The 144,179-nt window shown below is 42.2% G+C and overlaps 5 protein-coding genes across 8 annotated transcripts; 3 read left to right on the forward strand and 2 right to left on the reverse strand.

The window, feature by feature from the left end:
• Positions 1–48,762: 48,762 nt before the first annotated feature.
• kpna6 (karyopherin alpha 6 (importin alpha 7)) lies at positions 48,763–61,759 on the forward strand. 3 transcript variants are annotated; one of them, XM_075450461.1, is made up of 14 exons: positions 48,763–48,881; positions 51,306–51,442; positions 54,148–54,240; positions 54,401–54,500; positions 54,603–54,697; positions 55,007–55,138; positions 55,237–55,325; positions 55,435–55,534; positions 56,681–56,844; positions 56,939–57,017; positions 57,250–57,375; positions 58,053–58,180; positions 58,549–58,733; positions 60,640–61,759. In XM_075450461.1, exons 1-14 carry the CDS (start codon positions 48,878–48,880, stop codon positions 60,825–60,827), a joined length of 1,620 nt encoding a protein of 539 aa, XP_075306576.1. In that variant the 5' UTR covers positions 48,763–48,877; the 3' UTR covers positions 60,828–61,759. The 3 variants fall into 3 exon arrangements, with proteins under 3 accessions (XP_075306576.1, XP_075306577.1, XP_075306578.1); XM_075450462.1 differs by having other exon boundaries at positions 51,309–51,442; XM_075450463.1 differs by lacking the exons at positions 56,939–57,017; positions 57,250–57,375; positions 58,053–58,180; positions 58,549–58,733; positions 60,640–61,759 and having other exon boundaries at positions 56,681–56,848.
• Positions 61,760–68,773: 7,014 nt separating this feature from the next.
• On the forward strand, positions 68,774–77,706 carry txlna (taxilin alpha). Of its 2 annotated transcripts, XM_075449625.1 has the most exons (11): positions 68,774–68,886; positions 69,882–70,105; positions 72,046–72,297; positions 72,605–72,696; positions 72,852–73,022; positions 74,269–74,463; positions 74,602–74,721; positions 74,833–74,907; positions 75,004–75,096; positions 75,200–75,295; positions 77,271–77,706. In XM_075449625.1, exons 2-11 carry the CDS (start codon positions 69,892–69,894, stop codon positions 77,610–77,612), a joined length of 1,650 nt encoding a protein of 549 aa, XP_075305740.1. In that variant the 5' UTR covers positions 68,774–68,886; positions 69,882–69,891; the 3' UTR covers positions 77,613–77,706. The 2 variants fall into 2 exon arrangements, with proteins under 2 accessions (XP_075305740.1, XP_075305741.1); XM_075449626.1 differs by lacking the exon at positions 72,046–72,297.
• Positions 77,707–79,756: 2,050 nt separating this feature from the next.
• Positions 79,757–85,020, forward strand: eif3i (eukaryotic translation initiation factor 3, subunit I). Its single transcript, XM_075449759.1, has 11 exons — positions 79,757–79,877; positions 80,249–80,341; positions 80,427–80,514; positions 80,604–80,669; positions 81,639–81,788; positions 82,059–82,186; positions 82,388–82,498; positions 82,597–82,686; positions 82,764–82,837; positions 84,400–84,492; positions 84,585–85,020. Exons 1-11 carry the CDS (start codon positions 79,875–79,877, stop codon positions 84,664–84,666), a joined length of 978 nt encoding a protein of 325 aa, XP_075305874.1. The 5' UTR covers positions 79,757–79,874; the 3' UTR covers positions 84,667–85,020.
• A 1,307-nt stretch (positions 85,021–86,327) lies between these two features.
• Positions 86,328–93,417, reverse strand: hdac1 (histone deacetylase 1). Its single transcript, XM_075449828.1, has 12 exons — positions 93,300–93,417; positions 92,192–92,304; positions 90,790–90,907; positions 90,632–90,706; positions 90,185–90,323; positions 88,828–88,969; positions 88,636–88,728; positions 88,416–88,524; positions 87,957–88,337; positions 87,676–87,831; positions 87,554–87,599; positions 86,328–87,148 (listed from the first exon to the last, which is right to left on the reverse strand). Exons 1-12 carry the CDS (start codon positions 93,346–93,348, stop codon positions 87,121–87,123), a joined length of 1,449 nt encoding a protein of 482 aa, XP_075305943.1. The 5' UTR covers positions 93,349–93,417; the 3' UTR covers positions 86,328–87,120.
• Positions 93,418–105,863: 12,446 nt separating this feature from the next.
• marcksl1b (MARCKS-like 1b) lies at positions 105,864–108,566 on the reverse strand. The gene is made up of 2 exons (XM_075450035.1): positions 108,251–108,566; positions 105,864–107,266 (listed from the first exon to the last, which is right to left on the reverse strand). The coding sequence occupies exons 1-2, from the start codon at positions 108,335–108,337 to the stop codon at positions 106,706–106,708; spliced, it is 648 nt and encodes a 215-aa protein (XP_075306150.1). The 5' UTR covers positions 108,338–108,566; the 3' UTR covers positions 105,864–106,705.
• Positions 108,567–144,179: the final 35,613 nt, after the last annotated feature.

Genomic DNA, 144,179 nt, shown 5'->3' on the forward strand with positions numbered 1-144,179 from the left:
GATGGGACTGAATCAAGTAGTTTTCCTGCACAAAGAGGAACCCCTTCATCATTTTAATTCAGGTCACAATGTCAAATTCTAAATATGCATTTTGAAGTATTATGAGAACTTTTAAAAGACTTCTTTTTTTTAAAAGAAAATTACTATCCAGAACGTCACTCTCATTTGGACTGTCACTTTTTCTTTGAACGGGAAGAAACCAGCGTCGGTAACCCACTCAAATTCAAAACTTTTAGTCTATTAAAGTTCAACTCGCGAGCAGTGTTGGGAGTAACGGCATTTAAGTATAAGGGCGTTACTAACGGCATTATTTTTCCAGTAACGGAGTAATCTAATTAATTACTTTCCCCATCGTTACAACGCCGTTATCGTTACTGAGAATATAAAGTGGCGCGTTACTACACTTTGTTTGTAGGCTACACATCAGCTGCATGCTGCCTGGAGAGAGCAGGGGTGGGGATGATGACACCGTTGCAAATGCGATGATGATTGGCTGGGTGGGCGGATGCCCTGCTCACGCTGTCTCACTGCACGTGCTGACGACTACGACTAAACACACACGAGACAGCAACAATGGCGACAAGCCAGGGAAGTTCAAAGGTAGCGTTCTCTAACTGGAAGTACCGGCGCTACTTCTCACCTGTGGAGATAAAAGGCAAGAATGTGTATGTAACGTGCCCAGGGAAAAAAAACTTTATCCACGGCTGCCTCAAGTAACTCAAATCTAATGAAGCACCTTACATCAACCCATGCGAATATGACACTTGTTGCTTCTGTAGCTGCTAACCCAACCCCAAGCCCAAATGCAGCTAGCGTGAGACCCAGCAAAGGAGACGGAGCCACTCGAAAACATACAACACTCCATTTTTCGGCTCAGAAACAGGTGATCACCATTTTATATTCAATATTTATGTTTTTATTTCTATGCATCATATGGCTCTATCTATTGAGTTCAAATAAATACCGAATGTTCTACATTACTGTATATAGTATTTTTATTCTTCAACCAGTTAATATAAACATATTTGATGTTAAAGATGTTATAGAACGTAACAGCGTTATAGAACATAAAAAATAACGCCACAGTTACTTTGCTGAGTAACTAATTACTTTTACAATGTGGTAACTGAGTTACTAACTCAATTACTTTTTGGGAGCAGTAACTAGAAACTGTAACTAATTACTTTTTAAAAGTAACTTGACCAACACTGCTCGAGAGCTGTTTAGAGTGATTTATCAGTCTGTTTGCGGCATTCTAGTGTCGCCTTAACCCATGCATGCCCTGGTAACCGCTTAGCGAAACAAGCTAGCTGTTTTGTTTGAAAGTTGCTATAAAAATGAAGGAAAATACCAAGTAATGCCATCTTAAGAGGGCAGACATAACACCAAATCTGAGCTGTGGACTGTGCTTGGAAGTATTTTGTTTTTATACCATAAATGGTGTAATAACAAACTTAGCTTTTTGTGGGCTAAGCACAAAGAAACTATCTCGGTCAAGAGCAACAATAAATTTGCTAGCTTGAGGTAGCAGGTGTTCAACATTTGACTGCCTGCTATTCAGACCAGTCAGCTACAGCAGGTCGCTTGCCAGGGCATCTTAAAAATGCGATCAATAAGATATATATTTATATCTACGTAGATATATATATATATATACATACATATGTGTGACCCATCAATTTTATTTCTGAAAACGGTGTGTCAGGTACTATTTTCCCAGTTGCACCACAATCTCATCACACGTAGTACAGCTGTAAAAGATTTTTTATTTATTTATTTTTTTTTTAAAAGTGACAGGTCTATTGTCCATTATGTGTTGCTAAAGCCCTTGTAAGTTCCATGTGAGACAGCATGGCTTCTTTAGGGGAACAGCAAAATAGAACTGGAACTAATTTTTTCTTTTTCTTTTTTCTTCTGTGACTAAAGTATAGCTACTGTAACTTAATGGATACAGGGTTCCCAAGAAAGAAGTAGCAGCTGAAAAAAAGGTTTCTCATCTCACCACGACAGTGTTTTTTCCTTTTCATGTTCCCACCTCCAGTTGTTGCATCCCAGAAACACTTTAAGCATTACCCACAACTAATTTTATACCATCAGCACATTCTTTAATTAGACTAAACTTTAATCTTTAATGCAGCTTGAATCCCCTGGAAAGCAAAGTTTGATTTTCACTAATAATGCTTTGACTGCAGTAGTGGTAGCAATACTGTCTATGTCAAATTAAAAAAAAAAATCTGTCAATATCAAATACTGGAGTCAAACCATAGGGATTCATCCTAGCACACACCTCATTTTATTCTTTGGACTGCGTGAGCTCCTGAGACATGAACAGAAAATAAACACTGACAGCAAACAGCTTTTTGCTGATTATCTCAGTCTCACTGTCTCTCTTCCCTCTTTTATTGCTGCTTGTCTCCAAGATTCTCCTTTTTAGAAAGTTTCACATCTTTCCAGAAGATAGCAGATATTTATGAGAATAAATAGCTGTCCAAGGCCCTATCTCTACCTTTCATTCTTTGTCATTTCCTCAGATCGTCTTCCTTCATTTCTAACCTTCCCCCATGTTGCTTTCTCCCTCCCTGTACTCTCTTCTTCTTCCTTAATATTGCACCTGTCTCTCAAATGTTTTAGTTATCTCCGGAGTCCTCTTTATCCTCCACCCACACCCCCTCACGGTCTATCGCTATTCTTGCCACATTCCCTCTTTTTTTTTTTTTCTCCCCTCCCTGTCTTCCCTTGACAGAGGTGTATCGCAGCAGAGGTGGCTCTCAATCTCAGTGAAGTCCCTTTATCATGGAGCAGACTGCTGCAGGTGGTGAAGCTGGCTTGGCACAGACAGACTCCATCATGCACAAACATGATAAGACATACATGCAGAAGACACCCTGCAGTTTTCCTTTAATGCTCAGGCCATCCCAGGTGTAGAATCCCCACGTTTCCCCATCTCACGTCCTCCTTCCTCCTAAAGACAGAGTGAGATTGCTGTACACACAGAGCCTCGCACTACATCCCAAAGCTATTAGTTCCTGACAGCGTCCTCCATACAGCCCCCCTCGACCCTCCCCACCTACACACACACTCACACACACAACTCTCGGGGCTTGCCCCTCTGTACGCCACGCCGCACCCCTTTAATAGCTTTCCATGCTGCAATCTAGCCGCTCGCCCGTCGAGTCAATTGGGTGTATTATATTTGTAATTGGAGGCTATTGATTGACAGACTCCGAATGCGTCGCAGGACAAAAGCAATGGGAGCTTCCCAACTCTGTGCACAAAAAAGCGAAGCCTTCCTACGCAGGCTTTTGCACAGACACCTGCACACGCATGCTGACAGTTGCTAAAATGGAACTTAAAAAATAGCAAAGTCCTCGGTCCAAGGTCAGTCCACCAAGTTCGGATCAGAAATTGACTGTGAGACGGGAACGAGATGTGCTGCAGCAGACACAGCTGTGCAGAAGAGGCTTAGAGCCTATCACTGCTCGATTTGTAGGCTGCTACAGTATGAGCTCTGTGAAGGAATCTCCTGTTGAGCCAAACTTACCTGCCATTGTGTCTGCATGTGTGTGTGTGCGTGCGTGTGTGTGTGTGTGTGTGTAAGCGCATTTGTGTATTGGTTTCGCCAATTTCCAGAGCAGGCTTCATAAAAGTGTCATAACTTTAAGCTAAACGACTCTGACGTGTCATCTCCCTCTCCCCACGCGCCCCCCTTCCCTCCATCCGCACACTTAATCAAGATCCATTGCTGCCACGAGTCTTGCTGTGTCTACGGATGTGTGACGGTGCCTGTGTGTGTGCATGTTTGTGAGGTTTTCAGTTTGTATTAGTGCTTGTCACATCATTAATATGGCATCTTCAAATATAGCTCTCTCTTCATCATCACTCAGTGGTGCTTCTCTGTAATTTCCTTCACGGGGTCAGGCTTGGTTGGAGGTCGTGCAGATAGATGACAGGTTCTGAGAGAGGAGATGAGGAAGAGGAGGCTGATTGTGAAGCTGCTAGAAAAAGAATGGCCTTGGATACACGTATCTTGCACTGCTGGCCTAATGGGTAGACAGAGGAATGTTTCGAAGTGGTTTAATTGCATACAATGTTAGTTGGGAGAGACGAGTAGAGCACAAAACTAATTTACTCCAGTAGAAATACTGTTACTATGGTGACACTACTCAAATGAGAGAAAAACTACCAATATTTACTCAATACGAATTCTGAACTGTGCAGTTTGTGAGAATCTTCTTGCCCATTGCTGTATTGCATTTTTCAAACACAAATGCAACTAAAATAGAGCAAAAGCAAATACAGGGGGGAAAAACAATGTGAAAATATTAAAAGAGTGACACAAAAAAGCAATAATAAGTTATTAAGATAAAGAAAAAACAAAGATACAAGTAAAAAACAACAACAAAAAGGGTCCAAATTAAAAATAAATAAATAAAAGACAAATAGTTCAAAACAGATCAGGGAAGTGAATAAAAGCTTGTTCAAAGAGGTTAAGTTTTACACTTATTCTGAAAAGCAGAGAGGGTGTCTGCATTTTGTACTAGTTGGACCAGCAGTTGGTTCCACAAAAGAGGAGCCTGAAAACTGACAGCTTAACCTTCCAGTCCAAACTTCGAAATCCTTCGGACCACAAGTAGGCCTGCTGACTGAGATCGGAGAGCTTGACCGTAAGAAGCAATAAGCTCTTTCAGAAATGATGGGGCTATAAGAAGGATTTTAAAATCCATTCTGAATTTCACAGCGAGCCAAGCGTAAAGAGACGCTCTTAGCGTTACCAGTCAGCAATTCGGCTGCAGTGTTGTTTGGGCTCACTAAAATGACATTGCAACAGTCCGGCCTTGGATGAGAGGAATATGTGGACCAGTTTTTCCAGTGTCTGACTGAGACAGGATTCTCCTGATTTTAGCTCTGCATATGTAAGAAGGCTGTTATTTAATATGTACACTAAAAGATAGATTTGGTTTTTAAAAAAATGCCTCAGAGGTTCCTCACAGTAGCACTGGAAGGTAAAGGAATGCCATAGCAATTACAAAAGTAATTTCTGAGGTTTTTTTTCAGCCAAAGTACCTCAGTTTTGCCTGAATTCAGAAGTAGAAAATTACAGGTCATTCAGGCTTTTATGTTGATAAAACAAGCGAGTAGCAACTGATTGGTAGAGCTTTAAAGTTGGGTGTTATATGTTACGATCATGCTTAGCTGTGCTGTTTTGCTGTGGTTTCTGAGTCTTAGGTGGGGCTGAGCTAGCCTGGGTGCCAGCCGAACTTAGCCCCCGCCCATAAAAGTTTTGATCGGGAAGTTCGGTCTGGGTCTGCTCAGTTGGAAAATCATTATGCCCGACCAAGAATCGGTCGACCCAATCAGATTGCCAGGGCGGGCTTTATACGATGATGGACAGATGATCAACAGGGACATTATCGACTACGTCACTAAAGAGCGCTTGGTTTGAATTCGTTTGAAACAAACATGGCTGCCGCTAGAGAGCTAGGGTGTGTAGATTCTGCCATCGAGTCTGTTCTACAGGATCTCCACATTGCATTCATTTTGAAAGACGAACAGAGGAACGCGATAAAGGCTTTTATCGATAGAAAAGATGTTTTTGCCATCCTTCCTACAACAAGTGTGTGTCGCTTAAAGGGACACTATGTAATAAATGAAGTCATTTATTAGCTCAAATCAACATATTCATTCATAAATTAGTCCTCATTGGTGTAAAATGATCTCTGTCAAAAATCTCACGTATCCTCCTGAGTTAAGAATAACTTGTCTGTATCTACATAGAGCAGGTAAGCTCTATGGAGGCTGCCATGTCCTTCTGGTCTATGAAAAACGACGAAGTGCCGAGAGGGACATAAAGCACTTGGAATCGCGATTTCCCCACCAGGCCTACAAGCGGAAATGACGTCATTGTGACGTCATTTCCGCCAAATGGCTTATTACAGCCGCTAATGCTAAATAGATTTTATTCCTTGGCACATATGTCTTTGTGTTCATTAGCTTTCTTTTTGTAAGTGCATCATCTTCTTCTTTTTATTATTATTCCTATGCTCCCCCTGGCTATCTTCTTTTTGGCATTATGCTCATATTTGTAAACTGTTATTTGGTTGATTTACTAATAAAGTTTAAAAAAAAAAAAAAAAAAAAAAAAAAATGCTAAATAGATTTTATCTCGTAAATTATCCCACTAATAATGCATTGATTGTTACCAAACTTCTGCCATAGTATACATAGGCTCTTAACTCACAAAACAAGGCATTAGAAAGTTTGTAAGTTTACCGGGAGTTTATTTACCGCTGCTAATGCTCCTATTGCTAACGCTGCTAATGCTAACGCTGCGTCGACGTCACTTCCGGTAACTCCCGGAATATGACTAATTGCGTTGCTTACACACCAAAGGAGATGTTATGTTATCTGACATGTTATCTGTCATCTGTATTTATAGTGTTGTTGTATGTGTGTTATGTAATCCTTTGTACTGTGTGTCTTGAATTCTTTTTGTTTGTATGGACCTTGAGTCTGAAGCTATAGCTTCTTGAATCTTGACACATTCCGCTTGCCGTAGTTCAAGAAGTTGCAACGCACATTTGAAAACGTGAGGCGCTAGAGAGCAAATTCATTCAACTTTGCAAAATAAAATTGCACCACTAGATGGGGGAAGAAATTACATAATGTCCCTTTAATCTATGTCACATACTACGTTGCTCTGATTGGTTGTAAGTCTATCCAATTGAGCGAAGAGGCATTTTTTCTCCTGGTTCAGTTGAAACACGCCCCATACTCAAAACTCTATTGAGCGGTATCAGACTCACATTCTGACTAGAATCGTGAGTATGACGTAGTCAGGCAAGGGCTGAGCAGGTTTCCTGGAAGTCTGGGGCGGAGTCTGGATTTCTACTGCTTTCACACCTGTTCCTCATCTGCCCTCATCAGGACGCAGTCTTAAGGAGCTGCAGGAGCAACCAGCCTTTGTGGTAATTAGGCCGATCTCTGTGTTTAACCTAAGTGTGCTTTCTAGTGCTTACCTTAAATTCCTGTGCCCCACAGTACCTACCTGCTGGCTCGCCCTCACCGTCGACTCAGAGCCACTGCACCTCAGCCAGCATCCTCCAGCAGTATCCTTGATCCGAATGTTATGCACAGTTCTTTGTAATAAGAAGTTTTATTCAGTGGGGTCAAATATGATACTGAGATTTAACAGGACCAATCGAGGGACTAGAGGATTGTCAGAGGCCATAAAGAGGTCTTCTGTCATTTTAATAGTTTCAGTACTATGGTGGCGGGTCCAACACCCAGGACTTAATTTCCCATCTGGTCCAGTAATATGTAGTTTTACACCTCACAGTTTTCTTGATTTTAGTTTTGTTCCTCATCAAATGAAAATTCTAATTCTATATTCCATCAGTGAACTATACAGATGAGAACAGCAACATTTAAACCATAAGCCTAATGTTATTAAACTACTCTGGCACATCAGGGAATGAAGGGGAGTTTGGTGACAAACACATTGGAAGCAAACTCTTTGTGTCATATTGACTCAAGGTAGAGCCGTCATGTAATGTTATTTATATTACTTGAGTCTTTTTTCCTACCACCCTTGGGCCTGCTTTCTTGAAATGATGAATGGCCGCTTTTTTGTTCATAATCATAAAGGCAAAACTGTTGAAACATGGCCCTTGCAAACTTGCCTTAGATGAATGAAGTAATTTAAATCTCCCATGCGTTTTAATCGCCTCTATTTTCATCATTTAGTTTTTGTAACTTCCATTTAACTTTTGCTACTTCCAGGTCTGAGCACCGAGCGACATGTCATAAAATTCAGGGTCTTAAGCCCTATTCGGACGGGACTAGTTCAATGGGGGGACGTATGGTAATGTTGGTTAACCAGACGACGCCAGCGAGAAGAAATGACCAATTCGGACGGGACAAGAAATCCCTGTAATGTTCATCTAACATGGGAGGAGTTTTCTTGAATATAAAGCATTCTGCTCCAAAATTATTGTATACAAACGCAGAAGACTTTTTTGTTTGTTTACCTGAATGATAAGTATTACTAAAACGTATTGTACAGTATAACAGAACAGAAGATTTATTCATTTTTGACCTTAATGTAAAGTACTGTTCACCAAAAGTTTTGCTCAGGATACTTATTTTACCTGAATGTAAAGTATAGTTTAAAAAAAGGATTGCACAACGAAACTTAAGTGTCATTTTCTATTTTACACCTAATTGTTTCTCTCTTTAAAAGGATGTGACGATATATTCCGTACTTATTACCGAAGGTCGCATTCGCACGGGATTAGTATTACCTATGGTAGATACTCCGGACCGTTTCACAGGAGGTAGAATTCTCGGCAAAGTTTACCGACATACTCCGCTATCTTTACTGACTAGATTTCCCGGTTATTATTACTTTACCCCAAGTCCCCCCATTAAACTAGTCCCGTCCGAATAGGGCTATAGTGTGTCATAGAGGGTAGATCCGGGTAAGTTATGGGAGAGAAACAGCCGCTAACCATCAATATACTAACAAAGTCAGGGAGAGGTCAAAGATGGGAAGGTGGAGCTTTTGATGTCTTTAGCATTGAGGCCAAATTAGCCATAGACCCGACTGAAGTGGCGGATCTCCCCTGGCCCCAGTTGATCCCTCTCCCTCTTGGGCTGACACGTTGCCAGAAATTGCCTGTGTGAGCAACCCAACCTCTGGGAAATGTTTGCTAGTTAGCTGCTCCGGGTGAAAAAAAACGGCAAGAACACAACTAAAGCAGAATGGATAAGAGGATAACTTTATGAGAACAAGTGGAGGGAAAACAAAAATCCAATTTAATGTGGTAATTAGTTGTTCGGTGTTCCTTTGAAATATATGTTCAAAGAGAGAAATCCTATTGAATTCAACGGAAATGTGTAGAAAATGATTAACAATATTTCTTCTGCGATGCATGCCTTCCAGCACACTTATGAAACATTGTTTAATTTTTCCATAGTCGGCTACGTAAAGAGAATTTATCTTGAGAATTCTTTATTCAGATTTGTAGTTTTGCATGCAGGTACTTTAACAGCTCTTTTTGGAATCGGGCTTTGTTTTCTACCTCGCATACACAATCTCTCTCCGTTGACTGAGCAGCCATGTAAGATTGCAGTTTTAAGGTAAAGCAACAAGAGGCCAAACCCCCTTCAATTCATTCTCCATTTTTATCTGGCCTTAAAGGTTCAGTGTGTAAGAAACTGAACAATACAACATCAGAACTGTTTTCTCTGTTAAGATATAGAGGTGCAGTAGCATTTTTTTTAACAACTGAGTGTATGCTGTCATTTAAACTTTACTGTGTTGTGAAAGTCTGTCCAATCTTGGATGTTAATGCATGTGAGTCTTTGCAATATTGGCAACTATTTTCAATGGAAAGTAGCTCAAAGTCCAGCTAGAAAAGTTGCTAAATGTCACAAGATTATGTCCAGTTCTCTTTAGCATACAGGGTTTTATTTCTCACAAAAAACAAAGTTCAAACAAAAAGTGCGGCTGAGCCGGATTCAAAAACTAAACTATGACAAAACAAACAAATGAATTGCCATGGCATGGAATGGAATAAATACTTCGCTTGAGTTCGTGGCATGACGGTGCAAAATCAGGAACAATGTAGGTGTGTAAGGATGGTAAGGAAATCACAAAATGACAGGGGAGACTAGAAACTAAATAGGGACCTGGGAGTGATTAGTGAATGAGTGCAGCTGATGGGGAAAACACAGGTAAAGTGAGTTAAGCTAACGAACTGAGTGAGTGAAAAACAATGGCAAAACCTAACTAAACATGAACTCAAAAACCAAGACCTAAAACATGAAAACACAAAACTAAAAACATGAGGAAAGTCACGTGGGCATGACAGAGACGGTGAAACAAAATTCAACATTGTGACAAAGAAGTAGCCTTTTAAGACTAAATGCTAATACTAACATTTTCAAAGCATTTCCAGGCGGTTTCTCTGCTCTAGCCAAAGTTTGACTTTATAACCGCGGCATCTGCAAGATCACTTTTTACGTAAAGGCAGAATTCAATAGCAAAAGTTAGAAAAAAGGGAGGAAAAAAGCATGCCCGCACATTCTAACTGTTCACACATTAAAGCGTTTCACATTAGCCGGAGTGTGTTCGAACCTGTTGAGCTGTTTCCACATCACCTCGAGTGCGTGTTATTACAAAGTTCAAACACGCTCTCAAGACATCTTGATACATTTCAGCCTGAACTTACAGCTTATTTCAAATGTACAACCAACCTATGATTGTTTCATATTCTAGTCACACAAACATGCTCTGACGACAGCATGTCAGGATTCCTTCATGTTGAATATAGTGCATTTGTGATGTTTCTGGAGTATCGAAAACGAAGTTCACAGACTAAATTAATAAAATTGTCTTGTGCCCAGTGAGTGAATGATGGAAAGATGGGTTATAACATTCTGTTTCATCAACCTTACACATGAAAGCTGGGGATGTAATCAGATGACGGCCGCTCTTTGAAACCTCCCAGCAGCCATCCTGCTTTGATCTGCACTGGGCCGTCTGCAGCAGTGATGTATTTCAGTGGCGATCGCTCACCCCACATTTCAACCCTTCCTATTAGTCTTGCCTTTCCTCTTCTACCTATTCACCACTCGGGGGTATAAGGACCGCATTAGCGCTCTCAAGTGCTCTTGTGAAGAGCATTTGGACCAACTAATGCATACTGCACAAGTATTGCTATTACCCTAAACAGGCTTTTGAGCAGAAGTAATTTGCTAACATATCTTTTTGTGTGTGTGTGTGTGTGTGTGTGTGTGTGTAAGTGCATTTAGGTGGCACAAGAGGTGAGCAAACACTCAGCTTAATGATAAAATATGATATAAAATAATTCTCACGGTAAATTAACACTCCTGGGTGAACCAAATCCACTAACTCGAATTGCATGTTGGCCATTAAACAAGAAAGACAGCGAAGTGCTTCCTAAACTCTTTGTTGAGCAACTGGTATGTTAAATCACAAAGAAGTTAAGTGATAGAAAAGGTATTTGTAATACCAGTTTATCCCTCGTGATATTTGGCTGTGTCCTTTGGGTTAATCTGGAATAAGGTTAACTCCGAGTAACTCATTGTTATTCAGAATTCAGATTTGACATTTCTCTCATTCGTTCCAAATGTGACTGCATCTGATCTGTTGCTCTAATATTCTGGTCAAGTTGGTCACTTCTTAAAATATGCAGGTGAAAAAACTAATTTTGCTCATAAATACCGCCACGCTTTCATATCAAAATGCTGCACAAGTCACCTGATAACCCAGAGTCTCCATTAGAGCTGCATCCTGCTCAAATCAGAGTGCAGAGAGAGAGAGAGAGATGCAGTAAAAAGTTTGTTCTGTGCATTTAAAGTGCATTGTGCCTTTTCTCTGACCTGGGATTAGGATCAGAGGAAGCTTGATATCGGTGTGCATCGTGACCTTTCCATCTTGTCAAAATGACAGCTCACACAAGCTGCTCCAGATTGTTGTGCATCTGTTGGCATTTTAAGAATCAAAAAGATGTGACAAGATGTGAACATCAGTTTACCCACAGTCGTTTACTTCCCCCTCTAATTTACTATTAATATTCAGGGTGACTGTTGTTGGTGAGAGTTTGATATATTACAGCAATATTTCCATTGTTTATTTGATCACCTTTAATCTTTACAATAGTGTTGTTTCTTCAGTATATAAAGTATCTATATGTGAATATGCATGAACATGGACAGATACAAATCTGTCACATCAGCCCATAAGCACATACAGAAGATTGAAAACTTATTTACAGTAAATAACCAATTACAGGTGGTATTTGAAGTTAAATACTTATGTACTATATGTACTTAAGTACTTATATTGTGCTTTTCTAGTCTAGCTGACCAATCAAAGCGCTACATGCCACATTCCCCCACTCACACTCATACAGCACGCCTTAGTCCAGAGAGCTACACAGTGTTTTCTACTACATTCACCCACCGATGGATGTATCGGTAGGCAACGTGGGCTTCCGTGTCTTGCTCAAGGACACTTCGACATGTGGCCTGAGGAAGCCGGAGTCGAACCACCGACTGCTCTTCCTCCTGAGCTACAGATTTAAGATTTAAAAAAATATATATATATTTAAAACAGCTTTTCCAAACTGTGTTGCATGTTAAAGGTTCTTTTATTTTGTATGAAGTACTTTGTAGTAGTAGTAGTAGTTTGCGTCTTTCCTGCAGTAGACAGCAGTCAGAGTGCTCTCAGTTTGGAGAATCAGAGAGTCCCTAACTTAAAGCAGTAACTAACAGCGACTCAGAAGGGGGGCCACCAGAAAAGTACTTTTTTTTTTTTCTCATCTCAAACTACTACAGTTTCATAATGTTCGTGTTTTTTTGTGAATATCTATATAGAGGCACTTCGGCCTGAACTGTTGCAAGGACATTTTCCTTACGATATGGTTCATGTTGCCATCTGAGTTGCAACCTGGACTGTTTTGGAATGCGCTACGTTGCTGCATGGGCTTTTTGCAGCTAAGGAAATATAAACTGTCCACCATCTGTTCATAAGGAAAAATACAGTATTCCCTTACATTGAATGGGAGGTAGTCTGTATATTATAAGAATTACAATATAACTACCTGTGGCAGGACATGCCCATGGAGTTTCCGGCTTGTTGGGATTACTGGCCAATCAATACTGTGGCCTAAACTGCAGGAACGCTGCTGCTTTGCCTATACGCCTCATTTCTGTGACTTGGACTTTACGCAGACTATTGTTGCACAGCGCATATGGTGTCGATCGATTCGTATCATTCTCTGATAACAGATGACGCCGCTGATGCTTAATGGATTGATTGTTTATTTTATGTTTTGTGTTAAAACTGTGTAACCTGATGGACTGGATGGGAGCAGGGGTGCAATAATGGGGCCAGGACAATGGGGGGAGCTATGGGATTTGCTGCTGTGAAACACTGGGTTCATGGGGAGAGGAAGAGGAACCTTTAAAAGCTGGGCCTGTTGAGAGCCTGCCCTTTTTGGTCTCCTTTGTGTCAGCAGTGGGTAAGGTGGATGGTGTGCAGTTGAGTTTTCTGGTTTGCTTTGAGTAATTTATGTGCTTTTGTGTTTGATATTGCCTTCTGTGATTGTGCGGTGGTGATAGAGTGGTTTGCGTTGCATTTGCTTTAACAAGAGCTTAGTGTAGTGGTTAGTTGAGTGCCATCATTGAGCCAGAACAGCCTTAAGCTCCGGTCTCCTTCCATATGATTTTTGCTGTGTTTATTTGGTTTGCTTTGTGTTAGTTTGTTTGTTTGTCCATGCCAGGGCGGCCGACCTGTGCTGGAACTCTGCACACCTTCTGCCTTCCCCGAGTGGCTCAGCCCGAGGTCCAGTAGTTGTAGTTTCTGCTTCATGGTGATTTGTGGTGGCCTTTGCCTTTTTAACATAGTACTAGGTTAAACTTAATAAAGTAATAATGCATTCTTAACTGTTTTAATGTTAATGTTAATGAACTTTACCAGTTACTGGGGACTGCAGGCTGTAGCCACTGTGTGCACCTACTACTGGGCCTTTTTGTGTGACAATTGACTTGTGGGTAGCCATTAGTAGGTATTGAGCGCCATGTTTGAATTGAGTGTGTAATGCTTGCAGTGGTGTTATTTGTGAACCTGAAATATCTATGTACTTTGAACTTTGTGGTTTGCACTCTCCGTTTGGAGTTTATTTATTCGCTGTTACCGACTTGGTGTTTTATCTATTTAAGTTCCCAGTGGTGGGTGGCAACCTCTGACTCCTCCTTTCTCTCATGAGCTTGGTTCTAAATAAATTGTAAACCTTTTGGACACTTGACTCTTCATTGTCTCACGTTGGTCGACAGAACCTGGTTACAACTGCAAATATATTGTTTAAATTTCCTTTTTCTTTATAGATTTATTTTTAATTAACTCTTATTTCAGGCGCTGAAGAGCTTCCAGTGGTGGGGATCAGGGTCCTTCTGGTGGCAGAGTCTCCCTAGTGTTGTTGCATGTGTCGCACTTTTGGGTTTGGGCTGCACCACCACGTGATTGTGATTGAGAGTGTTACAGGTGTGCTGTGGGGGGATCTTGAGATGTCTTCCTCCTAACCTGCCTCCCCCACTGGTAAGCCTTAGCATTATTTTTAGTCATTTCCTCATTGTTTTTAAACTTGTTTTTAAACCATATCTGTTTTAATAAAATACATTTTTCGTATTGGGACACGTCTACTGCTTTGGGTAAAACGGACCTGAGTGTCTTTGATTTTGGGGTTGCAACTGCAGCATCATATCACATTTTTGTTTAATTTATTTTTAATTAGTTCCCTGGGTGAAATTCCCAGTGGCGTTGTCAGGTTTAAACTGTCATCTTATATACCCGTTGGGCTCGGTTCGCCACATACCCATGTACCACAGGTGACACACTGTGCCCTTTTTTAACAAGTTGACACAATTTCCAAAAACAGAAACAAACAGAAAGTGACTTTCTCTGACAGAACCAAGCAACTAGTTTGAACTGGACTCAGATCCTGAACAAGAAGTAGCTCCCGGAGAGGTTTGTTCATTGTCTAAGGAGTGTAGCTGTAAGTTAGAAACAGATGCTAAAAGACAATGCTTTCTTATTAACAGTAATGGACCGAGCCAGAGACGTGCAAAGCGTAACTCATAGTAATGCATGTGGGCCATTCATTACTGCGTTTAAAAATGTTTTGTATGTAAAAGTCATTAAATAAGTGTGCTTGGAGACCTTAATATTTCTCCGCAACATGCCAATAATGTAATGTTAACACACCAACAGTGGTGCATGGCACTCAGGGTAGCAACGAGAGTGAAGAGAGAAACGGTGTTGAAAACAGACCTTATCCACACAGCTGCTGGTTGTCCGAATTACAGAACGTTACCGTTCAACTAGAAAGCCTTTAATCAACAAACTAGTGTCATAACAGTCCAAAAAGAAACCGCAATAACTCTTTAGAAGTCGGCATATTTCAGCTTTATTACCTAAGCTGTAAGCGTTAGTTACTGTTAAATGAAAAACTGAATTAATAAATAATCCATGGCATATTATTTCTCACATACTTACATTTCCGTCATCTGAGGTTAAGGAAAACTGATCCCTCTTGTGGCACAGTTTATCCACAAGTCCAGTACTGGATTGGCCCGAGTTTTCAAAACAGTCTGATGAAAAGTGGTTGCTGCACATACACAGTCTTTAGCTGACTCTTGCTTGAACATTACCCTCAAATATATTTTATCCACTGGACTCTTATATCCTCTGAGGACGAGGATAGATGGAAGATGCATGCGCCTCAGTACAGCTGACCACAAGAACCTGGCTTCATCGGTTTTGCAGGTTGTATATGAGCAGGCGGAACTGAGAGGTCAAGGCTTATCACAGGAGGGGAACTTGAGTGATGTGCAAGTTTACAGTGTACACTTTTCTGTGTTTATGGATTGGTACTGACTTCAGACACCCAAATATATGCCCTCAAGCGCTGGAAAAAGTTTCTCAACTTCGAAGCATTTCGATATGAAGAGTCAGCAGGATTCTGATTTCCTTGAACAGACTGGTTTTCATTTGCATTTAAAATGGGTTACAATAAACCAGACTGATCAAAATCTGCTTTTGAAAACAGATCACATGAAGATCAGATCATGCATAAAAATAAACACTAGATTTAAGGGTGCTTTTATTCTTGTATGTATAGAAAAAAAAACACTGTGGGATACCTATGAACTACTGCTCTATAGGATTCAGTAAATCATTCAGTCGAGCCTAAAAAAGGTCATTGTCTCATATGTGAAGCTGAATGTTGTCTATCGTATGTCCTCTCAAAATGTAGAAAAAAGAAAATCGCAAAAAGCTGGAGGCCCTCTGTAATAACAATGTGAAACACAGATGGCATTCATCACTACTGAAACAATATCGATGGCACTAATTGCTGAAGATTTCAAATCTCATAAAACAATTTCCCCCTTGCCACATTGCCACCAACTCCAGCAGAGAGAATGTGGCAAAATCCACACCGAAGTCCCTGAATTTTCTTCGGTGGTTCGTGTAAAGTGGAAAGACGTTACATAAAGCCATTACATTGCTTTACACTTTCAGTGATAAAGAGCTATTTTAAAATCCTTACTATATTTTCTTCTCTTTAAAAAAAAAAAAATCCATTAAAACTCCAATTCCTGGGCTTGTTTTTTTTTTTTTTTTTTTTAATGAACTGAAGAATTGACACTTTCACTGGAAAGGTATTGGTTTTGAAAAAAAAAGGCATGGCCGGCCAGCGTGTGATATGCTTGTGATTGACCGTCACTTTGGACCATTACTGCCGGGGTAACCAGCCCAGGGTAAATTGATGTCTCCCTGCAGGGCAAAAGCAGAGGTGATTGTTTTGTTGAAGCCGCACAGGCATCAGGGATACGTGTTCATCTCAGACCAGCTAGGGTGACACTGACAGCCTGCTAGAGGGTTCTCTGAGTGAGGAAGGAAGTAATTAAAAAGAAAATACGATAGAGGCAAAAGAGAAAAGCGCTGAAAGGTGGCAAAGGCCAAGAAACGCGGGAAACTCTCTGATATGCAAAACCTGTATGGATGAAGATCTTGTTTCCGTGACAGTCGTCCTTCTCACATCCTGCCGACCTGTCATGAAAACAAGGTTATCCATTTCCCCGGCTTGGGCAAAATGTTTTGATAAAATATGTCTTGTCTGGAAAATGCCACATCTGTCTGTGAAAGGACAAACGAACAAAAGATGAGAAATACCACCGGAGACTGACAAGCCATGAGTGACGAGAAGTTCCCACTATCAAATTAATTTTAAACATGTTCCCACAGAAATGACCTGCGCTCACGGGAGAGATCAGAGATTTGTTATTTTTCTAACTGAGAACTGAGCACGCCCTGCTGAATTTCCCAGCGAGGTCTTGCCGGGTTTAGATCCAATCTGCCGGCCCCGATTCCAAAGAGAAAAAACAGCAAAATATGTCAGAGAGTTGTGATCTGATAGTGAGTATGGGGAGCGGGAGATGAAACGGCGTTAAAATCTTGTTTGTCAGATGTCTGTGTGCAGAGGCTTTGGATTTACTTGTACTTTTTGTGGCGGCAGCTGGCTCGTTGATGTGTAGCCAAGACTGCCTGCTTACACACAAATTCCACAAGAAGTTAAAGCTCCCGATAAATAAATTAGAATTCTGCAAGTGCTCTGAATTGACCCAGTTAAGTACCCAAGTATGGAGTCAACACCTGTCCCAATTTCCAAATGCACCAGATGTTTGGATGCTTTGCACCCAGGGACCCGCGGAACAAGATCAAACTGAGAAGCTGTCAATTATTTGCACATAAGTCCATTTTTTGAAGAAATGATCCATCTGCCGAGGCATAAAAGTTTGTTTCTGGAATGTATAATGAATTTATGTAAGAAAAAATATTTAACATTTCAAAGTACCTGTTTCCCTCCGGCTAAAATTCTGTAATAACTGCAATCTGAACCTCCTCCGGGGCCAAGAACTGGCGCATGCATATGAATGTGAAGGCCTTTTTGTTGTGCACACCCACCAGACCGTCCACCGACACACTGAAGAATATCTCTCCAGAGAGAAGCAGCAGAGTGCAGCTGAACGCCCACTGAGTCTGCTGTAGCTGAGGCGCTGTCTGTTTAGCTAGACGAAGCAGAGAGATGAGAGTCCCTCCAGCAGAGAGTCAACCTTGTTATCCACTGGCCGAAAAAGTAAGATCCACTGCACAGCAACAGCGGCAGGCGTGTAACGTCTAGTTATCCCCCAGAAGACTCACACAAATAAGGAGACAGACAACCCAAGCTTCATCTCAGTCACTAGGTCAATATATCGGGGATTAATATAACCCTGGGAGACAGACCGGGGAACGCTGGGGACCGAACAGAGAAGCATATCTCAGGATTGACAGTCCTGGTGAGGCCGAAGTGGCTGGACACACACACACTACTGCAAAGATTTCACAGGATGTGAAGCCGAATATGACGGACATGTGAGATTTTTATGAAAGCTTTGTAGAGTAATATCAGAAAACCGTGCTCTATTCATTCACTGGGATCGAGAGGCCAACTCTGTCATGTAATTAGATGCTTTTCATTCCCACTTCCCACTTCCCTCTGTCTCATCTGCTCCTGCATATTCAATGAAACACACTCTGTCCCTGTACGAGGCCGTATCCTCAAATAAAAGAGTGTACATTAATGAGAAACCTTCCCCATTAATGTGTTATACTCACACATTAATGGGATCCCACTTGCCTCGGTTGTGCATTGCAGGGTAATGCCCTCCCTGTGCGTAAACACGACGGGCGTGACTGTTGAAATGTCACCCGGATCAAAGAGGGGACGCACACAGACGAGAAGAGATTTTTGGAGATTTGCAAAAGGTAAAGAAGTGGGCTGTCAAGGGCCATAAAAAACAGATGGAATGATGGAAGGAGACGGGGGAGAGGCAGAGGGTCAGGCAGTGGGATTACACTGTGGAGGGAAGGGGTTATGAAGGGGCGAGGCAGTTTCCTGGCAGAGAAGACCAGAGAGGTGGAAAGGTTTGGGAAGTGAGGGATGTAATGATTTGAGAAAACAGGGCAAAGGGTGAAAGATGGGGAGGGACGCTAACACTCTCTAATCTGGATGCGCCGTAATTGGCCATGTAAGTCAATACATTCATACAAAGTAATCGAAGCGCATGTCTTTATCTTACAGTGAGAAACGCTGGGGGGGCATCAGTCATCTCCGGAAAAAGGGCAAGCTCCATTTGGGTGATAAAATCCAGAAAAGCTGATTATTTCCCTCTGGGAAACAGCTGGCATTCTTTTACTGTAAGAGGTGAGAGAGGAACTGTGTGTGCTGAGCTGCATTCATGCATGGAGGCACTCACCAGTCGTCTATTTCTGTGTGTGTGGCATGGCAAGTGAGTGTGGCCTCTGCAGTTGTCTGATTTACCGTTGAGGGCCTTTCAGGCTCCTCCATCCTCCCAGCATGGTCCCTCCCCGCAGAAATCCTCGTCTATTTCGGAGACGGCGCAGGGATAATAACAGTGGAGGTTCCAGGGAAATGGCTCAGGGTTATTTTTGTTGCTTTTGTCTCAGTGCTCTCCAGCAGGCAGGATTTCTGGAGGCATGGAGCCCCGTGCTTCCACTTCTTCAGGGGTGTAGCTTCCCCATGCTGTTCAGAGATATAGGTCTTCTTCCATATGTGTGTGTCACTCGATGTGAAGAGATAGACGGGAAATGCAGGGTACCGGCTAGTTACCTTGAGATATAATCAATTACCCAGCACATCTTACTAATTGAAATATTAATTAGTAATTATTCAAGAGAAAATTACAGATTACGTTTCTGATTACACTTCACCCTCTACACCTGCATGTCATATGTTCTACATTTAATGCATACAGGATGAGAGAAAATTAATTTTTCAAGAGGGTATTTTCTGACATACGTTATACTACATATTACAACAGAGATGAGAACACACCTTAACCAGATTGCTTTGCGTTATGGTCACTCGACAAGTCTGTGGGCTTTTGATGGCTTCTTATTTGACTCTTCAACGTGACAACAACGTCTATGGCTGTACCTGTGCGTGAATTAAACAGAGATTTGTTTGTTTGACAGTGGTGTTACATCCCACAACTCCAATGAAGGGGGACCAATGAAGCCAAAAGAATTACCCAAATACTCTAGTTTTACTTTAAAATGAACTAAAAATCAATCAACTCTCAGTAACTGCATAGCTTCTTAGTTGCAAAATGGAGTATTTCGTCTTATGAACAATTAAAAACAAATGAGCACATGAAAAACATGGGCTAAAATATATCAAGGCAACAAAAGAAAAAAAATACTTAACCATGTCCATAGGATTTTTTTCATGTGTAACCAGACATACCATGTGCAGAATCAACCGTCAATGGTTAAGTTGGGGCTTTCTGAGAGGTAGAGATAGTCTGTATGTTCCATGTAGAAGATTAGAGGAATCAATCTGGACTTTTTGATGGGTGGGGTCCCACTGCTATTTTTAATGCGACGCGTAGGCGAGCGCAAGCTGGGAGATGGCTGGGGGCTAGCAACAGAGACCGGGCCGTCCGTGTGAGCAGGTGCCAGCTGGAAACAGCCAGAATGAATACGGAGCCCTAGTTGCTAGCTGCTGCTGGCGGGAAGAGATGTGGGCGTGGTGAGATTTGTATATTCATAGACCCCAAGTCATTGAATGTGAAAAAGGAAGATGAACAACTGCTGGGATCGTGGGAAAAAAAACTTGGGAACTGTTTGACAAATCAATGCTACAGTTGCTGAGGTACAAAATGAGCCACAGCGGCCTTCCTTCTAAAATGATACCACAGGCGGCTGATAGTGCACCACTTGCACAGTTTACCTCTGAAAACCCCAAGCACATTGTGATTTTCTTATTTATTTATCCTATTTTAGAGGGTTTTATTGTATTCATTTACGATAACAATAAAGTTATTCTGATTCTGATTTGTTGGAGAAGGAATCAGGCAAGACATTTTTGGGGCAGCGAGTTCAATGAACATTGTGTAATACCAGCCTATGTAGACCATTAAAAAAAACTGCATTAGCAGATGATCTGCAGCCCTTAAATTGAATTTTTTTCTATGTTTTCCTGAAGGGCTGTTTATGGGAGCTCAAATCTTCAAATTCGCTTGACTGAACCCATCCCTGCCAGATCCCAATATTCGAGATGAGCTAATGTCTCTTTTGATATGTGTTTTTTTTTGTCTATTGTGAATAGAATATTAGTTCATTAGAGCTGCAAGTCATTGCATTTTGTTTTATTTACATTTTACACAGTGCCTCAATATAAAGTGTAATGAGGTATAAAGGGCCGGTGGTCTTCTTTTTTCTTTTTTTTGGCCGGTATTCAGTCATGGCATTGGGTTGATTACATGCTGCTACCGGTGTCCCTGGACCGCCTGCACTGGCAGCTCTCGATTCTTTTTTTTTCTTTTTTTTTTTGTGCAAACGCATCCTGACGGAACACGTCAGGGCACTCGGTCACTGGTGTTTGAAAGATGGAAGGTAGAAAGAGCAAGGTGGCACGGAGAAGGCTAGAATTAAAAAGAGGAAAGCTCTGGAAACAGATGCAGCTAAAGCACTTTGGATCGCCTTGTAGCTGAAAAGTGCTATACAAATAAATTTCACTTCACTTCTCGCGGTTTGTAACGTCAAATGAGGACAATGAAACGGGAAAGGCAATATGTTGAACTCTGCCTGCAAACCACCGTTCAAGTTAAATAATTATCAATTTGTGACGTTGTGGCATATAACGTGACGTTAAAGAATTTGAATAATAGTATGATGCGACGCCACATAACTGGGAAACTTTGTCTTGTAGCCCCTCAGAGTCAGAAGATGCAGCACCGAGCACACAGCCATGAGCCCACAGGTCCAGAGTGGGCAGGTAGGATTGAGTGAATATTATTAGAATGAATATAATGAAAAGTATGGTGTAGACCTGCTCTATGAAAAGTGCCCTGAGGTGCTAGATGATTCAGCGCTACATTAATGAAACTGACCTGAATGATCAGAAGGCTTTGTAAAAAAGGGGAGATTTGTGCTGAATTATGACCATTTTTAAAATGTGATTTAGAGTCAGAAGCAGAGCCAGTGGTGATGAGGGGACTGCGTGTGTGAACAAGCATTAGTTCCAATATAACCACTTTCTATGCCCAAATGATAGAAGTGACCCGTTATACTTTTTATCATTAAAAGTAAGATAGTAAATACACAAAGCCCACAGTTGAAAGGGAATAGGATAAAAGTTATATGAAATAAACCTGCATATTTTACCATTGAAAATATCTTAATTGGTTAAGTCAAAATGTGTTTTCCATATCAGATGTGAGGTTATAATTACATAATTTTAATAATAGGTTGTGCTCTAAAGGGGGCCGGTCTGAGGCATGAAACTCCAGGGCTGAAAATGAATCCCACTCCGGCCCTGTCCACATCTGTCTCCTGTTGAAACTGTATGGAGCAACATGAGGTGGAGAATCAGACAACAGTCACGGACTGTTGAACAGCAAAAATCTGGCATTCAGCATTAGTCATTATAAGGTAACACAATGGTAAACATGCCTCTTTCCCAACATTTTTCGAGTGCGTTGCTATGATCAAATTTTAGATTTGCTAATATTTGTGAATGGAGTGAAGTCGGTCAGTGAACACACTGAAAACTATTTCTTTGGACTTAATTCAGTTAAATAAAAGTTCAAATGAACAAATAACAAATTATACATAAACAATGAGAATATGTTCCAACTTTTTAGTAAACGGGGCTTGTCTAACCATTGCAGTACATTCACATCCTGTGTTTTAGCATGTGAATGTCCTTTAATCTCCTTTAAATCTTTCTATTTTCTTGAGCATTAAACTAAAGTATGCCGGTGTGTTCCTGAGACACAACCACGACCATGCTGAATGACGTGCATATTCTCTGTTGCCCACCTTCTAGACTCTAAGACTAACTAGAGGTGAGATCCCTTTGTTTGCTGGTTTATTCAGGCTACATCAATGTCCTCCGTACCCGACATTCCCACTGAAATTGCCACAAAAGTGTCAAAAAATGGAGGAGAGCCCAAAAACAGACACACCTATGGTACACTCACACATTAACGCACTTAGAAAAGCATTCATGGTGAACATTTGCTCTCAACAGAGTATTTCTGAGGCAGGCATCGCAGATAGTAAATTTACTTTAAGTCTCTGTGGGGTGGAGAGAAAGGGTATTTTTCAACATGCCTTGCTACCTTTCTCACTTCTCAAAAACATAAAGAGTCAGCAGTTTTCCAAATGCACCAGGCCTTGGCGACACACTCCTTGAATAAGAACACTCCGGTATTTAAGGGGGGGAACTCAGACTGCTTTCATACAGAAAAACAAAGAAATACAGGTCGTCTTGGAGAAATGTGCTCCTTTTGCCTGAGTTTACAGCATATTTTTAGACATTTCTACTCAATAGCTGATTTTAAAAAATCTGCCGTGAGCTACAGAAACCAGATTCCAAACCTCCGAATCCCACAGGGCATTTAATGAGCGGTGCATTACAAATTTACTCTGAATCGTTGAGCTTTGTTCAAACCCACGTAGATGCATTTTAAATTCTAATCATCTTCAGAATGTTTTCACTAATGCACTGGTTTAATTTACAAACATGTCTATAAAACTGGGAACAAGAGATTTCCTATTTAAATTGAATGTGTCAGGACAAGCTGTATCCATTTTCAAGCCTGCGCAACATCACTGAAACGGGCTGAAAAAAAGGCATAGGGGCGAAAGGATTGCTCTGTCTTTGAAGTGACTAAGGGGAACATTTAAGCTGAGAGCCTTTGAGTTCAACTTGGTCAAAGAGAACGCAGTAAATCCATTTGTAGATTCACCAGGGATTAATGTATATTTTAACCGCTTCTTTATACCTTTAAACAGATTCGACAACTCGCTCGCAAATCAAACTGTCAATCAGAGGGTACATGGTTCTAATTATGATTGGCTGCAACCCGCTGTTGGACCATTCATCTCCACCCACATCAAACTTAACCAGTTAGGGGGCAGGGACGCGGAGACTAGAGCAACGTCTAACAAACTTGGATGTGAGTGCAGTTAGATGGTCGACCTTTCTGCAGATCGCAGGATGAGGCTACTCAATGGTCCTGAAAGTAAGAAATTCTTAAAGGGCTAACCAGCTGCCATCAGGTGAGAGGCAGGGTACACCTAGAGACAAACTAAACAAATAACTTTTCCCACTCATGTTTACCCCTGTAGTCAATTTAGAATGACCAATTAACCTTTTTTATTTATTTTTTTGGGCTTTTATGCCTTTATTGGACAGGACAGTGGTGAGAGAGGGGGAACAACACGCAGCACAGGGCCCTCCGATGTGGGATTCGAACCGGGGCCAGCCTCCTGTAAATGGGGCGCCTGCTCAACACATTACGCCACTGACCCCCCCCAACAGGCATGTTGTTAGGAGGGAGGAAGCAAGGGTTTGTTTTTATTTTTTTTTAGCTTTTTCTCTCGACATTGTTACGAAAGGCTTTACAAGAAGGGATGAGAAGTTGAGTTAGATTTTGTTAGCTGGTCAAATGGATGTTTGCCAACACCACGAGAATAAAATGGGACATTGCCAAATGGTGTCTCAATGATGGAACTTTAAGTTGAACGTACCAGGTCAATAAGTCTGAGATGTTATTTTGGGGCAAGACCATTTAAGGGTTTTGAAGGTGATCTGTATGATTTTAAAATCAATGTGAGATCTAATCGGGAGCAAATGCAGGGAAGCAAGCATAGGCGTGATGGGTGCCTTTTTGTCGCAGTGATGAGCGGAGTTTCAGGATTTCGAATCAATCAGAGATGATGGAGGGATCCCTGACTGATACCCGAATATATTATATAAGGCTACATGTTTATTTAGCCTGATGCTTGTGTCTCATCACGTTTACATTACTTGTCAGACTTGGTCTTCTTTTCTGAGAAACAAGACGTTCCAGTAAATCTTTTATTTTATTCATTGTTCATTCTGTTTTGCGCACTCCGCAAGGCCGTCCGGCTCATCAAGGCCATCTGGTTTCTGAGATAAGAAGAAGTTAGCTTGCACAGTCTGATCAGTCAGACTTTTTTTTCCTTCTCCTGTGTTTGGGTATAATAAGACATGCACAGAGCTACACTCTGACACAGATGCTCTGCGTTGACGTGCTCGCTCTAATACAGGAACTATTCAATGAACCTGCCTGAGTGCTTTTCACCTTAACAGTGCTTGGATAATATAAATTTTTTCCACCACAATTGTAAATTACTGTAGTCAAGCTGAGAGTAGACAAAAGCGTGCATAACTGTTGTAAGTCAGCAGCTGAAAGTAATAACCTGATTTCTGAGGCTGTCTTAGGATGGAAAAAACAAGACTGAACTTGAATCAGAACTGAGGTTAGAATCAGATATTACTCCTGGATTCTCAGCAGTCTGGGTGATAATAGTTGATATACTGCTAAGAGAAGAACCAACGGGACTGAAAGAATTCTGGTGGACCACAAAGAATTCCCTTTGTCTTAAATTTTGTTGGTTATCCGGGATGTAATCTCGCAAACAAGTAGCACGTAAATAGAACAGCAGAACAGATCCCGGGGGGTGAGGACTGAGCCCTGTGGTACACCACAAGTCAGCTGAACCTTTGAGGAGGTAAATTTATTCAGAATGACCGAAGAGGTTCTTTTGGAAAGAAATGAGTGTCACAAGCTAAGAAACAACAGGACTTAAGATGATTCAGGAGGGTGTTGTGATTAACACTATAAAAATCGACACTTCAATCTATAGAACTCAAATCAGTTTTCTCTTTCTGCACTCAGCAGTAGGTCACTGTTCACCTAAACAAGCAACGTCTATCTACTGTAAATTGGAATTGTTTTTTTTTTCTATGCTTTCATCCGCACATTTAAGACTGATTGGCCATTTTCTGAAGGAACGCTTAGAGCTAAATAGCTTCATTATGTACTTTCTTGTCAAGAGGAAGACGAGAAGACTGATTGCAGTCTCTTATTTGTCTGCAAAATTAACTTTAGTTTAGCTTCTTTGCACAAGTCCTGAAATTATTTTTAAAAAAGTGTACACTTTAAAAAGTGTAAAATAGCTTTGTTTCTGGAGGGTTTTTCATCCTATTGTGAGAAAATAGACCTGGCGACATGGGAATATGCAAAGCTGGAATAGTAATGGCGAGATGCTACTAGCTGTATCCTGGGAAATGTTTTTTTTTATACTTGAGAGTTAAAGTCTGAAGTTCCTCAAGCTTATGGAAGTGCACTGAAAAAGACAGCAATATATCTTTAGCTGAAAGCAAAGCAGTTTAGGAAAAAAAGTTGCCTTTACATATAAATGCGCTTGATTAAAAAAAATAGCTGCAGCTTAAAATGACAATAAGCAGCATTTTTTACTTCCATCTTTGCTGGAATGAAAAACATGTAAACACACCGTGTCTTCTTTCGAGAAACGGTTCAAAGTGACATATTGTTTTAATTTCATCTCAATTGCACCTCATGCAACTCCCCTGTCAAAAACAAGCGAGTCCTCAGAGTGATATTTGAAGTTGGTTTCTGAAGAATGTATATGTTCAAATTATCTTCATTTTTCAGCTGTAAAAATGTCTTTATTTCTTTTGTCAAGATTTTCTTTCACATATCAATTATTTATGCTTTGACTTGGTCTGACAACTCGTTTATTTTTCCGCCTTTTTCAACAAGAGTTGAGTCTATCTTGTTTTACTTTGTTTGAGGTCTGACACTCTCAGAAGTGAATAAAACAAACCTGGCTTTATGGATCATGTTATCAGTGAACTGAGGTGCTTTTTCCTTTAACAGATACAAAGTTTTTTATTGTTTTTTTTCTCTTAAGTTAGGTTCAGAGAGGAAAAAACAATAGATCTTGCTTTTTTTCTTTGCCACTGATTACCCTGTAAACACACTGCAGCAAGGCGTGTTGTCAGGTGATGAACTACATGTAATACTCAGGTCCATGTAGGCTTATGGCTCACGAATGCACAGATTTGAATTAATGAACAAAAACAGTTATGTATGATCTGGTTTACTGTTGACTCATCTGTTTAATTTACAAACTGACATCTTGAATTTTTCTTTTTAATCTTTATTAGACATCTGGTGCTCATAGCTTGTGGCTGTGACAGCTTTAGCAAAAGGACAACTTTATGGTCTGTCTAAACAGGATTTGCCTGGAAACACCTGTTAGCATGATAGTATGTTGCACTGAATTGTGGAGTTACACCGTTCCACTGTTTTTCATCATATTTTTTGTGTTCAGGATTTTCTTTTTTTTTTTTGGAGACGGCTCAGAAATCATGACTGTAGCAGCCCTCGGAATGAAACGCGGTTGGAGTCTCGAAACGGGTGCATTCTATCTCTTTATTATAGCTCCTTCAGCACCGTGAAACTAAAATTTAACACACACAAACAATATGGTTCTCAAAAACACACAATAACTATCCTAAAATCTTAAGTCCGTATACAAAACATAATTCATCACACTCACATCAGGCATCCAACAAGTTACACGCAATAGTCCGATAAAAGTCACAAATTGACACACCTACACCTTCCTCATAACGCTATCCACATTCAGCATTTTACAACATCAATAAAAGTATGAAAACAAAGCATACCTCGCTCCACTTTCCAAGGGTGCAAAACTAACAGTCCATAGAAATCCATACGATAAGCTGTCATCAGTAATCCATTGTGGGATATCAACGCCACAAAGTGTGTGCGCGCGCTGATCCCTGTGTGCATTGAGCTCAGCTGCGTGAAGAAAACGCCAATATTTATTTCTAGGGGGCCGCCATGTTGGCGCCCTCCACTGCGCATGTGTGCGTCCTACGTCATTTCAAAATAAAAGGTCTAACACACTAAGTGGTCAGTTACACTCCCACCAAATCATGTTATGATGAATTACAACAAGAATGAATCAACAATGATTTTCCCTTTTTCTCATTTACGGACAAAGTACACAAAAAAATTAAAAAAAAAATATATATTTTATTATATAAAAACCCCAAATACGCTCATTAACATGTCAAGTGGAAATGGTATGTGTGGAAATGTTCATATAGTGCAAGGAAGGGGGGGGGGGGGGTATAGAGTTATTGAGCTTCAAGTAGCAAGACTAATTTTTGGATAGGTCGTTCTACGACTGATGTTTTGAACGTGTAACTTCCTTTCCGTTCCTGGAGATTCTGATCTCCTACTTGTACCTTGACACGACGAACCAGTCCGTCAGCTCCTTCTGTGACGCCAATCACACGTCCGAGACGCCACTCATTCCTAGGGAGCATGTCCTCCTTAATGATGACCACGTCGTTTATTTGTAGATTCCTCCGGGGTACGTGCCACTTCTGTCTTAAGCAAATGTTCTGGAGATATTCTCTTCTCCACCTGCTCCAGAACTGCTCAACAAGATATTGTACTCTACGCCACCTTTTTGCAGCATACAAGTCCTCCCTCACAAACTTTCCAGGTGGTGGTAAGGCAACTTTAGACTTCATTAAGACAAGGTGATTTGGAGTCAAAGGCTCTAATGAATGAGGGTCGTTGATTCCATCAATGCTTAAAGGCCGGCTGTTTACAATGGCCATTGCCTCGTAGAACAGCGTTCTGAGGGATGAGTCATCTAATCTCCCTGAACATTGAGCAACAGTGGCATCCAGCACATTACGGACTGTCCGGACTTGACGTTCCCAAACACCCCCTGCATGACTAGCAGAAGGAGCATTAAACACGAATTTGCATTGCTTGTCAGCCAAGAAAGCTTCTAGTGTCCTTGTGTCACATTGCTTAAGGGCTTCTTTAAGCTCATTTTTGGCTCCAACAAAATTTGTGCCTTGGTCACAGTATAACTGACTGACTGCTCCCCTCAGACTTATAAAGCATCTTAATGCATTGATAAGGCAATCAGTAGACATGTCTTCCAGCATTTCAAGGTGGACTGCACGTGAATACAAGCAGGTGAAAATGAGTCCATAGCGCTTATGCTCCTTCCGACCCTTTTTAACGACAAATGGGCCAAAACAGTCCATACCACAGAATGTGAAGGGGGCAGAGGCTTGGCAGCGCTCTTTGGGGAGATCAGCCATCCTTTGTTCCTCTACAGGTCGTCTAAGCCTTCTGCATTTTACACATCTGTGAATAAGGTTGGATACGGTCTTACTTCCACCTTGGACCCAAAAACCATTACTTCGTAGCTCCATCAATGTCTGATTACGCCCCTGATGGTGAATCTGGGTGTGATAATGAGCTATTATCAACTCAGTGATGTGGCTATCCTTTGGGAGAATAATGGGGTGCTTTAACTCTTGGCTCAGATCTGATTCTTTCAATCTCCCACCAACACGAAGTAGTCCTGCATCCAAAAAGGGATCCAGGCAAAACAGAGGACCTGAGCTTGGGACACACACTTTATTACAACTTCCTTGGAGGGTCTTTATCTCCTGTGCGAAAGCTTGTTGTTGAGTCATTTCAATCATGATCTCTGCAGCTCTCTTGCGCTCTTCAACAGACACACAGTTACCATGAGATGGAGTTTCCTTAGATCCCAGCCTCTTGATTCTTGCAATCACCTTGATGAGCTTTGTCCAGGAAGAAAACCGTTCCAAACGACTCAAGATATCACTCGTTTTACTGATTTCAGTAGCAAACACCTGGACTGCTTTGACTTCTGGGTCTCCGACGAGTAAGTCAGTTGAGAGTTTAGAGGGTAAGAGCACATCCTTTTCCCACAGATATTTGGGTCCACATAGCCAGTTAGATGTTGTCATTTCTTCTATGTCAGCGCCTCTTGAGGCAAGGTCAGCCGGATTTTGTGCCGTGTCAATGTAGTGCCATTGCTTGGTATCTGTACTACTTCTTATCAGTTGCACACGGTTGGCCACGAACACATGAAACCGACGTGCTTCGTTTGAGATGTATGCCAACACCACCTGGGAGTCAGTCCAAAAGAATTCTTCATCAATCTTCAATTGCAATTCAGACCTTAACATGACACTGATTCTGGCTGCGGTAACAGCGGCTGACAGTTCCAACCTCGGAATGCTCAAGATTTTCAGTGGGGCGACTCTTGCCTTTGCCACCACGAGGCTACAATGGATCTCTCCCTTGTCGTCTCTGTATCTTAAGTAGGAGCACGCGCCATACCCTGCACTGCTGGCATCCGCAAAGTGGTGTAACTCAATTTTGACAATTTTACTGAGGTTGCTTGAGGCATTACATCGAGGTATGACAATCTGCCTTAATTTCCTGAGTCCGTTCTTCCATTCCTCCCACCGTGGTTGTAGACTTGCAGGAATGGGATCATCCCACCCAGCACCTCGATTACACAGTTCCTGCAGGATACATTTTCCCTTCAAGCTAAATGGAGCCACGAACCCAAGTGGGTCGTAGAGAGAGGCAACAGCTGACAGGATACCACGGCGAGTTGAAGGGTAGTCTTTGGCATCGTTATTAAAGGTGAAAGTGTCTGTTTCCATGGACCACTGAATCCCTAGTATGTGTCCTTCTGGTAAAGTGCCTGGATTGAAAGTGAGGGAACCAGTAGTATCTGCCCTTTCTGATGCCGCTATACAGGTAAGTACATTTCTTCGATTTGAATTGAACTTATGCAGGCGGAGACCTATACTCTTGCAAAGTTGTTGTGCCTCCACAATTAGCTCTCTAGCCTCCTCCTCTGTTGGAACACTAATCAGCCCATCATCCACGTAGAAATTGTTCTCTATGAAGGCTGATGCTAGAGGATGCTCGGTCTTGTGTTGCTGTGCTAGGTGCCGGAGTCCATAATTGGCACACCCGGGAGAGGAGGCAGCGCCAAAGAGGTGAACAGTCATTCTGTATTCCTGAGGCTCTGCATCCAACTGGCCTCCCTCCCACCAGAGGAACTTCAAGTAATTACGGCATTCAGGCATGACAGAGAACTGATGAAACATTTTCTCAATGTCGCATATCACAGCAACAGCCTCCTTCCTAAAGCGCAGTAGTACTCCCACCAAGTTATTGATCAAATCAGGGCCTGTTAGTAATGTGTCATTCAATGAGATCCCATTAAACTTGGCAGAGCAATCAAACACAATCCTAAGTTTATCTGGTTTCTTAGGGTGGTACACTCCATGATGTGGGATGTACCACACTGTCTCCTTTCCAGCAGCTATAGGAGCCAGTTCTGCATCACCTCTTTCCATCATATCTCTCATAAAGGCTGTGTACTGGTCGTAATATTGCTTGTTTGCCTTCAACCTTTTCTTTAGGTGTTGCAGTCTAATGGTGGCCAACCTTTTATTGTTTGGTAGACCTGGAGCCTCAGCGCCCTTAAAGGGAAGTGGCATTTCATAATGTCCATTATCTTTTTGCTTAATATTGGCACTAAGAAACTGGATAAACTGCACATCATCCTGGGACACAAATTTGTCCTCATATGTTTTTTCATTAAAGTCAGATTCTAACACCCTTAACACGTCTGGAGCCGATGGCACTGGGATTTCCTTCACTGATATTCGATGAACATGACTTTGATTTCCCTGCCTGTCCAAATGAGGATTCACTGATCCAATGATGCTCCAACCTAATACAGTTCTTTGAGCAAAGGGCTCATGTTCATTGCCTGCAATGACATCCAGTGGGGCTAGTGCTGACGGGCAATCATACCCAATAAGCAATCCCACTTCGCAGTCTTGCAGGGGTGACATCTTGCTCTTCAGGTGTTTCAAATGTGGCCACTGGAGTGCGGTACTGATTGTAGGAATATGTGACTTATCGACTGGAATGAAGTCCCGAGTGTAAGCTTGTCCCACCTTAACATACACCTCAGAGTTTAATCCTCGAACCTGTAGACTGCTAACAGCCTTACTTGCTATTAGTGTATTAGCAGCAGTCATGGTGCTCAACTTAAGTTGTACTGGAAGTCCATTCGCACCGAGTTCAGTGGCCAAATCCTCTAAAATAAAGGAGGAGTCACTCTGTGTGTCAAGCAAGGCATAAGTGAGAATTTCCTTTCCTGATACTGCTGTTGTTGATACAAGAACTGGGACAATGCTGGAAGTAGCTGAAACGTGCCGCGTTAGGGCATGTGAATTGACAATATGAGTTTCCTCCGTTGTATGCTCCCCTATGGCCCCAGGGTCAGTTGGCATGGTTTCATTTGGGGTTACTTGCCTGTCTAAGTGCAGACATGTAGGGTGACGTCGGCCGCACGTGCTGCAAATATGGCGCCTTTTACAGTTTTTAGTAATGTGTCCCTTTCTTAAGCAGCCAAAACAGAGTTGGTGTTCGTAAATGAATGCTCTTTTATCATCCATGGATTTTGTAGTAAAGGTTGGACATCTAGCAATACCGTGAGCTGCATCCTGGCAACATAGACATGGTGGCCATGGGTTTGACGGTTCTATCTCCATGGAGGAGTCCTTTGCTTGAGTGACTGTGTTTAGGGATTTGGCTCGCTGCGGCATCCTCTCATCCGTTGTTTTAGTGTTCAACAAGAATGGTGACACAATGGGGTTACATGCTATTCGTGCTTCCTTTGCCATGAAATCCGCAAAGCGTGCAAAGCTTGGATAATTTCCATCCTTGTCCAGTTCTTCTACAACCGTGCGACTCCACCTGCGAACTAGCCAATCAGGAAGTTTTTTAAGAAGTCTGTGGTTCTCCTCACAGTCATCAAGAATGCTTAAACCCTTTACATGTGGCATAGCCTCAGCACATCCCTTGAGATAATCAGCAAATTCTCTAAGTGACATTGGGTCATTTGCGGCAATCTTTGGCCACCTTACGAGCTTGTCTCTGAAAGCCTTTTGAACAATAAATGGACTTCCATAACGATCTTGAAGCACTGCCCAAGCGCCCTGATAGGCGTCCTCTGCGTTTCGATAAAAGAATCCTTCCACAGCCTTACGTGCTTCTCCTGCAAGGTAACTCTTCAAATAGAGCATTTTCTCCGCGACAGGAAGTGGCCTCTGATCGATTAGGGCGTGGAAGGATAATTGCCAATCAATAAACTTCAGGGGGTCACCGGTGAATACTGCAGGTTCCGGTATAGGTAGACGACTTAGAGTAAATGAGCTGGCAATTTCTCGTGCTAAATTGACCTCTGCCTGATTTGCTAATGTTCTTTGTGGTGCATAATGTGGCTGGAATGATGTGGCTTGTACATTCAAAGGAGGTTTTGAAAGTTTTTGGTAGTCCTCTGAGATGTGAAGTTGTTCACTACCTCGAATTTGGCTCTCACAATCATTATAGGCTTTCACACGTGCTGCTGCTACCTTCACATCACCGTCAGCCCGTAGCTGTTGAAGCTTGATTTTTTCTTTATTTATTTTTAATTTCATTTCAGCCTCCTTAGCTTTCCACTCCTGCTCCAGTTCCTCAAGCTTTGTCTGTTGAGCATGGACCTCTTGCATGGCATTTGCCTGCTCGGATTTGACAGCAAGCTCTGCTTCAGCCTCGGCACGTTTGCTAGACAACACTGAACAGGCGATAGAGTTCATATCCAACTCCTTAGACAATTCAGAGACCACAGTTTCCGTGTTTGTTTCACCAAAAACTGATCCCCAATCCTGTTTACTTAATATCTGTCTCACTCTTTCCTTTTCAAGAACGTCATTAAAAACATGTATGCTCTCAAGTCGTTTCGTGCTAAGTTCTCGGATGTCTGATGTTATAGATCCACATGCGTCCATTCGTTTTACAATAACCGGAGGTGTATTCTGGTTTCTCTGCATAGCCTGATAACGTTCAGCAACTACCTTATATACGAATCCAATGTTGGCTGTGTGTGACTCCAGTTCTTCATACGAGCACCACGACTTTAACTGTGTTCTTATGTCCTTAGCAGTCTTTCGCCACACTTCATAAGCAGCATTGAATGCTTTCTCATTTTTCTTTGCGGTTTCTTCACGTAAGGCTTGTCCTTTCTGTGTTAACTTCAGCTCCCGAGAACTAGACCGAGGCAAACATGTTTTTTCTGCTTCCTTAGGGATTTCCAACGTCTCTGTTTCCTTAGTTGTAGCGATGGATGTTTTCTCCTTTTTCTTTGTGGCCTCTTCATGTGTCACTTGTCCTTTCTCTGTTGACTTCTGCTCCCGGGAGCTGGGTCGAGGCAAACATGTTTTATCTAATTCTCTAGGGACCTCCAACGTCTCTGCTTCTTTAATTGACATATTGGTCGACTGAGTGTGAATGTGAGTGCGAGTGTGAGTGTGAATTTAGCAGGTAAGTATTATAGGTATGTGCTCAACTCTGATTTCAGTCAGTTTTAACCTTCGTGGACATTAATTTAAAATAATTTGTATTCATAGGTGCCCCAAACAAGCACATAATCAATCACAATAGCAGACACAAAGCCTTCACTTAATAACTTGCTGATGCATTTTTTCTTTAAACCCACAAAAATACAATCATGCATTCACACATTTTCCTGATTCTTTAAAAATTAAACGTTTCTCATATTTCGAGAATTACCCAACAAAACTGGTAAGCACACAACTCCAACGAATATTTTCCTTTCAGAAGTTTTCAATGTCCAGCTTTCAAAACGTTACTGTATTTCACTTATATAGTCCTAAGCCTAGCACGGAATCTGACAAATGTCTCTGGTCGTGGACTTATCTGTAGACCGTGGATGGAGATTCACACGTCCCGGTCTCGGTGAATGGTCCTGGCGGAGCGCGGTGGTTGACTCGAGCCCACTGTAGTGTCGAGTTTCACTGTAGCAGCCCTCGGAATGAAACGCGGTTGGAGTCTCGAAACGGGTGCATTCTATCTCTTTATTATAGCTCCTTCAGCACCGTGAAACTAAAATTTAACACACACAAACAATATGGTTCTCAAAAACACACAATAACTATCCTAAAATCTTAAGTCCGTATACAAAACATAATTCATCACACTCACATCAGGCATCCAACAAGTTACACGCAATAGTCCGATAAAAGTCACAAATTGACACACCTACACCTTCCTCATAACGCTATCCACATTCAGCATTTTACAACATCAATAAAAGTATGAAAACAAAGCATACCTCGCTCCACTTTCCAAGGGTGCAAAACTAACAGTCCATAGAAATCCATACGATAAGCTGTCATCAGTAATCCATTGTGGGATATCAACGCCACAAAGTGTGTGCGCGCGCTGATCCCTGTGTGCATTGAGCTCAGCTGCGTGAAGAAAACGCCAATATTTATTTCTAGGGGGCCGCCATGTTGGCGCCCTCCACTGCGCATGTGTGCGTCCTACGTCATTTCAAAATAAAAGGTCTAACACACTAAGTGGTCAGTTACAATGACTCCCTGTGAAGCAGCTTGTTTTTAATACAGGTTATAGAACTTTTTTTTGTCCCCATTAGTGACTTTTCAAAAAAATAAATAAAAGTGACTCGGAGCTAATATAGCAACTTCTAGAACAAAGCTACCTCTGAGTGAAGTGAGTCACCGATATTGCCCTGCGAGGGCAGGTTCTAGTCATCTGCTGTGAGCCATGTTGGATTTCATCCCCGCAGTCTCGCAATGCTTTGAAACTGAGTAGTAAACATGCTGTGAAAGCCATGATGAGTATTTCTGCTTGTTTTTATTTATGGTTGATCTATTGGTTCTAGCTTTATGTTGAGCCATCAACATACAATACCTAAAATCATACAGTGGAAGTTTTTTTTATTTTTTTTTCCATTTGAGCTGTCACCACCACATTTCAACACCAAGTGATGCCCTTGCCTCTGCTACATATTTTTCTTCTTTTGGAAAGGAATTTTTCTGGGCTTTTTTAAATACTATCATGCCAAATACTTATAAGTAAGTAGTCAGCGTCTTTTTAACGCTACAACAAAGCTTCATAGTGGCTGAAGCGAACGCTTCATATAAATCATTTTACACTGCGCCAATTTAGCATCAAACAGTTGTTGACTCTGTTACTCTGTAACTGAAAAGCTAAAAAAAAAAGGCTAAGCACAGAACAACTAAACAGCCAAAATGAGTGATTATGAAAACAACGACAATGATAGCTTTTGTCAGAGGAGATAAGAAAATATCTAAATGTGCCTGAATTGGATAAAGCAGAGATAAATAAAATTTGGATGGATGATAGTTGCGAGTTAATTTAAGTCAAATACGAGACTAACCTGATGTATTTATAAATGGAAAAACAAAATCTACATAATTCATTGAACTAATCTTAAAAATAGTTGTCATACTGCACAGATAAGCTGTGATATTCAGAATGCTACTTATCAATCAAACTGAGACCAAAATAAAAAAAAATTGTGTAATAAAGTCGAAGGTTTTTATATCTTACAATGTAGTAGTACAGCAGTACTCCTCAAATAGTGCCAAACTTTTTTTTATTAACACTTGGTTTGATTTAATACTCCTCCAAAAATAGGAGCTCTGCAAATGCAGAGTTGTCTCAGTGCATCCAGTGGAGTGTTGACATTGAACTGATATAACAGATATAATAAAATTATATCTGCATTCTAACCAGGATCTTGCTCTATTGTAACAGCCTGGTGAATCACAATCACACATACCATTTTTTATAATGCGGCAAAAGTCATTTCCAGCAGTAAGCTATCTAAAAAGCCAGACTCAAATCCTGAGAGACACAGCTGATCGATGGCAGGGTACAACACATTGCAGCAGTGCATGCAGTGATGCAGAGTGGATGTTGAGAAAAAAGTGATAAACTAAAGCGGAGCAGGGTAACATGTTTTATATATCGCGTTCACTTGAAGTACTGGGATGTGTTTGAAGTTTCAGGTTATTTTAGATGGGGAATTTAGCTCTTTATTTGGCACCCTTGAGTTGGCTCCCTGCCAACAACTAGTCCCTGAGAACAGTTTGGACAATCAGGAGAATCAGTTTTCTGACTGCTTTCTATTGGAGGTTCAAGCGCTTCACACAACCACATTCCAGAAAAGACAAAAGGAAAAAAAAACTTTAATTGCATTCCATTTGTGTGGTCACACTTAACTTCACTGCTCACTCACTTCTTCACCTCCAAGGTTAATATGAGTTGACTTTAATGTAATGACTTTAGTGTAATAATGATTCTTATTTCGAACCACATTCTTTTTGCACATATTTCAGGAAACAACCTTGGAGGAAAAACCTCCTTTGTGCCTTTTTTTTTTCTTCCCTTTTTTTTTGGATGAAATTGTACCCAGGGATGTAACGCTATTTGAATTCATTTTGCATCATTTGACCTTGCAGATGCGTGTTCACACACACCTTATTGGTCCACACTTCACCGTGCCATATGGCTGTAAATGATCAAAGATCCTATATTTGACTTTGAGATTTCTCCAGAGGGAAGCAGCGCTGCATTTGCAGGGAATTCACATTAAAATGTCTCCAGCTGAATTTAATTGCTCCCCAGCTCCACTCATTTCTTTAAGATGGAACTCCTGCCATGCGGTTCGTGTGTGGGGGTATGTGAATGTGTGGAGAAAAAATAGGGGATCTGGAGACAGGGAAGAGGAACAGAGAAAGACAGAATCCCTTCGGAATACTGGTCCCATGGTATGGTGAATATTACATCCCTTAATAAAAGGCTGAAGCCACAGGCACGGAATGGCTGTGCAGAAAAAGATGGAAAGAGAGGGAACAGATGGAGTCTGGAAAATGTTTTCTACTTGTAAGATGACTTTGTCTGCCATCATCTGGGTGACTGAAAAGATCTGTCTAATTAATTAGATATTATCTGGTGAAAACATCAGAACACTGAACTGAACTCTCTGATGGTAAAATGATTAATTAATTGATTACAGAAGAAACTGGTGCAAAGATGACGCGGACAATTTCTAATGAAAAAGAATGCGTTTATTTATCACACCGAAGATTTTCTAAAAGACTGTTCTCATCTTCTGAGTCTGATTGAACTGAAATAATGAATTCATCCTTGCTATCTTTAATAATGCTGGCACCAACTTATTGCAAACTTTAGACCAAGTAGACTGACGTGACTTCTTTTTTTCCCCAAACAAGATGCAGGAACATGAAAGCAAACGTTTTGATCTTCCGATGAGTCATTTGAATTTAGACGAGCACAAAATCTTTTCATCTTGCAGGTAGTTGGTTTTACAAGAGCTTGATCAGTTTTTCAAAACCAAATGTGTTGCATCTGGGTTCTCTATTTTTGCAGGAAGCTTGTTTCGTTGGAAAATACCAGGAGCATTTAAAAGAGCTTGTAGTCTACATGTGAACCTTGGGATGCACCGGCAAAAAGCCAACATTCAATGACCAACATTTGATCATCTTGAATTGCATGGTTATATTTGTTTCAGTTAACTCATTTGAGTTCAAATCTTTCTTTAGCTTTACCTTGAGTAATGATTAAATATTAATTATATTTTCATTTTTCAATTCCGTTTCATTCATCAAGCACCAAAACCCAAGATAACTGATCTTGGGGCACTTTATGTTGTGCATTCAAGAAGCTTCAATAATTTAGATCGTACCTGGACCATTCCCAGCATTATTCTGTTCACAATAAACAAACTGTGTACAGTAAAAAACAGAGAAACCACTCTAGTTTGAATTGAGATTCTTTATTACTGGTTTGTGTCATTCAAACGTCTCCCCAACTACTATATTGTATCCCATGAAGTTTTCGTATATCCAGCCTCCACGAACAGAATGAGGAAATAATGAGATATATACTGTGACTTAATATTGGAGGTTCTTTTATGAAATTTTAACCAATTGGAATTGTATTAATTTCAGTGTATTGACCCTATAATTCGCCTTCTGCAGTGCTAAACTTGAATTTGTCAAAAACTTGCTGAACCGATGAAACCCTCATTTAAAGGGATAGTTCGCCTCTTTTGACATGAAGCTGTATGACATCCCATATTAGCAATATCATTTATGAACATCTTCTTACCCCCTGCTGCGTCCTGTGAGCTGAGTTCCAGCCTCGTTTTTGTGTTGATGAAGGTAGTCCGGCTAGTTGGCTGGGGTTTAAAAAATAAAGCGTTTTGCTTCTCAAAACAATATGCGTTCAAAAGAGTAATACATTTGCACCACAAAATCGTTAGCCAGAAAAAGTCAGACCTCACAATCGCTTGGCGCTATTTTTGCCTCCTTTCATATCATTGCATTCAGCCACCTAGCGATAGCCGCACCTGTTACAGTGTTTACTGCTCGGTCTGCACAGTTTACGCAGCAGGCAGTGATATATTTGCTTGATAGGGTTATCAAGCAAATATATGAAAAAATATGAACAAAATCAGATCTTCTAATCTTGTCCTTCAACTCTTCTACGTCTTTTTTAGATTAGATGTTGAGTTTTTTAAACCAGTTCACTCATTTCCCTGCATTCCATTATTTTTAGGTGATCAGATTTTTTGGAAATGTCTCCAAAAATCTTCAATATGTCAGAAGAATGCTCGCTTGCTGTAATCAAATCCCATTGTTATGAAAGCAATGCAGCAGAACAGCAGGTAGCAAATGCTTGCATGATACACACACACACACACACACACAGACATGCCGCAGATAAAAGAAAAAAAAAAACACACTGATGAGGATTCTGTGTGTTGAGCCTGCCAAGTGCTCACGCATAATTAGGTGGTGATGTAGTGGCTTTTGTTCCCTCTGATTAATTATCAGCAGCTCTCAGAGTATAAGAAAACAGCCAATTAACTTTATCCAGGTTCTCATTCAATTACTCAGAGGCTACACACGAAAGGTCAGCACAGGTTGAGTTTGTTGTGGTTGGAGTCGAAGCGTAAAGAACCAGGCAATTTTCTAATCCACTTATCATTACTCCTTGGTGTTTTTCCCATTTTCCACTCAATGTTACATCTATAATAGACAGCTTGAAAAACAAGCAGAGGCGGCATAGTATTATGAACAGTACAGGAAAAATATCCAGTTAAGTGACATGCTGTCAAAGAAAATTCTTTTCTTTTTGAAGTTAACTTAAAAGCCATTTGTCTGCCTTGAGCTAAAATCTATTCTGCGAACATCAATTCTACTTGTCCCCCACTTTTGATGGTGACAATTAATACTAAATAGAAAAACTAGCATGCCAAGTGAAAAGATTTTTAATTCTATCCACGAGATTTTGCGTCCTGTCAGAAGCTATTAAGCTGCAGCCACCAGTGACTGACTGGAGGAGACACTATTCGGCTTCAGCTGCAGAGTTAATTAGATAGATTTACTGAGGGAAGGTGATTGTGGCAGACCGAGATGATCAGACTGCTGTCAGGGTCAGTGGTGGTGTTATTTACGGAGAAAAGTGTGTGCGCTCTGATGTCTGTCATTGCGTGTGTGGCCATAGAGCGCACCAAGCCCCTCATTACCTCCTTTCTCCAATCACAGGCTGAATTTATTGCCGCCGCAAGGAGGCTGCGAAAGCCCTGTTGTGGGGTAGTTAGGTGCTCCAGCACATCTAGAGGCCTACACATCACCTTTATGGTCACTCCTTCCCTCCTCAGTTGTAGTGGGACTCTTGCTTGAAAGCAAACATCAAACAGATTAAATTACAAGAATCCCAGCCAGAGTCGAAGCTGGCTAATTTGCTCTGTTTTTATATCTTTCTTTTTCTGCAGAGGAAGCATGACGGCCATTTCAAGGATTATGAGTGGCAGCAAATTTTGGTGTTGATCTGAAAGAGCTCAAAGTGCTCTGTATTGTAAACAGAAGAGGAATAGACGTGGTGGAATCTTCATTGATTGAGTCCAGATCTTTAAAGTGCTTTACTGCTGTGTGCATTAGAAGGCTTAAAGATAAAGAGATGTCCTCTAAAACCAATGGCTAGCTGCACCACAGGTGAATACAAGCTCTTTGAGTTAATAGTGCTTATTGAGCCTGTTCGATTGGGCTAAAATTGTCTTGTCTTGTTTAGGGTCAAGAGGAAGTCCTCCCAGGCCACGTGTTCATCATTGCAGTGTGCGTACAATAATTGTGCCATACTGATCTCTTTGCTTCATCTCCTCTGCTGGCATCCCAAAGTGTTCTCTGATGCAAAACTCTGTGTCCATCTCTCTTTCATTCCTTGCCAGAAATGGGACCAAGTCACACATGTGCAAGTCTCAAGTAAGTCTCAAGTCTTAAGCCTGATTTATGGTCGGTGACGCAAGACGCAACGCAAGCCCTTGCGCGGTTGCAAGCCCCCCCTTACGTGCTTGCGTGTGTCACCTCAATTTTCTAAACTTCACGCAAGACACGAGCGCAAGCCACTATCTACATAACATCCAGCGGCGTGTTCATCTTCCGGTTTCATCCCCTAATAAAAGACCGCTGTTTTCAAACGCCAAGGTAGAAAGCGAAGAAGAAGAAGAAGAAGAAGAAGAAGAAGCATGAATCCACTCGAAGAGAGACTTGCCGAAGAGGTCCTGGCGGTGAATTTCCTTTCATCGTAGTAGGCTTGTCATTGGAAAAACCCGCTGCTCCACCTACTGTCCTGGCGGTGAATCGCCACGCAGCACACGCAACCGCCGACAAAGCAAAATGAAGCATAAACGTCTCGAGCCATTAACACAAGACGCAAGCGCAGTTAAAAGAGATATAAATCAGCCTTTAGCTTTCAAGTCTCAAGTAAGTCCCAAGTCATTTTTTCTTGGTCAAGTCAAGTCAAGTCACCTTATTATTGCAATTTTACCTGCAGAATCTGATCTTAATAAAGTGAAAAGACAAGATATAAGTAACTCCCCCATCTCCACCCGTATCATATCAAGCTAATGTTAGCTAACTACCAACTAGGCTAACAGGTTAATATTAGCTAATTTGACAAGCACTTACTGGTCAGAATGGATCTTCAAATGACAAACAAAGTTCGAAGTTGTCGTCTGGCTGTCCGAGATGTTGATGCCGCACTGTGCTGTTCGTCTTTTACCGTCACAATGGTAATTACGAAAGCCGAAGACAACGACTCTCGGTCCCGCTGACATGTTGATGCATATCTGATATGAGATAATAAACACTTAAGGTATGTAGAGAGGGCATGACTGATTGACAGGGTAGTGATCCAATCATGAAGCCATTCTCAAGCCGGCCTCAAGTCAAGTCAAGTGCAGAGTCTTTAACTTCCAAGTCCGAGTCAAGTCTCAAGTCTTTTATTTTTTGTCAAGACAAGTCACAAGTCATCAAAACAGCGTCTCAAGTCAACTCAAGGTCAAGTCACTGTGACTCGAGTCCCCATCTTTGTTTCTTGCCGTCAGATTGGAATAAAATACTGCCACTTTAACCCATGTTCAGATGTTGCTGAGCATTTTTATATGAAATATATATTTGCCTCAGCTGATGAGCCATCCAGCATCCAGAAAGTACACAGTGATAATGATATACATAATGAAGGGGATGATCAATTTCAGGCTCAGTAAGAATACGGAGTGTGTTTTAGGTGTTGGCATTGATGTGACTTACTCATTAAGTTCACAGTTGAGGCGTTTGTCAATGTCATTGTGAAATACATTGTCACTGCTGTAGCTGTCAGCTGCATTGATGCTGGTATGTGGATACAGAACGTGGTCACACTAAGCCTCACAGAATGGTTTAGGTCCAGAATACATGAATGACATGCTAGCAGAGTATAAACCCAGTAGAGCTCTGAGATCTGCTGACTCAGGTCAGATAGTGGAGCCCAGAGTTCAAACTAGACACGGTGAAGCAGCTTTTAGCTCTTATGCTGCACACAACTGGAACAAACTACCAGCAGAACTGAAATCAGCCTCAACTGTAAGCACTTTTAAATCCAGGTTAAAAACATTTCTCTTTCGGTGTGCTTATGGTTGAGTTCCTTTAAATAATTTTAAAGCATAATACTATAAATTCTCTTAATTGTTTTATTTTTATCTTTTTCCCCTTTTCTTTGATTGCTTTTAACTGTGTCTTTTAATTTTTATTCTATTTTTTTATTCTCTTTAAATTGCTTGTTTTTATGCTGTGAAAATATGTGAAAAGCTTATGCAACAGCTCTGCTGGTCAATCTTTATTATTTGGCATTTAGTTTCTCTACATCACAAAGCAGATCTTTGTCCCCTTTGACTTCTGCCCTTTTTCACCGCAGAGCAAAGCTAAAATACCAACAACAGTGCCAACACAAACAAGAGCAGCCCACAGCTAAGATTGTGCCCTATATTTTTTAGACTGCTGCCAAGAGGCAGTCAGAACCAAAACATTTAGACGTGTGTAGCAAAGCACCAAAGAAAAAAAGTTGCAGAACCATGTTCCAAAGCTTGAATCTGAAAAACTCCACCTGTTCCAACCACAGACTCTAATAAGAGTTCATTCATGTCTGAAGAAATGCTATGAAAATGCAGCCAAATGTTTTATTGTACTCTCATTGTTGTGACACCATCACCATGATGATGTAAGAAAATGAAGTGGAAGCTTGTTACAAAAGAGAGAAGTTGGATAAAATGGTTGTTGTTAAATGGTGCATATTTTATTCTGATGGACTTGAGGCCTGTCAAGGGCCTCCCCCGCCTCTTATTCACTGGCATTGAAGCAAAAAAAGCTGTTTTAAATTCATCAATATACAGGATTTGTTTCCAAAATAGACCTGATTAGCAGGATTAAGTTTCATGGTCAAATGTCCAATGATAGTAAATGAAGGAAGGGTTCAGTTAAGCAGTTTGAAGGCCTCAAATGATTGTTTTCATGGAAAAAGACACCTAAATGTGCAATATTATTAAGCAGAAATGAGCTTTTAGGGTTTTTTATCGGTTCCTAGAAAAAGACTTGGGCAGCAATTTAGAAGTTTCTAATTGTTGAGGCAGAATACGTTTGAATAAGCAGGAATATTATGAATATAGCTTTGAGTTTTGATTCACCTGGCCTTTCCTAACAATGACTGTGAACCATCTATGGATGCCACAAGTTTATTAAAGTCTGAAACCTTGTTATGACAGTTCAAATGTCTGTAACCTATTTAATTACAGGCTAACTTAATTGGTTTTGCTTTACAATGTGTAGTAAAGCTAAATTTCCCTTTACAGAGCATAAAGCAGTGTAAAGCAACGGTAATTAAATTTACAGGAAGTACAAAAAAACATTTACAACCCTCAATCCAAAGATAGAAATCTCAAATATAGACACAGAGACTAACTGCAGCATTGTAATCCAGTTAAATGAATTAAAAAGTTAACTTTTCACAGAGCAAAGGAATGAAGTGAGTTAGATGAGTAGAACCAGACCTTTGCGTCAGTTCACCCCTTGCCTCAGATGCAGATTTGTATTCTGTAAGCTACTTGATGTCGCCTGATCAAAGGGACAAAGGCAAACGTGTTTATACATTTTATAAGTCTCGCACGGAGATTTTATGCTCCTGATCCCATTTCACAATCCGACAACTCTGCTTCAAGCACCCAGAACCCTTTAAAAAAACCGCATATGATAAGCTAAAAGTGGATTGTAGTAAAACACAAATGGATGGTTACACCAGGACACTACAGTTAGACTTAGTGGGAAATGATAGCCCAGACAATCCACCTGTCTTATGTTTGGCCCAGATTTATGTCTCTGACTCTTTTGTCGTGCTGTGTAAAAGTAAAACATTAGCATTCCAGGGGTTCCCACAAATCTCTCTCTCACTCAAAAGGAGTGATCGAATGATCCACATGAATATTCCAAAAATCACCTCGTCAGCATCTTACTTATCGGCCCCACCACCCGGTAGATGTCAGAAAATGAGCAGCAGGCAGGAAGACGGAAAGACTGAGAAGGTCCCCAGTCACCTGATAAAAAAAAGGATGGAATAGACGACACTGAGAGGATTTTCAACACTATATTATGAAGACATATCTACTCTTTCATTCACGCCCCACATCCACCGACACACTGCTCTCTCCACACACTATCCTCCCCACGGCGTTATCTCTCGCACCCTTTATTACTCTCACACAAAGCGTTCAGCACAGAGCCTTGCAGATGTTCTCCCTCCCACAGGCGACCCATAACCACATTCTCACCTTTCAGCAGTCTAGCCTTATTATCATATTTGGGATAATTGAATTAAGCAGCAGTCAAATCAACTATATTCGTTCAATCAAATAAAGCACAATAAATGTAAACTGCTTGCGAAGTTTTACAAATTAGATTTGACTGGGCTAAAATGCTCCTTGATGTTATTAGCCCTATTTTGTGCCACATTTTTGTACCGATTAGGCAAAAACTTGCCATGGAAGCATTCGTCTCGTTGCCGTACCCACCTGCAGGGATCTAAATCGTGCTTCATGTTGTATCAAGGACAGACTGCCAGGAGCACGATGCAGAACAGGGCAGACATTTGCCTATGAAACCTCTCCAATACAGTCTTCATGCAAATGAAAAGGATCTCTGTTAACAGTCCAGGGAGCATTCAGCATACAATGAGGTGTAAATCTGTAGACAGAGGGGTTTTTTTTAACTGCCATCAAAACTGCCTCAGTGGAAGGAATGGATTTGTCACATGGTTTATCTTCCTTCCGAATACATTGGGAAAACAAAGCCATTTGCATTCTGTTTTACTTCATCAACACCTTATTGTACAGCGTGCTGTTGCAGTATTCTTAAAGGAGACATTATGCTTTTTTTACACATGCTGACACAATTTCCTGAAGTCTTAATGAAATGTCGCTTTGATGAAAATAACAGAGAAAAAAATGACAACAGCTCCCTTTTCCACCGTGAATTTGAACACCTCTATTCTCTACTCCGCTCCACCCTTCTCCCACACAGAAGGGTTTGAGATGGGATATTAGACAACATTAGACATACCAGTGGATTTTTTTCTGGAGTTTAGAGAACTGAATAGATGGTGATGAGAATTTACCACTAATAGCAAAGCGAAAAGCAAGAGCAGAAGAGTTTTGACTTCTCACTCACAAAGTACATCGAATGCAACATGTTTTGAATTTGAAGTGGGATGGAGATGAAAAAAAATGCGACTCTTTCAAATTCTGGTAGCCTCATACAAAGGGACAGGTTTGTATTCTTTAGAGTTCTTTTTTTTTTAGTTTTCAGTATCTTAAGACACCAAAATACATGCTGTGAAGCACAGAAAATGTGTTTTTTCTTTTTCTAAACCTGCCTCCTTAAGTATGTTTTTTTATATTGCTGACTCAGCATGGATGGGGAATGTCCAGCATAAGAGGTTTGCAGGAGAGGCCCTCCTGATGATGTTTTACTTTAATTTGCAGGTTTATTTGTTTGTTTGTTTCAAGTTTGAATGGAAAATGAGGATATTGTTCTTATTTTTATGAAGTCTCCATTCAGAATGTAATGATAAGAGGGAGACGGTAGCTGAAATGACCCTCAGCCTGAGCCTCAGTTTAAAACCCTTCAGTTATACACCTTGTTTTGCTTTTATGACTCCATTACAGAGGCATTCTTTCCTTCAAAGCATTGACTAATGGATAGCCTTTGCCTCACTGTAAAGTATCACCTGTCTTATGAAGTGCTTCAGCAGGTCTAGAAATGAGAAACATAAAGAGCTCATAAAAGAGACCCTGTAAAATCAGACGTGATAAGCCCCAGCTACAGGCTCTGCGGTCTGGATCTAAGGGCATATGAATGCTGACACCAAAGCACAGATTGCTCCTGTGTGTATTTGTTATTTGATACCATTGGAAAGCTGCTATCCAGCAAGCGGTGTCTTTTGATTCATCTCTGCGCCAGCACACCTGCTGAAGCCGGTGAATTCTCAGGCCTTATTGCTCCTTATTGAAACTGAAATCATGGGAAACTATCTCAGTTATGCTACAGCTGATTTGACCTCCCACACCCTTTCAAACTGGGGAGAGATCGAGCTTGACAGCATTGAATGTCTCATTATTTCTGTATCATTTGAGCAACATTGCCCCCTAAAGTTTCTTCCTGGTGTATGTCAGGCTCCCTGAGGGGCCCATGTCAGAGGACAATGCCACATCACAATATAGTGCAGTAATTTGCCACCGCTTGCTCCCAGCTAATCGACCATGGATACGCCTCACCTGTATTACTCTGTCACTTTCAGTTTGAGAAAAACACTGGGGGAACCACGACTGTACACACTGTGTTTTAAAGCGAGTGGGAGATATGCAGATGCAGGACAAATAGAGTTGTCTGAACCATGCCAGAGGGTGTAGAAACTAGAGAGTGGTGCAGAAAACTGCGACTTGGGAAGAACTCACTGTGACTTCACAGTGAGTAAATTGATGGGAACTAACTGGTTTATCTTTTCCAGTACAGACACCAACAATGACGCAACAATGGGTCTGACAGGGATGGGTTATTTTTCCTCAGCATCGGGTCTTAATCACTCCAATGAACTAATTATCCCCTCCACAGTCAAAGTGTTATGATCACAGCATCACCTCAGTCTTAAAACTGCAGAAGTTGAGAGAAAACTTTCAGTTTTGCCCGTTTGCTAATTAATCTTAAGCTGGCCTTTTGTGACGAAAAGAATAAAGATGCCAATACTTCTCAGACATAGTTATAGAGTTATAGAGAAGCAATGGCATCTTTGCTAAATATCACAGACATCATCACAGACAAATACAGTGCTTTGAATGTGAGGTAAGTTCATGTATTGTTTCAAATTAGCATAAATGAATGAATAATTTGCGTGGAAAGGTGTTACGTGTACGTCTAAAGAGGTATTTTGCCCAAACACAGCACACAAATGAGCACAGAGGAGTAAGTCACACTTAAGATGTTAACTCAAAAGTGGCACAGAGAACCACACAAGGGCCTACAAGGTACTCTAAAGGAACATTTTCATACTTCTTGTAACTATTGGAGGTACCGCCTCTCTTTTTTTGTACATTTCCTAAGTAATACAGCTGATTGTAGTTTACCGAATTATTTTAATAAGGTCGTTTTTAGCTCATAATTCAGAGCTTTCCTTTAAGTTAAAGAAAACTTTTGTTTTTCTTTTGTCTTTACTTCAAAGCTTTCCCAACACTGGAGGAAACATTTGTGGTATATAAGGTAAGCGTACGACAACTGGTTGAACATACAAATACGGCACCGAAAGCTGTCATTAAATGAGAAAACTTCTAAGAAAGCTTGCAAAAATAAGTGAAATTTCTCCCATAACCCCAGCCTCTGATAAGTTCAGCAAAACACACTGGGATGGACCCACTGAGAAGTCTGGGGGGGGGGGTTATCTACCTGATTTTGATTGGTTTACAACCCACCAGCTGATTGTTATGTATCTAGCCTTCCCATCTGCAAATATGAATGCAATCAGAGAAAAAATCTTTGAGGATATTGTTTGCTTTTGGAGTTCCCTGGTCCCCATAACCCGCTGAGAGTCCCTTGGTTTGAATGTGCCTATGTATGATTTCCACCGCACTAAATAACTGTCCCTTCCAGGGTGGAGAGGACCCTTTAAGATATGTGAATTATACAACTCTGATCCAGAACTGAACATACCATCTGCCCTGTGCTCATCAACATACCCTGAATGGCCTAGACTTGTAGGTGGAGAAATAGAAAATTAAACTTTATCCAATTAAATTTTTCCATCAACACAGTAATGAAGAATTTGGCCCCTATGTGACACAGGTCTTTAACCGCATACCATGCTAAAAGGCAAGACAACACATAGAAACGGGCTTCTAATATCGTGGTCACCAGGAGCAAGTCAGGGTACCGCAATAAATTGTGCACTCTTGCAAAGAAACCCAAATGCAAATGTGTCTCGACATTCCCATGAAGATACGAAAAGTCCAGCTTCAGTTATTCTGCCTCAGGGAGAGACGTTGAACTGAGAGATATAGAAGCTCACTGAAGGATTTTTGAACTTCAGTATATTGTATGCCAAATTAGTTGATTGCAAAGGTATTTTTTTTGGGGGGGGGGGGGTTCAAAAGTTATTTGATTTTAAATTTTTGATCTACTTTGTGCTCATGTTTCAATGTAACTACAAAATAACTGTTTTTTTTTAAGTGGTAATTGACCTTATGAACTTGAAATAATGTTAACGGGTCAGTAAACAAAAAGAAAAGAAGAGAGCTGTATTTCATTGCATTTCATCATTTTGAATTAGAACTTGATGCCTGTATTTGGTGTTTTTCATCACAAGAGGACAGTTTCACGTCAAAATGATGCAGAGGAGGCTGTGTTTCCTGACTCCTGCTTAACGTGGTTCTCAAAATATTAAAGAAACCTAGCCATATTCGTCACTTTTGAGGAAAACATTGCTATTTTTTCTGATGGCGGGTAAATGTAAGCGTAAGTGTTCTGTGAGGCTACGGCGCCCTCTGGTGGCAGGAAGTAGGTGCTATATTTTGACGTTTCCGTCTCCGGCAGACATATTGCTTACCAGAGCAAATTCTGGAGAGCTAGCAGTGGTCAAGGATTTGAAATAAATTGACATCGTCACAGCTTGACATACTCAAAATATATAGGACACAATGGGTAAGTTGTTTGGCAAAATGAGAGTGTATGTATACGTTTTGGAAGTTTGAACTTATTTTGTGTCCTCTGAAATAATGATTATGAAATTATCCCGTCACTGTTGTTTAGCTAGTTAGCTAACTCATTAGCTATGTAGCTTGGTAACGTTGCGTCTGTACGCAGTTGAATAGTTGAACAGTTGTTTTTGCTCCTGTTCATGTTCTATTTTTCAGACTGACACTTATTTGGTTTTGGCACAGTATTTTGACAGTCATTACATTTCAAGTGTGGCGTATTCAGTTAATTTTAACCCCAGGAAACAAGCAGTGCTATTTGTGAGCTAACTTGAAGGAAACTTGGCTTACTGCTAACTACGTTAGCTCCGCGTTGTCTCGTTCTTTACAAGGTTAAACACGCGTGCAGGGCTTTGGCCAAAGTTATCATTAGATTTGTGAATATATTGGGCTATAACTTCAACGTAACACTTTGTCAGTCACTTAGACCCCCGTGTTTATGTATATCAAAATATAGTGAGTGACAGCGCTAGCAAGCTGTTTAGGAGCATTCCAGTGCTAATTTTGTTAAATTTATATAGTTAGAACGGTTTGTTGCTGTTGTTCTTGTATTGTGTGTTTTGTGTGCAACTTAACGAAGGTCTTTCAGCGACTCGGTACAAGTTTCAAATTATTGACTCCGTTTAAGGGTGGAAGTTATAGGTCCAGATTTATGCTTGCGCAGCGGCTAGCACATACGTTAGCATAGCTGCCTTAGCCCTTTTACTTAGCCTCACTCTACAAACCCAGTTACACAACAACGATGATACCATTTTAAGGAATCCGTTGTAATTCCGCTTTTGGGCAGGTGGTCCGTGATGTGTAAAACCACCCAGCTGACAAAATCTGTACGAAAGATTTGACAATTGCTATAGTTGAAGCGTTATCGAGCGCCGAATTGTTAGACCTCGTAAGCCTTTGGGTTGGAGTGTACTGATACTGTGGCATTACTGGTCCCGTGTTTTCCAGGCCATTCCTGCACAGGACTATTCACATGTTTGCTCTTTACAGCAGTGTTGCCGGTAAGTTGTTGCTGTAAAAGATGAACGATAAGAGGGCGGGGCAGTCGGTATGCAGTCTGTCAAATACCATTTCAATTCAGTGAGCTTGTTGGCTAGTAATGGTCCAGAAATTACGCTGGACCTCAAACTTCTGATCGTTATACTATCAATTCTACAGGAAACCTGTTTCAACCATGTTTCTGTTTGTTTTCGATATATGAAATATTGACTTGTTATAAAACTCGTCTTGTCACTAAAATAGGGTGTTCTGCATCAACGAGTCATTCTTAATAAGAAAGCTGCTCTGTCGCTGATGTGTCTACATTTTTAGATTCATTCTTAGAAGTTTTGTTCATTCCACAATTCGGAGTCGTGCTGTACTTTTCATTATCTTTCCACATGGGCTTAAAGCATAGAGCGTTGACATCAGGAGTAAGTGCATGCGTGATTTATTTTTATTTCACCTAATCAAGTCGGCGGACTCTTCTTTACAGCTACCACCATTCGGCGTTGACTTCCTACTGCCAGAAGGGTTTCTTCTTAACTGACCCTTTGGACATGTACACTCAGCCACGCTATTTTTGTTCCACCAAGCCTAAACAGCTCACAGGCGTAGGACTCGACAGACAGCATAATCCAACTAACATCGCAGAGAAATGAGAACAATTAGCTGCAACCTGTGTTTGTCCACCCCTGTGGCTGCACCATCTGTATACATTACACACATGTGTAAGCTTCTCACATGGCTGGTTGTGCTTATGTCCTCAAACCATAACATGACCTCAATTTTAAGTGCTTCCTCTAACATTTAACCTCAGAACCTCCTGCTGATGCATGGGGAGGCTTTTGGCACAGACGGTTGGCACCAATCTGCGGTGGTGGCAGGTTTCTTTGTAGTTGCCCCCCACCTCTCTTTTGCTCCCCTGGATCCCCTCGGTGACTCAGGGATAAGGCCGGTGCCCTGTGCTGTTGGATGACTGCACAAAAGCTGGGCAGTCTGTCCCGTGTGGGCACCGATTTATGCTAACTCTGCGATTTAACTCTACTGAATAAATACGTTTGTTCAGGCCACCAGTTGACTGGTTGATGAATAGCTTAGCTGTGTGTTTGTGTGCATGTGTGTAATTTTAGGCTGTGTTGTCTGTTTTTTTTTTTTAAGCTAGTATTTATACCATTTTTATATATAGATGATCTACGTGCTGTTTCTTCATCATGACCTTTTATTAGAGATGGCAGGGGAAATGAATGCAAACTTAATCTCACACATGTTAATTTATATTTCCCTACTCATTATACCCTCATCCAGCTCATCTCAGATGAGACAAATGCGTACATTTGTTTCCTGTTTTGCTTGACTTTTATATGGACGTGTGTGTGTGTGTATGGCCCAGCAGAGCCGTCAGCCAGTCCGGCCAAGGATAACTACAGGATGAACCGCTACAAGAACAAAGCACTGAATCCAGAGGAGATGAGGCGCAGAAGAGAAGAGGAGGGCATCCAACTCAGGAAACAGAAACGAGAACAGCAGGTATGACACGACGTCAAAGCTTCTCCATCCTTCATTCCACATCCTGCATGTCCCTGTTTGGACATCAGGACGTGAATTAAAAATAAATATTTGGTCTTTACCGGTTCTTAAAATCAGTCAAATGCGACCTCAGATGAAATTCAAGATGAATTGCATCGTACCATCATTATTTGTAAAAAAAACAAAACATGCCAAAGCAGTGTGTGATAAACTGAACGCACGTTAAAGCAATACAATGTAACTTCTCAAAAAGCCCACTCTGGAGCTCCCCCTACAGGCTTGGAGGTAATGTACGGTTACACTGTCGTAAATACAACACCCTTTCGCTTTCACGTTTGTTGACGAACCGGCGAGGAGTCAGAAGGTTCAAGCTATGTCGACCGAGAAGGTAAGAGTAATCAAATGTACCTGGGAGCGTGAGAGGGGTCTATTTGTTTTTGCGGTAGGTGTGCCAGAAAGCAAGTCGAAGTACTTCCGCTCAGCTCCCGGGCCGCTCCAGCAAAGTTACATAGCGCAGTTTTTCCAACTCAGACCCCCGAAGGGCATAGGAGACAGGCCAATCGTAATATTAAAACTCATTCTAGCCGCACAATTTTTTTCAAGCTGTTATTTTAAGGTAGAAATGTTACATAGTATTGCTTTTAACTGCTTCTACTGAAATTAAGACGTTCAGTCGCAGCCAGATGCTGCTCATCAACTGCATTTGATTAACTGATCATCAGTAAATGTGAGCACCTCTATAGTTTCTAGCCTGTAGTTGCAGGAGTTTTGTCAGTTTGCTGGTCTGGAGCATTCGGGTGTGTGTTAACACAATGCCAAGGAGGAAAGACATCAGCAGTGATCTTAGAGAAGTAATTGTTGCTGCCCATCAGTCTGGGAAGGGTTATAAAGTTATTTCCATCCTTCTCCCAAGGTCAGAGGAATGCTCGGGGGAACTTTAACAAACCCAAGAGCTACATCTCAGAATCTACAGGCCTCAGTTAGCAAGTTAAATGTTAAAGTTCATGACAGCACAATTAGAAAAATAGAGAACCAGTATGGCTTGTTTGGATGGGTTGCAGGACAAAGCCTCTTCTCTCTAAAAAGAACATGACAGCACAGCTTAGGATCAGTGTCCACACAGTGCTGGCCAAACGCTGGGAGTTGCTGCCTACTGGAAAAAGGTATCAAGGGAGTAGTTCTCGGTTGTTGTTTTTTTTTTTTGTTTGCTTTTTCCATGACAACAATATCTCTACTGTATTTAGCCTCCATCTCTGCTGTAACTGCTGTTTGTTAACTAGCTTTATCCCTTTGTTTTGTATTATGTATTTGTCCGTCTACTATTTAACATATTTTGTTAATCCGTGACCATCACACATTGGAAGTTTGCCCTTGAATTAACAAGAGTCGAGCCTGTCGCAACTCACTCTGACAGCCATAGTGCAAGGAGAGGTCAGTGTATGACACAGGACATCATAAACAGCAGAACAATAAATATCCTAATCTTGTAAAAGTGCGAGGCCTACTATTGGCCGGAGCCCAGTTGCAGGACTGTTATAGTTTAAACGAGGGTTTAGGGAGACGTTCGGTCCCGTAGAGCTTCTGAGTAATCTGTTGTCACCTGTGGGACAGACCGTGACTTATTTTTATTTCAGCTTTGTCGCCATCACATCATTATTTATATTATTACTGTCAACACTTAGAGTTGCCTGTATTAAAGCTGCTGTGATAACACTGGTGCCTTTCTGAGAAGTTAAAAGGTTTTCAGCTTTGTGCACTTAAAGTGGCTCTTTGAAAAATCCCGCTGGGTGCAGAACTTTTTCCCCAAGGCGGGCACATTCTGCTTACGCTCGCTCAGAAAAATAAAAACATTATGTGGACACCAGCCCTCAGGTTTGAAAAGTTGTCAGAGCAGACCCCTAGACTTCTGGAACAAGGTCCTTTGGACAAATGAGATCAAAGTACAGATGTTTGGTGATAATGCACAGCAGCATGTTTGGAGAAAACCAAACACAGCATATCAGCACAAACACCTCACACCAGCTGTCAAGCACGGTGGTGGAGGGTTGATGATGTGGGCTGGTTCTGCAGCCACAGGACCTGGACACCTTGCAGCCCTTGAGTCCACCATGAACTCCTCTGTATACTAAAGTATTCTAAAGGTCAAATGTGAGGCCATCTGTCTGACAGCTAAAGCTCGGCTGAAACTGGATCATCAACAGGACAATGATCCTAAACACAGCAGCAGATCTACAGCAGAATGTCTGAGAAAGGGAAGAATCAAGGTGCTGCAATGCTCCAGTTAAAGTCCAGACCTCAGTCTGAAAGAAATAATGTGATTGGCTCTTTAATAGAGCTGTGAAGAATCAAATCATGCAAACCTCAGTGAACTGAGGCAACATTTTAAACAGGACTGGACCAAAATGTCTTCACATTGATGTGACACTGGTAGCATCATACAGAAAATTATTACTTTTTTTTTTTGTTAGACAATTGACAAAATTTAATATCTCATGTTTGTTGTGTTTAATCAATTTGAAGACCACGTATGTCCCAAATGATTTAAGTTTTTTTGTAATGTCCTGATATGAAAAAAGAAAAGATTGAAAGAAGATACACTTTCATTTCACACGATTTCGTGTCTTTGTCATCTGCGAATGATGAGGAGGATGATGATGATATTCTGGCTTGTTTGAACGTGTACTCTCACCATTTCCCAATCGCAGCTTTTCAAGAGGAGAAATGTGGACGTTCTCAACGAAGAGGAAGCCATGTTCGAGAGTCCGCTGGTGGACTCGTACCTCACCTCTACCGTAACAGTGAGTGTCTCTCTTTTCTTTTCGTGCTTTTTATGCTAACGGACAAACAGAGGGTTTATTTTGGTTGCTTTTGTTGTTGGTAGTTTCTGTCTCGTTTCCCAGCCTGTGGCTTTAGAATAGTGACGTTTGTGCTGACTGGTTTGTGCGCGTTTGCTTACAGGAAGGGGTCATTACCAGAGACATGGTTGAGATGCTTTTTTCAGAGGACCCAGAGCTTCAGCTTGCCACAACACAAAAGTTCAGAAAACTACTTTCCAAAGGTACTGATTGGCCTTGATGCTCCATAAGAGCTGTAATGGTCGTGGGAGTTTAGCAGACTAAACGAAATGCCAGTGTGTGATTTTCTTCGCTGCTCATTTCAGAGCCTAACCCACCAATCGACGAAGTCATAAATACACCCGGAGTCGTGGAGAGGTTTGTTGAGTTCCTGAAGAAGAGCGTCAACTGCACACTACAGGTCAGTCGCTGAAAACATTCTCTTGTGCTGATAAACGTCTGTGTGAGAAACTAATGTGCTACAGGCGCAGCAACGCTACACCAAAGGATTTGGATTTAAATGGATTCTTATTAGCTGTGGTCCCGTTAAAAAGATAAAACCAGTCCGTGCTGGAATGGCTCACAAGTATAAAGAATTCAAATTCAAAGGTTTAGCTGACCCGGCATACCGACAAGGATTCCAAGCTTTCTCCTCATGTGTTAAAAAGTTGCATGGTAAAATGTCTTTAAATCTCACTTTGCTTCTGCCCCCATTTCGTGCCACCTGCAGTTCGAAGCCGCTTGGGCTCTGACCAACATAGCGTCAGGAACGTCCCTGCAGACTAAGACGGTTATCGAGGCCGGAGCTGTTCCGATCTTCATAGAACTTCTTAACTCGGACTTTGAGGACGTCCAAGAGCAAGTAAAGGCTTCAGAGTTGAATTTGTGTAACAAGTTGTGTCTCAATGTTCCATATCATATCAAACTCTGAAATTCCCTTGCTTGTTACTTTTTCCTCAGGCTGTGTGGGCCTTGGGTAATATTGCAGGGGATAGTGCCGTATGCAGAGACTTTGTGCTGAACTGTAACATCCTTCCACCTCTATTAATGTAAGTCGATTCATTTATTCCTCTTGTTTGTTACCTTTTTTTAAAGGTTCCATTCCTCTGTTATGATCTCATCTCCTGGGTTTTTGGTTTTGTTTGCTTGCTTTTTCAGGCTTTTGACCAAATCCACTAGACTGACCATGACTAGAAATGCAGTGTGGGCTCTGTCTAATCTCTGTAGAGGAAAAAACCCGCCACCTGCTTTCGAAAAGGTAACATTGGCACGGAATTGAAAGCTGTTGAACAGAAAGAGGCTCGTAGCTTTTTTGGTTTATGATCGAGTCAATGAGCTACACATAGTGGCATTGGCAGGGGTAAGATGAACACTCCCAAAGATACAGATGGTTACATTTCTGGTTGACACGGCAAGAAGTCACCGCTGATACTTACATGAGACTGAAATAACTTTATTCTAGAAGGAAAGGAATTATTTAACTGCTGTAAAAGGACGGTTGGAGCGAGCTATGTGATGCTGTCTCAAACAGGATGAATAAGCAGGCTTTTAGCTGAAGCGTGTGGTCTGAACGCCAGTTTTCATTCTACAGAAATTGCTCTTGGATATTTTTAGTGAGTGATACTGATGCATTAGGAGCATTTGAACTTGGAGAAATCACATGGAGCTCAACTGCTTCTCTCCGTGGCTCTTATTTGCCCGAGCCGTTTTGTCTTCATGTGTCTGGGTGGTAGGGGTGGGACGATATGCTTTGGTCACGATTCGATTGTATCACGATTCTTGATAATTGCGATTCTCCAAGTATTGCGATTCGATATAATCAGTAATTGCAATTTTCTTCCTCCTTAAAAAAAAACAAACAAGTTGAATCATACACTTCTAGAATGAATTTCGTTCCCATAAACAATGCACATCAGTCTGTGTCAGTCATTCCAGCAGCTGACATTTATTTTAAAAAGAGGCATTTTTTTAAAGTTTACAGTTACAAAATGAATTGAAATGTCCACACAGCACAAATGTGGGCTAGTTTTAACATAACTTAATGTGATGAATTGATGAAGTTTATCTGGACACGGATATGATGTAATATAATCGAAAAAGCTTCCCTTGGCATAGCAAATGTGTTTAGCATAAACGGTATTCAGATTACAATTCTGCTGCCATAATGCTGGACAGGACAAGGGTAAAAAAAAAATATTTATTTATATATTTTTATATATATATATATATATATATATATATATATATATATATATATGATCGATTCAGGGGAGAAAAATTGATTTTTAAAATCATCCCATTAAAAAAATTGCGATTATGTACATGAATCGATTTTATCGCCCACCTCTACTGGGTGGCGCAAGTTTTTCTGGTAATAAATATGTATTCTGTTTGCGCTGTCTAGGTTTCACCTTGTCTGCCAGTACTGTCCAGACTCTTATTTAGCAGTGACCCAGACTTGCTGGCAGATGCCTGCTGGGCTCTCTCTTACCTCTCAGATGGCCCCAATGACAAGATCCAGGCTGTCATTGACTCTGGTGTCTGCAGGCGCCTGGTGGAACTGCTCATGTAAGTTAAGGCTTTAACTTCTTGTTTCTGTCACGCTGAATTTGACCCGTGACATTCTTGAAATTCCCACATTATTAAACCCTCCTCTCTGCAGGCACACTGACTATAAGGTGGCCTCCCCTGCCTTGAGAGCTGTGGGAAACATTGTCACTGGCGATGACATTCAAACACAGGTGAGTTCATGCCGTAGATCTGGCTGCGCCTGTTCAACAAGCTCACGACTTGAGGAAAAGATCAAACTTTTAGATACTTAATGGCGAGTGCAGATTGTTGTGAGGAGACTCCAAACTTCAACAATAACCACCCCCATCATAATCATGACAGAAGTAGAAGGATAAATGTACAGTTTGTGGCAGTGTGTGTGTTAATGGCTTGTCAGGCCTGACCTCGGTGCTTTGTGTTCAGGTGGTGTTGAACTGCTCAGCCCTGCCCTGCCTGCTGCACCTCCTCAGCAGTGCTAAAGAGTCCATTCGCAAAGAAGCATGCTGGACCATCTCAAACATCACAGCAGGCAACCGAGCACAAATACAGGTGAGGAACAAACCGAGTAGATAAGGGGACACCCTGCAGATAATCCTATGCAGCCCAGGCTGGCCTGTATGTCGGGCTGGTTTGGCACAGCTGTCACCGTTGTGTTTGATCCTGATTTATTTTTATTTATACGCTGCCAACTTAAAGCAGAAAATGCTTTATCCTTTTTGTAACGGTGGCTAACATCAGTTTGTATTTCTTGCAGCATGCCCACCGAGTGTGTTGTTTTTTTTTTTTTTTTAAATAAAACATTGTTTTTTTTTACTGTTTCTTTTATTTAGCAGTCTTTTTATTTTCTCACAGATTCTTTCGTCTGTGACCAAAAACAAACTTTTACTTCCGTCAGTAGTTGCATCAGACGCTGCTTTTAAATGTTTTATCGGCAGCATCTTTGATCCAGATGCGTTTTATTTCAGTGACACTGAAGTGCAAACAGAAAGAGCAGCTGCTCCTAAAGTTACTGGCAGCTCTGTTTAATGCAGCCGTATTGACGTTGGAAATGTTTTCTTTCACTTTTTAGATTAAATATTCTGGAAAACAGGTTAATTCCACATTAGTTATTTTTTATTTTTTTCCCCCACATTCCAAGGCTGTGTCTTAGATACAGCTTAGTCAACGATTCCATAACCATACTGAAACTGATCTTCCCTGATCTCCTCTATCATCCCCCTCCACAGACTGTTATTGATGCCAACATCTTTCCAGTGCTGATTGACATCCTACAGAAAGCTGAATTCCGGACCCGGAAAGAAGCCGCCTGGGCCATCACCAACGCTACCTCTGGAGGAACACCAGAGCAGATCCGGTTAGAGCAGCATCTTGTCATCCATTCATTAAATAATGAGATTTCCTTTAGTTTCCATCCCGATTCAGAAAGTTAATAACCAGATTTGTAGGGTCGTCTTACTGAACAGGTTGTTGGAAGCTCTTTAGTGATAAAACAGGCGACGATTGGAAGCGTTCATTTCAGTAATATGTTTTTGAATTGCTTGAAGCCCCCAGAAAAGTGAAGAGTTATACTCTTATCTATAGGAAACCCGTTTTGATACAAAGTGACTCCTGTGTGAAGCTGTGCAGCGTAAGCTGATCTGTTTCAAGCAAAACGGAATTTAAACCTCAGTCCAAAAATCATCATCTTCGTACCAGACATCCGTCTCTCGTGTTTGCTTTTAGGTATCTGGTGAACCTGGGCTGCATCAAACCTCTGTGCGATCTGCTGACCGTGATGGACTCGAAGATCGTTCAGGTCGCTCTCAACGGGTTAGAAAACATCCTGAGGCTGGGCGAGCAGGAGGCCAAGCAGGAGAACAACGGCACCGGCGTTAATCCTTACTGCAGCCTCATTGAAGAAGCCTACGGTACCGTGAGACCCACACAAACGCATGCATGCTGAAAGTCTGAGATAACAGATAAATCTATGAGTGAAAAACCTGGTCAACATTGCTGAACCAAACCTTTGTACTGTCGGCACTGACATGATGCAGCACTTCATCCACCGCTCCTCTAACTCTGATGCTCCGGTCATTCTGGAACAGAGTCCAGTCTCTGTGTTCTGTGAGTTGTATCTCTGAGTTGTTCGGTTTACTCGATGCAGACCAATAGTTTGGCCCTTCTGAAACAAGTTTTCCACGACCACAGGACGTGTCCTCTGACATATTTGTGCTCTGAATGAGAAACTCGAACCGCATCATTTCGGGCTGGAGAACGTAAATCCCTGCAGTGCTTTTCCGGTTTGCTTTGTTACGTCCTGGTGGGGACTTTATCTTGGACCAGGCGGTGTCCAAGAAGTTTTGGGGGTTAAAGGCGGGGTAGGGGATCTTTTTCTGGAGCATTTTTTTACATATTGCTTGAAATACTCTTCACACCCCCATTGCAACCAATTAATTAAAAGTTTTGACACAAATATGAAAAGTTTTAGTGGCCTCTAGAACGTACAATCTAGGAAAAACACTATCCAATCATACTGAACGGACCGTTAACGATGATTGGATTCTGATGCGTCTATGAAACTGCAACCTGCTCCTCCCTCCCCCTCCTTCCCCCTGTGCACGTACCCTGCTCCGTGAACGAATTACGCGTCCAGAAGCTTGGCAGGAAGCTAAACTAGAGCCAGCTTGGCTAGCACCTAGCATTATTAAACGTATAGTTAGCATATACTAAATACTAAATACGGCAACGATCGATTCTTGCTGTCAGAACAGCGCTCGTGCACCTTCGTGTACTCTAGAAGCGTGCCTTCGGGGGGGAAAATGAAGAAAAGGGTTGGGACTTTTTACCTGTGTATTTTCAAAATGCAGCTTCACTGGACTCAAAATCCAGGATCTCCTACCCTACCTTTTAATTTTAGAATTTCTTTATTTATTAATCAGTTGTAGGCAATGTTCCCTCTAAGCTGCACGCCTGCGCACTGCTCGCACATTCTCAGCGCACAAGAAAATCTATGCAGCGCATAAAGTAAAATTCCCCATAAACGTATTAAATAATATCTAATACTAGACCTAATCTAATTAATTAGACCAATAATGTGTTTTTTCTGTACCATTTTTCAATGTAACGCAGTGAGTGCCAGGTGTTCAGCCATGCGATACGGTTTACTTACGCTGTGCAGCCAATCAGAGCATTGATAGTGCTTACATTTGTGGGCTGCCCATACGCGCCGTGCAGGTTAGCTAGCTAACAACAGTGCGGCGGAGTTAAGAGTTAAGAGACGCAACTCCTTATCATGGCGAAACGAACGGGCAGCACCAGCGACACATCCACTCACCAAGCCAAAGTAAAAAAGAAATGCGGTTCTTTTAGGATGGAATGGCTGCCTGAGTGCAAATAGAACAACAAGCGGTGAAACTGGGGGAAATTTTTTCTTTTTCGAGTGAGAAAGATCTACTCTGCAAAACATGCAGGCTGCAAGCATGACACATCTCATGAACAACACATTTTTTGTCTTTTTCATTTTAAGTGGGCCAAATCACTTATATTAAAAGTAAACGAATGAAAATTGCTGCTGTGATTTGATTCTTTTAATAAGCCATGTAACTTGCTATGATCCAAGGTTTAGAACAGGTGTGATAGTGGTGTGTGGCCACAGCGTGGTCCTCAGTGTGCTCAGGGAGCTTTGTGTGTATGCCCAGACACATGAAAAATTAGAGGGAACAAAGTATTGCTTACTTTTAGCCGGAGTCAGCAGTGACAGCGCTATTTGTTCATCAACTCTCTGTTGATCAACCTTATAAACATTCTTTAATCCAACATCACTTGTTTATTCAGGTCTCGACAAGATTGAGTTCCTCCAGAGCCACGACAACCAAGAGATCTACCAGAAGGCCTTTGACCTAATTGAGCACTACTTCGGGGTGGAGGATGAGGACAGCAATCTAGCCCCTCAGGTGGACCAGGCCAACCAGCAGTTCCTGTTCCCCCAGCAGGAGGCACCCATGGAGGGCTTCCAGCTATAAGACGGCGCCCCTCTCCTCTAAAATACACCACTTACCACCCCCCCCACACTCCCTGATTACCGCGAGCACACACAAACCCACCCACCATTTGGAGGAAAGCTAAAACTGTCGCCATCTCCAGCCGAAGATCTCCCTCTTGTCTTCATTCTTTCCGACCAGCCAACTGACTTCTCACAGGGTAGACTTTTGATTAATTTTTTTCCTGGTCAGTTGGGGCATGTCACACCAACTCTGTTACACTTAGCAGGAGAACAGATCACCTCATAGCCCAAAGCGTCAGCCGGCCCCGGCTTCAGACGCGCACAGAAGACATCCTCCTGCCATTTGATAAATCTTTCATCCCCTCATTGACAGTAACAGTGTTTTTTCTTGGTTAAAGTCTTCATGTCCATCTCTATTCCAATGGGACATACCTATTTCCTGGATTACACATGCGCCCCCCCCCCCCTTGCAGAGTTTGCAGACCTGGGTGCATGAGGTGAAGTATGCCCAGCTCTTGATGTCAGTTTGACTTTGTGCAATTCAACAAAAATAACTGCAACTTTTCTCCCCCTTTTTTTTTTGTTTTATTTTATTTAATTTTTTTAGTTGAATAATTTAAGTTCTTCCCAACCTTTATTTAGCTGCTCTGTTTTTGTTCTTCCTTTTCCTTTCCTCTTAATGGAACGTGCTTGGGTTTCTACAAAGAAAACTCCCTGATTGTTTTGCTTCAGGCTGATCTAAATCTGCTGCACAAGCCAAGAGGTGACTCGTATGGGTTTTTTGTTTTTTTTGGGGGGGGGACAAATTGTTTGGGTGGGTGGGAAAAGGATGAAAATTAGCGTGTAACTTTAGGACAAAAAAAAAGCAGAATAATACGAACTTTGGAAGGGCTTTGAGTGGGATACTGGTGAAGGTGTTGGGATTTCGGAGGAATTCTTAATCCAAAAAGATTTAAAAAAAAAAAAAAAAAGAAGGGAAAAAACTTTAAAAAACTTAAAAAAAAATAAAAAAAATCCAGGCTTCAAGGGTGGAATAGTTAGAGATCCAATGTTCGTCGTGTGCTGTGTTATTAATAAGAATACATCTGAATTATGAAGTGATCTAACTATTGAGTTAAACAAGGTATAGTTTGGGGGGGGGGGCAGCAGCAGAAAACCAAACTTATTTTTATATTTAGCTACATTCGATGGATCTCAGATGCTAAAAGTAAGGTCGGATACCTCTCGCAGGAATGGAGATTTCGTAAGACGCAACGTTTAAAAAAAGTGTAATGTGTTTCTGCTGGGTAGCTCGGCCCTGTGCTTTCCCCCCCCCCCCTACTTGTATGTGGCAGGGTTTTTGCATGGTGTTATATTATCCTGCCTGCAGTCACTGAGTATCCCCGGCCGGACGCGAGCAGCTGGCGCGGCGAGATGGGAAACAGTCTGAAGAACCACTGCGAGGTGATCTTTGCACACCCGCTTCAGGGGTTCAAGGCAGAAGCTGGGCCGTTATGCAACGATTTGTGGTGGTGTGAGTAGTGATAGCGTAGTGACCATGTTGGTGTTTTGTATAGTGGTAGAGTTGATCAATAACCTATGGCATTCTATATCACTATATCTTTGAGGAATGGGAATAACAAGCGCTAATGATTTTGGCATGTGTCCGGGTGCAGATGTAAATAGCCTAATTCTCCGCCTCCGTGTCCCATCGTGGGTCGAAAAGCAGCCGGAAGTTTGGCTGGGGATATTTCTCAGATGAGTGACGAGCCTAACTGCAACACAAATTCAAGTATGGACATATATTTGAATTTTGATGTATTTGCATTATATATGAATATATATTTGCGCACACTTCATGCACACTTGCATACAACACCAGCAGACACTGTACACACACCTCACACAGATGAGTGGCTCGTAGCAAGAAATAAGTTTCCATGATCTTTGGATTGAATAAAAAGTGAGTTTGTTTTTTTTTATTTAATTTTTTATCTGGGAAAACGGCGGTTTTCTTTATTTTTCTCTAATTACAGGAATGTTTACCCTCGGTTCTGTAATCGTTGAGATTTGTTGTTTTTTTTTCTTTTGATCGAGACAGAAGTCGGAAGCAGTTTATGGAAACTTTTCTCTTTTGTTGTTTCTAGCCACAGGACTTGAAGATGGTTTGAATAAACCCTGATCACAGGCTGGTTCTGCCTCTGATGGGGATTTAAAGCCAGTCTCGGGTCAGTGTTGAGGCTCTGTGGGAGAAGCAGACCTGTGTGATGTTTGACTGACAGGCACCATGTGAGGGAGAGGTTGATCGACTCTATTAAGACTTATGTCCCAGTCAGAGTCTGGGAGCCCCTGTTCTGTGGATCACTGAAGCAGCCCTACCCTAACATCATGAAAATGTGAACAGAGTTGAGTTTCTTTTGATAAGATATGCCCCCCCCCCCGGAAATAAAAAAGAAAAACCCCTAATTGGAAGGGTCTCTTTCTGTTCATGTACCCGGGCGGCTGCTGGAAGTGGTTTAAGCGTTAATGGACACATGAACATACGGCAGTTTGATATTCTCCATAGAACACGTGCGTTCCCGACTGACACAAGAGGTCAAACCATGACAACTTATCTCTACGTGACTGATGTGTAGAGCAGCTTTTTAGAACTGAAGTTGATTTCAAGACCGATTTTAGTGCTCGGGCTGCAGATAATGCCAGAATTACAATATTTAAAAGAAAAGGGGGGGGGGGGGGGGGGAGAAATCACTGCATCATCCGGGAAAGAATCTTTATATTCGCTGAAAATGAAAATGCACTCCTGCTCACTAAAGTGCCAATCCGACCAACAAAGACTGGAGGTTCTTTTTGTTTCTGTCTTTGACTTGTAGATGATTTCTTTATATCTTTATTTACTTGAATGTGCACACGTTTTTTGTGCAAAACATTGCTGCTCTATTTTCCTTATCTTTAAAGTTACATTATTTGCCACTGTTTCTCTGGGGAAAGTGGCATTCTTTACTGGGGCACCTAAATGACGATGTCCAATTGTCTTGGCTGGGGGGAGGGGGAGGACGGGTTGGCATAAAACTGGTCTTAGTTCGCTGATCTGATGGTCCCTGCTGTGAGTCTTTTGATGGTTCTCGCTGCTCATAGCTGAGCTGTAGATGTTCGGGTTAAAAGTAGTCTCGCGCTGTCGGTAAATGATTGTTTCATTTGAGGTCAAGGCCTGCAGTCAGTCGCTCTGTGCTAATAGGAAAGCTGGAGCTGGAGTTGACGTCGCGGCACCGAAATGTGGCACACGATGCAAATGAAGCGACTTTCATAGCAGAGAAATGGTTTTTGAGCTCCAGTTTGTCGGTTCCTCTCCCTCTGTGAGAGGAAAACGCTCTTTTTTTTTTTTTTTCTCTCTCGAACTTTCAACTTTTCTTTTCAAAAAAAAAAAAAAACCTGCTAAACAATTGAATCCAGAAGACTGCATAAACATTGTTCATAGTCGGGATGGAGATCCGCCGACCGCTCTCACGGGCGACTCATTCCGCCGGGTGGAGCGAACAGAGACGACTGCTTGACATTTTTCTCTAAGTTTAAAATCTGGGTTTCAGAAAAGGCGCAGTGATTTACATTAAAAAGTATTATAATTTAAACTATGTATGTTCTGATACATTGACAGGGATTCAGATGCAATTCTAATCACTTCTGAGAAGTGGAGAAGAAGAAGAAAAGATAATAGATTTAAAAAACAAACAAAAAAAAAGCCTCAATCAAACTTGTGACGGGATGAATAGAAAAATGGTAAAGATACAAGCCTTTTCTGCTTTTCTTGATCCTTTTCCTGATCAGGATACTCTGGGCTATATTTTTGGATAATGGTGTTTAAAGTACAAGTTTGTCCTAATCAGACTGCGTGATCAGGAACCTTGTTGTCTACAGGGGAGTGAACAGACATCTCGAAATATCTCAAATCTGACTTGTCTTCCGTCCTAGACGCTGTCGGTGTCTCTATCAAAATCTCAAGCCACACTTGGCTTGGTCAAGTAATGTCTACGCTACAAATGTTTACAGTGCTACGTGTTTGTAAAGTACTTTTCATACGCCATCTGTGACCAGCCCTGATGTATTCGCAGCTCTGGTCCTCCCATTTCTTTTTGCTCTTATTTATTTTCTCTTCTCTTGTTTATGGTTTTTCGTTCGCTCCAAATTACCCATCTTATACTGTGACTCGACTTGACTTTACCGACGGTATGAATGAGTGACGAGAAACTTAATACGCTTCAACTGAACATGACACACAAACATGAACATCAATTTAGGAAAAAGAGGAAAAAAAAAAAAGAAAAAACTGCGTACAACAAACTGCAACAATATTAAAAATGTAAAGAAAATATATTAAATTTAAGAATTGTTCAGAGGAAATACTGTACAAAAGAAATAAAGTTGTGTTGCAACCCTTTCATGCATATATGGCTTCTTGTTCCTGTTTGTTTGTCCGATGTGTTGGAGGTGCGTTTCAGGTGGGGGTTTATCCCAGATGGAAGACTCATTTCACAAGCATCCCCTTCCCGGTAGAACATAGAGAAAATCAAATGTCGAAAGTGAGGCGTTTTACTATGTCCTGAAATTATTATCCTGAATTTGATGTTAGCAACATTTCTCAAAAAAGTTGGGACAGGAGCACGTTTACCACAGTGTAGCCTCCCCTCGTCTTTTGACAGCAGTCTGTAAACATCTGGACAGTGAGGAGAACAGCTGCTGGACCTTTGGGAGAGAAATGGTGTCCCCTTCTTGTCTGATTTAGGATTCTGCTGGCCTCAATTTCAAGATTGGTTCATATTTGAATGAGAAACCAAATTGCCTCACTTTCAACATTTGACATCTTTGCTATTTACAAGTGTGAATGACAGATTTGCAGATTATTACATGCTGTGTTTATGTACAGTTTTTATTTTTCACAGCATCCCAATTTATTATTATTTTTTTTTAGGAATTGGGGTTTCATAATAAATTTGGTATATTTTAAGGGAAATGCAGACTGCATCACAGGACTCTGGAAAGTAGTGATCGTGAAGCATTAAGTGGATTTGATTTCACATTTGGGAAAACCACAATTTTCATTTTGTTGACATTTGACAACTAAAATTGACTCGAGTTACCATTAACAGTGTTGAATGCTAATTGTTACAAAAAGCTTGATTGGTGAAGGCATAGAACAATGCAGTATCATCTACATAAAAAGTGACTGGCAAAACTGTTAATATACGGTGTATAATGAATAGGAGGGGTCCCAGGACAGATCCTTGGGGCACACCCTCAGCCTGACAGGTCATTTTCCAACCAAAGGACGACTTTTAGTCCTTATAGCAAACTTAAAGTCTGCCTCGTTTAATCCATCATTGTCAGAATCGGAATCAGAAAAGGTTTTATTGCCAAGTAATTTTTACATCACAAGGAATTTGGCCTGGTCTCTTTGGTGCCATAAAAACAAAAAATATAATAATAATAAAATAAAGTACTGCTTGGAGCCCTGAGCCACTAGGGGGCCCCCGAGAGCTGAGGTGCATTCAATCAAAGATTGTCTAGTTACTTTATAAACTGTCTCAAACAGTGGCGAACGTTCGTGGTGAACATGTTTTCTTTGAACAGTTAAATTTAAATGATTTAGTCAAAGATTGTCTAGTTAACATGCCATTCTATAATTCCATAATTGCACTGTAAGTTCCACTGTAGGATATGTTCGCGGAGAACTAGCCCCTCAGAGTGTTTGCGATTGTTGGCAACGTTCGCCGGGAATTCAAGGCTAGTGGAAAATAAAAACCATACTTATGAAATCGATATCATGAACAGCTTTACTTGTCACAAAGAATCTTTAAATGAACACAATTATTATTGGATGGCCAGCTACACCCGGTAGATAAATAGCAACAGGCGAATATCAAGTGCCAACGTAGACAACGTAGTCTTTTTTAGTTATTTATTTATTCTTTACATGTATATTTTAAAAATAACAATGTTTTTCATGTTTGGAATAAAAAGAGGTTTTATTTCATACATTTTTCGTTGGTGTCAGATGTTTTGGTGACGAACACTGGTCGGTAGGGCCCCCACAGACTCTAGAATCGCCACTGTGGATGAGGTGAGGATGGACTCGATGATGGAGGTGTAGAAGTGCACCATGGTATTTGGCAGGTTGAATTTTTTTCAGCTGCCGCAGAAAGTACATCCTCTGCTGAGCCTTCTTGGTGAGGGAGCTGATGTTCAGCTCCCACTTGAGGTCCTGGGAAATGATGCTGTCCAGGAAGCGGGAGTCTGTCAGGGTGATGGGGGTGAGTGGGGCTGCTGGGCTCTTCCTGTAATCCACAACCATCTCCACTGTCTTCACAGCAGTGAGCTCCAGGTTGTTCAGCCCACACCAGGTCACCAGATGGTCAATCTCCCACCAGAGATGAGTCCAATGAGGGTGGTGTCGTCCGCGAATTTCAGGAGCTTGACAGACTGGTGACTGGAGGAGCAGCTGTTGGTGTACAGGGAGAAGGGCAGAGGGGAAAGAACACAGCCTTGAGGGCAGGGCTGGCCCAAGCCTCTATGGGGCCTTAAGCAAAATTTCATTTGGGGCCCCCCTACCATCACCTCAGCTCCAGATGCTTCATTATTCCACAGGCTACACTGTTATGTGTGTAACGGACCCACAATCATTAGCATTATTTGTAATCATCTTACATTATACAGGTGTCATTCTTGTTTTTAACCTTAAAGGGATAGCAAACTCATAAATATGGTTTAATTTACTTCTACATAAAGAGTGATGTATAAGTATGGCTCATTAATTTAACTATTTGAAAGTAACATCAGCAGGCTGGAAACTGCATTTATGGTAAACATGTTAAATAGTTTAATTTCTTTAAGATGTGCAATGGTGTGCAAAATGTTCAAAATGCAAATACAAAATAGAATCAAATGACATTCACATTATCTTACAGAAAAATAAAGTTGTTAAAAGTTGTTAAAGTTAATTTTGCCCAACGGTGGCAGCAGCCAACAGGAGGCAAAAATTAACCTAGTATTAGTATTTTGTCAAAATAATTTTTTTTTTCTGGTGTAATACAATTTCTTTTAAATTATTCAATGTTATTTTAATTTCATCACAACGTTTCGATGCTCTCTGGGGCCCCCTGGTGGCGTGGGGGCCCTAAGCGACCGCGTAGTTGGCATATGCCTTGGGCCGGCTCTGCTTGAGGGGAACCGGTGCTGATGGTCTGGGAATCTGAGACCTGTTTTCCCAGCCTCACGTGCTGCCTCCTGTCAGACAGGAAGTCTGTGATCCACCTGCAGGTGGAGTCAGGCACGTTCAGCTGGGAGAGCTTGTCCTGTTGCAGAGTCGGGATGATTGTATTGAAGGCAGAGCTGAAATCCACAAACAGGATCCTGGCGTAGGTTCCTTAGGAGGATTCAAAATATGTTTTGTTACAGTTTAAAAGTCCCCCCCCCCCCCCCCCCTTTTTTTGTTTTTGTTTTGTAGTGTCTTATAGTTTTGTCTTGTCATTTGTCTCCTTTAAAAAAAACAATTATGAGCAGTACCATGAGCAGCGTTTTGGTACACTGTATACTTGCATATTGCTGTATTGACAAATAAATTATCTTGAGTTTTGAATAAAAACAAACAAGAAACAGTTTGAACAGGTAAGCAGCTGAAAAAAAGTCCTGTGAATTGTGGTAGCCTATAAAATCCACCAGAGCAAACTCCATTGAGACTTTATTTGGCACTCTGGGCAGTTTGCTTCCCGTTTCTCATTTTAAACAGATAGATAGATAGATAGATAGATAGATAGATAGATAGATAGATAGATAGATAGATACTTAATTAATCCTGATTCAAAATTCAAAATTGATTATGTAGCTTATTTATAAAACTATATTTTCACTTGGTTTACAACCCCACCGTTGATAATTTATTCATCCTGTAGATGGCGACACACTACTGAGCTGCGCTTAAAATCAACAAGGAAGAAGAAGAAGGCAAAGTTATGACCGGAAGTTATTTTTTTTCCCCTCCAGCCTCACGCTGTTACCGAAACCTGGAGTTCACAGACTTATTAGCTATTTCCTCCCGAAGCCATAAGGTAAACAAGGGTGTATCACTTATGAAAGCAGAGCATACGTTCAGAAACACGTAAATGTTTAGTCAGCCTCACTTTTTAGTTATTTCTGCCCTCTGTAGACAAGCTAACACTAGTTAGATAACAGCCGTTCAAGCCAATTTAGCTGCATGTAGCGGCTAACCAGCGTTAGCTTGTTCCGGCTACGGTAATGTGAAAGCTGTGCGGTAAGCTAAGTGGGGGACTGGAAATGCTTGAAGGGAACCCTAGCAGGAAATGTGTTAAGTGGATAAGCCTTTGTTATACGTCAAAGTTATTAACGGCAGTACAGGCAGCGCTGTACCAACTCCTAAACTCCTTGAAATATTTCGTTTTTTCAACGCGTCATGCGCATGAATCTAAGCGGAGTTTATGGTCGCAAACCAGGTCGTCTGCGTGTGTGTCGCAGTTGACGCAGATATGCACCTCCCCAAAATTGTAACTGACCGCAGACAGTGCCGCAAATATCGTCGCAGGGTGGAGAGACAGGAGGCCTCTGATTGGTCAACTCTACATCCGCTCTACACTATGCGTATTTCCGGTTTACTAACCGGCTTGTTTTGTTTGTATGTGTATGTCCGTGACGCTTCTTTCGCCTCTCTGCCAGCTCCAGTAGTAGCAATATTTCTTCTGTTTCTAGATCAATCAGCTGCATCTCAATGAAAGTGCGTATTCGTTCAGTCGCCATTGTTGTTGAATGACCTCCGTAACCGGAAGAGAAACACGCCACCCACCACACCCACAATCCTAGCTTGTTCGTGATTGTCCCTCTTGCGTTGTGGCGTGGAATTAACATAGCGCAGACCGCGCTTCAAAATTGGGCATAAATCAAAAATAACTGCTTCATACCTGCGACAAGCTCACTGCGACACACTGCTGCGACAGTATACACGGCGCTTTATCTCCAATTGGTGTGTTAAACCTGCAGCTCAGCCTTATTATCTGTAAGCCCGATGTCACCGCTTTATCTTCCTGCGTAGAGTAATAGACATGATAAAACAAGACACGGAAGAGTGCGCGACCCCGGGCGGCGAGGATGCTTCACCCACAGCTGGAGAGACGGAGGCACCCGCACCTGCAGCTGCACCTACACCTGCACCTCCGGCAGCGAAACACAGCACGGAGAGCAACAGCCCCAAAGAGTCTGAGTCACGGAGCCCACGGACAGACACACCTCCGCAAAGCACCGAGGGAGGACGTGCAGGTAAGCCGCCTTTTTGGATCAATTCTCTGACTACCTTGCTGTTTCTGTCACACACACACGATCAGTCTGGTGAACCTATGTCAATTTAAAGCAGTAATGAATGTGTCCTGCGTTTGTCACACAACACTCAAATGCATTATTAAAGGATAACTGCGGTATTTTCATTAAGCCTCTTTTCTGAGTCGTCTGCAATGTTTTAGAACCCCCCTCACCGCTTTTTTGATGTTTACTGCTGTCTCCGGTATTTGCCTAATTTTGATTCTTCTCAACCTGCTTCAGAACCGCAAGTCATGTGCATGTCCAAAAAGGTCCGTAAAAGCACCATAAACGTCCGTTTTCAAAATCATCAACTCACCGGAGTGGTTACTGGTGTGCACTGGTAATCCATATCAAATTTAGTTGCGAAAAGTTGCTTCTGTCGTGTTTTATTTGGCAGCTCGTTCATGCTTGAACTATTTTCTTAGCCACCTCACAGCTGTGGATAAACTTCCGCTCAGCAGTTGAATCTGACTTTTCGTTTCGGTGAAGGAGTAATATCAACGAACATCCAGTCTTCAATAGAACTCAAAGGGATTTACAAAATGTCAAATAAAACACGACAGAAGCAACTTTTCGCAACGAAATTTGATATGGATTACCAGTGCACACCAGTAACCACTCCGGTGAGTTGATTATTTTGAAAACGGACGTTTATTGTGCTTTTACGGACCTTTTAGGACATGCACATGACTTGCCATTCTGAAGCAGGTTGAGAAGAATCAAAATTAGGCAAATACCGTAGACAGCAGTAAACATCAAAAAAGCGGTGAGGGGGGTTCTAAAACATTGCAGACGACTCAGAAAAGAGGCTTAATGTTGAAAATACCGCAGTTCTCCTTTAACTAGCTAGCTAAAAAATAAGGAGTATATATTCACAATGTGAATGGATTTGGGACCGATCCACTGTTGGTAATCAAGTTTCTGTCCTGACTAATAATGTGTAATGTAAGTATGAATCCAAATACAGGTAATGTATTGCGTTGTATAAAACTGTGTCTATATCTGACAAAGTAGCCCTAAACTATCCCAAGAATAGCAGCAATAACGACGACAAAAGGCTCCAAGTGACAGAGGTCTGATGTTCGGGTATCAGAGTAGGACTGGAAACCCGACGATCTGAACCATGTAGAACCTCTAAATGTGAGGGTACCTAAGACTGTGTGGCTTGTTGGGACAGAAGCGTCAACTTCCTGTGCCTGTCGCTGTCGTCTGGTTACCCTCTGCTGTAGGGTTTGTAGGAATGGACACAAATCGCATAGAAAAAGGAGAGGAGAGAGAAAAAGCTACCATCCTGGATCAAGCTGCCGAGGACACAGCGTACAGGAGATACACCGGACCGGAGAACTGATCCTGGCGCAGCGCCTCCTCTCACAGTCACACACATCCTAAACTCACTGCTTCCAGACCCAGTGGATGCACTTCGTGTGAGTTTAAGAGCTGCAAATCCCCGGAGGCTTGCCAGCAGTTTTGCAGTGGCTGAATGCCAGATCTGGTAGCGAGCCGGGTGCCAAAAAATCTGATCCCCTGCAGACCGCAAGCCCGACCTTCGATTTTGAAACCTCCAGAAACATTCAGCCACGTGTTCATTTTTCAGATTTTGGATTTTATCCGACTGAAATGGGTTTACTAGAATCTCGAAACCTGTTCAACTTTGTGTGGACACGTAATGTGTGTTTAGCATTTGTTTCTGTTGAATATGGATAAACTGAGGGGCGATTTTTACAGGTCACCCCAGCTCACGGGCTTTATACTGATTTGTTTTTCTTTAGGAAAGAAAAGAAGGTAAAAAGCCACTTTGAGTGAGCTTTAATAGCTTGAGGTACACGTAATAGACGCTCCTCTCGCCGTGTTTCACTGTGAGAGGAAACGCCGCCAGACTCAGCCCTTTTCTCCGTGTGCAGTTGCAGAGGCCGCGCTGTCTCAGTGCGACATGGCCGAGGCGCTGAGCCGGCAGCTGGAAGACATCCTCAGCACCTACTGTCGGGAGTCCCTCTCAGACGACGCCAGCGCCCTGCTCAACGGCCAGTCACACAGCCCGGTGCTCAACAGGCTGACCAGTGAGAGGGCGCGCCACAAGCCAGGGGAAGGCAAGGACAACGGGGCAGAGAAGGAGCAGAAGAAGACCCAGGAGAAGAAGAAAGTGAAGGGTCTGGGTAAGGAGGAGACTAGTGTTGCCTGAGGATCTCTGAGGAAAACTGCCGCAAAGACCTCAGCAGAGCAGAGAGAAGAAACTTTGCATCTGAACAATGCTTACCTGTAGAGACTGTGCTCAGGGTTCCCATTGTGTTAAGCAGATGGACAGCAGCTTGTGTTGAATACGTAAAATATTCATCATAGACTTTTGCATTTGCAGGGTTAAAGGCTCTTGCGACTGCATTTGGACCAGTTATCTAAAGTCTCTGACTGTTTCCATCAACTAACCAACACTATTTTATGTTTGAATTCTGCTTTTTAATGCAGGTAAAGAGATCACCCTTCTGATGCAGACTCTGAACACACTGAGCACCCCAGACGAAAAGCTCAAGGGCCTCTGCAAGAAGTATGCCGAGCTGGTGAGTAGCTCCTGCAAAGTGGATCGTTTCCCACCGAACAACTGTCCCACGAACATCACAATCTCTTCCGTCTTTCTGTGCAAGCTCTAAGGACATGCTGTTTTTCAGAGAGATTCGGCAGAATTTAGAATTTGTGTTTGTGTGTTATTTTCAAGCTGGAGGAGCACCGTAACACCCAGAAGCAGATGAGGGTGCTGCAGAAGAAGCAGAGCCAGCTGGTGCAGGAGAAGGACAACCTGAGGAACGAGCACAGCAAGGCCATCCTGGCCCGCAGCAAGCTGGAGAGCCTCTGCAGGGAGCTGCAGAGACACAACCGCACACTGAAGGTACAGCACCCCGTGGCCGCTGGCGATTCTGCAGCAGTTACACCGGCCTGGCAAGAGTGGACCGCACACGGGAAAAATAATTGTTCCATGTCTATGAGAGAGCACAGAGCTAGTTACCGAAGTTTTCACTTTATTTAACAAGGACTGTGGAGCAGAGGTGGGTAGAGTAGCCAAAAATTGTACTCAAGTAAAAGTACTGTTAATTCAGAATAATATGAATCCAAATAAATACTTGAGTAAGAGTAAAAAAAGTGCTTGGTGAAAAAACTACTCAAGTGCTGAGTAAATGATGAATAATGTCTGATATATTTATTTTTTAACACAAGCATTCAATCAGACAGACAAAAATATAAAATAATCATCTTTAGGCAAATTAGAGTTCATCCAATTGAAAAAATAAATTAAAATTAATTGATTAATTACAAAATGGCTTAAATTAAAATAATCCAGGTAAATTCAAGTACTTCAATAAAAAATAAGAGACTTAGGAAATGTTTAAAACATATGTAACCCATATGTAACCTAAAAAACAAACATTCACCTATCCATGGGGGGGAAAAACGAGTTTAGGAAACTTAGCGCTACATGTTTCCTCAAGTTAGATGTTGAGTTTCTGCTGAAATGTGCGTTTGTTTTGGTTGACACAGAAGACACATAATGTAGCTGCTGTTTCTCACTCTTTGTAAGGTAAACATGCTTTCAGTATGAGGCCTCGTCTGCGTCTTCATTTCCCACCGTTGGTTCTGACATTTTTCATCTGTTTCTTTGTTTGTTTGCTACGACTGCTAATGCTAAAGCTAACCCGTCCCGCCGCTGAGATTGAGTACGGTCACGTGACTGCACACAGCTCCGTCTGATTGGTGGAACACAGTCAGGTGGTAGAGCCTTTGGCGGAAGTCTCTCTCTCTGTCAGAATAAAACATTAAAATGAGGCGTACGCGGGGGGATAAAAATAATGAGGCGTAGAATACCAAAGAGGTAAGAAGAAAAGTAACCAGCTCATTGTAGCCTAATGTAGCGGAGTAAGAGGACAGTTTCTGCTGCACACATCTACTCAAGTAGAAGTAAAAAGTATAGAGATTTAAAGCTATTCCGAGAAGTATAATTTTTTTCAAAAACATACTCAACTAAATGTAACTCGTTACTACCCACCTCTGCTGTGGAGCCATACATTTTTAGACTGGCATCAGTTAAACAGCTGGCATGTTTAATACATGTGTTCGATATTTTGTCTTTGTCTCCGCAGGAGGAAGGGATACAAAGGACCCGGCTGGAGGAGGAGAAAAGGAAGGAGGTGACTTCTCATTTCCAGGTGACGCTGAACGACATCCAGACTCAGATGGAGCAGCACAACGAGAGAAACGCCAGCCTCCGACAGGAGAACACGGACCTGGCCGAGAAGCTGAAGAAGCTCTACGAGCAGTACAAACTGCGGGAAGAGGTGAGCCGAGCCCCCCCCCCACACACACACACACATCTGCATTCTGTTTGTATCACATCTGTTCTTCTGTTTGTTTGTTTTTGTTCTTTTAACGAATGGATTTGTTGTTCTCTCTCTGGCTGTGCGTGACCCCACCAGCACATCGACAAAGTGGTGAAGCACAAAGACCTGCAGCAGCAGCTGGTGGATGCAAAGCTGCACCAGGCGCAGGAGCTGCTGAAGGAGTCAGAGGAACGGCACGAGAGAGAGAAAGACTTCGTAAGAATCTGTTTCATGCACACAGTAGAAGAAACACTAGTTGCACAGTTATACAAAGTTGGACAAATGTACCAACTGCTCTTCTTTTTGTTTTTCACTGTCGCTCTGCAGCTGCTGAAGGAAGCCGTAGAGTCTCAGAGGATGTGTGAGCTGATGACGCAGCAGGAGGTTCACCTCAAACAGCAGGTTCCTTCTGAATTTACTCCTCACATTATATCTCAGTGGGATTGTTGTTCTGCTGCAACAAAATCGTTTGTTTTTTTTGTTTTTTTCCCCCCTCAGCTGTCGCTGTACACGGAGAAGTTTGAAGAGTTTCAGACAACTTTGTCCAAGAGCAACGAAGTCTTCACCACTTTCAAACAGGAGATGGAGAAGGTCCGGTGCATCCGTTTCTGCGAGGGTTTAGAACGGCGTGGTTCAGTTCATTTTGGGGGGAATTTCATGCTCAAACAGCATCGTGTTTTCTTTGTGCTCGCAGATGACTAAAAAGATCAAGAAGCTGGAGAAGGAGACGGCGATGTATCGCTCGAGGTGGGAGAGCAGCAACAAGGCTCTGCTGGAGATGGCCGAGGAGGTGAAGCTGCGCCCGCTGCTTGTGTTCTCATTTCTCTCCGTGACAGCATTGTTGCGCTTCATTTTCGTCATCAAGTTTGGTCACATTGCACCAAAAAATGTTTAGATCGGGCTTAATACACAGGTCGGCCGGTATGACTTTGTAAAAGATAGAATATGTTGTGGAGAGGGCAGCATGTGGCCAGCGTTATAAAGTTCAGAGCACGGCTAAATAATACATGAGACAACGTCGCTCAGCTCGTCTCTGTCAGCTTAAAGTGATAGTTCGGAGTAGATTTACCCTAGGGTCATTTGAACTGTGACATCCAGCCAAGTAGCCCACCCGAAGTTTTTTCGATCTTGGCTGAACATCAGCTGCTCAATTTCTCCATTGATAAAATAAATTCACAACTCTACAACATAAAAATTCATAAAAAATCATGTAGAATATAGCATATACTTTGTTGTCTACAGTAGTAGATCAACCCTCATCTTACTTTGAAGCTCCCAGATCAAGGAAGTGACGTCGACGCAGCTTTAGCAGCAGAGAAGCTATCAGGCTTGTGTTAATAATAATAAACTCCTGGACTATGTACAAACTTCCAAATGCATCGTTTTGTGAGTACAGACCATATTTGTACTACTGTAGAAGTTTGGTGTCATGGCATGTGATTTTAGTGTGGTAATTTTGGAGATACGGACCAGGATCCATTAACCCTTGTACTAAGCTATTCGGGATAACTCAGTAACTCAGCTGATGTTCAGCCAAGATTGGAAAAACTTCGGGTGGGCTACTTGGCTGGATGTCACGGTTCAAATGACCCCAGGGTGAATCTACTCCGAACCATCACTTTAAATAGGTGAAAAGATACAGTAAAAAAAACAGCTTAATAAAGGCCTCAGTATGCTTCTCCGTCGCTATCCGTCAATCCGTCCCCGTAGTCTGTCCTTTCAAAGTTCTCTGTCGGGCTGTCGGATATACAAGGCAGTTCACCTCCCGATCAGAACGCGGCGCTACGTTAGACGACCCAATCTCGCGACGTCTATCATGAAAGTCGTTGATTGATTGTTCACCTTCCGGCTCCGTTCCACACAGTGAACGATGGCGACCAAGAGAGAAAGACTGTTGTTGGAGTTGGAGCTTGTTGAAATTCAAATGCAAATAATTTTGACCAAATGTTGACCAGCACACAGTAAACCCTTTCAAAAATGTTGGTGTTGTTGTTCTGAGAGGAAGAAGCTAAACCGGAAAAGTGATTACGGAAATGATGTTGTTAGCCGACCAATCACAACCCTTGCGGTCTCCGTGAGTCTCCGTCTTGTCGACGGATAGATAGGAATGTTGGCCGATGCACGCAAGCGACGGAGAGCGTCTCCGTAGGCGACCATAAATCAGCCTTTAGCTTAACTGCACCAGAACAAAAAGCCTCAGTTTCCAGGGTCATGTGAAAATAACTGAAGGTGTAAATAATCGTGAGCAGTACGATCATTTGTTTGTTAGTGGAGGTGCTGCACACACACACACACACACACACACACATATACCCAACAGTCGGATCTGCCCCGTTTCCTGTCGGCAGCGCCTGAGCCGGCCAGAAGTGATGACAAGTGGCGAGGCAGCAGCTTCTCACTATTGGAATGAAAAACGTTTCCCAGTAGGAGGAGACATCTGAAAACATCGACTTTCTGTCAAAACGGTCGTGCTCTTTGATCGTCTTTCAATTTGTGAGGCCCGAGTAAAAGAGAAAACACTAAATGCCTTTATGTTTCAGTATGATTTAACAACAGCACCTCGAACTACATCATACAGCTGTACCTCCTGCACATCTGTTTGATCCACTGAGCGTAATAAAGGTCCTGACAGGATTTACTGCTGAGCGTTGGCAGGTGTTGCTGATAAGCTGTGGATATGTGTTGCAGGGTTGTCTTTGTGCGCTGGTACTTCAATCACAAGCGTCTCTGCTCAGTTTTCAGAATCTGTGTGTGTGTGTTTACAGAAAGCTGTGCGGGATCGTGAGTTCGAGGCACTTCAGGGTAAAGTCCAGCGGCTCGAGAAGCTACGGCGGGCGCTAAAAGTTGAACGAAACGAGCTGAACAAGAAGGTCCAGAACCTGAGCGGGCAAGAAGGCGGCGGCGCTGCCGGAGCCTCCCCCCCAGACCCAGGGACTGACTCCCCGTCTCCTCCGCCCACAGACTCTCTGCCGGAGCCCAGCGCCTGTCCTGCGCCGGACACATCCGCCTCCTCTTCCTCCCCCCACCCCTGCCACTGTGACCCCCAGCCGGACACAGATGCCCCTTTAAAGGAGGCAAACACTCAGCCCGTCCCTGTGCAGGACTGAAGCAGCGCTGCTCGCGCTCCCCTCCTCCCCCAAAGCCACCAGCCTGCAAGCCGCTCCTCCTCCGCTGGATGAAGCCGATGTTAAGCACTGGTCTGGAAGCAGATCGGATAGTCACACCTTTACGTACTGAAGACAGAATATCTGATCAACTTTTAACTGAAGGGTTGACTTGTGTCCTCCCAGCATCCCCTGCAGACTTCATAAAGTACAGAACATGACTCTTGAGTCACCCGCTATAGTGTTTACATGCACGCCTTGAGGTTCCAGTAACACGAAAAGGTTTAAAAATATTAGGAAAAACCCCAATTTCCTGCAATAATTAAGATTTACACAATTGGTGAACATGGGAATGGGTGTAATCGTATGCTGCATTAGGTTTTAATGAGCTGCCTGGGATGATACAAGTCACACCGGTTTATGGCAAGAGGAGTTATTGAGGCTAAATGACATGTACGGATGGATTGGTGTGTGTGGGTGTCTTATTTCATTCGGTCACAAAGGGTTCCATAGTTTCAAAGCGACTTTTAATTCCAGTTTTCTCTCTCAGATGAAGTCTTAACAGTCATGTCGGTTTCTACCTGTAACGTTCTGCTTAATAATTGAGGTTTTTCTCAGTTCGACCTATTTTTCTCGCCTTTCACACATTAGATCTGCGTGGTGATGAGCAACACTTTTCCAGTTTCAGGCCACACCCCAAAACTTTCTTTTTTGTGTGTGTGTGTTCTTCGTTTTTTTTTTTTGGGTCTATTTATTGTGTCGAGTCATAGCCTCTGTCATAGCACACTGTAAGGAAGAAAAAAACAAAACTTTATTTCGAATATTTCCAGTGGTTTTACTTTCGTGACCAAGTCTTCGTTCCGTTCTTCTTTGAGTTTTGTTGCTCGTGGCTGATTTCCTTTCTTCAATCTGCTCACAACTCTGTAAAAGTGACCACTTTAAGCTCGTTTCATTGGATCGCGTGGGATGTATCTGTTCATGATTGTCTCCTCTTTATTCTGGTAACTGCAGTAGCTTGTAATCAGGTTTTAACACGAGAATGTTCACGTACCTCTATGCAACGCTTGCGTCTTGGTTTTATTCTGTGGCAGTCTGAACTGACGAGCACTTAGCTGAGAATGTATATTCATTAAATCTACTTTCCTGCATGGATGTCCTGAAAGAATAGGCAACATATCTCACAGCGGAACGTCTTTTTTTGGGGGGAGGGGGGGGTTACGTTTGGACCATGTGTGTTGAGCTGCTCATGTTGTTTAACTTTGAACATATTTTGCATCTCTCGGATGCTTTTAAAAATAAAAAAAAAACGCGGTGACTGAGCCAAGTGTGGAAACGGAAGGGAAAAACTGGGGCCAAACTTACTCCATTTCTGAATCCTTTCACTCTCAATCATGCCCGTTTCTCCTCATTCTTCTGTTCTACTTAATACATAGGATTGGTAAAAAATAAAAATAAATAGTGACAACTTAAATAGAAATGGACGACTTTATTTCTTCCATTGTCCGGTTGAGAGGACCCAGTGTGCCCCACTTCAATGACCATGAAAAGGAACCAAAGATGTTTCCTTTTTCTTTTTTTTCTTTTCTTTTCTGTCTTTTGCAGTACTTTTATCTGGCCCTGTATATTTTGTTTCCTGTTGAATAAAAGATGTAACGGTGTGTTTCTGAGTTGGCTGATTGACCTCGTAGACTTTCTTGAAAATGTCACATCTCAGAGCATATTGATATCTGCTCTGAGGCCAAAATTTGAAAACCGCCAAGGAGGGCAGTCGGATTTTCTTTTGCTGGAAAGGAACATAGATTTTAATGACCTCACACCCAAGGACATGTAACTTTATTTTCACTCAGTCAATGTGTTGTCACACACATTTATCACGCAATATCTCATTTATAAAAGTGTATGAATGGGAAAACAAGTACATATCAACCTGTTAGGATGCCATCTTGTATAACAGCGTTTAATGGGTGAATTAATATTCTATTGATACACTGCAGCTGCGTACTTTTATGTGTTTTTTAAACGTGAAACATTCGAGGTTTTCAGTTTCGAATGGTATCCGAAGTACAAGCAGTTTCACTCCCCCGTTATTTGGGAGAATAACAGCAGAGGGCGCACTGACGCCATTTTGGTTTTTGACACCGGAATTACGTCACCTTCCTCTTCCGCCGCGGCTCCGGCGCCTGAAACACGAGTGCTTAAGCTTTCTATCTTTACGTGAAGCATTGTTTATGTACTGGGCCGACCGGCAACACATAGCTGACAAAAATGGTTAGTATATTTCTTGGCAAAGGTTTCCTGCCATTCATAATTTGGCCGGACATCCTCCCGTTTTCTTACTGCGGTTGGAAGCTCGGGTTCGGCTAGCATATGGGCTCTAGCTAGCTTTAGCTTAGCTTTGAAAGTGGCGTTATCATAGTGTTATCATACATGTTAGCTAGTGTTGGGTGGGTATGTAGCTAAGAAAAAGACAGATTTCACCTGCCCTTGGCAGATGGCAGAGCTGTAGTTTGTATCTCGATGATGAACAGTAATGTTGTCACCGCAGACCACAGCCCCAGTATGTTCCCCTTAAAAAAAAAAAAAAAAAAACACTCCGTGGTGGTGAATACCGAACCGAGCTTTTATTCTTTTTTTTCCAGAAACCAATCCTGCTCCAGGGCCACGAGAGGTCCATCACTCAAATCAAATACAACAGAGAAGGAGACCTGATCTTCTCTGTAGCTAAAGACACGGTGGGTTAACTATCAGTGTCCATTAAGCACGCAGGTTTGATAGGAAATGGCTGACTTATCCTCTTTTTGTCGTGTCCAACTGTAGGTTTGCAACGCGTGGTATTCTGTGAACGGCGAGAGGCTCGGTACCTACAATGGACACACGGGAGCCGTGTGGTGCATCGACTGTGACTGTATCCTCCCTCAGGAAATACACCTGTGCATGTTTAGAATGCTGGCTGGTGATAAACGTGGTTGGTTTTCTTAACTTGGACTCTTTCAGGGGACACTAAGAACGTACTGACAGGGTCAGCAGACAACAGCTGTCGACTGTGGGACTGTGAGACCGGTATGTAGAAATAAGTTACACTGAAGGCTTGCTCCGCTTTTCGAATGAGCATAGCATCCTAATATCAAAAGCTGCATTTATTTATTTAGGAATCTCTTTATTTAGTTTGCCAGCCACTGAAATAGTAGGAAGCTTGATGCTTTGGCTCATCTCACACATGATGATACTGGGCTGTACATCCTCCAGCCCGGCAGCGGACCTGGCTAGATTTACATCCTGGGCGAAGAATCCCTTGCAGCGAGAAAAGATACCACATGTAGCTTACAAAATGCCATGTCAATGTATATCATAAGTTATTTAATTTAGCATATAGCTCATAACAATTAAAAAAAAATCTGTGTGAATTTGCACTCGTGTTGCAAACACAAACTACACCAGGTTGCCTTTGGGTGAAATTAGTTGCATGACATGATGCCTCAATTCTAATTCTAGTTAAGCAAAATTAAAAATCAAATACAGTCGTGGCTAATAGCAACATATTAGCAAGAGGCTAATAAACAGCCTATAGCCTACGTCGCTCACGCCACTCATAGAAATCTTTTTCCCGTTTCTCCTCCTTTTTCTTTTCTTCTCTTTCTAAACTGGGCACCTGATGGCTTCTTTGGTCTTTTACCATGATGATGATCCATGATGACACCACATTATTACCTTTGCTTTTCCCATTAACACCGTCCGTTCAGCCGTCAATCAACCGGAGTCACGTGACGTAAACAAATTCACGAAGATGACTGCACAGATTTTATTTATTTATTTTTACATTTTTCACATAACCCTGTTAATAACATGTAGGTATATGGGTTTATGTTAATTTTATGAATGAAATACAGTTTATTTGGATTAGAAACAGCTTGTGTTGTGTGGCCTGGGATCAGTTTTTGGCGGTCGCCCACATTGCCCATAGCAAAAACTGGCCCTGCTCCAGCCTGCTGATCTTTTTTTGTCCTGCTGAATCTACACATCTGCTCTCAGGTAAACAGCTGGCTCTGCTCAACACCAACTCTGCCGTCAGGACATGCGGCTTCGACTTCAGCGGCAACATCATCATGTTCTCCACGGACAAACAGATGGGTTACCAGTGCTTCCTGAACTTCTTTGACCTGAGGGATCCACAGCAGATAGGTACACACGCCTCTTGTTCTCCTAAGCGGTCGTGTTGGTCTAAAAGTCAGATGTTGATTCAAACTCGGCGGTCTGAAGTAGCAGCATACAGAAAAAAATTGAGGTTGTTCTCAGCCTTCGTACTGCTAATTGTAGGGTCTCCCAAAGTACCGAAAGGGGCTTTGAAGTCCTAACTAAACTACGTTAAATTACTGGCATTAAAGCTGTTCCCCGCCGCCGCAGTTTAATAGATACATCTGTGATTTAAAGAGGGAATCTGTTTGTGTGCAGATGACAACCAGCCCTACCAGTCCATACCCTGCAGTGATCACAAGATTACCAGTGCCGTGTGGGGGCCTCTGGGAGAGTTTGTCAACGCCGGCCACGAGAACGGAGAAATCAACCAGTTTAGCGCCAAGGTTTGACACGCGTGGGGAACATGGTGGAATGTAATACATCCAAAGGTGTAAACCAAGGATGTAAAGTAGAATATGGGGATGGGGGGGGTGTACCATGTTTTAAAAATTGTCAGTGACTGTTACAGCAACTGATTTATTGCAGATCTAAAGTGTTGTAAGTCATGATCCTAACTGTGTTGTTTATCTTTTTTTTTTGGCCAGTCTGGAGAAATCCTGAAGAAGGCCAAGGAGCACACCAAGCAGGTCAATGACATGCAGACATCAGTGGATCTCAGCATGTTCATCACTGCCTCCAAAGACAACACAGCCAAAGTAAGAGCCTAACTCCTCTCCTGGACCTTAAACACAACAAACCCACTGCCGGACAGATTGCTGAATGAGTGTTTGCCGTCTCCCTCGTGTCCTCTCAGTTGTTGGACTCCACTTCTCTGGATCATATCAAGACTTTCAAGACGGAGAGACCCGTCAACTCTGCTGCCATCTCCCCCATAATGGATCATGTAAGATGACTCGCACACTGCGTACTTCTACAGTCTGCACTCCTAGTACTGCTACTGACCCTAAAATGTTCGAGCAGGTGGTGATGGGGGGTGGACAGGAAGCCATGGAGGTCACCACTACCTCCACCAGGATTGGCAAGTTTGAGGCCAGGTGAGCTTTAAGGGTTCCTGATGCTCACTTTCTCTGTCCGGACAGTCGGAGAAAACAAAGCGCATCAGGCCACATTTACACATATTTAGAGAAACAAATATTTCCCCCCCTCCGTTTTCAATAATAACATCGTGCACACAACATCGTTTTCAAAAAACTTGTCATTTACATCAACCCGCATAAATACGCCGTCAAGCGCCATAATAACTGTGCCAAACCTATTGGCGGCAGTGTAGGGAAAGGAATAAAGCCATGCAAGCCAATCAGAATACTCAGAATCGAGGACTTTCCTCATGTGCAGGAGGCGATAACGCGAGCAAATATCACAACAAAACTGAAGGCCATAAGAGGGAAATATAGACAGTCAGTGCATACTGGACGCAGGAGCGGCCACGGAAGAGTGGTGCTCCTCTATTTTGAACTGTGCGAGCAGGTGTGGGGTGGCAAATGCAATAAGGCCAGAATCGTTTGCACAAACGTAAAAATTAGTAGAACTTTAACGTCATCCATGATAATCCTGATCAGTAGCCAAACAAACTGAAGCCCTTTTTCCATCAACGACATGATTCGCTTTAATTTGATGCGCATCAAGAAGTTAGTGCGATACATGTGATGGAAAAACGGTTAAATCGCTAGGACGCCTGTTTTGTCGCATTAAATCAATTCGCTCGAAATAGGTGGTTCAGGGCTAAGTTGTATCGCTACAGAAGTGATGGAAAAGGTTAATGCGATTCAGACTAGCCACGCAAGCGCAGAATGCGTATTGGTAAAGCGCGAGGATTCGAATGTTGTTGTTGAGCCGCTCAGCCGCCCCATTTCACCTATCCTGTCGGTATCAAAACAGCAGCAACAACTAGTAACAACAATGTCCGATGATAAAAGAAACAACTGGTCGAGAGCAGAGACTCTGCTTTTTTAAAACACAATTCGGGAGGTCGACGTTGTTTCGGCCCTGGATGGGAAGAGGCAGAGAAACGCAGATGTCTTCAAAAAACTGTTTTGCACAAGAGAGGCGTTGGGAGGCTGACAATAACAGCGCGAGCAATTAAACTCCCGCTACCGAGCATTCTAATTCGCCACTTTTGTAATGGAAAATCATCTGGTCGAGTCAGAATAATGCGCATCAGCACGCTCATGTGATGTCATTTTATTTCGCTAGAATCGTCCTGTTTGATGGAAAACCAACCGAACGCATCTCATATCGCAACAAAGTAATGCGATATAACTTTTAATTCGCTACAAAATCTGATGGAAAAAGGGCTTGTAAGGCGCTCGCATGACGTTAAGCATTTTCTGGCGCATAATGTGACGTTTAAGAACCTAAAACGCCGTTTCTCCCAGTTGACACGGCAACACATAACCGGCGTTATCAGAAATCTCCACTTTGGCCGGAGGTTTTAGAAATAATCGTTTTCTGTGATTTAAAAACGGGGTTTTGGTGTAAATGAGAGGCCAAACCGCAGGAAAATATCTGCGTCTTCCTGTCGTGTAAACGGGGCCTCAGAGTGCATCGCCTGTGGGAGGGGTCTGCGGCGGTAACCCGTCTTCTCTGCCATTCTCAGGTTCTTCCATGCTGCCTACGAGGAGGAGTTTGGCAGGGTCAAAGGTCATTTTGGTCCCATAAATTGTGTTGCTTTCCATCCCGATGGCAAGAGGTACTTTATGTTGCCCTTATTAACAATGCGCAGTCGTCCTGCTGAAAACTGCAAATCACTAACTGTGTTCTGGTGTGATTTACCATCTACAGTTACAGCAGCGGAGGAGAAGATGGATATGTAAGGATTCATTACTTTGACCCACAGTACTTTGACTTTGAACTGGAGGCTTAAACAGCCAGCTCACCCCCACAGCTTCAACTAACTTCAGTCTCAGTCCCATCAGGAAGAACAGAGTGCATTCAGTCAGCTGACCACCTCCCCATCTGAACCAACACCAACGGGTTTCACCTGTAATTAAGTTTAGACCAACTACTTCAGATCACATAATAAAGGAATAGGGGATTATTCATGAATGCATACTTGTGAAGTTTGTTTTAAAGGTAGTTTTTGTAACATTTTGGACCTCCTGATGGAATCTGGATTTTGTACCTGGGATGTGCAGTATGAACTTTGACCCATGTTCCATAACCCTGAAGTGTATTTAATGTCATTCCACCGCAAATCATAAAATTACTAAAACTAAAATTCTGTCTTTGACTTCTTCCACCTTCGCCATGGGACAAAGTATTCGTCATATTTCATTAAAGGGATAGTTCGCCTCTTTTGACATGAAGCTGTATGACATCCCATATTAGCGATATCATTTATGAACATCTTCTTACCCCCCGCTGCGTCCTGTGAGCAGAGTTCCAGCCTCGTTTTGGCGTTGATGAAGGTAGTCCGGCTAGTTGGCTGGGGCTTAAAAAATAAAACAATATGCGTTCAAAAGAGTAATACATTTGCATCACAAAATCGTTATCCAAGATACATCAGACAATACTTTTTGTATCAAAACCAAATGGGAGCTGGATTTAAATATTATAATTGAGGATGGGGAATGGGAAACAATGTGCACTGGATGTCATAAAGGTATCAATAGTAACATGTGGAAGGAGTTTGACTGGAAGATGAAGACTAGGTTCTTTAGGACGCCTGCCGTGGTCTCTAAATTTGTAGATAACCCAGCGGCAGTATACTGCTGGAGAGGGTGTGGAATGGTGGGCGACCACTCACATATTTTGGGATTGCCCAATGATGCTTCCCTTTTGGAAGGGGGTAAAGAGCGAGATAGATAAAGTTCTGGGAATCAATGTACTATTCACCCCAAGTCGGTTTCTTTTTTTTATCCAACTCCTGAAGGCATGTACGCTAGAGACCAAGTTACATAGTTACATATACTTTTGATGACTGCTAGAAAAATGGTGACAATAGAATGGATGAATCCACAGCCACCTACAGAAGCTGAGGGAGGTGTATGGAATGGAAGCTTTAACCGCTCAATTACAATTAAGGTCTGAGGGGAATCCCACAACATGCTGGAATGTCTTAACTGTCCCTTTATTTATTTACTTGTTATTTTTCACTCAGTATTATTCAGGTTTCTGGGCCCCAATGGGTTTTTTTTTTTCTTGTCTCTCGTACTGTCACACATAATCTGTGAATGTTGTCAATGAATGTTTGCAGTGATATGAAGGTAGAGAAATTGCACCAAGCGATTGTGAGGTCTGACTTTTTCCTGGAGAACGATTTTGTGATGCAAATGTATTACTCTTTTGAACGCATATTGTTTTGAGAAGCAAGACGCTTTATTTTTTAAACCCCAGACAACTAGCCGGACTACCTTCATCAACACCAAAACGAGGCTGGAACTCTGCTCACAGGACGCAGCAGGGGGTAAGAAGATGTTCAGAAATGATGTTGCTGATATGGGATGTCACACAGCTTCATGTCAAAAGAGGCGAACTGTCCCTTTAAGTCTGAGTGGTGATGCCAGATGTATTAGCCGACAAAAAGTAGATCAATTTTCTTTATTATTTTCTTCTTTTTATAACAAAGTTATGATAATGCACATTTCACAAGGATAGAATTCCAAACAACCACATGTGAAGAGCCATGCACTGGCCTGCTCCACCTTTATGTATAATGATACAACATCTAAAATAAGTCATTCACTCACCATCATCGGCCTCTTGGAGAGGTTCACACACAGTCGCACACAAACAATGCGGGAAGGAAAAATACCAGATATTTATAAAAATGACGGGCTGAGAGGACTGAGTGTATTCATGATTTTAAATAAGTTAGTGAGCAGAGATCAGGGACTGTCCGTGAGGGGGCAGAGAAGTTTGGATGTGCTGAAGGTGGCACCGTTTCAAACGCACGCATTCACTTATGAATTAACAGCAAGGCAAAAAACCAAAACATTTTTTTGACTGCATCATAAATTAGTGCTGCAGGTTGTTTAACCGCAGCCCCACAAACTGGTTTCAGTCCGAGCTGGAAACGGTAACACTGGGACGGGTTTCTCATTACAGCAGACTCGTCTTACATAACAGTGCGAGATGAGGGGGATTTACACTAAAAACACGGTGATGCACATTTCAAGAACGCCAAACTAATGGCTCGATATTGGGTTGTGCATCCCATTCACATGATGCTAAACTCAACTTGGAAGTACAGTGTAAACCAGGTTTGCCCTTAAGAACACTATAAAAAAAGAGGAATTAAAAAAAAAAAGGTCCTATTGTTGCAGTAGGAGAACACGGGTTGAAGATAACAGTAAATCCAGTCTCCCTGGATCCAACTTCAAGTCGCCTTCACCTCCTCTTTTGGTCTGAAACACAAACAGTTTTGTTGAAGACAAAAAGCAGCTCACACGGACGACATTATGATCACTTTAATGTGCACAATTCTCCGTTTCATGAATAAACTGCAGGGTTAACTGTGGGAGAGGAAAGAGGACAACAGGTCCTGATAATGTCCTCCACTTTCCAATCATCTAACTCTGGGAGCAGCTTTTCTGGACAATAAATATAATCAGTTACAAGCCACCAGTCACTAAAATTTCAGTGCTGGACTTGCGATTACTTGGTAACGGTTCCAAATCTACATTTTACTCACTGTGGTCATGTATATTTAAAGAAAAAAGAGAAGAAAAGAGGACCACTTATGTGGGAGAACTAAACTTTGAGATGTTAAGAGAATCTGATCTCTGGCTACCAGTTTGAATGTTTCTTACCCAGATGTATCCATCTTCTCTTCTTCTTTCTCCTCTTCCTTCACTTCTGGAAAAGCAAACAGGAGTGATTAATATGGCCTCCGACTCTTCAAAATACAGCTGGCTCATGCGAGCGGTCTCACCTTTTTTTTCCTCTCCTTCCTTCTCTTCCTCTTTCTTCACTCGTTTTGTCTTTTTGTGGTTGGCTGCGTTCCTGCGGCCTCCCCCCTGACCCTCCGCCTCGTCCTCAGAGTCTGAAAACTCCTCTTCGCAGGCTATCCTCTTGTCGTGGGCCCGGACTGAAACGACACAGACAAAGTGGGGTTCATTAAAATCCCGTTCACGTCAAATGTGGACGAGAGTTTGAGGTTCGAGTCCTCGCAGCTCCATCTTTAACAACCGAATGCCGGTAAAAACGACTTACTGGAGACGCGTTTGTCGGGGTCTTCCTCGTCCTCGTCCCCGCTGTCCGGGTGAGGAGCATCCTCTGGGATCGCCTGCATCTGGACACCGGGCGCGTGAGGCAGCATGCGGAGGTTTTCAAAGAGCCTCTGTTTGATCTTCTCCAGGTACTCGTTGGTATTCTGGTTGGTCATGTTGGAGGGGCTGATGTGCAGCTTGAAGTCGGGCCCAAAGTACTCGAAGTAATCATTGTAGGGCAACTCGTTGGGAATGGAGCTGTCCAAGGCGACGGCGGTTTCGTACGTCCAGCAGCGGGCCACGTTGCGGATGGTGTAACCTCCCCCGCCCAGCATCAGCAGAGGAAGGTTGAAACCTTTGATGTACTCAACGCACTTGGCGTGGCCTGAAAGGGGAAAACGCACACTCTGGTTAAGTTTTCAACATGCCAAAGCCAGGGGTTGTCTCATGAGATGTTCAATACCTTTGATGGTGAGGTTGAAGCAGCCCAGCCGGTCTCCAGAGAGAGAATCTGCCCCACACTGCAGAACCACAGCACTCGGCTGGTACATCTCCATGACTTTAGCCATGATCTGACACACACACACGCATTACTTTGGTCAGAGACCGCGCTGTGAATTTGTAATCTTTCATTTATTTGCTGGTTAAGAGAAAAAAATATATATAAAAAATTCAAAGCTTACAGGCTTGAAGATGGCTTCATACGACTCATCATCGATGCCGTCTCTAAGAGGGTAGTTCACTGCATAGTACTTGCCCTTTCCTGCCCCAATGTCCTGTACACATTGACATCACTGGATTAATACCAACATACGTGGCCACAAGACAATAAATAGTGATTTAGGGGGAAAATGCAAAGAAGAAAAATCACAAACCCTCAGATCTCCAGTGCCAGGGAAGTACTCCCCATACTTGTGGAAAGAGACGGTCATGACCCTGTCAGTGGTGTAGAAGGCCTCCTCTACTCCATCACCATGGTGGATGTCAATGTCTATGTATAACACCCTCTGGTGGTATCTGGACAAGGTAGCAAATTCAGTTAATGATATACTGAGATCCACGTTCAACAGCAGACAAAAAAAAAAAAAAAAAAAAGGACTTATAACAGCTCCAAGTGACGTAATACTTTTTTAACTGCATTGCATCCTGGGTTTTAAAATGTGAAAAGGAGTCCACTGATCATCTGACCTCAAAAACAGCCTCTCCAAAAGAGGTCTGAAGTGCTTTTGGCAACCTTCACAGTGAAGTGTCGTTGCTGTGTTAACATTAAAGGGATAATCCGGAGTAAAATGCACTTTAGATCCATTTACGGGATGTTGGGAGTACATACGTTGAGTTGACATCAAAATCATGTCATTCGGATGTGTTTTGAGAATTTCGATTTGACCGTTTTTAGCCAAAAGTCGTTAGCCTGGAAGTGAATGGGGCAAATCATGTCACCGCTACAAAACGCTATTTTTATACCTCTTCTACAGCTCCAAACAACATAACACTTACGTGGTAGTGAGTAGAGGGTCCCTAAAGCCAAACCGAAGTGTCCCGAGGTCTTCATGTGGTCGGATAGAGAGTCCAGAATGAATTTAATCAAGCCAGTACCTTTCAGTCTGCTGCAGCTGCCGCTACAGACCGTGGTGAAGTTGGTTTGAAAAAAAATACACCTTATTTCCTTATTGTGAATATCTGTCGAATATCCAATATCAAACCAACTTCACCACAGTCTGTAGCGGCAGCTGCAGCAGACTGAAAGGTACTGGCTTGATTAAATTCATTCTGGACTCTATATCCGACCACATGAAGACCTCGGGACACTTCGGTTTGGCTTTAGGGACCCTCTACTCACTACCACGTAAGTGTTATGTTGTTTGGAGCTGTAGAAGAGGCATAAAAATAGCGTTTTGTAGCGGTGACATGATTTGCCCCAAAAAACGGTCAAATCAAAATTCTCAAAACACATCCGAATGACATGATTTTGATGTCAACTCAACGTATGTACTCCCAACATCCCGTAAATTGATCTAAAGTGCATTTTACTCCGGATTATCCCTTTAAATCAGTTCCCCTGCTAGTCAACAGGGTGAAACCTTTCAAAAGAAACTGAAAGTTCTCAAAACATTTCCAGACAGATTCCGACGTAAACCATATCATGTTCTGACAAACAAAGAATCCTGACAGCTGGATGAGACCGCAGAGGGGTTAAACTGAAGGAAAAAGCAGAAGCAGAGCACAGCTTACTTGAGCAGCTCCAGGATGGCCAGGACGATGTCGTTGACGTAGCAGAAACCGGAGGCCTCGGACTTCTTGGCGTGATGGAGTCCGCCGGCCCAGTTGATGGCGATGTCCGTCTGCTGCTTGTTCAGCTTCACGGCTCCAGCTGAAGGAAGCAGAAACAAAGATTACAGATACTGAACCTCTTGTGTTCATAAAGCTGAAGTCACGTGTTAATAGCACTTCAACAGTGGTCTGTACTTGAAAAGAGTGCCTTTTTTATCCACTTCATACAACCTGAAAATGTGAATCTCATTCACAAAATGCTTCTTATTGTATAAATGCAGAACTTTTACACACTGATGAGCACATTGAGGCCAATGTGAGGTTCAGTGTTTTGACAAGCGGGCTGCCCCCCCCCCCTGTAAGAGGACAGTGAACGAGATTATGTCGAGTTTAGTTGGAACAACGTACCCACAGAGCCGCCTGTTGAGAGCTGACAAAACTCAAACAGACCATCAAACACTGGACAGTCCTCTCCGACGTTAACTGTAAGAAAAAGAACATGGCCGACAACATTAGTACCAATGAACGCGAGCGCACCGCTGCAAAGAAGAAAGCAGGACACTCACATCTCTGCATTTGTTTGCTGTACTCAGACATGTTGTCTGGCCGGATGGACCTCAGGAACTTAATGTAGTCGTCACTGTGGTACTTTGTCATCTCTTCACCGCTGGCTTTGTGCGGTCTCTGAAATCAGAGTAACGAGGAACACAGTGATCAGTAACTGCAGAGTGTAAAATGAAATGTTCTGGTTAGTCTTGGACTGCCTTGTATTCAGCATAACCTGCTGCACTTAAGAATGAACGATGTACAGAATATAAATGACAAACAGATGATTTTTAAATCATCTGTTCCTGCGCCTCCCCAGAACGAGGCAATGACCATCTCCTCTAAAGTGAAACCAAAGTCGTGGTCGATGCGTAGGCCTGTGCACAAAGACTGTAACCGCAGCGCAGGACCCGGATCAATGTCCCCGTGAAATGAAAACGCACAACATGGAAGCTTGTTTTGAGGACTGACTGCATGTGATCGCCGTCGTACACGGCAGTCCTCTCACTAAAATCCAGCCCATACATACAAAAATGACCCCAACTGTTCAACTACAGCCATTCAAGTCATCAATTTTAAATGTAAATTTTAATGTTGCCGCAAAATGGCAAACTCAAGAGAAAAGTTGGTTCCGTCACTCGATGTAAGAAAAGTGCAGCCACGTGTTGGTCACACTTATTTCTCCCTGACAGAGAAATGCAACAACTGCCTCACTGTTCATGCCGTTGACCTCGCAGTCATTTCTGTCAGGCCCACTTAGACTCCCCACCATGCAGGAAGAGGAAATGGCAGATTATTGAATCACTACTCTTTGATGATATTCATTCATTTGTTTTACGTCGTGAACAAATCAAATTCTTCAATTTAACAGCGGAACATCCTGGCTTTGTAAAACACATGCCTTGAAAATAGAAAATGCACAGAAAAAGAGATTAAAGCAAGGAAAGGAAAGGGGATTTACATCCAGAAAAGCCAAATGTAAACCATCACTAACACCCAAACAGAAGGAAACAAGGTTACAATGGGCGATGATGCCAGAACTAATGTTTGAAATATATGCAACCTGATTTGAAGTCCATGCATAAAAAAATAAAAATTTAAAAAAAAATGTCAGCCATCATAAAAGGGGCGACGGGCATTGCCAATTTATGCTGAAAGAACAAAAAGGAGACACAATTTTGGAGATGTCGATCTCTAGTAAAAGCTTTTGTTCTACGACTCTTCATCCTGATCACGTTGCTTTAACAGTCAGCTTACCCCCCCACCCCCATATCTAGGGAGAGCAATCTACAATGCAAAGCCAAGTAAATACAAGTACCAAATAACAAAAAAAAAAAAGATAGTGGAGCTGTACAGTTCAGAGGATGGACAGTACATGTGAAACTTCAGCTGCTGTGTGTAAAATTGGGTGGTTTGACTCACATAGATCTCCATTTTCCTGTACAGTCCATAATTGAGGAGGAGGTTGTGTGTCATGCGGATCCTGTGGGGTTTCATGGGGTGGCCTTGGCCATAGTAGTAGTTTCCAACGTCACCTATAGGACAACACATTCATTAAACAAACCGTCAAGAAAAAGAAACATGTTTCCATTACGCATTTCAGCTATACTATAAGTGACAGTTTCATGCCAAACTGCATTCAGAATGTGCCCCGCTTTACTGGCAGACGTTACATGCCAATAAGTGGAGGGAAAAATAGAATTTCTAAGGATGAACCATGTGTACACACACAATGTAGCGCACGCAAATGTGGTCTACAACTAAAGGCCCCCATCTACAATTTGTTAGCACTACAGCTTTAAGTCCTGACCTGTGTGTTATTACAGGAAATGAATGATTCACATGTGACAGTAGGAGCCAGATTTGGTCATTGATTTTGCACCAAGACAAACACGAATTTAAAGGAAATATGGAACCCTCGAGGATTACCGCAATTAATACAACATCAACGCGAACGATTCAATCTTAATGTATACTACAAATGCTATATGTATAACAAGCTCATCTGCTCAGCAGACAAATGCGATACAAGTTAATGACAATTACTGTCCCAAAACCTTTGTGCTCCACAACGCCTACCGAAGAGAGGACCGGCGCATCGTCCCCCACTTCTCGGAAGTTGTTAGCAAGTTGCAGGAACACTGGTGTGATTAGCGCCGAGTAGCTTCGGGGTTCATCTATGCTCCAAAATTGACCATTAAAGCTTACACGCACAAAACGCGACCCAATAAAATGATTTATTATTTCAGGGGATTGGGCTGGCGACTGAATGTCTTGAAATGCATTAATAAATGGAGGATGCGCTACGTGCAGATTAAGGCTAACAGCTAACTCAGCAAGCCATGTAGCTAAAACAAGCTAGGTAGCCCACCGAGTAAGCTAATGTTAGCTCACTACACCGGCGAGCTAGCTTGGTGGTGTAGCACACTGAGAAAAACCGTGATCGGTGAACATTTTTCTGAACGTTTAAACGCCTCAAAAGCCACTCAAATAATCACAAGACCTACGGTGAACAACAGAAAATATTTACCGTCATAGTAATAGCAAACTTTTTTCTTTGTTCCTTGAGACAGCGCCATTTTACACCAGTTACCCCAGTGGTTCGTTTTTTCACCGGTTTCTCTGTTGCACCAGGGAGCTCGCGCTGAGCTCTTGTAAACCAATCACAGAGGCTCGGCCGCCCGACTGGGAGGCAACGGTTTTACAAACTGAGGACCGCCAAGAAGGCGGCTGGAGAGACCGACTACTGTGGAGGACAACGCAGCTGTTCAGCGTTTAACTCAGTTAAAAAGACATTTACACTTACAGCAGCTGGTTTTCACTTAATGACACAATAAGCTGCTGTTACAGTAGTGTGCAAAAGTCTTCAGCCACCCCACTTTTCCTTAAATTTTACTTCTAATGAGCCAAACTGTCTTGTAAATCTTTGACCAGTGATAGCGTTAAAAAAAAATCGTTGGACATTAGCTTTTATTTTACAAATTCTCTGTCCAGTCTTTGCACCTGACCGTTTTCAGAGAAAAGCTTGTTTATTTGTTCATTCTTGTTGTTTTTTTAAGACATTTAACGCTGACATGACATTTGAACTCGAGCATAAAAAAACACCTAAAAACAGGTGCTGTCTACTCTACAGGAAACATAGTACCCAGGGGGCAAAACCCCAGTTTTTGGGAAAACAGACACGGAGCGTTGTAAAAGGTTTGACACCAGAAATGATATGTAGGACCTTACAGGATCACAACCTGGGTGGACAACCCGGTCAACTAGCTGCTGGAAAGCTACAGGGGGCCAAATACCCTCTTTTTGGGACATGTTCCTTGCGGAATTATGTGAATGCATATATATAGGCACTACAATGGCATAAATAGTCACACACCTGTAAAATTTGGCAGAGAGTATCCTGACACATAGGGGGAAGCAGGAAAAAAAGATTCTGGGGCTTGCTGCCACTCCATTTTAAGATATCACCCTCAACATCCCAAAAAAGACAAAAAAAGTACTGTTCGTCTGACAAATTCTCATGAAAGTTAGTATTTTTCAGCGCTTTATGGTGAATATCTATGCCTAATATGTATATAGAACACTTCCCTAATTCATAAGCTTCCATTTGAATCCAAGATAGCCTTTCTATCTCAAAGATTGCACTTGCTGTTGCCAAAAGTCTTCTCTATATCCCAAATCGAGAATTGTACTGAAACTGAATTTCCAGTCAGTGTTCTACCAAATGCGGTTCAGTGCTATTTCTTAATTTCTTCTTCTATCATTTGTGCAAATCAATGCCTCAGTGTTTATGAAAAATATCCTATTTTGATAATGAAAGAAACAAAATTCTTGGCAGCAAAACATTTATTTTCATTTAAATTTTCATAAATTGAACATAAAATAACCTAGCCTGGGTGCCAGCCGAAATTAGCCCCGGCCATAAAATTTTTGGTTGGGAAGTTCGGTCTGGCTCTGCTCAGTTGGGAAATCTCTATGCTCGACATCAAAACAGTCGACCCAATCAGATTGCCAGGGCGGGCTTTATACGATGATGGACAGATGATCAACAGGGACATTATCGACTACGTCACTAAAGAGCGCTTGGTTTGAATTCGTTTGAAACAAACATGGCTGCCGCTGGAGAGCTAGGGTGTGTAGATTCTGCCATCGAGTCTGTTCTACAGGATCTCCACATTGCATTCATTTTGAAAGACGAACAGAGGAACGCGATAAAGGCTTTTATCGATAGAAAAGATGTTTTTGCCATCCTTCCTACAACAAGTGTGTGTCGCTTAATCTACGTCACATACTACGTTGCTCTGATTGGTTGTAGGTCTATCCAATTGAGCGAAGAGGCATTTTTTCTCCTGGTTCAGTTGAAACACGCCCCATACCCAAATCTCTATCGAGCGGTATCAGACTCACATTCTGACTAGAATCGTGAGTATGACGTAGTCAGGCTAAAAATAATCATCTTCTTGGCAAGAACTAGAAAATAGGATTGTGATTAAAATAAATAAATAAATTAAAAGTAACCTGACATATACATGTCCAAATTACAGCAGGTAGAACAGGTTTTAGTATTAGTATCTAGCTCTCTGATTCACTGCTGCTGTCACTGAACTCCAATGTGGCAGTGTTTAATCTGTTGCATCTGGTTGCCAGTCCCTGGCAACGGCACCCTATGTAGCATGGAACTCCCTTCTTTGCACAGGAACAGTTCTTCTGGCAGCCTTTGACACATCAACATGAGATTGTCTTGTTCATTGACACAGGCCAGGCTGACTTTGTAGAAGGGATGGGAACTGCTTTTCCATTATCCATAGACCATCCAAATTATGTGCATAAGGGAATTTCTGGCTTGGAAATGTGTGCGCTCTTGTCAATGAGTGTCGCTAGAGCAGCCCTTTTCAGGTGCAGGAGAAATGCATCTTCTCTTGGGGGTAGTAGCTTTAAGAGTGTTGATCTGTTGTTCAGGAACTTTTATGCTCTCAGTTTGCCCAGATCTTAATCCTCAAAGTGATCTGCTTTGGCTGTATACACAGCTATGGTGAGGTCTTGTACCTGGTTAAGGAGGTCATCTGTTATGGCATCGGTTGGGTTCCCACCAAATTCTTGCAGATGGCAATCACAATGGGGTCTCCCCTGACATGCTTCTGGAGCAGACATATAATGCAGATGCCAAGGAGGCAAGTGGTTTAGATGGCATTACACTCAAACCTGCTGCCCGGATGAAGTGGCTTTACACAAAACCACTCACTGCAGCCATCTCTGCAGAGCTCAAGTCTATGTTGCACCTCCATTCCTCCAGCCCACACCATGAATCTGGTTGGAGTCGTGTCACCAGGGATGCAGATGATGGTAGTCAAGGTCATGGCAGCAGTATAGACCAACCCATTCACAACAGCCACACCATACCTGATCAACATATCAACTGGATAATGTGCAGATTCCACAGTCAAAGACAACCTGACAAGTGTGAAAGTACTTGGTTTGAAGGCTCTGTCAGAGTCACTGTCCAGTGATCAGAAGAAGACAAGTATTATGAAGCTTAACACCTTCCACACAAAAAACACAAGAACAAAGAAGTCTGGGAGTAAAAAATCTGCATCTGGCAAGAGCAATGAAGTTACTGCCCTTCTGCGCATGACACAGATCATTGCCTGACACAGATCAGTGGTGGAGAACTCAACATTGTGGACTTCATCGGCTACCATGAGTGCAGTGACTTTCCCCCATCCCTCTTCCAGGAAGATGGCACTATGATAACTGGTAACAAGGCAAGCCTAGTAAAGATTCTGAAAGAGGAGACCAAAGTGAACAGCATCCCTAATCTGCTTCAAGATGGCAAAAAGACAGCAGTAGTAGTTGATGCTATGTGTGCCATACGACACTGGTCTCTTCAAAAAGGTGAACTATTTGGAACCATTGCTGAGCGATACAAAAGCTTGCTGCTAAATGATGTGCCTGCTGGCACTCAGATCATACACTTCTGTTGTGACAGGTACAGTGGACCCAAGCCTTAAATCAGCTGAGCAGGAAAAGAGATACGCCCGATCAAAACCAGCCAAAGTTAGTGAGCAATTTGCAGCTCCAGACCCAAAGGAGTTTTTTGCAGTCTCAGCTAACAAAGCAAATCTTCTGAGCTTCCTCTGTGACAAATGGTGTGAGAATGAGAAACTGGAGCCTGTCTTGGCCCAAATCATCTCATGGCTATGCCATCTCTACCATCTCATCTCTGCGTCTTTGAGCATTTGGAAAAGCGCTATATAAAACTTATGTATTATTATTATTATTATTATTATTATTATTACCTGGGTGGTGGTTTCAAAGAAGAGACCAAGAGTGTGGTGCTGGCAGAAGGGTCTGTTATGCATGTTCCTGCTCTGGAGTCTACACAGCAGGAGTCTGACACCAGGATCATACTCCACACCCTCTACAGTGTCCAAAATGAAGGAGTTGACAGAGTTGTCATACATGCAAATGACACTGACGTCATTGCCATGTGCCTGTACTATGGTGCAATGCATCTTAGTGATCTAGCAGAGCTATGGGTGAGAACAGCCCAGAATGCATACCTGCCTATCCATGAAATGGTTGTGGCACTGGGACCTTCACAGTGTTGTGCAATGCCCTTTGTCCACAGTCTGAGTGGCAGAGATACAACTAGTTACCCATATTTCACTGGAAAGAAGTCATGGTTCAAGCGCAGCATGATTCTGGACACACCTGCACTTGAAGAATTTGGTGGGAACCCAACCGATGCCATAACAGATGACCTCCTTAACCAGGCACAAGACCTCACCATAGCTGTGTATACAGCCACAGCAGATCACTTTGAGGATTCAGATCTGGGCAAACTGAGAGCATACAAGTTCCTGAACAACAGATCAACACTCTTAAAGCTACTACCTGAAAAGGGCTGCTCTAGCGACACTCATTGACAAGAGCGAACACATTTCCAAGCCAGAAATTCCCTTATGCACATAATTTGGATGGTCTATGGATAATGGAAAAGCAGTTCCCATCCTTTCTACAAAGCCAGCCTGGCCTGTGTCAATGAACAAGACAATCTCATGTGGATGTGTCAAAGGCTGCCAGAAGAACTGTTCCTGTGCAAAGAAGGGAGTTCCATGCTACATAGGGTGCCGTTGCCAGGGACTGGCAACCAGAGGCAACAGATTAAACACTGCCACATTGGAGTTCAGTGACAGCAGCAGTGAATCAGAGAGCTAGATACTAATACTAAAACCTGTTCTACCTGCTGTAATTTGGACATGTATATGTCAGGTTACTTTTAATTTATTTATTTATTTTAATCACAATCCTATTTTCTAGTTCTTGCCAAGAAGATGATTATTTTTAGCCTGACTACGTCATACTCACGATTCTAGTCAGAATGTGAGTCTGATACCGCTCGATAGAGATTTGAGTATGGGGCGTGTTTCAACTGAACCAGGAGAAAAAATGCCTCTTCGCTCAATTGGATAGACCTACAACCAATCAGAGCAACATAGTATGTGACGTAGATTAAGCGACACACACTTGTTGTAGGAAGGACGGCAAAAACATCTTTTCTATCGATAAAAGCCTTTATCGCGTTCCTCTGTTCGTCTTTCAAAATGAATGCAATGTGGAGATCCTGTAGAACAGACTTGATGGCAGAATCTACACACCCTAGCTCTCCAGCGGCAGCCATGTTTGTTTCAAACGAATTCAAACCAAGCGCTCTTTATTGACGTAGTCGATAATGTCCCTGTTGATCATCTGTCCATCCTCGTATAAAGCCCGCCCTGGCAATCTGATTGGGTCGACTGTTTTGATGTCGAGCATAGAGATTTCCCAACTGAGCAGAGCCAGACCGAACTTCCCGACCAAAAATTTTATGGCCGGGGCTAAGTTCGGCTGGCACCCAGGCTAGGTTATTTTATGTTCAATTTATGAAAATTTAAATGAAAATAAATGTTTTGCTGCCAAGAATTTTGTTTCTTTCATTATCAAAATAGGATATTTTTCATAAACACTGAGGCATTGATTTGCACAAATGATAGAAGAAGAAATTAAGAAATAGCACTGAACCGCATTTGGTAGAACACTGACTGGAAATTCAGTTTCAGTACAATTCTCGATTTGGGATATAGAGAAGACTTTTGGCAACAGCAAGTGCAATCTTTGAGATAGAAAGACTATCTTGGACTCAAATGGAAGCTTATGAATTAGGGAAGTGTTCTATATACATATTAGGCATAGATATTCACCATAAAGTGCTGAAAAATACTAACTTTCATGAGAATTTGTCAGACGAACAGTACTTTTTTTGTCTTTTTTGGGATGTTGAGGGTGATATCTTAAAATGGAGTGGCAGCAAGCCCCAGAATCTTTTTTTCCTGCTTCCCCCTATGTGTCAGGATACTCGCTGCCAAATTTTACAGGTGTGTGACTATTTATGCCATTGTAGTGCCTATATATATGCATTTACATAATTCCGGCAGGAGCATGTCCCAAAAAGAGGGTATTTGGCCCCCTGTAGCTTTCCAGCAGCTAGTTGACCGGGTTGTCCACCCAGGTTGTGATCCTTGAAGGTCCTAGATATAATTTCTGGTGTCAAACCTTTTACAACGCTCCGTGTCTGTTTTTTCGCTTTGCCCCCTGGGTATAGCAAAGAACCAGATATAAATGTAGGCATTTTAAAATTTAAATTGTTAAATGTAGGCATTTTAAAATTTAAATTGTTAAATGTAGGCATTTTAAAATTTAAATTTTTTAAATGTAGGCATTTTAAAATTTTAATTTAAAATTTAAACTAGCTAAGTGGCTGTTAGCTACTTTGTTAGTAGCAACCTGTAAAAAAAAACTGATCATTTGTTTGGCAAAAATGCCACAGTTAAAACAGTTTGAAAGACACATAACTATATTTTTGCTCAAGCAAGGTAACTCCGAATGAGCTATTAGCCAAAAAAAATAAGATGAAGTATAAAAACTTGGCATATCTCAGCATGGTGAGCAGTTTGCCATTAAATAATAGGAGGACACCGGACAAGTGGAGGAGAAAAAAAGGTCCAAAATAGAACTTTAAGATGTCCTTCAAGAAGCAAATAAAGCTTGTGTAAGAGGGATCGTTCCAAATATGGACTTTAAAGCTCATAGGACTTTTTTTTGGTGCCATTTATACTTCATACAACATAATTTCCACGTGATTGTCCACACTTCCAGCCTCTTTAACAACCTCGAAGGATTAGCTTGGTAACGTTCTGGTTAATGGCCAGCAGGTGGCAGCAAACGCTCATGTGCGTTTGACTTTAATTTTCCACATCTCTGCTGACACTTCGATTGCAGAATGAGAAATTAAGCATCTGACACACACCGTGCAGCAAACACTAAACAGCAGCGCACAGAATCAACAAGACACTGGAAATTAAGTCGTTGTGGGGCAGCTATGAATTAGTCACAGCTCCCTGCATTCCTGCTGGTGGACAGTGTAAAGAGATGTGGGCGGTTTACCTAATTTGGATTTGTCTCGTCATTGCCTGACTGATAAGTTTAAATCGATCAGTCGAAAAGATAACAAAAGCCGACCGTGTGAATGACCGAAAGGCTACTTGAGGCAAAGAGACGTTGAGTCAACTGGAAGCTCGAGCTTCAATAATTCATCACTGTTTGAAGGCCGGATCGGAACGTAGCTCTGATCTCAACTCATCATATCACCATGTGAACTAGGTCAGTTCAGCCAGTCAGGGTGCTGTGTTCACCATTTTGAGGAGACGACTGGCCTTGGAATGGAAGAAATACTGTCGGAGGAGGCAGGAGTAATGATGCCGGTCTCAGGGCCAGGGGACTCACAGAGGGTCAGGGGTCAGTGGAGCTAACATCATGAGTGTTAAATGGTTCGGATTTCTCTGAAGGGGAAAGAAAAAAAAAGTGCCACGTGATTTAAAATAGAATAAAGGAGCCGCCTTTATGTTTTATAGTGAGCATCAACCCTGAGGCGCTACATAAGTGCTTTCTTTCACATGAGCCCCACATCTGAAGAAACCAAATGCAACTCAACGTTTTCTTGTATCATAAGGTATTTTACTTTTGAACTACTCACAGTGCTGTGCTAAATTCCTGAGTCGCCCCCTCGTTTCATTGTACACTACCCACAAGAAGCTAGGGGCGTTTGGCTTTCGGGTGAAACTAATGGAAAATGTAAAAAGTTCAGGCTACAGTGATATTGTAGCATGAAAGTAGGGCATTTAAGTAGAAGCATGCACTGGTGATTTCCTCATCTTAAACAATTTATTGAAACAAAAGCCAACAACAGTAGTGGGTTAGGCACAACAAAAAATGTCACCGTCTCAATAACTTGTCATGTGCCCTTGAGCATCGATTAACAGCTCGACAACGACGTCTCATGCTGCTCACAAGTCGACTTATTGTCCGCTGAGGCATGGCATCCCACTCTTCTTGAAGGGCGGCCCTCGGGTCATTGAGGTCCTGAGGTACAGAGTTACGAGCCTCTACACGGCGACTCAGCTGATCCCAAAGGTTTTCTTTGGGATTCAGGTCTGGAGAAAGTGCAGGCTTCTCCATTTTGAGGTTCCCCCGGTCTCCAGCAGCCGTTCTCTAATGATGCGACATCGATGACCCTGGAGCATTGTCGTCCGTGAAGATGAAATTAGGCCTGAGCTGTTCGTGCAGGGGCACAATGACTGGATTTATGATGTTATCCAGGTCGTATGGGCCCAGTGTTGTATAGTAATGAAGTAAAAATACTTCACTACTGTACTAAAGTATATTTTGGAATACTTTGTACTTTCCTCGAGTTTAAAATTTTTTGACAACTTTCACTTTTACTTCACTATATTTCCGAACTTAAAGGGATAATCCGGAGTAAAATGCACTTTAGATCAATTTACGGGATGTTGGGAGTACATACGTTGAGTTGACATCAAAATCATGTCATTCGGATGTGTTTTGAGAATTTCGATTTGACCGTTTTCAGCCAAAAGTCGTTAGCCTGGAAGTGAATGGGGCAAATCATGTCACCGCTACAAAACGCTATTTTTATACCTCTTCTACAGCTCCAAATAACATAACACTTACGTGGCAGTGAGTAGAGGGTCCCTAAAGCCAAACCGAAGTGTCCCGAGGTCTTCATGTGGTCGGATATAGAGTCCAGAATTAATTTAATCAAGCCAGTACCTGCTCTCAATCAGAGCCTCTTCCGTCAACAGGAGGCTATCTCACGCGAGACATCACGTCACGTGAGTCCGTAGGAGTTGATTGCCGAGTGTGGAGTAACACGCTCTGGAAATTCACAATTTCGTTGCCGTTTTTTTTACAAACATAGTCCAGTATTTTTTTCGAAAGTGAAACGAAGTTGTATGGAACAGCAAAGCCTAGCTCACTAACAGGTTGGAATTTTGAAATGTCACGTGACGTGATGTCTCGCGTGAGATAGCCTCATGTTGACGGAAGAGCTCTGATTGAGAGCAGGTACTGGCTTGATTAAATTCATTCTGGACTCTATATCTGCCCACATGAAGACCTCGGGACACTTCGGTTTGGCTTCAGGGACCCTCTACTCACTACCACGTAAGTGTTATGTTGTTTGGAGCTGTAGAAGAGGTATAAAAATAGCATTTTGTAGCGGTGACATGATTTGCCCCATTCACTTCCAGGCTAACGACTTTTGGCTAAAAACGGTCAAATCGAAATTCTCAAAACACATCCGAATGACATGATTTTGATGTCAACTCAACGTATGTACTCCCAACATCCCGTAAATTGATCTAAAGTGCATTTTACTCCGGATTATCCCTTTAATTGCATACTTTTACTCCCAAAACATTTTCATTGTTCGGTTTAGTTACTCGTTACAAAAAAAAAGAGAGAGAGAGAGAAACATTTTCTGTACTGAGTTATTTTATTTATTTTTTAGAAAGGTTTACAAAAGGGGTTTCAAACTGGACTCCCTCTTCAGATGCCAGATAAGCTTCAGTTTTCTCCTATTTTTTTCTTTAAATTGTGTTTATAATGATGGCAATGATAGCAGCAGCCTCTTTTGTTTCATTTTTTTCTTAATGGTGTAATGTACGCCTCATTTTCAGCACTGACCTTACTTGAAGAAGAAAAACTTAACGGTTCACAAAGTTTGTATTTTCTGTCTAAACCTGGTCTAAATTTTGCCTGCACTTGGTTGTGTGCAGATTTTAAGTGTATTTGACCTTCAAAGTTTACCAAAATATAAAAAAATGTCATTCAAACTGCATTTGCCTTGTTTACTTTTTACTTATACTTTTCATTACATTACTTAAGTACATCTATTTTTACAGTAATTCTCATACTTAAGTATAAGACGTTTCGGATACTTTAAGACTTTAACTCAAGTAACATTTCAGTCAGTGACTTGGACTTTTACCAAAGTCATATTTTGGAGGGGTACCTATACTTTTACTTGAGTGTGAGATTTCAGTACTTTATACAACACTGGTTGGCGGCCATCGTTTTTGCTCAACGTGAATCGATTTTCAGCAGAGAACAGCATCGAGTCCCACTGGTCCCTCGTCCAGCGTAAATGCTGCCCGGCCCATGCAAGACGATGACACCTGTGCCTGGTGGTGTGCTCGGGTACCCTTGCAGGTTCGTCGAGCACGCAGACCGCGCTGACGTAAACGGTTTCGAATGGTCTGACGTGACACTTGGGTGCCTCTCACCTCCCTTAAATGTGCCGGGGGTTGGAAACCGTTCACAATGAAGCGGTCATCACTCCACTTTACCTTTCTCTTCCAGTCTCTGCATGATGAGGAGGACTGTAATTAAACCAGGAAATGAATTGTTCGATTCATGGATCGAACACCTGTTGTGAATTTTGCCGTTAAGCTCTTCTTGTTAGAGAACAGCAACTTGTGCAAAAAGTACTGAAGCATTGAACAGTTGGACGTGTGCATTCAACAGTTTACAGACGGTCACAATAAGTTCACCTGTAAAGGTTCGAACGCATTTTAGGTTCATCCTGAAAATGCACAACACGGCTACGCCCCTCAAGCATTCTCACTCTCACATCAGGACCCCCAAATCTGTTTGTTTATCTTACGTGACATTCTAACAAGGTCTAACAATTCTGTGAAATAACTAATAACTGTCCTCCAGTTCTGTCCATTCTTAATATCTCTCTGATCTCAACGAGCTGAACACTAACGTCGAATATGTTTCAGGTTTTGACTAATATGATCTGATATTCATCACACCTGTACAAAGGTCTTAAGTTATCCCTAATTTCTTTGTATATTGCTATATGTGCAAATGACAGCAGAAATACGTACTATTCTAATAGGCTTCAGTCTTCAGTTTGAGCGCCTTTATTCTCCAACACAGCCTGATCCCTGTTAGACCAGCTTTCTGTCATTTCTTTCAGTAGTCTTAAGGAATAGTTCTGGGGAGGATCCATCCCTCCATAAGACCCGTTGCCACTGATTTTCAGTCCACTTCTTGTGTCCTTTGGCACAGCTCAGCCTTTTTTCTCCCTGTTTCCCTTCCTTAAGAACGGCTTCCTAACAGCCACCCTTCCATGGAGCCAGTAGATGGATCAGCTGAAGGTCCAGATGCATTTCTCAGGTCCTGTGTCAGGTCTTTCTTCTGGACATCACAGGTTGTTTTTTTAGTTCTTCGTCTTCTACTTACGTCCTCCACTTGTCCAGTTTGCTCATTTCTTTTTAGTGACACGCTACACACCATGCTGAGATAAGTTTTCAGGTAGTAGCTCTTTTATTTATTTTTTTTGTTTAATATTTTTTATTGGTGTGTATACAAGAGTAACATAGGCACTTACATATAGCGGTATACAATGGTGTGATCATTAAACATGTTTGTATACACCCTTAGATACAGATTATATTTTTATGTTTTAAGAACAAACCATTGCAGAGAAAGAAAGAAAAAAAGGCCAAATAGACTATACAATGAAAAAGGATTTTTAAACTGTCCGCATAAACATAACAGATAAATTACATAAATAATAGAAAAAAATTAAATAAAATAAATAAAAGAAGAAAGAAGGGGGAGGGGGGTTATGTTGTTGCAAAAAAAATCGATAAATGGTTGCCATTTACTAAAATTTGCTCAAGTTTCTTCTACTTGAATATCTAATTTTCTCTACTTTCAAAAAAGACATAGTCTCTTTGATCCATTGTGTAAAATACTGCCTTTTACAGTGTGTCTGTCATACTTGAATTAGGTGCTTTTTATGCTCAAATGATTCCTAGGTCAGTTGTAAGTGGCTTAACAAATAAAGAGTTTAAAAAGGAAAAAAACATTCATCTGAAAATGGTCATCTACAACGATCAGACTGAATAAGCAGCCAAAGAAAGAGAGACCTTCAGAAAGCTCTGAGAACTACTACTCCAGGCCACTATAAAATAATTCCACCAAGTCAGGCTCCTGTGGAGTAAATTATGAAGAAACGAGGGGCAGCTCGAGAGCTGTGCACAGTATGTTTTAGATCGTTTGATGTGGAAAGTGGACTCAAGTGGAATGAAAACAAAGGATTCAGGGGGTCAACGCTGAATCAGACTGAGCTATAATCCATCCATCCATTTTCTATACCCGTTAAATCCAATTTAGGATGGGGGGGGGGGGGGGGGGTATGGAGCCTATCCCAGCTGTCATTGGGCAACAGGGCTACACAGAGAAAAACCAGACACACCACCATCCACGCTCACTCCTAGGGACAATTTAGTCACCATTTAACCCAACATGCATGGTTTTTTTTATAGTGGGAGGAAGCCGGAGTATCCGGAGAGAAACCACGTATAAAAATTTAATGCAGGGATAGAATTTATTGGGCCTCTTCAGATTTACTGCGTTGCATCTGGCAGTATTTCCACCTGGAACGAGCTGGTTTCGTACCATAACAGGGGCCGTGGAAACAGATTTCCATTGACTTCTAACACCTGTAGCCGCCATGACTGTTGTGAAAATATAGAGTGGAAGGGCTTGATGTGACAGTTCTTGTGCATTCTCTTTTATCTCATTTGTCAAACAGAGACATGCGATGTAAAGTGGGTCAACGGAGCGGCCTTGAGTGAGTTATGTAATGCGTGATGGGAATAACCATGAAGACACATCAGCAGGCAGGTAACCAACATTTATTTACCATTATCAACTTTACAATAAAACCAGTAACATCTGTCAACATTAGCAAAATAAAGAACAGAAATCAATCCAATGTATTTACAGAGACAAAGCAGATTCAGGCTCACACACGACAGGTAACAACTCTGCTTCATATCAAACCGCAACAGTGAACATAGCAAGCTTAAGTGTTCTTTTTTTTTTTCATAATAAGGTAAAAATCAAAATCATCTATTTTTTTTTTCCTTTTAACAAACGCGACATAGCTTCTCTGAATCTTTAAGATGGTTCTCTATAATACACCACAAAATACTTCAAATTTGGGTTAAAATATAGGAATGTAAAAAGTTGGCGAGTCTCTTTAATTTTCTGATTTCATGTTTTTTTCCCCCCCTCCCCTCTACAGAACAGTCATTTCAAGTGGTGGTGGTGTCCTTGTATCTCATCTAGTGTCTTGATCTGAGGATTGGAAAGGAAAAGATGCTTCTCTACCGGTCCACGCTTTTCATGGTGTCATTCGCTGGCGTTCCAGCCGTTTAAATCCGTTTTCCACACAGCGACCAGCCCACAGCCTAACACTCAGTCCGGGTCCAGATGTCGAGCAGTAACCAGGGAAGTGATCTAGTGAATCTAGTCTGTCGTCTTGTTATCATGACGAAAAAAGTGGCACGTCGAAGAGTCTCTCACATACATGTGTATATATTTACATATACATATATCCATATACATATGTATACATATACACACATATATATAAATATATATATATATATACTCTTAAATTTTCTCTTTCTCTCTTGAAAAACAGTTCACCCAGTTCATTGTGAACTAATGATACAATCACTCTTTCTTTTCAGAGGGAGCGGGGGTTGAGCTGCTCTCCTCTGTTGGTTTCGTAGCCTCAGGAGCCGGAGCAGCTGCTTCCTTGGCCTCCTCCTTGGGGGCTTCCTCTTTAGCCGGCCCCTCCTCTGCCTTTGGAGCCTCGGCCTCAGCAGGAGGAGCAGCCTCCTCTTTCACCTCCTCCTTCTTCTCCTCCGCTGGAGCGGCGGCTCCGTTCTCAGCAGGCTTCTCCTCAGAGGGGGCGGCGGCGGCGGCGGTGGCTGTGTCTGCCGCCTCCTCTTTCACGGCCTCGCTTTTCTTGCTCTTCTTCAGGTTAAGCTTGATGTTGAAGGACTTCTTCAGGGAGAACTTCTTTGTCTTCTTCTTCTTGGGGGTCTCCTTTGCTGCGCCCTCGCCTTCGGGTTTGGCGGCCTCTCCATCTGCAGCAGGTGCCGGCTCAATAGCGTCACCTCCCGCGGCGGCTTCGGGCTCTTTGGCTGCTTCAGCGGAGCCATTGGTGGCAGCGGCATCCCCGTCAGGCTTTGTGGAGACGTCGCCATTGGTTTTCACATGCCCATTCTCCTGAAGGTTTTTGACAATAATGTCACAAATTAATTCAGCAATTGGTACAACTGAAGTTTTCTTATTAAAAAAAAAAAAACAAAAAAAAACACTCGTGCATAAAACACGTAAAAGACCATTTTCTGCTGTCATTTTAATCATTTCTTTTCAGATAATCGCCGTGCTCATTAATTAAACACCGTGGAGGCTGGCTCAGAGGCGACGCCTTGCAGTACTGCACTCTACCGATAGGCGGCGACAGCGCACCACAGACTCCCTGAGCACCAGACAGACATCGACTCAACAAAGAGGCTGGGGCTCCTCGATGGAGGAATGAAAAACACATCAATTGTTTTATCTTGGTCTTCTTCCCTCTCTTAAAAAAAAACCCCAAACAAATAATAATAATAATTAAAAAATATATATATATGTATATATAGAAACCAAGAGATACTGATATCAAATTAATTGAGCTGCATCATTTTGTATCAAATTTACACTTAAAATAATGTCATGAAGTGTTCTATTGTGAACTAGTTGTGGTTTATTTGGGCGAGCAAAACTGAATAAATCAGACATCCAGACGACAACAGGGCTTGTTTTTAAAAAGGGAGGAGTAGTAGACTGTCTACGTGCTCCGAGCTGCACCCCTCCCCCTTTATGCTTGACCATCCAACACGTTGTGGGGGGGCTAGATTTCACTTACAAATAAACATGCAACCAAAAAAAAAAAAAAAAAACTGTACAAGCGAGGTCAAGTAAAACACTTAAAAAAGTAATTTATTAGGGTTTTTTTTTTTGGGAGGGGGCTGCTGTGTGACTGAACCATCAGCGGTACACCGAGTGAGCCCCACCTGACTTGCCCCCCAAAAAATGTCACTACATTCAAGTTGAATTCGTCGACGAAATGTACTAAAAACTGATTTTCACGTGATGAATTCATCTTCTATCAGTCCCCACAAGTCTTCCCCATATGAAAAAAAAAAAATAGTTGAGGGTAATTACCTGTCCGTTGGTTTTGACAGCCGCGGCATCAGCGGCGGCAGCGTTCGCCTCCGCGGCCACCTCTCCCTTGGATGAGTGGGATCCCATTGTGTTCGGTGAGTGGAGGTGTCTTCTAAAGCAAAATGAAAAAGAAAAACTAAAAAAGAGTGCTTCAAGTTAATCCAACTCCAGGGTAAATTGGGTGTCCGGTGGTAAAAACGAGGGGAAAGTGTGTCTTTTGTCTTCAAAGTGCAGCTACTTCCCCTGTTTTGATCCAATGGTTTAACTTATCAACCCGGAGGAGAGAGACCCTCTAAATCCAACTCTTCCCGAGCGCAAACCCTTCAACAGTACTACAGGCTCGAGGCGCCACCCATTGGCGGGGTTCACTCGTATACGACCAATCATCGTACAGGTTGGGGGCATGTCTAGACATTTCGACCAATCAAGTGCGTCTCCCTAAATTCCCCGCCCCCACACAGAACGCCCAGCATTGAAATCAATTCAGCTCAACTAAATTCGTAGTTTTTAGGCACCAAAAATGAGATGATATAAAAATAATAAGAAAAAAAGAGACGCTGACATACCTGAAAGATGAAACGATAAAAGAATTAAATGAAATTTTAGCGAGATAATTTTTCTTTCTTCGTATTATGTTACCCTGTGTGTGCGCGCGCGTGTGAGTATCTCTACTTTCATCGAAAGATGATCCATCCAGAATACGGGATATCTTGCTACAAAGATGTGTGTGTGTGTGTGTGTGCGCGCTGAATCATCTGAGCACAAGTGCAGCTTGAAGTTGGTCAAAAAAAAAAACGTGATGAAAATTAACAGGCGGTTTTATAACTTGGTACAGTAACTCTGGTGGCTTCATTCACCGTTGCAGTTCTGATGCAAAAGAAAGAAGTTTCCACAAGGGCTGCAACAAACCGTTATTAAGCTGTCTGTTGATTTATAGGCTATTCTTTTTAATTAACCCATTAGTTATTTGGTTTATAAAGTGTAATGAAACAGTAAGAAATGTACTTACACCAACTTGTTTTGATCACGCTTTCAGGCCAAATCCAAAAATGTGCAATTAAATGCCAAAGAGGACAAAGGAAATCAGCATATATTCACAGGTAAGTTGGACTAGCTCTACCTTGTTGGCTCAGATAAAACACGAGATAAATCAATAATCAAGATTCGGTTTCTCTTCAGTCTAGCTGTGCGAATAGTTTCATATCATGTCATTGTGCTAGACACTCCATTTAAATAGTTTCCCTTTACAGCATTACTCAAGCATGCAAAGGGAACTCTGTTTTTCTCTTTTGGTTTCTGTATGATCAAGGACACTCACCCTAAATTGCAGCCTGATTCAGCATTTAGTTAGAGTTTCTGGAAAAGGGAACGAATCACATCTTTCCAGAAGCAACCTCGCCCAGCGTTATTTAAGGCCACGGTATGTTTAGTATTTTTGCCAGATACTGTACGGAACACCTCAATTTTCATTCACAGTGTGAGATCAAGATCAAGTGCAGAATGTGTGACAGAAGACGTGATACAAGACACGAATTGTGACTAAATGCACACGTTCAAAGTTTAAGAAGAAGAAATGGAAAAAGGTGGAATTTTACTTCCAGGCACAGCCAGCAGCTCTCAGCCTGTCCCCACTAGCAGGACCACCTGAACAGTAAAATGGACCTTCTTTTTCTCAAACAACTCTAATCTGTTGTTCAACGCTGCGGATATGGGAACGCATCTGTTGGTCTGACTGGAGAGCAGGCTGCGCCACGTTGGGGCCTTAACAGCGTGTCACGCCGTGTCCTCATGTCTCCATGGCTGGAGTGGTTGTTCATCTCCACTCGTCAACAACATACCAGCAGCAAAATATGTCAGTGTGATGATCATGCACCTTCCATCTGATCACTTTCTTCCGCACACATTCCTAAACACAGCTGTTAGGGCTAAACATCTCGGTTATGGGAGGAAAAGGCCCCAGTGTTCAGCGATACAAATTGATCTCCACTGCAACCAATCAGCGTAATTGATTTTGCACGACTTGGGAACAGTGAAATGCGTGTCAGCAGTCTGTCGTGGCGCTCAACTCTCCACTACTCCAGGTTGCATGTAACGTTTAAGCACACTTTGGTGATGCATCTCAGCCAGGGGAGGACACAACTTCATTTTGCACACCAGGCACATTATATAACTACAAAAGAATGCATTCATAATTCGGTTGAGAAAGTTATGAGAGGCAGTTTGCATTCTACCAATGCAGTAAATACCAAACTGTGTACAATTGCAAATCCCGTATTCTTGTGACTGCCGTAAAAGTTTCCGCCATAAGTTGGCGTATTTCACAAACGTTGAGGTGTTTCAGCCTCACATGAATAAAACAGCGTGGGTGTGGATATACTGGAAATCATATTTTAAGCTGTGATCAACAAAAGGCAACGTCAGCATATTACACGTGACTGTTGAACATTAAAGGAATAATTCAATCAAGTTTTTGCTGTTTGCTTTTTTCACTGAGAGTCTTACCAGGAAGATTGAGACCACACTTCTGTATGTTGAATAAATATGAGAGCTAAGCTTTTCCTAAAGATTGGAAGAAGATTGGATCAAATTAAATAACTCTTGGTTACATATCAGTCTGTCAGTCTTTATGTCCCCTTTCACGCAGATATGTCACCGTAAAGCCTTTAAGAGGCCCAGATTGTCATTGCTCTTACATGGTCGATCAAACCAAGCGACATAATGGGCTGATTATGCTCGCTGTTGGGTCATTTTTGATTGGGCATAACAGATGTCTTTACAGTCAGACCTGCTTTGAAACGTCCCTGCATACCACTATCACAGTGCGCATCAGGTCACAGGAATCAGGAGGTGCACAACTTGCCAAAAAGAATCAGCGGGGACTGCTGTGTCTCCTCACGTCGCCAGCAGATAGGGAAAGAAAATAGTGTTTGAACACACCACAAAGAAGACGACCAACAGCCAGTCAGGATGTAAAAGTCTACACCTGTGGAAGAAAATGGAACGGGCCATTAATGAAAGAGGCGGTAGTACGGACAGTTCATTCCAAGCTAAAAATGCAATAAGACTTTTTACCCCAGGTCCACGGCCTGTTGCCGTGTATAAGAATCCTTACAGCGAAAGGCAGCACGTTATTGTGTAATTCAAATAAGTCTTTAAATCCTTCTTTTATTTTAAAATGTAAAATGTGCTGAGGGCAGAATGCTGACACAGAGTTGTGGAAGGATTCGATGCTGCATTTGCAGGGCTTGCAGAGTTTTTGCATACTTGCCCATGAAAAACACCAATGTATTCATTTAATCTGGGCTTCTCTTCTTTCCCCCATTCTGTGTTAGTTTGTGGTTCGTTACAGCAGTCACACGGAGAAGACAACTTTTCCTCGTTCACACATCATGCTGCATCTATCTAGTTAGGCATGTAGATGTCATAATAATGTGTCTACTGTGTACTCAGGAATGCCTGGCACGCAGCCCCCCTCCCTTCTCCTCAAGCCATCTTCTCCTGTGAATGGGCTTCTTCACAACGCCTGAGGTAACTCGGGCCTGGGGGGTTAACGGGGCGGCAGGATAGACGCCATTACGGTTAGCGTTTGCAGTTGCATCAAGTCTTTCTTTCTTCTTTTCCCATGAACTCCAGCCTCTGTGTGATGCTAATGACGACGGTGTTGAGGGCAGTGATGAGGCGCAGGCTCATCGTCTCCTCATCTCCCCGTCACCACACTTGGCACCTTCCTCTGAGTAATGTGCGTCTGTGTGCTTGCACATGTGCGTTATGTGCATATAAGGGAAGCATTGTCATGGGACCAGCAAGAGTCAGGGGGTGAAAGGCACAAAGAAGCACTCCTTTACACATAGGAACACATCATTCGCTCCGCAACACACACACACACACACACATACAAAGCATTAAGGCGTCAGCTGTGGCAGAGTTCATATAGATGTGCTGAGGGTTGGAATGCAGAGGGAGGGATGGAGGAAGAAGGGGGGGGGGGGGGGTTGATCTGTAGGATAGAGTCACAGCTTCACGTCTGTATTATGCAGTTTCTCCCCTGACGTAACAACAGCTGGCGTTCTGGTATGTTTTCAGCCAGTTGCCCGCCTTCCGGTTTTCAGAGCCTGACCATTGCTGTTTGAGGGGCTTGTTTGAAAATTGCGAGGAACAGTGTGAGGCATGTCCGTCTCTGCAGGCATTTGTACGACCAGGCAGATCTGAAGAGGCTACAACTACTGGAGATGTTTACAGAAAACACTAAAAAAAAAAAAAGGCTTAAAAGTGTAGCAGAGAATTTGAAACTGTGCAGATAGGTTTGCGTATGCATACTGTACATGCTGTAAGATCTCTTCTTCAGCTACTAAAGCTACTGCTTTGATGTTCTCTTGGTAGCTATCTCTATTTAAGAAAAGAAAATGGCAGTGAAATCAGCCCACCTGAAGCACCAGCATTAACAATGACAGTGCTTTGCAGAAGGAGTGTTGAGAAATTAGATATAGAACTGACATGAGTGGAATAACTGCATTTTGTTACTTCTGGTTTATCATTTAGGGATGGAATTAGGGGCATTCAACCGTCTTCTGGGGAAATCACCTGACTCTTTCCAGCCTGTGTTTTTCGTTGCATCTGTCGTGCCTGTGTGAATAAGGTACTTTCCAGTCAAGTAAAAGTGTTGTGGTGAATTCAAAGGTGTAGGAACCGAAACATGATGTCATACTCATAAAGGCAATTACAACCCACACAGACATCATTTCAATTTTATTGGTTTGTCACAACACAGAAGAATCAAATCATTTTTTCAAGCTTACATGATGACATAGTTAGTATTTATTTCAATAGATTAGATTAACTGAAAAGAGTTACAGGTTGAGTTTACTTGATGAGGTAAAGCTGACTGTGGGTTTTGTAATAAAGACTTGCCCGTGACTCCAGTGATGTGTCAAAGGACAGATGTCTGGTTGGTTTCTCAGCATGAACCAGCCAGCCACCACCTCAAACTGATTGAAAACGATTATTTGGAGCATCCATCTCTTTGTTCAACTGAGCCAACAAAACCCTTTGGTGTTTTTCTTCTTTTTTTCTTTTTAACCATCCCTCAGGGGATCCTCCAAGTCGTCTCTGCCATTTGCCCTGGCCTACAAACACCCTTTGATCGCAAGATCTCTGGGTTACCTGCTCTGTGCCTTTCATCCCTTGGTAGTCATAATTTATTTTCACGTCAGAGGCTTCACTTAAGCTATGTATGAACCGTCCCACACACACATATTCTATTCTCCTTTTTTTTTTCTTGCCACAGTCAATGAAGCTTTGTGTGTTGCTGGACGTTGCGTTGTGGCTACGGTCCGTCTCCCAAAGGCTCCATTGTTTTCCGCCTTCTTACCCTATGGATGAGCATCACAAGCCTGGCTGGAGGGGTAGAGAAGAAGTGGAACTGGGTGGATAGAGACAGTGAAGGAAGGACAGAGAAACTGAGTATGCGGGAAGTTCATGAATGGCTCCTTCACTTTACTATATTTGAGCATCATCGTCCAAAAGATGCAATTTGGCATATAAGCGCCTGCCCTGGATTATAATCAGCCGTTTTAATCAAAGCCGGCTTTACTGCGGTCAGTATCTCCGAAGTGCTCGCTGAGTCGTTTAAGCACCGATTTCCGGACAATAGATAGCATATGGCTTAGTGTTTGAGCTGACAGATGTCAAAGCTGGACAAATAGAGAGGACGGAGAAAAAATAATCATGGCGGGCTCTGAGCTGCCTCAGTGACCGGATGTCAGAGAGGTCAGGGATTGGAGGGGGCAAACAACAAAGATGCAAGGAAATTGGGGGGTGGAGGGCTGTGTGGTACTCAAGTCCTGATAAATGCCAGCTAAATAGGTCACATTAACATGCTGTTTGGAGTGACAAAGGGGGGAAGTGTTAGGGGGTTTCCGTTTCTAATCCAAATATTACTACTGAATTACACAAACCAGTCGTGACAAGCACACTCGTGACATTTTACTTTCACTTTCTGTCCACTCACTCTTTCTCCGTTAAGTGTTGGTTTCTGGTCACAGGAGGGAATCTCTGTGGGGATTTTTTTTTTTGTCAGAGTAGGTGTATATTTGCAGCTGTCACAGTGGACATTATGCAAACAGTACAGCAGAAAAAAGGATGCGCAACCTCAGGACTTTCTGATCTTTGTTTTGCTTTTGGGAAGAAAAGAAATTTCCAAAATTTGTTACGGGGTATTGTTGAAAACCTTCATTTCAAAAGGGGTTGCATTTTTTGGGAAATGAATCAGTATGTGCAGTTTCACTGTTACTCACCACATTCAAGCCACGAGTCTTTGCCCAACATACCGTACACACACACACACACACACACACACACAGACAGGAAGATAATCTAAATATGTGCAGCACTGGAAATGGTGGCAGCCCAGTATAAATCCCTTTTGACATGTAAGCACAGCGGTGACCTTATTACCATGACAACAGTTTAAACCAAATAATAACACTGTGCTAATGCTGACACAACATGACACAACAAGGTAGATATTTATTGTGGAAGGTGTTCCAAAGTGGTGGGCCACTAGCTTTTTGTTCTAATTTTCTGTCCTCTTCGTGCTTTTTTTTTTTTTTTGCTTTTCTTCCTGTCTTTCTCTGTATGTGTGCGAGTGCGTAATGTGGTACACAATGGCAATGTGTAATGCATTTGGAGAACTCAGGTATGAAGAAAAGTCCCGGAGCTAAGGAGAAAAAGCATCCTTCCAGCCGCTTTCAAAACAAGATTGATATAAAGGTAGGTCAGGCCTATCTGGGCTCGTGAGCTCTCACTTCTCCAGTGTGAGTGTGTGTGTTTCAAATCTGTGTACACCCACGCAAGAGTCCTGAAATAAATGCTCCTTCTTTCATACATGTGAGCGCATTCAGTAGAGCTGAAAAACACATCCACCCCCTTCCCTCTTCCTCTTCTGCCTCCTCCTCCTCCCTACCTCTCTTTTATGCATCCATCCTGCAAGAGACAGAGCCAACATCAAAATAAAGTACAGGAATGGATAGACTACAAAAAGGAAAAAAATCAGCCAATTTCATACAATTCGACCGTATGAATACGAGTCTTAGGTTTTGTTATCATTTCTGTTTTATGACTGCAGGTGTGGCCGACAGCTTTGAGGAAAGTGAAGATAAAACAGAATATCAAATATTTTTAGACGCAGGAGCAGCTGGGTACACAATGTTGGAGCTCATTTCTTCATTATTAGAAGGTGCATCCTAATACCAATTGTTGTCATCTCACACAAGCTAGAGCAACAACACTGGGGCCATAGCATGTTATAGCAAGGGCTTGGACTGCCCACTCGTTCATTCACTCACAGTATAGTGTTAGCTTTATAGAGCGTTAGAAAATTTGACGAGTTGCATGCATCTCAGACACAACTTGAATGCAGGAGTGCTTAATAATTATTGGAGTCATAATAATGTGTCACACAAACAAATGCTGTTAACACATTGCAGTTAACGTCTCTCCGCAACACTGACTTTTATTCATGACATCATCTGTGTGCACCTGTAACTCTTTTTGGTTGTGCTGTATCCACCAACACAAGCATAAATTGCAGTTCTAACTGCATATTATTGTACTATAAACTGAATATGAATGAATATTACTGAAAGCAATCAAGCAATTGAATATGTCCGAACGAAACAACTGCTGGTAAGCAACTGTTTTTTCGAGCTACAGTGGCCCCATTGTTGTTGTAGCTTTCATGCAAATATTCCCAAAGAGAGCTACGTTGCAACATCTACCTTGAATATTTACTGTTTGGACTGAACAACTAAAGTTTCATATCCTGTATGTCTCTGGTACGTATTTTGCAAAGAATCTGGCAAAGGAAGAGACTAGCCACTGCATGGTTGGGACGTCTATTGTGCTAAGGCATTCTCAACAGCTAAGGAAATCACAATAACAAGCTGCGGATGTTAGCGTTAGCACGCCCTGTCAGCTCCTGGTGGCTCGGTTACCAGGTACACTGGGGGCTATCCATGCGTTTAATTGCAAAACCAATTAATCCGTTTTTACGCTTGGCACTGCGTATCGATGTAAGAGGCTTTGTTCGGTAAACATGCATTAATAAAAGAATTACTTTTTTACACAAGTGTTCTTGTGTAGACATTACGTATGCAGCATCAACATTAACAATGACATGGGGACCTCCTGAGCTCTCTAAAAGGTCATACATTGTATGATAAAAATAAACCTCATTTAAGGTTAAAGGTTGAGGCAATTTAATTATCATCTCAGATGATGCTGCCCTTTGTCTCTTCCTGCACATTTCACATTTTTCAATCGTTGTTGGGAGGCCGTTTCCATTTGCATTGACACCAACTCATCTCATTTACAATGCACACGTACATTGCAAATGTAAAGGAATTCATTCAGAACTTGAAAACACTGCAAGCGGATACTTTGATCTCTTGAGTGAGCGGGAGAGGGAGAGAGCGATAGGTAGTGAGGGATGGATGGATGGGTGGTGAGTCAGAGGGGAGATTCGGTTGGAGAGAAGAGAGGGAGAAGTGCTGATGAATGGGTTGATGGCACACTGACCCACTAATATTGCAGCTGTGCTGCCAGTGGCTCTGACTGGTCTGGTGAGATACACATAATCCCACTGACACATGCAAATTATACTGCCCTTCATTGGTCACCTGGACTTACTACTACTTTGCAACTTTTTAAAGGAAGTGTTATGCATCATGTGCATTTTTGTTCTGACAGAGATTTGTATGGGCTGAGTCAATCATGGAAAGCACACACACACACTGGCACACTTCTGCTATTATGATTTTCTGCCTGTTGTTAAAGGTCATAACAGTTGAGGAAGTGATGCAGTGCCAGCACAGGAAGCATACACCGGGTTTCACAAGTATTTAGAAACCCACTTGGTTTCTAAATAAAGTGTCATTTTTATTTTTGGATCGGAAAAGGCAAATGATTATCAGACTATTGTCATGTGTGAGCAAAAGGAACTTTAGTTCAAGCATAAAATATCACGCGTTTTTAGGGTTTCCATAATGGGATGTTTTATAGACATTTGTAAGATCCTGAACTTAATGTCAAAGGTTAAAGGCCCAAAGCCAAAGTGCGACATTTAGTGAAGGCCTGACTTGTAAGAAAAGAAAGAATAAAAACTTAGAATAAAGGAAAGGATATTATGCAGCATGGGGCGAGCACTCTATCAAATGTTCGGTCATCTTACTCTTGCACCCAGAACCACTGTTCTTGTGTTTTCCTGAGTGGTGTGATCAAGATATCAAGGCCGATCCCAGGTGTTCAGAGAAATCTTCGCAACTTCCTGGAAGCCATTATACCAATCCTGTGTTTTTCAAAGGAAAACACAAGTGCTTTTCCATTGCATGGTACAGCTTAACTACACCTTGCTTGCTTGACCCAGCTTTTGATATCAGGTGCTTTTCTATTTGTTTTCGATTTCCACTGATGATACACACTCTGCATTATCATTAATGCAATGGGATTGCAGTCAAATGTTCTCTGCTTACGTTTTCACTCAGTGGGGTTACATGGCACTGAAACAAAACTTGATAATATTGAGTTGTTTGAGTTCAAACACAAAATTACAATAAGATAAGCAATTAAAAAGTACAGTTTACTCAGAATTCATGATGACACATGTTTAAGTTATACAAACTCAGTTTGTTTGAGTAGAAACAACTGATTGGACTTAAAACCACAATTACAATTAGAAAGGACATGAAAAAGTTCAGCTTAATCAGAATCAACAAGTAATATCGATAAATTAGACACATTTAAGTAGTACGAACTCAATCTCTTTGAGTTGAATGAAAATCTGGGTTTACAGTGACACGTTTTCACCAATGTACCATCCTGAATTTAAGTTTCATTCATTTTTTCAAATATATTCATTTCAAATTCTCACTTTTATACAATTTTCAGATTTTTTTTCTCTTCAGTTTCAGATTTTTTTTTTCAAAACTAGAAAATTAAAAAAAACACAAGGTAATTCAAAGTGCTTTACAGCTACATAAAATCACAAGAAGGCAATAAAATCATTAAAAAAAAAACATAAAAAATTATCATTAATTAATTAATTTAAAAGTGAAGAGTGTAGATAAAATACTTTCAGGTGTCATATGCAGAGCTAAATAGAACTGTTTTCAGCCTGGATTTAAACATTGTCAGAGTTGAGGCCTGTCTCACATCTTCTGGAAGACTGTTCCAGATTTTAGGAGCATAAAACTGAAACGCAGCCTCACCTTGTTTAGTCCTGACTCTGGGCACCAGCAGGAGACCCCTCCCTGAGGTTCTCAGAGCCCCAGTTGGTTCATATGGCTCTAACATGGCAGAGATGTACTTTGGCGCTTGACCATGAAGAGACTTGTACACGAGCAGAGCTGTTTTAAAGTCTATTCTCTGAGCGACAGGAAGCCAGTGCAGAGGCCTGAGCACTGGACTAATATGGTCATATTTCCTGGTTCTAGTCAGGACTCGAGCAGCAGCGTTCTGGTTGTACTGCAGCTGTCTTATAGCCCGTTTAGAGAGCCCAGTGAGCAGGCCGTTACAGCAGTCTAACCTGCTGGAGACAAACGCATGGATCAGTCTCTCTAAGTCTGATTTAGACACTATTCCTTTGATTCTGGCAATGTTTTTTAGATGGTAAAAAGCTGCTGATGTTACTGATTTAATGTGGCTGTTAAAGTTCAGGTCTGAGTCCAATATTACCCCGAGATTTCTAACTTGATTATTAGGTTTTAGAGAGAGAGTCTCAAGGTGACTGATAACACTTTCTCTTTGTTTCTGTGGGCCACAGACGATGATTTCAGTTTTGTCTGAGTTTAGCTGGAGGAAATAGTTTTGCATCCACACACTGATCTGTTCGATGCAGCGACACAATGTATCTACAGGCCCGTGTTCTCCTGCTGTCAGTGACACGTAGATCTGAGTGTCATCTGCATAGTTGTGGTAGGACACATTATAGCTGCGTATTAGCTGGCCTAGTTGAAGCATGTACAGATTGAACAATACGGGTCCCAGGATTGACCCCTGGGGAACCCCACAGCTCATAGCCATTTGGTCTGAGACACAGTTACCAATTTCAACAAAATATTTCCTGTCCTCCAGATAGGACTTGAACCAGTTTAAAGCACGACCAGAGATTCCCACCCAGTCTTCTAACCTCTGTAATAAGATCGCATGGTCAACTGTGTCAAAGGCAGCACTCAGGTCCAGCAGAACTAAGACTGAGACTTTACTTGCATCTGTGTTCAGGCGGATGTCATTTGTCACCTTGATCAGAGCTGTCTCAGTGATGTGGTGGGGCCTAAAGCCTGATTGGAAACTATCAAAAGCATTGTTAGACAGGAGAAAGTCACTAAAATTTGGCAAAGACATAAGTGCAGTTTGTATTGAATGAATCTCTAGAATAAAGTTTTATACACAAACACACACTAAAAAGTAAGGATGATAAGAATTTCCATGGAAAGGAAACACACAGTGCATTTATTGATTTTTACTTTAATTATGTGACTACGAGTCCCAGGCAGTCATCTAAAGCCGTTTAGTAGAAGCTGGTGGGATTGTTGTCTTTTGGCACAGGTGCTGTGCCCCACCTGATGGAGCTAGGATCTAATTCTGGCCTATGAATTAGAGACACAGGCCCCATCCCAATACCCTCCACTGGGCTCTGCCACTCCATTTTGCAGAGGTTGGGTTCCCCTTTTTCTTTTAGGCATCAAGTAGTAGTTGTCATTGTGCTCTTCAATGGGCTTTAAGGGGGCATGTGGATAGATGGAAGATTCCTGCTCCTTGATCCCTAAAAGAAAAGGGGTAACCAAATGGTAGGAATTTGAATTGGGCCAAAGTCCACATACAGTAACCAAGTAGGAGGTTCTCAGGGTCCAAGAAACACAGCTTTGACTCCCCTCTGAGACCACTGAAGCCTTCAATGCAAGACAGAGCACAGCTGCATGCAGTTTTACTCTGACTCAATAATTGGTTAGGTTTTGGCATGAAAACTATTCAGTTAGATTTTTGAAAAACTTAAAATAACCCTTTCACAAGGTTAATTCTGCACATTGAAACAGCACATTATAGGACGGAGCCAAAGGGTTCTGACAAAGTGAGAGTAACATTAGAAATTAGACCAGGTTTGACAGAGAGTAAGAAAAATGTCAGTCAGAAGAGGTTTTGATGTGCGTCCTGTTATGGGGGCTTAACAATGTCATCATTAGAGACTTTGCACAATGAAAAAAAACTTTTATTATTTTATGTAGTGTAAATATACAGAAGAGAATGGTGAGACAGGTTTAATGCTAGTCTTATGGGGTTTTAGCTTGCAGGACTGCTTAAAGTGATAGTTCGGAGTAGATTCACCCTAGGGTCATTTGAACCGTGACATCCAGCCAAGTAGCCCACCCGAAGTTTTTCCGATCTTGGCTGAACATCAGCTGAGTTACTGAGTTATCCCGAATAGCTTAGTACAAGCGCTAATGGACCCTGGCAGTATCTCCAAAATTACCACACTAAAATCACATGCCATGACACCAAACTTCTACAGTAGTACAAATATGGTCTGTACTCACAAAACGATGCATTTGGAAGTTTGTACATAGTCCAGGAGTTTATTATTATCAACACAAGCCTGATAGCTTCTCTGCTGCTAAAGCTGCGTCGACGTCACTTCCTTGATCTGGGAGCTTCAAAGTAAGATGAGGGTTGATCTACTACTGTAGACAACAAAGCAAGGCTGCTCAATTTCTCCATTGATAAAATAAATTCACAACTCTATAACATAAAAATTCATAAAAAAATCATTTAGAATATAGCATATACTTTGTTGTCTACAGTAGTAGATCAACCCTCATCTTACTTTGAAGTCGACGCAGCTTTAGCAGCAGAGAAGCTATCAGGCTTGTGTTGATAATAATAAACTCCTGGACTATGTACAAACTTCCAAATGCATCGTTTTGTGAGTACAGACCATATTTGTACTACTGTAGAAGTTTGGTGTCTGGGCATGTGATTTTAGTGCGGTAATTTTGGAGATACTGCCAGGTTCCATTGGCGCTTGTACGAAGCTATTCGGGATAACTCTGTAACTCAGCTGATGTTCAGCCAAGATCGGAAAAACTTCGGGTGGGCTACTTGGCTGGATGTCACTGTTCAAATGACCCCAGGGTGAATCTACTCCGAACTATCACTTTAAATAAAAAAGACACTTAAAATGTTGTTAAAGGTTTGATAAGTAAACCCAAGACATTGAACCATTCAAGTATTCAAGTATTCAAGTAGTTTATTGTCAATTCTGCATATGTACCGGACATACAAGGATTGAAATTACGTTACTCTCCTACCAAGGCTGCAGCTAAAAAGAGACATTTATACATAAAGAAACATTCATACAAACACTAAGAACATCTAAGCTAAATAAATAAAATAAAATATCCAAAACAAGGCACTAAAATAAGAAAAGACATACATAAGACAATATGGACACCAAACACTTAAGACAATATGGACAGTGCGTTTCTCCCATGTGCACTCGGAGGAATAAGGAGGTAGTATACGGAGGTTATAACGGTTAGACAATATTGCAATTATACCAGTATAAAATTTTGTGGATTAAGGTGCAAGAAATTTGTAAATAGCTTAAGGCTGGCTAAAGTGGTCAATGCATAACTATGCTAAAATTAAGTACCCAGCCTCACCGGGCTGAGAGCTGAATGGACAGGTCGTACAGTTTCCCAAGAATGTGGAGACTCACCATGAGGTGAATTTGTTTAGCATGTTGACTGCATGTAGACGAGGTAATGAGGTCAAGTATGGGTGATAGAGGGTGACAGCATTGGAAAGAAAGTGTGGACCTGTGAGAAAAGGTCAGTGGATGTTGACACAATAGCAACAAAGCCTGAAAAGCTGCAGTAGCAAGACTGTTCTTGGCATCAATACACACACACACGCACACACTCCACATGTCCACACATATGAACACACGCTCACACGCCCTCCCAGCACACCCTCTAGGCTGGCACATGGAGGAGTGGGGGGAGGGAGGCTGCTTGCCCAAAGATGAGACTGAAAAGACTGAGCAATCAGCAGAGAGGCAAGATGGCTGCACAGCTCAGCCTGCTTCTTGTGCTCCTGTTAAATCAAAGATTGAATATGAGCCAGACTAACTAGACACACCAAATGTGGAATGATTGATCTGTAGAGACTGTTATAGCTGCAGTGTTGCCATCAACAATCACAGACAGCTTTTGAAAAATTCCATATTGAGAAAAAAATATATGCCCTGATTGAGCAAATCCTTGAATTATTTCTGCCGGATCTTTTTATTGGGAATGCTTTAAATTCTTAATGCAGAAATGGTTCTCGAAGAAAATTTGATCTTCGAGGTGTAATGGGCGTTTGGTATAGCAACTTTTGAGTTGGGGGTAATGCACTCCAACCTGCTGATAATGTGAATTACAATAAGGAAAGCTGATAACCAGGAACTGAGGCGAGGCAAATGAGTTGGTAATCAGCAAATACAGAGAGAAGGAGGGGTGTTGTGTGGAGATGTGTTGACCTAATTCTGTGCAAATGGCTGCTGTAGACAGAATGGTTGGTGCCATGTATTGTAATGCCTGAAACTAGGGTTGAACCAGACTGATGGTGTTTAGGTTCTACACAACCAGCGTGTAATCTCAGCAGGTGTTCAAATATGATATAGTCTACAGGATATATTTTTGCCATGCCGTTTAAAAATTCATGTCTCTACTTGATGGGGGAGGGGAAGCAGTGCTGCATAGTGGAGTAAAGGAGGGAACTGGAAACAAATTTATGCATTAAGTCAGACAAACTGAATAAAACGCTGCACGGTTGAAGTTAAAAAATGTATAAATAGGAGATGGCAGAAGGAGAGAATTTCAGACTGTCGTGGGGGAAAACAGATTTCTAGAACGTTTTTAAAAATAATTGTCAGAAACAAGATAAAATTTGCAAAAGAAAGCACAGTTTTGATAATGTTTCTGCTGTTATCCAGGAGGGCTAGAGAAAAAACATGTTCATATGTCTCTTTGTCTTGCTCTGTCTCTCGTTACCTGCTGTCTAAACTGACAGAATTGTAAGTGGCACCAATAACATCGTCTCACCTTGTCAAGTGCAGAAGAGCAAAGCCAGAAGAAGTCAAACTGGCAGTAGAGCACATCTTTGAATTCAACTTGGATGTGGGGGATGACACTATGGGGATTTTGACCTGCGGCGAGAATCGCCATTTCATGACACAAGAAGAAAATTAAATGGAAGTCCAACCAATCCCTATTTTTTTTATATGCGTGTAAACTAGTGGACTGACCTGTATGAAATCTAAGCCCTCTAAAGCATACCGACACATATGATGTTGCTGCTCCTCACATGCGCCACAATGCTCTAAATTTTCATCTTTTTGCACATTTTATTAAAAGTAGCAAAGTCTAAGCTTAAATTAATACAGCAGAATTCCAAATAAAGCTCCCCTTCTCCAAATATTTCTCTGTTACTTTTGATTGAATGTGTCAGAAATGTGACTAAAAATCAGCCCATTAACAGCAGATTGTCGCTCTGCTCTAATAAAATCCTACTTTCCTAGCTGCTGCATCATCTGTGCGTGAATTCGACTATACTTAGTCATACAATGATCTCCCACAGAGACAGCTAGAAGCAGCAGAAATTCTTGGACATTTTTGCCTTCGTGGCTTTGGAGATACTTCAGTCAATACCTTGATTACCCTCCCATGCAGTTGTAAAGGTACAAAGACAGCGGTCCAGTTCAATGGCCAAGCTGAGCCGTAACCAGCAGTAGCTCAACCCAGCTGTAACTGTGATCAGGATACTACTGATTTTACAGAGAATCTTGGTTTGTCATTCAGTCCACGAACTATCTCATCACTGTTGGACAGGGTGCCATAAAGTAATGGAATGACATTAATGGTTCCATGAGGAAGAATCTTATACTGGTCTTCTCCATTTTCTCCATGAGTATTGCTCCATACAAATGACAACACTGTTCCCACAATCTTGATTTTTTTTCCCCCCCGAAAGGCAGGTGTTGACAGACCATTCGTCTCGTAAAAGCCATAAAATGGAGCATTGTGAAACATGTAAAACTATCCATTTTAGTTTTCAGTGCCAAACCAAACTGCAAAAATATCAAATCAAAGTAAAACAACAAAATACAATCATGCAATATCAAGTAAAAAAAGAATGGCCCAACACTATACGAATCCCACTCTCCTTGATGCGTTTGAGTCGCGGCTTCACTGCACAGAACCTCAGCGGAAAATATGACAGCACTGGGTGCAACAAAGGAGCATGGTAAAATGTCAGAATATACAACTAGAAAACAAAAAACCCATTTAAGAAAACTTTACAAAAGCTAAAGGACAACAGCAGAACATAGGTGGAAATTGAGGTCACTTCAGTCATTTCTGAGTTGTCAGAAAGGTTGTCAGGCAGCGGAATCGATGGGTGCGTAAAAGATTGTAAGATTGACTTTTTGTAAATATCTAAAAACCCACTTTAAAGTGGAACAAACGGGCGACAGAAGACATCACCTGACTGAGAATGCTAACCTTATCATTCGCCTCTGTAAACATTTTGTGCTGTTGGCACTTAATTAAAAATTTCCTTTGATATATTATTGAGGATAAAAGGACAGTAAATGAAACTGAGCACTGTGCAGTGTTTTGATTGAGTTCCACACAGGTATCTATGAATGTGTCTTATTGCTAATATAAAGATGGAAGTCAGGCCACCGTTATCTTAATGCTGCAGCAGAGGCCCATTCTGTCCTGCCAAGAATAAAACCTGACGACACGTAGTTGTGTTTGCATGAAAGCTGTCTCAATAAATGATACCGAATCTCGGCATAACTCATTGGCAGCTGGTTGTTTTTAATTCATCAACAGAGTTTCTTTCATGTATGTCTGTGTCATGCAGGAACCTGCTAAGAGATCCACCAGAATATCTGGATAATCTGGATTCATAAAACTCCAAAGTGAAACCAAACAAATGCTTTTCAAGGGACTGTCTATCTTTGAAGGCCATTCACCAGAACGAGGAAACGGCCTTGATCCTCTCTCTGCGATCAACAGATGGCTGATTAGCATTTCCAAATCTCTGGTCAAACTCTGGAATGATTGGAGTATGATTGGAATTCTGCGACAGACTTTATCTGCTTCCACACAGCCTCTGTTTCTCTTGCCTTTCTCACTTCTGATCAGCCAGTAAAACATTATTCTGATGGCTCATCGATCGCTCGGGACCTTTACACAGATCGACAGCAATTATGGCTGCAAGCCCGTGGAGAAACAGACATGACAGAATGGCAGTTTACTTATCCTTTCACACTGCTACCTCCTTACACTCAGCACATACACGCCCTCCCTCTTTTACTGGCACTTTGCTCCCTCACCGTCTTTCTCTTTCTATCTCTTCATCTGGCTCTCCCTCTTCTATATCACTTTCCAATCAGCTAAATTCCCCTGGCACAGCTGAGTAATGTGTCATCATTCACTTCTTCAAAAGCCTGTGCTCACACACACACACATGCACACACGCATGCTTGCGTACACACAAAAAGACTTGCTGGTCCTGTCCTATAATGTCATTATGGCACCCACTGAGTCAAATTACACTGAATCAATAGGTCTTGTTTATCTGTTGGGGAGCTCACTGCTCTCAATTACAGCCCAGGGGAATGTGTATGTGGGCGGGGGGCAACTAAGAAGTGAACTGTGAGTTTGGGGTTACTTTTGGATGGTGTTATCGATAGCCAACAAGCCAGTACGTGACTTTTTGTAAACTAGCTGTACTAAGTTTATATCTAGGCACCCTTTTGCCAGCCATGCATGGAGACGACAACAACAGCATCAAGGCAGATTTTGCCTATAGCCGGATAAGCTAATTGACTGCCTGACTGTCTCAATGAAAAGCCCATTGAGATTCAGACCAGCGTCTGAGAAGCAACTGAGAACAATGAGGAGAATGTTAATGACTTGTTTCTTTTTGACTGCAAGGTAAACAGCACACCAGGACGAGTGCCTCCCAGCAATGATTCTGCCACATTATCACACGGCACACAATGCAACTGTTACAAGACTGACTGATAAACATTCCTGGAATCACAAGCAGTTTTTGAGTAAACAGGGCAGTAATAGCAATACTGGAGGGGATTCTTGTATGAACACAGCTGGGGATGCGCAGGTACAACTGGGATCATACGTTTTTTTTTGTAAAAAATTTGTCTATTTTCAGAAATGCTCATCATAGTTTCATTCTAAAATTAGTAATAGCAACCTTGTTGAAGCCACTTCAGTTAAAGCTAAGTTCCCACTGCAGCGGAAAGGTGCAAGCAGTGGAGGAGAGTGCAAATGCAAATATTATGTCTAAGTTTGTTGCCAGTTGTGAAGTGATCGAAAATAGGAAGTTAGCTTGATAGTTTTTCGAGCTGCAGTGAAGTTGTCAGGGCAAACCCATGGCATTGCTTTAACTGACGAGGAGGAGGAGAGCAGAAGCTAAGAGATTGTGGGTTCATGATATTGTCATGGCAAGACAGGAGCTTGAAGAGTTCAGGTTCCCCCAGGAGCTACACCTGAACAGTGCCTGCTTCCAGGTCTACTTCAGGTTGGGCAGTGAGATATGGCTCGTTGGGGAGAGTCTCACAAAAGCCACATGCGCTTTAGTCCTGAAATATACTAGAGATGTGTCAAAGCGATGGCATGTGAAAACACAAATGTCCTCAACACTGACTCCAGATTTTCTGTGGAGATTTTCCACCTGTGACCCTAGTAAAATCCCAGCAATATCAGCGGGGGAGACAATGTATGAACCTTATCCGAACTTTCTCCTAAAGATTTCCCATGTGTGGAAACCACTGAAAACTCACAAAGGTGAGGACCAACTTCAAGCAGCCCATTGAACATTCTAGCCTGTTTGATTTCCTGCAGTAGTCAGCAGGGGGGGTTATGAGTAAGGGAGCTAACGCCAATGAGAGGGCCAAATCAGGGTCAGTGGACATGACGTGACATTTCATGACATGAAAACCAGAAAAGAAAAGATCAGACATACAGCAAAAATGCCAAAGAGCACGGTGAAGAAACTACAGTCTGCTCAGGAAATTAAGAGGAATTTGGTTAAAACATTGTGAGAACACCCACGGCTTCACAGTGCTCTCTGCATTCAGCATCATGGCAGACCCCAGAGAGACGGTGTGGAGAAAAACTACGAGCTATTTTCAATAAACAGTTAAGTAAAAAAGGATGAATCATCAGGAGCTATTGTATTATATCGTAATATTAATGACCTACAGGACAGCTGAAACTGCTTAATAAAGATCAGACGGACGGGTTGCGGGTTAAATCTTGTGAAATCTTGTAGTGTGTGACCCCCTGCTACAGATTTCTTGTTTAGTGTGTCACCTACACATTGAATATGCCCAGTCACAAGAAAAGCCCACCATGCAGTGTGCACAGTACAATGATCGCCGAAAATATTGTAGTGTGAACATAGCTTAAGCCTCTGTTAAATTTTTTTGATCATTCCTAGATTGAGGAACATGAGAAGATTGAGTAAGAACGCAATAACTATGAAAGAAATGTGTGAGCTGCAAACAGAAAATCTGATTAGATTTTAGGTGAATAAATCTCCTCACCAGAAATCCTTATAAATCCTGGAATGTATCAGATTTACAGCCAGGAAACTTGGAATTTTAGTTGCACTCAGTCTCATAAGCATCATGTTTTTGTCATTTAAATGCAAGAACATGGTGTTTTTTTGATTTTATCATAGTAGTGACTGATATGCAGTGCTCTACCCTGTACAATCTGGACTGATGTGCATATTGTTGGGAATATAGGGGTTCAGTGTATTGTCAAAGAATACTTCAGCATCTGGAGGAGCTGGGAATTGAAGCAGCAATCTTTTGCCAAGAGCCACCATCATTTTACTGAAGGTTTTTGTTTGGCCAGATATCCCTAAGAGTTTTCAAGTTTCTAGTTTCACTTTCAAGTTTTATTATCATACACAGGTTACAATGGGACATCATTACTGGTAATGAAATAGACTTAGACTCAAAGTCTCCTCTATAAAGAACAAACATATCACATAAAGGAATAAAACTATCAAATAGAGAATAAAAATATCAAACAGAGACACGGAGAGAACACACAACATTCTGTGCTAGCTGTAGTGCAAGGGGTGTGGTTTTCATGTGGGACATTTACAATGTGTGTAAGTATGATGAGTGTGCAAGGGTATTTAGCAGTTCAGTAGCTTGTAGGTAGAAACTGTCTCTGAACCTTTTGGTGCAAGTCCGAACGCTCCTGTACCGCCTACCCGACGTTAGGAGCATGAAGTTTGTGGCTGGGATCCGCTGAGCCTTCCTCCGACAGTGCTGTCTGTTGAGGTCCTGGATGGACAGTTCAGTCCTAGCAATGCACTGCGCTGACCTGACCACCCTCCGTAAAGCTATGCGGTCCAGAGCATTACAACTGCCGTACCAGGTAGTGATACAGCCAGACGGAATACTCTCTATGGTGCATCTGTAGATGTTGATGAGTATTCTGGAGTCCATGCCCAAAGTTTCTGAGCCGCCGTAGAAAGAGAGCCATTGTCTCGTTGCTTTCGTGATCACACCTACACGATGTGACCAGCGCAGACCCTCGCTGATGTTGACCCCCCAAGTATGTGATGGAGCTGACTCTCTCCACCTCTGTTCCCTGATGTGGTTGGAGGCGTGACCTCATTCCTGCAGTTTCCTTTAGTCCATGATGAGCTCTTTGATCTCGCTCAAACAGAAGACTGATGTCTACGAGACCCTCCCGGAGACGCTCTCCGTCGCTTGCGTGCTTTGGCCAACATTCCTATCAATCTATCCGTCGAGGCGACGGAGACTCGCGGAGCCCGGAAGGGTTGTGATTGCTCGGCTAACAACATCATTTCTGGAATCACTTTTTCGGTTTAGCGCCTTCCTCCCAGAACAACAACACCGCCATTTTTGAAAGAGTTTACTGTGTGCCGGTCAACATTTGGTCAAAATTATTTGCATTCCAATTTCAACAAGCTCCAACTCCAACTGAAGTCTTTCTCTCTCGGTCGCCATCGTTCACTGTGAGGAGTGGAATGGAGCCGGAAGGTAAACAATCAATCAACGACTTTCACGATAGATGTTGCGAGATTAGGTCATCTAACGTAACCTACTGATCGGGAGGTGAATTGCCTCGTATATCCGACATCCCGACGGAGAACTTCGAAAGGTTTAGTGACCACGGAGTCGGATTGACGGATAGCGACAGAGAAGCACACCAAGGCCTTAAACAGCGGGTTGTTGTTCATACACCATGATCCCAGGGCTCTTATCCCCGCCCTGTAGGTAGACTCGTCTCACTCTGAAATACGGCCGATGATGGTGGGGTCGTCCACAGATTTCATGATGGTGTTGGAGCTGAAGAGATCTTGTAGCTCAATGGGACACTTCCTGATTAATCAAAGGACATATATAAATAAATTAAAGTTACATAAATCACATAGTAACATAATGGTTTTTTTTGGAAGGTGACTTTCAAAGCCTTTACTCCACACGAAAGTGTTGATGTGAAAGTGTTGTTTGTTTAGGAGAAATGAAGGTGACGAATGAGAAAAGAATGGGTTATGTGTTGAGTTAGCCCTTTAGCTTTCTGCCGTCACTGCCAAAACAGCAGTTCTTCAAGTTAAATCTGCTGGAAAAAAAAGTCTGTCAATGGAGATGGTGCGCGCACAGCAAAAGTACGAGAAACACAAGTTCACAGACACTACAAACATGCCTGCCGGTTGATTGTTGACTTGGTGTGAAAGGTCCCTAAGTTTATCCTTGCTGACTCAGATTTTCATCATGTTTAACAAGTTCTGCTTCCAACTTTACATCACATTAGCCCACAGGACCATTTTGGTATGAACACACCACTGAAGTCTTTTTAACATTACCCGCCTACAACTCTTTCATGTGATAGGATTGTTTAGGACTGCAGTTTCATTCATTAAAAAAAGTTTATTTTTATATTGGACAGTTGACGTGCATTGAAATCCAAATATATATGTATATTTTAAATGAATAAATTATTTAATAGATTCAGCTGTGAATTTGTGATCATTCAAAATGTACTGTGACACTCTGAGTAATATTCAACTCTTATTGGCTAGAATTTTGCAATAGTAGCATTCTTTATGGGTTGTATTGATCGACAGGATGAAGTCCTCCCATGGGGAGTCAGTCAACTCCTGTATGGACATTTTCTCAGAGGAGCAATTAGCAAACTGAATGCAGACCAGACTGCCAATTAAACACACTGTTGCCCCCCAGTCTGTAAATCAGACCATGAATTTGCAGAGAAGCCCTTCAGCGGTGCTGGAGATGGCAATATTAGCAGCTAGAGATCTGAAAACAAATGCAAATGCAAGGTTGCAGATGAGGAATATACAGTATAGTATGTGTGTTTAATTAGATTAATCTAAAATGTGAGTGTGGGGAAAAGGCAGAAGGATAAAGGGAGGGGTGAAAGATTAAGAAAACAAGAACCAAGGCGAAGGACATGAGAGTGAGGGGATGGGAACAGAGCGGTTGAAGAAGAAAGAGGGAGACAGGGACAAGACCAAATGAAGGTCCACATAAATGTTTCAGAAACGTAGTGAAAGAGGCTTCCAGTCACCCTGCATACTAAAACAGCTCCTTTGGATTTGTGAGGCAGATGTGTTTGAGCGTGCCACTATATGCAGATGCTAACTCTAAGCAGTCCTTTGATCATATAGACGATATTTTTGTGTGAACGAGAGAGGATAAGCTAAGCTGCATAGACCTGTAGTGCATTTTGGATGGGATCGCATTACTGCGTTTGATCATTAGAAAATCACGTCATGGCACAAGGTGGCACATGCAGCTAGAACTAACAATTATCTTAACACACCGCCAAACCCATGCTTGTTTCCAAGTTGGTGTGTGGTGTGCAGTGGTGACTATACATTAATGGCCAGCGATGTTCATCGTGGCATTAGTTCATGAGTTTAGCCCCTCATCACGGGCAATGTGAGACATTGGGTAATGGGAGACACCCCCTGTATCTAGGCAACGCGAAACATTTGTGATCATGTGAGATTATGTTTTGAAACCCCTCCCATTTCCCCTTGGCCATGAAGGAGAGGACCTTATAGTGCTGTGGTAAGCAGGTTTTTTTCCCAAATTTTTTTTTTTTGCATGTAAAAGTAAATTTTCGTGCTGTCAACTTTATCAACTGTTGTGCCCAAGGAAATTGATTAAGGTAGAAAAGCGTATATCATACATGTTAATGAACTACCCACATATAAAACCATGTAATGATGCTGGCTCAAGATTAGCCTGAATTGCTAAGAGAGGTTGTTTTTTCTAAAATGGTGGTGTCACTTTACCCCACAGCATTTGTCCCACCATGAGGCACAGTTAAGTTTAGTCTTAAATATATTTTAACGTAATATTCCAATAGGCCTACATGTTTTATTTTTAATGTCATAAACATTTTAGAAAAGCCATCATGCCAAGGCAATACAATAGGAAGACAACCTGGTGTATTGCCTTGGCATAACGGTATTGTTCTGCTCACCCTCCCACCCCACACATCCCATCGCATGTAGCTTCTTGACGTGACCGTGTATCAAGACCGTGTTCAAGACCCAATACAGCCAAGTTCTTCATGGGAGGATGAGATCAAACACTGGCAAAACAGTCTCCATCTACCAGATTGCAGGACTCGGGAATCAGGCCTTCATGTTAGCAATGACACCGCGCAACATCACTTCTGGATTTAGGTCCACTGGGATTTTCCCTGATGAAGCATTTGCATCATCCGTGGTGTCTGACTGGCCAAACCCTGAGCTGTAGGCTGCCCCTGCAGATGATCCACCCCATGCAAATAATTCACTCGCTGATGCTAATCCATCCACTGTGCATGGTCCACATGGATGTGCCTCGCCAGCTGACTCAGATGTGCCACGAGTTCCCAGCGAACCTGGATATGTGTCTCCTCGTGAAAACCTACCACTTCCCAAATGTCCCCCCAGGACACAAACCAAACGAAAGCGTGTGAAGACAGCCATCCTAACTGATACTCCTGAGAAGCAGGCAATTGAAAACACAAAAGAAACTTGCAGGGGAAAGGCAAAATAGCAAATAAGAAGAAAAACCCAAAAAGAAAGCAACCCAAAAGAAAATCGTAGTTAGCAGCTCTGATGAGAGTGATGTCCCTGTCCCACTTAATAATGTGTCTGATGAAGAGTGTTCTGAGGATGGGAGAAATGATCCAGTAAACACAGATCTGTCCTTGGGTGACTTTGTCATTGTTAACTTTTCAACCAATCACAGGAGCGTCCGTTACATTGGCATGATTGAGAAAGTTAAGGATGACGAAATACTGGTACAATTTCTCAGAAGAATCCAGGGAAACACGAAAGAGTGGGAGAGACCCTCGTTTGCTATAAAGGAAAATGATGTGGCACATGTTCCTAAAAGTGATGTGGTGAAGACGCTGCCTCTGGAGGAACCACGCGGAGAGAGCAACTCCTCGAGGAGTTATGGTTCATCTTTCCCTGTAACCTTCAGGGCTGGAATGTAGAGTAAGCCTTGTTGTAGAAAATGAGAACTGATGTTCTTCCTGTGTTGTGGGTCCTAGGCTTTTGTAGCTGGCTCTAAGGGTCCTGTGTTCTAATCTAACTTGTATCTGTCATTTGAATGTTAATTAAAACATTTTGAATTATATTATGTTGTATTTGATTTTGTTTTGAGTTACTTTTAAATGTTTAGGAAAAAAAATCGCTAAATTGACCAATCCTCACTTCTAAATGTTACAACATGTGTTGTTATGCTAGTTTCAGAGTGGAAAAAGTAAGTGGTTCACTTTACCCCCTTGATTTCTCTGGTCTGTCTCAGTTTACCCCGAAGCTGGGGCAAAGTGAGCCACAAAAAACAATCCTATTTTCAAGGCCCTTCATCCTGAATATATTCTGATCATTTCCACTGACAGGAAACATCCTGAATTAATGGAAAATGTGTACATTTTACTGATATATCATTTTAGCTCGCTTAGAGGGAGCAAATGTAAAAAATGTCTCACTTTACACCACTCTCCCTACTCATGTTCACTAATCTCAACATGTTGCACTTAGCTACTTCACTGGAGCTGTGGCTCAGCATATACTAAGTATGTGTGGTAATGGGATTGAGCTAATTTAGGTAAATCCAATCACATCAATGATATTTCCTTCTTTTTATCTTAATTCTATTTTTTTTATCCTCCATTTTGCAAAAGAGTTCAGACATGTCCTATCATAGTCGGCTACATAATATTTTTGTTGTTGATGTGATTTAGGAGACTAGGCTTCCACAAAACAAAGTTTTAAAATAAGTTCTCTAATATCTTTAGGAAAACAAGCAATTGCTGGCATTGAAACTAGCTTAGTCGGCATTAGCTTAGCCAGATAAACTAATGTTAGTTTAGCTTGCTTACCGGAGCTCTTAACTGTGCTTTTTGGCACTAAAATAACTACAGCAGCAGAAACAGATATCTCGGGTGATTGGGTGACCAGCATAATTCATGGAGAGTGCTGTGTGCATTAGTGAGACTGCAGGGTGTTTTAAAGGTTTTAAGGAATTATGTTAGGGGAAGTTCCATTAGCTAACTTGTGGAATGTGGAACTTGCTAACACTGGGGAATGAAATACAGTGATTGTCTTTACATGAATATGGTTATTTATCAGATTTGAAGGGGTGGGGGATTTCTTTCTAACCACTCTACCCTAAATGAAAACCTTCACATTAAAAGGGAATGTTCTTGTGCCTAAAAGCACTGTGAACTTTTAAACCACTAGCTTGAATTTTCAATTTAACCAGCAAGAGGAATGCATTCAACCAATGAAGGCTTCGGTGTAGTCGGTATTCCATCCATGTTTGAAGTGGATCTTTAAGTTTCTCATTGGAAAAGGTTCAGGGAAATGACAACACACGAAAAATCTTGCTGTGCAGACCTGGAGCCAACAGAAACCTGCAACTACTGCAAATTCATTTCACAATCAGAATCTCTTTATTGTCATTGTTGCAATGAAACATTTTACAACAAAATCAAGGTGCAGTTCTCTCAGTGCAAATAAAAAGAATATAAAAATGCTACATCTTAAAAAACAAAAACTTGAGACTGTGTTGTAATGAAACGTGTATTAGTGCACTAGATGAACTTATTTGATGTAGGACCTAATGCCCATTAAATGCTTTCACAAAAGCCAGATGTTAGCAAGGCGTAGATTTTTTAACCAGTGTAAAAAGGACCTTTTTATAGCTCAAAAATGACAAACAAGTGCTTTAATTTCAAGGAGATTAATCAAAGAAGTTGCGTATTTGAAGCAACAAAATTCCTTTTAAAGATAGCATTCCTTCAAATCCTTTCAAGATTCTTTTAGTAAAGGATTCCCTCTCTCTGCATAATCCTCTGATTATGTCTGGTCCTTCTTTTCGCTGCATCACATCTTCCCCTCCATCCTTCTTCCATCCCCAGTATTTACTCATTGTATAGTCTGTCTGTTTGCTGAGAGAGTAAACAGAGAAATGAATGTGCGGGTCACTGTCAGGGTAACTTTCTCTGCATCTTCTCTCCTACTGCCTTCCTCTGGCCCCTTGGCCCCTGTTCCTCCCCCTTGCCTCCTGATTATGTGCTGGTAATGAGAGGTCTAGACATACTAGATCAGGATTAAGGCCTGGTTAGGCAGGAAGGCAGGCAGAGAGAGGTCATGCACGGAGAGGCGGCTTTAGCTTGGACACATACCCCCGTGTGGGCTTGGGATGGGCATCGAAAAAGCCAGCCAGAGGTGAGAAAGGGATAAACAAATGTACCCATCATAAAAGTCCCACTTTCTGAAGGTGATATTTACTTAAGGCAACAGAAAACAATGCTGTCGAAAGTCAAAATATTCAATAGCAAATTATTTAAAAAAAAATGCTGTGCAAAATTTCCTCTTATCAAATCAGAACCAAAGTTTTTAACAATGCCATTTATGCCACGTGGTCCACAACAGGCTGTAGGATAGGTGAATACTGACCATTCGTGTTGTAGTAGCTTACAGGATTGTCGCTTGAGGAATGTAAGCCACCGGCTCAGTGAAAGTTTGCCAAGATGTCACTTGTGTTGAATCAAGAATTGTACCTGCTTAAAAAACAAAACTGTATTTTCAGCCCTGCATGATCTGCCAGATCAAAGTGGATGGCTAGCCTATGTGCATGAAAGCAGTTTTAAAGAAAGTTGTGAAATCAGAAGCAGTGTAACCACTAGTCACATTGAACTGAAGAATTTATGCTTATTTTAAAGAAACTGAAGTGCTTTAAAGAAAGATAAAAGGCAGTCACCTGTTTTTCATTTGCACTATTTGAAGAACAGCTCTGACACTTTAACCCTTGCATCTTTATGTTTATTGACTCTTCTCCTTTCAGGTGCCCACAGATGTGTGTGAGTGTGTTTGAAATATAGGATGCCAGCTGTTGACATAGGTGGCTCTCCATCTTGTGGGAATCCTGATGCAGAATAGACAACTCATTGGCATCTGCTAAATCCAATCCTCCAAGCTCCCAGATGGATCTGATTTATGGTCATTCCTAAACATCCAGGATAGGGCAGTGACCCTGACGCAGGGAATGTTCAGACTGTGGTGGGATCACTAAGTAAAAATATGTAAACTGCCAAAAAAAACAAACAGCTTCCAACGATTAGATAAATCTGAATGTAGCCCTCATCACGTTGTTTTGGGCATTAGGATGTTCCGGAGAGAAAACACTGCCCTTGTGCTGGATGGACAGTGTATCCTCTGAGGCAACTTTGAACAAAATACTGAGGCTGCAACCACTGAAATGTCAACAGGCTGCTTCGGAGTGGGATTTCTGAGCCGCAATAGTTGCAGGGTAAGAATGCACGGTTTACTTTAAGAATGCCTGATGTTTCACAGGCATTTTTAACATTGACACAGACACACAGAAATAACATGCAAGACCGCAAGATTAGCGAATACACTTGCAACAATAAATCCATCATTCTGACAGTCTGAGTAAAGCCGGTTTCATCTACAGATGTGCATTTCTCATATTTCTCCTCCACCCACATACCATATTTGCTCAATTAAAAACCAGGACTCAATTAAAAGTCAGGCCTCAGTGCAAGCAGGGCAGGGATAGGGGAAAACAAGGGAAAACATATTTAACATAACAATGTGCATGTACAATGTGCCTATATAGTATTTAGGATTAAGCATTTTTCAGTGTGTGTGGCATATTGTCACTGATCAAACTTCTTGTCGTACATCGCTGTCTTTCTCTGCAATCCACCACAAAGGTTTAACTAAACACACTTGAAGCTAATTCCAGAGAAGGAAAAAAAGGCTATGTTTTTTCACACCTATCAGATAACATGGAATACTACTTAAATTCATTGATTTCTAGCTTAAAAATATATATATATATATATATATATATATATATATATATATATATATATATATATATATATATATATATATATATATATATATATATATATATATATATATATATATATATATATGAAAAGAAAGGTATGTGGAAATGATACTCAAATATTTATACTCAGCGTTCAATATTCTGTTTTTAAGCATTAAATTGGGGCATCATGGGAAAAAAAAAACTACAAGTCACACTAATGATGTTGAACATTCGAAATAAAGGCCTGCCTCTATATCAGAATTATATGTCAGTCTTACATCGGGAGAGCTGCTGTGCCCCCTTATAACATCAATATGTTCCAGGATAAACAACGTGTTGTGAAAATTTCACTGCAACAAAAAGTAGATAACCTTCAAGCTTGACTAAAGTTTTCAGCTGACCACAATAACATAGAAAAAGCCCTCTGGAAGAACGTTTAATGGTCAGATGAGATAAAAAAAAAAAGACTTTCTGGGCCACAGTGACCAGAGGTATGTTTGCAAGGGTAAAAGTGAGGCTCTCAATCCCAAGAACACTAAACCAACTGTCAAGTATTGTTGTTAGAGTATTATCTCTCCTAAAAAAAAGTTGTGCACCAAATTCTTGCTGTTTTTCCTATGTAAGACACAATAGTCATTCTGCCCTCAAACAACAGATAAAAAACAATATTACCGAAGATGTTAAAGAACAAGAGCTTATTCGTACATACCATCATTTACAAAGAGGGAACAAGTGGCCTCTTAATTGTTGCTAATTAACAGTAGCAGGGTTTAAAGTTGATGCCATTCTGTTTATGATAGTATGTGTGTGAGTGTGTTGGTGTTGGAATGGATGGTTGGTGGATCACTAGTTAGCTAACTTTCCATCAACATTATATTAGCATATTAGCGCTACCAGCTGCCATTTCTCACCAGAATTCCATGCGTTGTCTTAGTTTGCTAGCTAGCTGACTACAGTGTTAGATAAACGGGTTTGTCTGAAGATGTTGGAATTGATGGCTGACAGTTGTCCATTAGCTTTAAAGCTCTTGTTAAGAAGTGTTTGGAAAAAAACAATTTTTCTAAAGCATGGGATGCACATTACCTCCTAGGAATAATTGTACTTGATTCCACCAAGGTTTGGAAACCTGAAATCTCAAATCAGATTATTTTTTCTTAAGCTTCTTAAATGACAGTTGCCCACCCTTTATTTCAGTTTGAGGATTCCCTGCACTTACACACAGAGCACCAAGGTCCCACCTTGAAAACCTTGAAAGTTCAGGAGGAGAATCGGGGAGGATTTGGAGAACAAGTTGAGATGAGCAGGCCTCCTCCTCTCGGCTAATGGAGAGAATGTTGGACAAAAGAGGGACATGCAGCCTGCTGCTGGAGACTCTGGCAAGAAAAGAAAGGTGGGGATTTTTGTGTGTAGTTTGAGAGTCTGTGGAATTTGGCTAACTGGAAAGGAAGCTGCTGTGGATAAAACAACTTTAAGAATAAAAATCCAAATTAACCCATGACTGATTTTAGGTTGTGGTGCCCCCAGTATATGTAAACGTGTTGTTGACCATCCATCCATCCATTATCTTCCGCTGCTCCGGGGATCGGGTTGCGGGGGCAGCAGCTTGAGCAAAGAGACCCAGACGTCCCTGTCCCCGGCCACTTCCTCCAGCTCTTCTGGGGGGACCCCGAGGCGTTCCTAGGCCAGCCGAGAAACATAAGCCCCTTTCACACTGCCGAATAACCCGCGTTTAATCCGCGAATTTAGCGTGTCTGCTGTTGCGTTCACACTGCCGACCCGGGCTGCCGCGTCAACTCGACTCGCCTTTCGACCCGCGTCGGACCCTAGTCTTTTTGCCGAGCCGAGTTTGATGTGAACACAATCGACGCGGGTCGGACGTGGGCGTGGCGTGACGTGACGTGAGGAGTTTAAAAGACAGAATGGACAGCTGATTCAGAACAACAGCGACAGGTGAGGACAAGTTTCACTCTGTTTTAGCCTGCATCAAGTTGGAGACATTTTTTAATATGGCCAACTGGGGAGACAAGGAGGTCCGCGAGCTCCTCAGCTTCCGAGCAGAGGACGTTATTTACCGCCACATGTCGGGGACTATAGTGCTCTTGTATTCTCCGCATATGTTCTTCGGCGGCATCCCACGTTGTAACCATCCACACCCCGTAAAATAATATCTCCATGAACTGCATATACAATTGCAAAAACGAGCCCTCAAGGTGTATTTAACCCTACCTCCGACGCATGGCTTGTGCCTACGTCATTGTACACGCCCAGCATTTTATGTGTTTTGTGTGACGCTCTGCCACAAGGCAACGCCCCCTGAACTCGGCTTCAGGCGACACGGGTCACCAACACGCCAAGCGTTCACATTGCTCGACGCGGGTCGAAGGTGCAAATTGGACCCGCTAAGGTAGCGGGTCGCAGTGTGAAAGGGGCTATAGTCTCTCCAACGTGTCCTGGGTCTTCCCCAGGGCCTCCTCCCAGTGGGACGGGCCCGGAACACCTCACCAGGGAGGCGTCCAGGAGGCATTCACACCAGATGCCCGAGCCACCTCATCTGACTCCTCTGGATGCGGAGGAGCAGCGGTTCTACTCTGAGCCCCTCCCGGATGACCGAGCTTCTCACCCTATCTCTAAGGGAGAGCCCAGACACCCTGCGGAGGAAACTCATTTCGGCCGCTTGTATTCGCGATCTCGTTCTTTCGGTCACTACCCACAGCTCGTGACCATAGGTGAGGGTAGGAACATAGATTGACCGGTAAATCAAGAGCTTCGCCTTCGGCTCAGCTCCTTCTTCACCACGACGGGCAGGTGCAGAGCCCGCATCACTGCAGACGCCGCACCGATCCGTCTGTCAATCTCCTGCTCCATTCGTCCCTCACTCGTGAACAAGACCCCGAGATACTTGAACTCCTCCACTTGGGGAAGGATCTCATTCCCGACCCGGAGAGGGTATTCCACCCTTTTCCGGCTGAAGACCATGGTCTCAGATTTGGAGGTGCTGATTCTCATCCCAGCCGCTTCACACTCGGCTGCGAACCGCTCCAGTGAGAGCTGAAGGTCACGGCCCGACGACGCCAACAGAACCGCATCGTCCGCAAAAAGCAGAGACCCGATTCTGAGGTCGCCAAAACGGACCCCCTCAACGCACTGGCTGCGCCTAGAAATTCTGTCCATAAAAATTATGAACAGAATCGGTGACAAAGGGCAGCCCTGACGGAGTCCAACCCTCACAGGAAACATGTCCGACTTACTGCCGGCAATGCGGACCGAACTCTGACACCGGTCATACAGGGACCGAACAGCCCATATCAAGGAGACCGGCACTCCATACTCCCGGAGCACCCCCCACAAGAGTCCCCGAGGGACACGGTCGAACGCCTTCTCCAAGTCCACAAAACACATGTAGACCGGTTGGGCGAACTCCCATGCACCCTCCAGGATCCTGCGGAGGGTATAGAGCTGGTCCACTGTTCCACGGCCGGGACGAAAACCACACTGCACCTGGGGAGTGTGATCCCCCTATAGTTGGAACACACCCTCCGGTCCCCCTTTTTAAAGAGGGGGACCACCACCCCGATCTGCCAGTCCAGAGGCACTGCCCCCGATGTCCACGCGATGCTGCAGAGGCGTGTCAACCAAGACAGCCCTACAGCATCCAGAGCCTTGAGGAACTCAGGACGGACCTCATCCACCCCCGGGGCCTTGCCGGGGACTTCATGAATTAAATATAAATAGCCCAATACAATATTTTCATGTTAGCATTAAGCAGTGAAAATGCGGTAACATATTTTCTAACCTTTGACAACCAAGGTTGGAAAGGCAAATTATCATTATTCCTTTTTATCTGAATAAATGTCACGTTACATTTCGGGTATTGAAAAGTACTCACGATTCACATGACCTTTGTACATCAGGTCTGATTTATGAATCGATTAGTGCGAGCCAAAAATTATCGACACAGAAAAAGGCAACAAAACAAACTTTTCTACTACGGTTTATATTAAAAAAAAGATCTCTCTCCCACTCCAACAACATTGTGACACAACGACAAAAAGCTTGTCAAGCATCCATATAATGAGAATGATTAGCAAGTACTTTTTGCTGTGGAAAATCTTGGCTGGTGTTTAAATGGATGTGCTGGCTTACACACTCACATACACACACACCTCTGTGACAGACTGTGATAGACTGGATTTGTTGAAAAGCCCATATTCACGCTTCATCCCCATTCACATTCACAGCTTTGTCTGTTCACACACACACACACTGTAGAGTACAGGGATTCTGGGACATGGGGACTGATAATAGAGACATGTTAATGTGTGCTAATGATGCCGTTATCTCCTGACGAGTGCAAATGGAGCGAGAGATTAACACAGATGCAACAGGGAATGAGGTGTGGGTTCACCGGCTCCTGCGTGTGAGTGAGATGTGTTGGTGTAGGGTTGCTATGTCTACTGTAAAAATACGGCGGGGAAGACGGAGTGTATACATGCAACTCCACTTCCCCTCGAACTCTGGCCTCCTCCTACGCCTGCTGAGCATCCCACAGGAAGTCACGCTGAACCCCCCCCCCCCCCCCCCCCCCCCCAGAGAGGAGATGATGTGTGCATGTGTGTATATTTGCATGTCTTGCTATCAAAACAAACTCTACACTTTTTTTGTGCGACTGCATTCCATTTGAATCTCAGCGTGTTGAAGCTGTATGAAGAGATGAACAAATTCAAAGCCATCCCATTCATGTCTAAGCTCACTTACATCCATAGAGGCACATGCTTCCAGAAGCTTGAATCATGAACACCCACACGTGTAGGCCTACACACTCACTCCTCTTCAAATTAAATATCTCCAAGGGTCAAGGGTCACAAAGAAACACAGCAGCGTTTTAGGAAATTTGCCCAAGAAAGGTGCACGAAACGGATCTGTTGCCTCTAAAAGGAGTTTGTTAAGAGTTTTTAGTTTTTGCTTGTGTCAGTAATGAAGTTCTTGCATTGATTTGTTGTCAGAACTAAGTGGTAAACTTGATAGAAAAGAGCTTTCCCTGATTTTTCCACGATGACAATACTTCAAACTCTGCTGTCAGGCCACTCTTCAGTCCATTACGACGTGGTGGAGCACATTGCTTGACCTTGATCATGCATACTAAGTATGTACATTAAAATACAATGGAAAGCTTTTCAGAATCAGAGGAATGAGAACAACATTGGCATCTAGAGTGGTCCAACTAACTGGCTCTCACTTGCTCACACATTGCTTCAGCTTGGTAAGCACCTCTGTTTTGACTCCCCATTCTGCCCTTGCACCTTACAAAGAGAAAGGAGCGGCATGACAAAGGTTTAACTATCCTGGCTTGAATTGGCAGTCAGTGGGTCTACATTGTAAAAATTTGCTTATTTCATAGACATTATAAATGAAATGGTCTCAGTACTTTTCCAGGAAAGACACGAGACATGACCTTAACTGAGACTGACCCAGACAGAACAGGGAACCCTGAGATCCAGGTGCAAAAAGCACACACACACATTATTTGGGTTACTCAGAGACATTATTTGGCTTATGACGAAGAGCCTACTCATATCCAATCACATTTGATCAATAAGGGATCCACCGTGTGAAACAATGAGACATACAAAATGTAACCGGAAATGAGTGGCTCTGTCTGACGGATTCCTGCAAGAGTTCTGTCATACCGAGACCAGCGCTGAGATACTTCACTTGTTGCCATCAATAAAGACTTAATTTTCACTTGAATTACTCCGGTCCGTTCTTGAGCTTCCAACTAAAAAGAACCGAATCTAACAACATGATGAGATTAATTTGATTATAGCTATAGTTGGATTATGCTTCTTATTTGAGCAAGAGGAATTATTCTTGGATATGTGGCGGTGAATAAATGGAATCATACGCACAAAGCATCTCATACTCCGATAGGATAGGTGGCGCTGTACCCATTTCAACTATTGCTAATAGAGCCTCTTCCTGTTGACCTCTTCACCACCAACTACAACAACAAACGCAGCCATTCGAGAAAGATGGTGAACAAAGAGCAAGATGAAGCTACGTCCCTCTACATTTGGTCTGTGATGAGCTGCTTGTTGCACAAACGCGATGCACAACGGCGCATTCTCCATCGCGTTGTTTGTTTCTTTCCAACGGTGGTGACAACAACAGTCAGGCCCGCCGATAGGGGGGACAAACGTGTATTTTGTCCCGGGCCCAGCCAAACCTGTCAGCGGCCCTGACAACAGTAATATTGTCTCCTTTGACTTCCGGTTCAGGACCCCGTGAAAAAATCATGAGCATGCGCATAACGCAAACTTTAATTCACCACGTGCTTCACCCGTCTACAAGCACGTTTAGTGCGACTTTCAACCGAGTTATCTCGGGGTCTTAATCCAATCGCAAGTAATCCGATCCGATCCAATTCCTTGTCAGATTAAGGTGTATACATGAACTTAATAACTCATTCTTATTGTAATTTAGCCCTTAATCTGATTTTTACAGTGCCATGTAACCCTGCTGACTGTGAAAGGGGCTAGACAATGCTGGTTCATTCAAGAGGCACTTTATTTGAAGCACACCTCTTACGATGTAGGGTCGTTGGGGTTGATCAGCTTTTGTCAGCAGGACTCACCTCGACTTGGAACAAGCTGACAAGGACTGAAAAAGAGGGTTCTTCCACCAAAGCAGTGAGAGTACTGATTCGAAGCCAGAGCTTTTAGTTAAACTAGTTCTCTCTGTTTTAACTGATAACACACTGGCTTCAACACCAAAAAAAAAAAGAGGACCAACGCAGGTCCAGGGCTTGGGAGATCAACCACACCAACTAAAATGATTGTGACCACCATGCATGGTCCACAAAATGATAGTCACAATAATGGTTTAAAAAAAAAAAAAAGTCAGATTTTTCTAATTATTTCAAGGAAAGACAATAAAAAAAAAGTGAGCTGTAACATGGATGTGAAGTCTACGCAGCAGAGGAAGAACACGAGCCAGTGTTCCTCTGATTTTCCTGTTATTGTTTTCCAGCCATATCTTTGAAAACTATCAAATGCTTCGCATGGAGCTGTATTCAAAATCTCTGTCTGAGACAGAATTTTTCAACAGTGTTTGCAGCTACATTTATTAACATTGCTTGGTGTTTTAGAATATCATCAGCTGCTGTTTCTAAATCCTGTTCCAAACAGCATGTATAAATCCTGTTTGTGCCAGCGTTCATAAATACCAGTTAGCTTTAGACACCCGTGGTCAGTGCAAGAAGCATTTATCAAACACCAACTGTTGTTAAGACCAGTGTTCAAAAACTAGACTGGTGATCGTAGACATCAGTTTTTAAGGGAAAATGAGAAAAAAAATGGGATCTGATTTTGTGAAGATAAACTCCCTGCACTGTTCGTTGTAGAAATTCAGAATACT

Source organism: Odontesthes bonariensis, chromosome 18 (genome assembly GCF_027942865.1).
Source record: "Odontesthes bonariensis isolate fOdoBon6 chromosome 18, fOdoBon6.hap1, whole genome shotgun sequence".
NCBI lineage: Eukaryota > Metazoa > Chordata > Actinopteri > Atheriniformes > Atherinopsidae > Odontesthes > Odontesthes bonariensis.

Coding starts and splice junctions, on each gene's coding strand:
- kpna6 (XM_075450461.1), top strand. Junction 54,241..54,400: donor ACCTCACCTCTACCGTAACA/GTGAGTGTCTCT, acceptor GTTTGCTTACAG/GAAGGGGTCATTACCAGAGA. Junction 58,734..60,639: donor CCTCATTGAAGAAGCCTACG/GTACCGTGAGAC, acceptor TTGTTTATTCAG/GTCTCGACAAGATTGAGTTC.
- hdac1 (XM_075449828.1), bottom strand. CDS start 93,348: ATGGCGCTGTCTCAAGGAACAAAGAAAAAAGTTTGCTATTACTATGAC. Junction 90,908..92,191: donor ACAGGAAAATGGAGATCTAT/GTGAGTCAAACC, acceptor CTCTGATTTCAG/AGACCGCACAAAGCCAGCGG. Junction 88,338..88,415: donor CTTCAACCTCACCATCAAAG/GTATTGAACATC, acceptor TTCCCCTTTCAG/GCCACGCCAAGTGCGTTGAG.
- marcksl1b (XM_075450035.1), bottom strand. CDS start 108,337: ATGGGATCCCACTCATCCAAGGGAGAGGTGGCCGCGGAGGCGAACGCT. Junction 107,267..108,250: donor CTGTCAAAACCAACGGACAG/GTAATTACCCTC, acceptor AAAAACCTTCAG/GAGAATGGGCATGTGAAAAC.
- txlna (XM_075449625.1), top strand. CDS start 69,892: ATGATAAAACAAGACACGGAAGAGTGCGCGACCCCGGGCGGCGAGGAT. Junction 74,464..74,601: donor AGTACAAACTGCGGGAAGAG/GTGAGCCGAGCC, acceptor TGACCCCACCAG/CACATCGACAAAGTGGTGAA. Junction 75,296..77,270: donor TGCTGGAGATGGCCGAGGAG/GTGAAGCTGCGC, acceptor GTGTGTTTACAG/AAAGCTGTGCGGGATCGTGA.
- eif3i (XM_075449759.1), top strand. Junction 80,515..80,603: donor GTGGTGCATCGACTGTGACT/GTATCCTCCCTC, acceptor GGACTCTTTCAG/GGGACACTAAGAACGTACTG. Junction 80,670..81,638: donor ACTGTGGGACTGTGAGACCG/GTATGTAGAAAT, acceptor ATCTGCTCTCAG/GTAAACAGCTGGCTCTGCTC.